This window comes from Chelonia mydas, chromosome 12, assembly GCF_015237465.2.
Source record: "Chelonia mydas isolate rCheMyd1 chromosome 12, rCheMyd1.pri.v2, whole genome shotgun sequence".
Taxonomy (NCBI): Eukaryota; Metazoa; Chordata; order Testudines; family Cheloniidae; genus Chelonia; species Chelonia mydas.
This window is the reverse complement of record NC_051252.2, coordinates 16,745,292-16,889,470: the sequence shown is the minus strand read 5'-3', so window position 1 is coordinate 16,889,470 and position 144,179 is coordinate 16,745,292. Positions and strand designations below refer to the sequence as shown.

The following is a 144,179-nucleotide window of genomic DNA, read 5'->3' as shown; positions in this document are numbered from 1 at the left end:
ATGACTGGTTTTCTCAGTGTGGATGCTCAGCATTTTCTAAAAATAAGGTCCCTTGAAAGTCTCTCAAGCTAGGCATATGCACATTCACGAACCACTTTTGAAAATCTTGTCCAGCCTTGCCTGCATCTGTAATTTTCACTCCATGCATCTGAAGAAGTGTTTTTTTTTACCCACGAAAGCTTATGCCCAAATAAATCTGTTAGTCTTTAAGGTGCCACTGGACTCCTTGTTGTTTTTGTTCCAAATGTATTACTTCTGGCCATGAAAATATTTAGGAAACCCTTTGTATATTCTTTGGCCAAGTCTAATAACCATTATTTCTGCATCTTTAAAAGAGGGATTAATAGGGTATTAAAATACCTACTGCCCACAGGTAATTCTCAGAAAGACTGGTGATACTACTTACTTCCATGTTTAAAGATACCTGAATTACCCTGATCACTGAGTTCAATGTTGCTGAAGTCTTGTAGATGACTAACAGCGGGCTGTCAGGTACCTCAGAATGTACTCATAATATATGTCCTATATCCCTAATATTTTGGCTATTTTCTGGCTATTTTGAAGCTGTGTACCTTCTTCCCAGACCTTAAAAAATGTTACAGGACCTTTCTAGTTAATGAAAAGTATTGAGCCATTTCCAGTTAATGAAAAGTATTGAACCAATAATAGATCATCAGGGCAATAGGACTATTTAAATGCTACAGTATGTAAAACTCCAAAATTACTTAAGCTTTTACTGTAGTTCAGAAGGCCTTGCTATTGATTAGTCAGCATAGCTTCCAAGGCAACTATTAAATAGGTGAGCAATCTAATAAATATTTCATTAATTATAGGCCCTTTTCCTGTTGTCACAAAGAGGTGAATGCCATTTAACTTTACAACCCAAGTGTCACTTTTAATATAGAACTCTTCTAATGCATTCATTTTCATGGGACAATGGCTATTTGCTATCAAATGTCACCAGTTGAACCTTTATGGAAATAAGAGCGAACAACTTTACACATTCTGGTTTCAGACCCACACCACATTTAAAACAGTTCTTTTCCCTTATACTGGCAGCATTAGAAAGAACTGTATGCCAGATCCATTTTGTACTTGGATTGCTCCCTAGTGTATGACTGATCCTTTCCATTTTTTGTTTCATTTTAGGTTTTTTCCCCTTTGCCTTCGCTTTCTGTCATGGTTTTTAAGGTACCCCTCATTGAAGCATGAACTTCCCCATGAACCACCCTGTCAATATCCCACCCACAATGGGGTGATTGCCCTTCATTCTGTCCCACAATTCATCCACTAATTTCAAACATCTTTCATGGCACATTAGTTCAAGTGATGAGAGTGGATGCAGTAATTACTTTTGATGATACCATCAAACTCATTAAAGACACATGTCCAGTGGAGCCATGAAAATAGCACTGTGCCATCTTCATAGAGATCAGCCATCATAATGTCCCTAGTTTCTATAAGGTCATGAATTCAGAGTTCCAAAAATGGCTCTCAACCTGACTTTCCAGTGTGCTGACATGGGGCTAGATTCCACCACTCTTACACATGTTGAGCAGTACCTTGTTATATGAGGAGTCTTACTGATGCTATTGGGGCTTTTCATGCAGTCAGGTACTACTCCCCATGACTAAAGATAGCAGAATCTGGCCTCCTGTGATAAGAAGCTGCCATTGTACATTATCACAGAGAAAAAGACAACCCAGTTTTTGTAATGCTACTTTGTGCTAAATCAATTGTTTTCACGGTTGTACTACATTTAATAGGTGTTGCCACCCGAATGGTGTCAGACTTCTTTTGCATATTTTGAAACAAGTTCTATTTTTGATGTGTAGGCAACAAATTACATACCTTAATATTAAAGATTTTCAAAGCAGATCATGCCTAAACTGTACAATAGCAGCTACAGTGGCAGTGGCCATCTGACCAATGCTTTCATGCAGTTCCTTGAATGTACAGAATACAATGGCTGAGATTTTTCATAAGAGTCTGAGTTACGCATCCAGCACCCATTCAGTTTCAATGGGAATTTCTGTATCTAAATTTTTGTCCTCTTTAAAAATCCCATCCAATGTATTTTCATTCAATCTCAGTCAGACATCTTTCCGTCTCTACTTCTTTTTGAAAGAAAAGGGAGTCTTCCCAAATTGACTCTCCCAGGCTTGGGGGTAGAGGGTGGGAGAGAAATTCTTTTCTTGGTTACTCCAGTGCAACACCTTTCATTCCAGTGGGGTTGCCACATATAATAAGGGCACTTGATCCTGCATCCTCTTTATCCACTCTCCTGTAGACTGCCTTTGCCCCTTAAAAGTCCCAGTCCCTTCCTTGTAGATATACATGCTCTGCAAATGATTGTACTTACCCCGGTGCTGTAAGTAATGTCCTGTAAGTTGCAGGGCATTACATAATGACACACTAGGGGAAAAAAGATTTGGGGCCAAAATCTAGTAGCCTTACTTGCGAGGTAGTCCTGTGGCCTGTGTTATGCAGGAGGTCAGACTAGATAATCACAGTGGTCTCTTTTGGCTTTTAATTATGTTCCAAGAGACTATTCATGTAAGTAACATGAGCAGTATTTCGCCCTTTATTTCTCCTGCTTGAGCTTTTGTTTAAATGACAGAATATGTTGCTTTAACTGAAATATTTATCAGCCAGCATATATTTATACTGAACTGGTAAAGATTAAAGGCAGTGAAAATTCCTCAAGATTTGGGGAAACTGGAAAGAGAAACATACTGAAGATTAGAGAGACATGATTATGGCTATTAATCTCGTGTTATAAGGAAACTGTGGTGTAAATAAAATTATTCAATATTTGACCCATGTACAGTGTCACTAATTTAATTAAAGTACTCTGAGAAATTACATTGCCTTTGTACACATGGGAAGTATAGGGAATTTTGTTTGAGGGGAGTTCAAAGTGGTATTTGAGATTTTTCTACAAAAATGAATAATTGTGAATTTAATATTTTAAGACATGGTTTCTTTGATGAAAGTTTCCTGTATGTCTCAGATGGATACTTTCTCTAGTAAAGTAGAGAAAGAAAGAATGAATGTAACCAATGAAAGGACTTGTGATCAAGGAAATAAATGGCTGTGGTATATAAACTAAGGGGAAGAAATTCAGAATAGCTGTGTGGTGAGAAAATATTATGGGTAAAAATCACTGACCCTATTCTTAGGGGAAAGCAATAGTTAGCATGAGTCAGTGTTAGCAGAAACAAGCCCTTAGAGTGAAATTCACCTCTGTGTAGAGGACCAATCCAATGCCGGTTAAGTCCCAATTTCAGATCAATCTAGTTTGTCATAGAGTTGCTCTTAAATTTGAATCATTACTGGGGTTTGTCAATCAAATGTGCAATTAAAGGCGATCAATGAAGGATGAAGAAAAGTAGGTTTTTGAATTACCTTTTTAATTGACCAGGGAAAATCCAGAGAACAGGCTCGAGTATTTTAACAACATTAGGTTAAAAAGGCAGCCTGTGATTGCACAAGTCCTTAGCTTGTTTATAACTAAGAGGAATATTGAATCCTTTTTTTCTAGGGTGAAGTGCCTCATGGAATAGCTTTCAGTGTAACAGGAAGGAACAATGATCTGAACAAGAGTGTTAATTGCTCAGTTGATCAATGATTAGCCAGACTGCCTTTCCAGAATATCATTTTATTTCATTAAACCTAGATGTTTATGCATGTACCATATTGGTGACCTCACATTTAGATGGCAGAGAAATGGGCACTGATTAGTGAAGCAAGGAATTTAAAAATGTTATCCATTGTTATTTAATCAATACTAGTTTCAGTGCTCCCTGCCGCAGGCATTACAACAGAGAACTATGGCACAATGGAAGACTTATTTTTTAGGAATTAACTTATTTGCTGATCAACGACAACAAAACAAAAAAAAGGGCCTTAAACAGAAAATGAATTTCCAGAAGCTTTTCAGGCTTACTGCGTGTGCATCTGGAGCCATTTGATTTTAAGTAGAAAGACTAAGTGTTCTTTGTTTCATTGGTGCAACATAAAGAAGTTCTTTCCTATTTATTCCCATTTGTGATACCACAAATCACTATTTGTTTGATATATTTCATGTCGTTATTCTGCGCAATCACAGCAACCCCTTTCTGGAATACTATTTCCAATTTCTGGTCAGTCAGCCTTAAGGAAATAGAAGGGGGATTTGTAAAAGCTCAGAAAAAGCCAACTAAGGTTGTGAGATGTACAGTGAGATTTACATATGAGGAGAGTCTGCAAAGACTATGGGCCAGAACCTCAGCTGCTGCAAACTGGTGTCGTTTCTTTGCCTTATTGAAGCTACACCATTTCATACCAGCTGAAGATCTGGCAGTAGCGTTGTTTACTTTGGAAAGGCTAATAAGCAAAGACAGCAGGGCTGGCCTTAGGGATGGACCACGAGGTCACTACCCAGTGCGCCGTGATCAGGGGGGCACCATGCGGCAGCGCAGAGGTGCATGCTGCTCTCTGGCAGGGGAGCGCTGCAAACTCGCAGAGGTATTGTATGTGTATGGTGGGGGGGGGTGTCACAGATTTCTCCCTGTTTCCTCCCGGCAGAGGAACATGGGAGGAGTGTGAGTGGTGGTGCACAGACTCTACACATCCCCCCTCAATGTTCCTCCATGCCCCCCTTGGGGGTTGTGAGAGGGAGAGCAAGGAGCAACATCAGGCTCTCCCTGCATCCAGGTCACTTTCCCCACCTGGACTGTGCTGTGAGGCATTAGGAGCTGCTGCTCTCCTGCCCTCCCATTACGCACAACAGGACTCCAGACCAGGGAGACACACTGGTTCGAAGACGCTGTAAAGGGGACCACATTTTTCTGTTTCGTCTGGCCAACATTCAGAGCACAACAGCATTCACTTCCAGACTCATTCTCAGTGTATCATCTGCCTAGGAAAGTGCCAGGGAGCAGCTGGGGGTGGGGATAAGTTGTGAACATTGGGAGATTTATTGATTTTTAGTATTTATTAGTTAACCCTAACCCTTCCCTTCCCTTCCCCAGATCCCATTTCCACTAAAGTTCCAACTAATTGAATTGTTATTTCGGTTGTGTCATTCCTTTGCTGGGGTTTGTGTTGATGTACTTTATTGTTTCCTGTATACTTGGTTTTATACACCTTGCCAGCAATGGTAGCATTATTCATTTTCCCAAGGGACAGTACCCCCAGTGGGCCAGGCATAATGAGGAGTCACCTTGAGGGGAGGCACCAGGTGTCACAGAAATAACCCAGGATTCAACCCAATGTGAGCTGGGAGGAGAAGTCATTCCAAGTAGAAGGCAGCATGCTTGAGCCACTCCCTGGGGGGCACCGCCGGGACTTTAGCTTACAAGGAGTGCCAGTACACAAGTTATTGGTCAGCTTGTAAGAAGTGAGTTCAGTACCACCTAATGGAGCAGGCTGTAAATTACAAGATGGGGAGCACTTTCCTTTCTGACTGGAGCAAACCAGAAGGCTTGGAGCTAGGAAAATCCTTAATGGCAACAGGAATCCCCTGTGAAACTATGAATGAACAGACTGGGTGTTCTCAACTGAGTGTTCTGACTGGAGAGAGTGAACCATGTATGAATGGCCCAAGTATTGAAGGACACCCTCAATAACGAGCAGCCTTGGCAAAGCACTTGTAATGCTGCCACCCCTGCATGGGCCATCAGCAGTGCAGATTGAAGCAGGGACCTCTGGCTGTCAATACATGAGCCTCTATTGTTTGAGCAAAAAACCCAGCTCTCTCAGCCAAGACTATAATCGGCTCAATCTCTACTTGTCCTAGCCACTATTAGTGGGGGACAGAGTTCCACACTAAGCAGGCATAATTTACCAGCAAATTAATAATATGAAGTAGTGGATCATAAGGGACTAGAAGAAGAATAGACGAGTAGACAGACCAGTGATCTGTATGGATAATCCAATATTATAGTGTCTGTGATGACCCATCCTAAAATACACATTGTTACCACACGGCAACAAAAATCTCCATTTTAAAAGTTGGTCTGGACAATTAGATAAGTAAAGATAACAACAGACTAATTAAAATATTGAACATTGTAACATTAAGGCCTGTTTCTTCTCTTACATACCACCAAACTTACACTGCTTTGATTTGACTGACTTCAGTAGTTACTTCTGATTTAGACCATTGTGTAAGTAAATGGGGAAATCAGGCCTCAGGGTCCACAGTTAGATCAACTGTTCTACTAACAGGGTGATTTGGGTTTCCATCTTTTAGGGCCATTGCCATGATATAAAGTTTCAAACGTTAATGCCTCTTGTCATTTTTGTGTTGAGGCTTATTCCCCATAAAAGGCTCTGGGACAAGCTCTGACACATTAATAGTTTTGTCATTGAGGGCATCATTCACTAGAGCTATATTCAGTGTCAAACTCTTTAAAAGAATTGCTCTCTGAGTCACAGCCTAATGCTGTTACAAACCCTTTGACAATTCCAACAGTTAATCATTAAAATATTTAGACATGTTTAGGATAATGCTCTATTTTGATACATCCACATACAGTGGTGGCATTGGAACAATTTTTATAGTGGGGGTACTGAAAGGCATTGAACAAAACTGTAAATCATGTATATGATGGAAACCACTTCAAATTGCGGGTGCTACTGCAGCCCCAGCACCCCTAGTTTCAGCACCGCTGTCCACATACCTCTGTGGCCTGATTCTCCCCTCACTTACTTCAGTGCAACTTCATTGATCCCAAAGGAATTGCTCCTGATTTGGAGTGTGATCCACTTGATATCAATGTGCTTTGTATCAGGCCCATCCACAAGTTTAAATGAGAGAAGACTCATGCTCATTGTGTCTACAGATCAGTGATAGGATCACCTGTTTCCAATTTATTATTAATCAATAAATCACTTTGCCTAAAAGAATCCTTAGCAAACAGTAAAATGAGATCATATAATCCAGCAAGCTGTACTCCAGAATTCTTTTATGAACCATCAAAAGACGCCTAAAAAAGTGCCAAGCAATGTCAAATTTGGCAGAACAAGATTGCTGATTGCAGCACATCCCTCATATAACCCCGGAGAAATAGATGAGTAGTCATTTTGCAGTCTATGTGTTTCAAAACATGATGAAAAAAAAATCAAGTATTTTTCAAACTTTTTTGCCCAAGCTACACACTTCTAGCATCATCATCTAGGGCTTGATCCTGCAAGGTGTTAAGTATTCTGGCCCTGATCGCACAAAATCCTTAAGCCCATGTGGGAGCCTACGGAACTCCTCACATTCCTAAAATTAAACAAATCCTTAAGCACTTTCTTGGCTGAGGCCAGAGTGCTCAGCACCAGGCAAAATCAAGGCCCTAGAAACTTTCTCAGAAGTGCCATGAATAATACCATACAGGGCCTGATTCTGCTCCCAAGGAGGTTTTTGTCAGAGAAGGACTGGATCCATAGTACATGTGTTGTATTAATCCTTCCATGAGTTATGGTAAATATTTGTTTCTGAACTGAAACTAACACAGATATGAGAATATATTAATAGAACAGAATTAAGCTAGTACATTCTACACACTTTCCAAAAAAAAGAAAAAGGATTTTCAATGAGAATCAGCCTCAAACTTGTCAGAATTTATTATGTTTCCTGGGAGGAAAAGAAGGAAACTAACAAACAAACAAAAAAAGTCCAAACAAATTAAAAACAAACCGCCACATACCAGCACAAATATCACATCTCTGCTCAAGAAAATGCATCACCTTCGGGTAGGAAATTACATATTTGTCCCATTATCATTAACTTTTTAGTAATTAAGAACAGACAATTCACACTGTTAACGTGAGACACTCCAATTACCTGGGGATTGAAGGAATTAAACTATAACTTGTGCCTCTTAATTCTCAATGGGTGTGTTTACCACATGATAATCACACCACCTGGTGTGATTTATTACTCAATTAACTGCACTGATTTTTCTTGTCTCACTAAGGATGTATTCAGGTGGGTATGGTGTGTACACAATTCCAAAGGAAATCTTTGTATCTGCATTAAAATCTATTGTGTTTATAACTATAAATATTACAATATATACTGGAACAGTTATCAGTTGTTTAGGCTATTACTTAATATTTTACATTAACTCTCAATTTTAAATGCAAGTATTTCAAAAAGCAGATGTAACACTGATCAGATAATTAAATGTCACACAGGAGCTCTGATACCATTGTAAGCTGTTTGAGGTAGTAACTGTCTTTTACTAGATGTCTGTACAGCAACACCTGGAACAATTGGCCCCTGACATGGTTGGAGCAACCATGCATTACGGTCATAATAGAGTATCAATATAAACAAGTGTGTAAAATGAAAAGTGTTGTATTTATTTAAACCATTCAATCATTTCTGATTGATTAATCTTTAATTATCTGACATCCTTTACCAATTCCTCTACGTACAGTAAATATTTAATACACTGAAGAAAAAGATAAAAGCACTGGAAAACAAACCATCTAAAATGGTTGCATTATGCAGATGCAATTAGTCCTCTTTCTGTAGAGGCATCAGAAAACTCAGTGTCTCCCCAAGGTATCTTTAAATATCCTTTGATGAATTTTCTCATGTCATGCTTGATTGTGTATGTGCCATACACTTCCAAAGAACATGTACAATGGGAACAATTATTTCTCCTGCGTAACTGTAATAACCACGGCCACGTGTATAGACCATACACAGTATTTTGCATGCTGCACTGTCATCTGTGCAAGAGCAAATATTTCTAATTTAGTACTTCCACAATAAAACATTGTATCTTGTCACTCTTCTTGCTGAGGGCAGATTGTTGAACACAAAGGAAGAAATGAATTTGTATATGAGGCATATAAACAGGCCTATGTTTGTAGGTGTAGCATGTTTAGTTTATGTAAATCAGGAGAATGAACACCCATTTTCAGTTTCAAGTACCTGAAGTTTAAATTTGTGAAATCAAAACTTTGAATCTAATTCCCTGTAAACTTTGGAGAAGTCCAAATTTGGACTTTGATTGAGATCCAAATTTTGTTGGCTCTTTTCTGAATGAAATTAGACCTATTTTCAAGCAAAACGTAACCTGTTTACATCAAAATGGGGGTGTTCACATGTTTGTATTGGGGTCAGGAACTAGCCCTGAGAATAACCGTAAATAGATACAACACAGTAGCATTGAGGCAACATCGCTAATGATGACAGTTAGTACAATTCTGTATTTATTTTGGCTCTGAGTTACACATATCAGTTTATGCTGTATGATGGATGTTTTCATCATTCACAGAGCCGTACTGTCAGTGTTTTCAGTAGGCATCACAGAAAAAGGAGGAATAAGGTAGCTTTGTGGATTTTCAGGTCTGCAGGTACTTCTGTGTCTCCTCTAGTTTCTAGTTTTGTTTGGCTTACTTTAGAATGAACTGAAACTGTTCTGTAAGCATCTTATCAGAATTAAAGTTAGGTCTGAGCGAACACTTCAGGTTCACTTGACAGTTAGAATTTAATATGGAGGAAGTCAGACTAGATGATCATGATGGTCACATCTGGGATTAAAATCTATTAATATATTAGGACTTGCAACTGCTGGCCCTTCTGTGCCCCAAAGATGTCCCAACATTCCCTTTCTTACCTTAAAGTCCATCTGGAAATTACTAGGACTTGTTTAGGGAGGAAAGGGGTAATGTAGGAGGCCCAATACAAGAAGGGAATTTGCCAGTTTTCTCAACTGTTTGAATAACCAGAGCACGTTTGCTGGAATTTATGTGCCAGGGCTGAAGCTGACAAACACTCTGGTTAAGATCCTCATACACACACTACCCCCCTTTACACCGCTCCAGCCCTTTTGTGTGGTGTAAAAGGGCTTAATAGCCCAACTTCTGGCTTGGGGAGATTTTAGTTTGGTAAAGCTATAGGCAACTGAAAACAGGGTCTTATAATGGGAAGTGTTGGGTACCCTTAATAGCAGATAGTGCTAGCAGCCCTGTCTAATTGTTGTGCCAAAAAGTATTTTTTAAACTTATTGAGTCTTAGACACACCAATAATGAAAGTTCACACTATATTATTTAACTCAACGGGCCTGTTCCTGTTTTCATTAAAATCAGTGCCAAAATCACTGATTATTACAGCCACCATTTGGGTGGAGTGACCATTCACCACCTCTTGCTTTGCCTCAGAAACATGAACAAAAACAACTAGTATCAGGACCTATTGAGTATCAACTTCAGGAATTACTGTTTAAATAATTCTTCCTGGTTGTGCCAGGACTGGACCCTGGAACGGAGAGCAGGGAGGCTGTGTCTCTTGTGCTGTCAGTGACACCTGCTGGGTCCAGTACAGTCTTGGAGACAGTGCTGATGTATAAAGTAAGTACTGACTGGAGGGATTACTTTCTTTACTATTACACATACATATTCTCATCCCAAACAGAAAATTCTTTCGTGTTAGTTCTATTTTTAATCAGTTTTTAGGGTCATGAATTAACATTTACTAAAGAATGTGAAGTCAAAAGCTTCATTTTGACACTGTATATTAAGATTTAATGATCCACACTTATTTACACCTAAATGAGTTTTTTAATGGCCTAATTAATAAAATGTATCCGTTTGCCTCTTCAAACTAAACCACTCTGAGGTAGTATCTTTTAGTCATTTTAAATGTTTAATAAAAGATGAAAAACTTCATTTATCTGGGATAAGTGAGCAGTTTCCTCTTCTGACAAACACATTTTTAGCACTGCCTCAAAAAATAATGGAAATTAAATTCACAATGTTCAATGGAATTTAAGTGTTTTGTTTCACAAAAAAATGTGAAGAAATGTTCAACTCTCCAAAGCTAAACTTGTGCATAGGAAAGTCTAGATGACAAAATGTACTACTTTCCAAAAACCCTCCTTGTCCTGCTGAAACACAGTTAGGCTTGTTTCTACAAGACACTGAGCAGTCTTACCTCCTGCTTAACCCCTCTCAGGAAGTGCTCAGCACAGATCAGACCCTTGGTTCCCTTGACTTAACGGATCATGAATACCTGGAAAGGCCTTGGAGAAATGGAGGATTCTGTGTGGTTTGGTTTGCAAGGACATCATTTTGAAGATATGATTCCTGATTAATTTTTAAGTCTTCTTTCAAACAATGTTTACATAGAACTTAATTTATTTTAAAGAAGAGCTATTACAATAATTTTTTGCACTTTCTCACTTTTGATCTAAGTGCTTCAAAGCACTTTCCAAAGGTAAATAATATTCCCGTTTTAAAGAGGGGGAAGCACTGATGTACAGAATGCTTAAGTGACTTGGCCAAGGTCACACAAATTGAGTGGCCTAGTCAGGAGTAGCACCCAAACCACACTCTTAGCTAATTCTTAATCTCAGCACTTGGGCCATGACCCTGAAAACATTTACACCTGTATTTGGTCTAAGTACAGGAGTAGTCCCATTAACTTCAGTGAGGCTCCTCACAGGAGTAAAGGTAACTATGTGCATGAGTGTATGCAGGATCGGGGCCTAGATACTGTAGTGACAAGTGCCTTAGACTCCCAGTGCTCTGCGCTTAGTATTAGGCTGTGCTGCCCCTCACTCAGGGTGAGATAAGACATATCAGACAGGGCTGGAAGAACAGAATAGGCAGCTCTAGTACAGGGGAGGACAGTCTCCTATCAGTTTAAAAAAAAAAATCAAAAGATTGACCTCCACCCAAAAAATCATGAGAGTCAGTTTCAACAACTCTCATGGCTTTGATATCAATCTTGTGATTCTATTTTTGGTTCGTCGTCTGATTTTCAAACTCCTGGAGTTGGCTAAGCTCACAGAGACAGAAAGACCAGCATTGCCAAAGTGAAGGAGTCCAAATAGCGGCTGCTGATCTGCTCAGTCAACACGATCTATTTTATCACGCGGCTTGAGATCGAAGGTGTCTCAACTATATTTTTAGCATATTAAAGTGAAAAGCTTATTTGTCTTTTCACTGTGGCAATTGTACTCTCAGTGAGGTGCTTCTGCTTGTTCTGCAAAATACTAAAGACAGTTAATCTGATGATGAACTGAGAGGTGCAAAAATGAGTATCGTTTAAACCTCTATTATATCACTTTCAAATAGCCAGCCAGAGAGCACACCTGACAACTTAGGTAATGACTGTTTCTGTTTTAATTTGCACTGTGTAAATTCTGAAAGATAAGGGTAAAGTTATCTGAGCCTTCTGTAGGGGTTGGGGGAGTATGTAATGTAATCAACTGATGACGTGTTCCACTTTAAGATCATTAATATCAGAATCGGAGAGAATTTGATTTGTAATTTCTACTTTAGCAATATTTTCAGATTGACACTCTGTCTCCCTCACCCACATATCTGCCTTCCTGAGAAAAAAGGTTTAGTAAGAGAGAATTATGCAGATCTAAGGGCAGACAGAATTTTCTGTCCACTCCATAATATCTAACCCAGAGGGAGCACAGGAATCACACTCACCATGGTTGCTTCTGCAGCGTACAGGCCATGCTTTTGCATTTTAGTCTGGATTTGTGGATCTGCACAGCTCTTGGGCCCACTGCACACAACCCTGTCCCAGGCAATTCTATTGAGATAGAAGACAAGCCACCAAAGAGCGCACATGGCCTTTATGCTATAGAGACTTGAAGTGAAATCCTGGCCCTATGGAAGTCAATGGGAGTTTTGATATTACTTCAGTGGGGCTGGGATTTCATCTATGACTTTTCTGCTGGGTTTGGGGTTTCACACAGGGATGTATCCTGCAATTAGTAGCATAATTCTCAGTATGATGGAATTTGATTTTTCTTACAGTTATTTTGTGCCAAGGAAAGAACACCCTTAAATCCCCGTTGTCTATCTTGTCTAGTTAGACTGAAAGCTCTTTTGGGCAGAGGCTGTCTATTACTTTGGGGTTTTTTTCTAGTAACACAATGGCACCTCAGTCTTGGGTTAGAGGCCCTAGGCAATATTGGAATACAAATCATCCTCATAATAATAGTGAATTGTCAGTGACAAAGTAGAAAGATATAACAAGAAAGAGACATGAACATTTTGTAAGAGTCCAGACTCTGAAATGAAGTAATAGAAGTTTACCTGCAGAACAGTCACATGATTTGTGGATTACACCTAGATATGCAATAAGTTCTCAGCTAGTAAGAGTAATCTTTTACATTTATGTAGCACCTTTCATCTGGAAAGAAACCAAATTTGCTTTGCAGACTACAGAAATTAATGACATATATATCGTGCACTCACACATCTTAACCCACAGAAATGATGCTATAAAGGGGGTGAAATTCAGCAACCAGTTAAACAGCTTTAAGACAGAAAGTAAAGTAAAATAAAAAACTGCACTCCACTGAACATGCCAGAGGGATGTAAGTGGGTAGATGGTTATCAACCATGCTAGACACAAAATTTTACACTCCCTCACCTCATCACAAAGGTGTCATGTCCATCAGTATAATGACCCCCATTCTATCCATTTCCCCCCTCCCCCCACGATGGGGAACCAGCTCAGAAAGTGCTCGTAGGAAAGAATACTGTGTGCAGAACCTCCGGCATCATTCCCTGCAACACCTTGGGGGGTCTCCCATCCAGGTATGACCAGGGTGTCTCTACTTGGCCTGTGAGATGTGATGAATGAACAGCAGGATGTGGCAAGGTGTTTCATTTTATTGATGGCAGTATCTATTTTACATTGGAGTTGTTAAATATTCTGCAACCTTCAAAAACGAGGCTCTGGAACCATGACTTTCTCTTGTATATAGTGTGAGTATGTGATAAAGCAGATGTATGTTATGTTAAATCATTGGGGGTACAGAGTTCAAAGCTTTGTGATTATGTTACACTAAATCTCACTGCATCTTCACAGCTATAATCCTTCCTTTTGACAGAAACACTGGAAATATTATATAGTTGTGGATGTTGAGAACGCTCCCTACTACCCATAAAAACAATGTTTCACTGCATCTGGGTTAATAGCTGCAGAAGGACTAAGCTCTTCCCTATTGTACTGTGAAATGTAGCTACTTTTGCTTTGAATGTTATACATTCTCCCCCGTGTAGATAGGGAAAAGGCCAACAGCGCTTTAGATTAACATTCTCCAGTATGTATTAATGAGGATTTAATACAGCTTTTGTTAAGAACAGAATTATAACACTCCAAATACATATCTAATAGAGGCTGTTAGCTCTCTAATAATTCGGCATTAATCAATTATGATTGAATGATGCAGTATTCATTAGAAATTAAGGGATAGTTTGTGCCTAATCCAGGTGGTTGCATAAGTGTAGAGGCAACAGATGGTGCAAATTGCCACCTTGCCCCCTTTATGCTCATTCCCCCGGGCCAGCTACAATCTTGGTCCTTGTGGCTTTTGGAACGCAAGGCCATTGGGGTCGCTAGCACTGATAGACATGTTGCAGGTAGATGAGACTGGGACCAGCATAGGGAGGGACGACATGAACACACATAGAATTGGTCAGAACATTTTTGGTGAAATTTTATTCTGTCAAAGCCAAAACAGTTAGCAGAAGACTTTGTTCAAACAACTTTTGGGTCAACAGCAAGCTGCTAATGCTCTATAGCCTCATGATCAGAGTACTAGTCTAATATAAGAGAGACCCAGGTTCAAGTCCTTGTGTTTTCTGAATCAGAGTGATCAAGGATATGAAAGCTTTGCTTTGAATCAGGCAGGGTAGGGCTCTGAACACATCCCCGGCCTTTTCCCTAACCACCAGGCCATACACACGCTCCCTCTCGCTGACTTTTCAATACCTCTGCCTAAAACCCCAGGTTTTGATTTGAAAATAGACATTTCAGCACAATTCCATTTTCGCAGGAGTGTTTGAAAGGTTCATTTTGTTCTGGATTGGTGGTTTTCCCTCATTCTAATGCACAATCAAAACTAATTTTGAAAACCTTGAAAGTTGCTGAGGAATGGAATTGTTGTCCTCCCATCAGCTCTGAACTCACACCCTACACACGAACATAAGAACGGCCATACTGGGTCAGCCCAAAAAGGTCCATGTAGCCCAGTATCCTGTCTTCCGACAGTGGCCAGTGCCAACTGCCCCAGAGGGGATGAACAGAACAGGTAATCATCAAGTGATCCATCCCCTGTCGCCCATTCCCAGCTTCTGGCAAACAGGCTGGAAATTAATTTGGTACGCTTTCATAGAAAAGAGCACTGCATATTGTATCACTAGTACTTCTGTTCTGGCTGCAGTGAGACTACTTAGGTGAACAAAGTGACACCCGGGATCTAGTATGCCTCAGTCAGAGCTACCATTGAAAGCCCTAAACTCAGCAGATGGCAGTGTAGTCCTTGTTGCAGGTTATATAGCGAAAGCACCTCTCCAATAACCGTGCTCAATAAGTGAATGTATGCTGGCAACTTTCCTCACCAGCTTGGGGAATTATCAGCCATGCCCAAATCAATCCTTAGCCCTTCCCTCCAAGTTCCATTTTTTGTCCAAACCACCACAAACTCACAAAAGGAAAACAAAACTTCCAGCTCTGGCTTTCTACCCATCCATGACTCACAGGGGCTTCCCACCTGGAATATCCCTGCCTCTGGGACTACTGCAGAAAACTATCCCTTCCTGCAACTTCTTGTTGCAGTTACAGTCCTACTTTCCCCTCATTTCTCACTTCCCCTCCCCTCCTTCCTGTGGCTCTTTGTAGGGATTCTCAGCTGGATCTGATTAGTAAAAGAGGCTGGCTGTTCCCAGGCCTTTGGCCCTTAAATGGCCAGGCCATGATTTTACAGTGAGGTTAACAAAAATAAATAAGTAATCTAGGAAGTCTTACATGGGCCAGAAGCTATACAGAGAGAGTAAAATGGAAGAGCTTCTGATTGGATCAGGTGTAATCCTTTGTATGATTAATCAGGTGCCAACACTTTGTGAGGATATGAATACTGGGCATATATATATGGGGAATGGAGTGCGCTGGAGAAAATGGATAGAAAAGAAAAGAGTATGGCTTTCCTTTGTTTAGCTTTTCGGAGAGAGAAATCCATCATTTGGCTCTTCTAAATGAGGCTAAAACTATTCTTCTGCAGCTGCATACAGATGGGAAAGAGCCTCAGATATTAAAATGGAACTGGGGCTTTCAAATATTTCACTCAAGATGCAGAAGATGACATTGGATGTTGACAGCTTTTCTCTGGAAAGGAGGCAGCTGTATTTTTAAGTAGAATGTTTTTCTTCTGGCGATAAAATGTAGTTGTCCAAAATAAATAGTTAAATATTCAATAAAACAATCAAATGCTGTTTTTATTTTTCTCTCCAGTAAGAAGTTTGTTACATTTCCTGCAGCTAATACAGAAAACAAATCCCTTTCAGGACGATGGGAGGTTTTCACACATGACAAATGATGATTGGGAAAGATGTGCTGAGCTAGTAATGTCTGTGTTCTCTAGAGCCCATGAATCATCTGACAATGCAAGTGTGATGTTATAATAGCACAATATTTCCCTTTTACATGTTGGAACTCCCTGCCATCTGCACTAGATATAGTGGGCACTCCTTGAAATCAGGGATAGACTCACAGAAAAGCCCTATATCCCAATTCTCCCAAACTTTAAGTACATCTACACTGTGGGGAGGAATGGGTGTGATTTGCAGTTCGTGTAGCAGTCTAGCTCTGCTCTAGCTGGTGCACTAACAATAGTAGTGAAGATGCCATGGCTTGGACTTCTGTGTGGTTTGCACAAGCAAGAACATACCTGGGGTGGTGATGCAGGATTACACAGGCTGCTTGGAAGCCCTGGGCTGCTGTGTCCTCCTTACTATTTTTAACAAGCTAGCTAGATTAAAGCTAGTGCAGGTATATTTACACAAGCAGCAAATCATATCGTTGGCTGCAGTGTCAATATAATATTTGAACTCTGAACCTGACAGCTGCATCAGCTGGGGCACTTCAATTTGTTGTCCCTAAATTTGAACTCAGAAGGCCTAGAGGCAGGATGTCCATCATAAACGGACCTTTGATTCTGGAGCTCACTTCCCCAGTTTGTCAGAGAAAGTCATAGTTTGTTGATGTTCAGAGCACAGTCTGTGGCCTAGCTCTTTGCTTGAGCCTTTTGGGGAAAGGCTAGTGAAGTCTGGGGAAAGGTGAGTTTTTGCTGATAGATCCTGGTCAAAATGTTGCATTTATCAATTATGATTGAGTGATGTTTTATTCATTACAAAATATAGGCTAGATTTTGCCTAGTCCTGGTGATTGTACAAGTGCAGTAGCAACTGAGAGTGCATTCACTAAGAAATGTTTGTGGATCTCAGTTCAGAGTCTGGGGCGCAGGGCAGTTTGTTTGCTATCAGACTGATTATTGGTGCACCCATGGACATCAACACACAGAGCACAAATATGGCAGCTAATATATGCAAATCTAAATCACCAAGAGACCACAAAGCAGCTTCCAATTCCCCTTTTCCATTGACACCTTCTCAGAGATAAAATGGAGTGTCAGCAATATGAGCTCTTCCCCCCCACTGGCTCAGAAAGCTGAGGAGCTTTCACAGCCCTGTGGAAGGCTCACCAGGCTGGCAGCCAGTCACTAGAGGGCAACTCCTCTAAATTTGCTCCGGGGGCAAACTCATCCTGTCTTTCTTGTCCTTTCTTAGCAGCTTTCTGGGGACAAAACAACCCAGGGTTCCTCCTCTGTTCATCTTTCCACACCTTCCTGCACGAGTGAGTTTAAGCACCAGTTGCAATTCAGAAAGGCCACAGAAATGATCCTACCCCTTTTTACTCCTTTCTTCAGATCATAATAGGGCAGGTTCCAGTCACAGGGATTACTAGGATTATTGCATGTGTTCCCAGAAGTATCCAGATGAGCACATTTTTATAGATTTAAAAATATTTACAATTTTAATGGTAAAACTGAACTAATTTTGTAAAACTCTAGCATAGCCCAGAAACGTACTTCATAATGGACTATGTATTCATGTCTATAAGTTGTACATAATTACCCTGGCTGGCATTTTCCAAGGAGCCTAAGGGAATTAGGCACATAATTTTGATTGAAATTCCCTAACTTCCTTTGAAAATCCCAGCCCATTCTTTTTCTTATGCAATCAAAATGTTTCCTTTATTCCTTAATTCTGTAGGAGGAGAGGGGAGAGAAAAGCTTCTGTTAACGCAGTCTTTTTGGCTTGTTGTTCATCCACTCTGAGCTCCTCCATGGGTTCACCCTGTACATCTGCATCAAACACAAGATTCTTGTCTTTAATTCATAACTTAACCCCCTCCTACTTAGCTGACTTGGTGACCCATTGTGGCATTGACCTTGGCCTTTGTTCCACCTTTTACCATTCACCAGTCAGCTTCCCCCTTAAACACCTGCATGCTTCTCCCACACTGCCCTTCATGCATAGGAATAACTCCCTGGTGTAATCTGAATAGCCACTACTTGATCGTCCTTCTAATCCATCTTTAAGACTCCTCTGCTGTGATGCCTTCAAAACCTAGCCTGCTGATCATGGCTAGCCAGAGGACAAAGTTGTGATTATTCATCCTCTGCTTCTTTCTTTTTCTGACCCCTTCTTCCTTACCTCTATCCCACTTAAAAATACAACCCATGAAACTAACAAAGCTGGGCAATTCTTAACCAGGTTCATTTCCTTGTCCACCATATCCCCATCCCCTACCATTCATCTCTTGATGTTTCTAGATTGTAAGCCCTTCAGAGCAGGGAATGACTTTTCTAAGTGTGTAAAGCACCCAGAACAACGGGATCTCAATCTCAGCTGGGGTCTTTGGGTGCTGTCATAATATAAATATTTCATAACAGCAAGAGGAGGTGGGGGAGTGGATATGTGCCAGGTTGCCTACATATATAAAATCCTGGAGCCACAGAGGTACCATGGGTTGACATAAACTGATCATGTATGTTAATATCGCTATTCCCTAATGATATAGTGTATTCAGTGGCTTTTGGCTTTGGAGGGTGTTGCTCAGTAAAGATGCATTAGAGTAATTATATTGTAATGACAGCAGATCATGAGTTAAAGATGTTGCCGATACTGTTAATGAACAAGTCAGAAATTGTTTGGAGCCGATGTGGGAGGTGTATCCACAAGGAATTTGATTGCACTGATATTGTAATTAAAACTGAGGAGATGGGGTTTGTTCTTATTTCCTACTGCTGCTTGCAAATATTAATTAGCTCAAGTAACTGCCTGACCCTAGCAGTAATCAGCTCTGTAGTACAGAGCAGGGAAAAAACGGTGAATTACCCACTACATATTTAATAAGGGAGTTGAGGTGAGAAGAACTCAGCTGGAGTGGAGAAGATGGATCCCTGGAGCCCCATGGAACATGAGGGGAAAACACATGTCAGGTGGCTGGGGAAGCAGAATCCCTCTATGCTCTCCAACTCTCCATGGGCCAGGAGAAAAGGAAGAGGGGCGAGAACACCTGGCACTGAAGGGAAGAATCAGAGGTGTGAAAAGAAGAACATTTCCCACTGCCTCACTGCCCTTGGGTTAGGGATGCAGGTAGAGAGAAGGACCCATCCAAACAGGAATTAATTCAGGGAAGTTAAATGACCTGTGTAACATAGGAAGACGGACTGGATGAACTCATTGGTCCCTTCTGGCTTTATAGTCTATGAAATCTGCCGCAGTCAGAACACATAGACCTTGGTCAGATAGCTACTCAAATGCTGAGTACCCCCAAATGTTTATGGATTCTGAATCTTCATTCAGCTGAAGGCTGCGATGACAGAGCATGTGATTACGCAGCCCTAAGTGAGGGAGAGTCTGATATTTCATACTCTTTATTTTCCTCTCATCTTTGCAAAAATGAAAGGAGGAAACACATCTTGTCCCAAGGGCAAACTTCCTGAAAGCAAAACTAAACAAACAAAAAAAGTCAAGCCCTTTCCAACCACTCAAATGAGTATAAATAAACAACCACAATACATTGAATAGTGTCAGCAGCCAAACCTGTTTCTAAGTGTGGTTTGAGGTGTCAGTTGCGCAGCTCCCACAAAAAAAGTGTGTGAGAGAATGTGAATTCAGTACTTGCAAGAGGTGCCAGGTGGAGAGCCCTTGAGACTAAAGACTTGTCGTTATTTGCAGAACAGGTGTTTCCCTCGCAACACCCTGCCAAAATGCCTCCTCCCTCTTGTGAAGGCACCATCTCAAAGGATAAGTGGGTAGCTCGATTTCCCTGCCCATTGAGTCCTTTTCTTGGCTGCTGATGTGCCAGTTATCACGGGGGTTCTGTGATAACTCTACAAATAAACCTTAGTTTTCTGAGGAAAAAAAATGCAGCACATCAGATCTCCCAATAAAAACTAGTCTTTGGAGTCTTTTGGGTGGGGCAAAAGGCAATGACCATGTTAAAAAATTGTATGTTCCTAACTGCATACGGGCAGGCTGGACCATAATATTGCATGGCAGAGGTAGAGCATGGTGCCGGTCTGAACTGGAGGCTAGAAGCTGCTCTGTTGGATATCTTGAGTGACAGTGGGCACTGAGAGTCCTCTTTATTCTTTCCTGACAACACCACAGTGTGTGTGTCTTAATCAGTCAGTCAGACAGTGTCACAGACACCGAGTGCTGCAGTAAGCAAAGCACAGAACCCTGCTGCTAGTAGCTTAGTCCAGTATTACTTTTACTGCCTGGACTTAGCCTCTCAATTTAATACTTCAGACCAGGTGTTATTTTCTGAGGGACTCAGCACCAACATTTACTCAGACCCAGACCCTCTCAACCCTGGGGCTAGGGATAGCACCCTAATGGTTTTCTTGTGTCTTTCCCTGCTGCTAGCAAAGGCACAGCCTTGAGACAAAACCTCCAATAGTGATATCAGAGGTAAGAAAGATGATGATTATGGTGGTTGACATTGTTTTGGTCATGTATGTGACAGTGACAGTGGCTGAAGACTTGGTCCCGTCTGACTTGTATTCTTCCAAGCTGTCACCTCAGCCCACAGAGGGGCACAAGAACTAACCAGCATAGTAATGGGCAGATGCTTTGGCAAGCACAACCTCCACTGAAGTGTAAGGAGACAAGCAGCTATATTACATCCACATTTTCCATGTCACTGATTTAAGGCCCCAAATCAGCAAAGAACTTAAGCACGTGCTGTCTGTGCCACTGGCTGATTAAGACACACAGTGGTGTTGGCAAGACAGAATTGTCATTCCCAGGCATCCAGCTGAGAAGTCCTACTGAGGTCTCAATATTTACAAAAAGAAAAGGAGTACTTGTGGCACCTTAGAGACTAACCAATTTATTTGAGCATAGGCTTTCATGAGCTACAGCTCACTTCATCGGATGCATAAAGTGGAAAATACAGTGAGGGTATGTATAAAAACATCCTCACTGTATTTTCCACTTTATGCATCCGATGAAGTGAGCTGTAGCTCACGAAAGCTTATGCTCAAATAAATTGGTTAGTCTCTAAGGTGCCACAAGTACTCCTTTTCTTTTTGCGAATACAGACTAACACAGCTGTTACTCTGAAACTTAATATTTAAAGTTAGGCTTGTGCTTTAGTGCTTTACAGAATTTGGACCATAATTAATAGCCCATGCCGCCTAATTTGCTGATTACTCCAGAGTTCTGAACACTTTTTCTGTGTCCTCCTGGTATTGCACACTGTCCTTTGTTTTAGTGCGGGGGAGCAGAAATAGATTTGTCTCCCCCCTCTTCCCCAGTTCTCCATCTTACTTTAGATTCACCTTGTGCAGGAATGCAGGGGACCAAAGCTGGCTTTATATCATCTTTGCACTTCCCTCAGCTTAAACAAGAGTAGTCCCAAGACTGCAATAGCCCCCCTCAGTGATATAATTCTACATCTTTAAGGTTCCGAGCCTGAAAACACCGATAACCTTACACAAAATGTGTATTGAACTCAATGACACTGCTCACATACATACAATTGCTCAATGCATAAGCACTGCAGGATCAGGGCCATTATTAGGATATCATTTTTAAAAGACTACCCTATCTTCAGTTTTCATCACTGAGGTCATATATATGAATACCAAAGCTGAGGTTTATATAAATAAAAATAAATTGGAAATGAGAAAAAACTCTTAAATGTTGCGTAAATCAGATGCCTCAGCTTTTGCAAAATATTATGGATTTATGAGGCCACTTTATAATTCATTTCAGCTGTCCCAGAAGTAAAGAGACAATAGTGTTCTGGGGTTGATTGCAAAGGTCATAACCCTCTGCACACAATATATTGAACAATTCCATCATCCCTGCCTTCAAAGTGAATTTAGACTCACATAGCAAAATAGAAAAAAAATGCTTAATAAAGTATGGGTTTTATTGCACACACACAGAGTCTCCTAGGTATGCACTCAGCAAAGAATGGGAATGACTCTAATAGGTGCACTAGAAGAAATAATCTGTTTATATTTAATATCCTTATTAACCATGTTGAGTAAGAGACCTTTTTTGTTACTGGGCCAGTTATTCTGATTAGTTTTACATTTGGCTACATTATATATACGCTATCATATTATTTTATTACCTTAGTAAAATAAACTTCATTATGCACAGTGATAAATATGAAATTTAAGAAAAGGAAGCTTTTCTGGACTAGTAGTAAAATCCAGTGTCCTGACAAGCAAGGAATTCAGAAGTCATCACTCTGTGCATGGGCAGGCAGGGGCTGGGAGTGCTCATCCTAAGGCGATGGACCAGCCCCCTCCCCAGCAGCAGAGATGGTGGATGCTTCAAAGAACCACCTCATTCCTGTGATTAGAGAAGCAAAATAGAGCACCCTGGAGGATGTTCTCCCCTAAGAGAACTGTAGCCATTCCCTCTTTATTGGGACTGGGAGCATCTTATGGAACTTAAGGTTTGCAGAACTTCCCCAGCTCTGTACTGGGTTAACAAATCTGGGTCAAGTTCATGAACCTTTTCTCCTGCAGTTTACAGCCATTGTTTGAAAGACTAACGCCAGTTAAAACACGACCATGGATGAAATCTCCCATGGGCCAATTGCCCATTGACTCCAATGGGACCAGGATTTCACCCCATGACTTTTTGTAAGCTAAGGGAAGCCATTATGAATAACACCTTTTCCCCTCCCCACCCCCGCAAAAATCCCATAAAAACAAAAACAAACAACGTAAGAGAATGAGATATTTATGTTTATACACATATATGCTGGAAGTGGCCCACCTTGATTGTCATGCACAGTGTGGGGAGAGTGGTCAGTTTGGATGAGCTATTGCCAGCAGGAGAGTGAGTTTGTGTGGGGGGGAGGGTGAGAAAACCTGGATTTGTGCTGGAAATGGCCCACCTTGATTATCATGCACATTGTAGGGGGAGTGGTCACTTCGGATGAGCTATTACCAGCAGGAGAGTGAGTTTGTGTGAGTATGGGGGTGGGGGAGTGAGAAAACCTGGATTTGTGCTGGAAATGGCCCACTTTGATTTTCATGCAGGTTGTAAGGAGAGTGGTCACTTTGGATAGGCTATTACCAGCAGGAGAGTGAGTTTGTGTGTGTGGTTTTTGGAGGGGGGTGAGGGGGTGAGAGAACCTGGATTTCTGCAAGAAATGGCCCACCTTGATTATCATACGCATTGTGAAGACAGTGGTCACTTTGGATGGGCTATTACCAGCAAGAGAGTGAGTTTGTTTGTGGGAGGGCGGAGGGTGAGAAAACCTGGATTTGTGCTGGAAATGGCCCAACTTGATGATCACTTTAGATAAGCTATTACCAGCAGGAGAGTGGGGTGGGAGGAGGTATTGTTTCATGGTGTCTGTGTATATAATGTCTTCTGCGATTTCCACAGTATGCATCCGATGAAGTGAGCTGTAGCTCACGAAAGCTCATGCTCAAATAAATTGGTTAGTCTCTAAGGTGCCACAAGTCCTCCTTTTCTTTTTGCGAATACAGACTAACACGGCTGTTACTCTGAAACCTGTCTTTATACACACGCACACACACACCCCATACAGTGCCAGAGTCTTTGCTGGTCTAATTCCATTGAAGTCAAGAGAACTAGCCCCGTTGAGGATTCTATCTTAGGCATTTTTATGGCCCCCCCATTGCTATAGTCTCTGAGCACCTCACAATCTTTAATGTATTTATCCCCCATCTTACAGATGGGAAACTAAGGCACAGAGCCACTATGGGCTAGATTCACTGCAGGCATGTCTACACTGCAGTTAAACGCTCATTCCTGACTGACTTGGGCTCATGGGACTCAGGCTACAGGGCTGTTTAATTGCAGTGTATTCGTCTGGGCTCAGGCTAGAGTCCAGGCCCTGGGACCCTGTGAGCAGGGAGGGCTCCAGACCAGCTGTCCATATTCCATTTAAAGAGTCCCGTAGCCTGAGCCCAAGACAGTGGACATGGGCCAGCCACGGGTATTTAACTGTAGTGTAAAAGCTTACGTGTGGTGATGCTGTGTCACTGGGATTCACAAAGTTCAACACCTGGGTCCCCTATACAATAAATAGGGAGAGAAGGGCACCTCTGAATGGGATTCACAAAAGCCAGTAAGTTAGACAGCTCCCTGCCCAAACTAGCCAATGGGAGCCAATGGGACTAGCAAAGGTCTATGCTAACTCCTGTCCCTCGATCAGAGATAGGCACCTAAATCCAGACTACAGGGAGGTGCCTTCCGCTGCTTGTGACTCTCAGCTGCAAACCCTTTCTTGGTATTATGCACCTCCTGTGTTTTGGCAAGAAGCTGGGTAGGGGGACTGCCCTTATAACTTTTAGCCCCATGGTTAGGTTACTCATCTGAGTCAGGGGAGAACCCACTTCAGTCATCTTCCTCCAGGGATTTGAACAGGGATCTGCCACCTTTCAGGTGGGTGCTATACCCACTTGGCTATGGACTGTTCCAGGGATTGGCAACCTTTGGCACACGGTCCACCAGTGAAAGCCGCTGCAGATAAATTAACCGTCCCAGCCCGTCAGCGGCTTTCCCTGGCAGACCACGTGCCAAAGGTTGCCGATCCCTGGGCTATTCTGGTATGGGTAGGGGGGTCCCTTTATGATGACCTTATTTTTCACACTTGCTATCTGGACACTTTTTTTGCTGGGGAGGGGGGTATAGTTGCCTATATAAGACAAAGCCCCTAATATCAGGATGGTCCTGATAATATCAGGACATCTGGTCACCCTAGCTCCCTCAGTCTCTCCTGGTGAAGCTGCTCCACTGCGGATAAATAGTTCAAGAGAGTCAGTGGAACAGGGAAACTGGACCCTGGATCTCCCACCTACCAGTGAGTGCTCTAACCACCAGGCTGCAAAGTCATTCTCATGCTTGTTCTTTCTCCATCTCTCACTCGCTCGCTCTCTGACCCAATGCTCCGTTCATTATTTAGCCACAGTAGAACAGTTTCAAAAGGAGAGACAGAGGGAGCCCCACGTCAGAATATCCCATAGCTCAGTGGTTATAACAGTCACCTCAGAGATGGCAGCGCCCCGTTCAAATTCCCCCTCCCACTCTGTAGGATTGCCAACCTCCAGGATTGTCCTGGAGTCTCCAGGATTTGAAGACGAATCTTCAGTGAATGATAATGTCATGTGATGAAACCTCAAGGAATACAGCCAATCAAAGTGGGCAGCCACATCACTCAGGTGGAAAGGGACTTGAACTGGGGGGTCTACTACATCCCAGGCAAGTACAAGTACCCTAATCACTGAGCTAAAAGTTGAGGGAGATCCTGCCTCTGCCTCAGAGTGTTTTATGCAAGCTCACCTATAGCGGCCAGATCTGGTAGGTGAGCTCCAAGACATGTATCAGATCAGGATCAGACTTAGGGAGAGGAATGCCTATCTTTTCCTTGGCTGTGGTTCACACTAGGCCTTAAGCATCCAGAATTGTGGCATAGGGCTGCTGTGGCCATGGGCACAGGAAAAAATACAGGTGCCTGGGGAAATTTTACTGTAGAAATTTAGGCACTGAGAAAGTTTAGACACCAGCTGAGCAGAGGGGTTTGTGAATCCTAATGGGACTGATTCGGGGACCTAATTCCCTTTGTGAACCTAGCCCTAAGTGGCACAGACTTTGGAAAGCCAGGACTTGAACCCAGGTTCCCCAAGCTGTATTCTTGTGCTCTAACCACTGGACCTTCTTTCCTCTTTGGAGGAGCTCTTCACTATTTACTGCATTGGAATTGTCTCTGTCTATCCCCTTTTCATAATCTATTTGTCACACTGCCTACTCACAGCTGCTTTCATTTTAGTCATATTTTATCATCGGTATGTTTTGCTCCGTACCTTTCTCTGCTCCATTTTTCTTGGTCTCTGAGTGGTTTGGGTCTGAACTTTTAGCCTTGCTACATTTGAGTAGGTTCAAATCTGAATGAATTTGCCCATCCCTGCTAGGGCTATTCATGATTATAACATTTATAATGTAGGGAGATTTATGCAGAAACCATTTGTGAATTATATTGAGGAGTCTAATATTAAACTATGACAATAAGTAATGCTACGACGTTTGCCTGGAAGACTTCTGTCTAATGAAGTTTGGAGCTTTAAATGGGCATTCTATTTTCAAGTCATATACTTCTGTTTTTCATGGATTTTTATTTGTTTTTCTTCTATTTGGTATGCCTTTTTGGGGGGGATTTTATTAATAACCAGATTGTGAACATGCCTTTGGGGGATAACAATTATATTTACAGTACCAATTGTCTGTAATATATTTGTGATTTAAAAATCTTAAAGACTTAAAAACATAACAAAATTGTTATAAAAGCAAAATGTATCTGAGTATATCTAAAGGGAGGTTATGAATTAGTAGCAATTAGCAAGGATTATATAGTCTACATTACTTCATATAAGACATTTTGTTCTGACGTCATGCCTTTTTATATCATTATGAACTGGTTCAAGCCTTGTTATGGGTTGAGTTAAAACTTTGTTGAAACTGAGGTCAGACTGCACCCTTCACATAAGATAGTTGTAAGAGAAAGTTAAGGGGCCATACCTAAAACAAGGCCAAACAGCATCTGCCCTGAAACTAGCATTATGTGGGCAGAGGGTTCCTCTGGGTACTGTTCTGACCAGGTGGGTGTGTTTGTGTGTGAAAAAGACAAGGGGATGGATAGGCAGACAAGAATCAGATAGATGAGGCAGAGCAAGAAAGACAAGCAGCAGCCTGTAAATACAGTGTGACCTTGGGAGAAGCCTAGAGAGAGGGTCCAGGTTGGTGATGCTGGCTGAATGAAGTGTGGGCCTATAGGCTAAGAAACTGCTCCTTTTGTTCATGGTTCTGTGTTTGGAGAAGCAGGACTTTGATTCAGTCTTGTTTATTTACAAGGAACGTGCGCAAAAAATACCTGACTCCATCATCAATTTCTATTCACAATTGGAACATCCTACAAGGCCCTGAACTTTGTCTAGCTGCTCAGGTCAAGAAGGGGCACCAGTACTGTTGGAATCCACCATGCAGCCTGTTATTGCAACAGCAAGGACTACATTTTTGAAGGAGGGCACAATCAGTGTCTCCAGAAATATGTGCATGCACCAGTTGCACCCTCCAAATCTCCACTTTTGTGCATGCATATCAAATTATGGTGTATCTGTGAGTCTGCATATTCAGTGACCCACATAGTCCATCCAAATGTGGGCTTTGGCAGCTACATGGATGAGCACTTACTTTTGCCAATAAACTTGTACCCTGCTCTGTAAATGTGTGCTTAGTACTCAAATAGTTCAAACTTCCATTATTATAAATATATTTTAATACTCCCAGATTATATTCTGGAGAATCTACATTTCAAAGAAGTGTATAATGAACCGCTATGGAAAAATTCCACTATATATTGCCTGCATTGGGAAACAGAACTTAAGGAAGGATGGTCTATTAGTTACAGTGCTAGCTTGGGACTAGGAATGCCTGGGCTCAATTCCCTGTTCTGCCACAGATTTCCTGTGTCAATTTGGGACACTTAGTCTCTCTGTGCCTCAGTTACCCAGCTATAAAAATGAGACTAATAATATTTTGCTGCAGTGTTTTAAAGATCAATGCAATAAGAATTGTGAGGTGTGTGGATACAACAGTAGTACCATACAAGTGCCTTAAATTTTCAACCAGTATGGCATGGAAATCTTATTTGGCTACGGAATGCTTTTTAAGGTACTGCAGAGAGAATTTACATCTAGGGAAGGAGAGAAGAAAGTTGTCATATATGGGGGATCCTCTTGTTAACAAATGTGCAGTACTGTTCAAATGTAGCTGCCACGTACAGTATGGCAGACCCACAATTATCACAGGGAAATATGGAGGGGAAAGAATATTGTAGGGACTTCTGAAGCTAAATTAACCTGATCGCTGATTTGAATGGCTTTGTTCAGGATGGATCTTCCTCTTCAGAGGTGAGATGTTTCATCCCTGCTGATTAGCAACTCATTCTCACTCTGCTAAATTTTGCTGGAACAGAACAACCCTCCTTAAACTAGAGCAAAGTGAAAGAAGAATGTTGCCAGGCTCCTAAATCAATAAAGCTCTGTCCTGCTCCAAAGTGGCCCAACCATTTACTTGTTGCAGCAAGCAGCAGGTTCCCAACTTACAAAGATTCACAACGGGAAAAACCTCTCTCTTTGCTTCAGCGCCACATCTGACAGCCCTTAGGCAGAAGATGGGTTTGAAAGGCATGTAACCATAGCTCCACAGAATGTATGGTTCTTCAGGTAGTGAAAAGAGCCGCAGCAGATTTAAAAAAAAATAGCTCCTTTCCTCTTTGCCTAAGGCAGCTTCTGCTCATGTGACAAAGTGAAAGCTCAGTAGTTCTACACTTCAAAAACTATTTTGATGTCTGACTTATATTCAGAGTGCACAGTAGCTCTCTGCTTCTTGCTCACCTAGCTGTGGTTTAATCTCTCAAGGTACAAGCAACTCAATAACATAATAATCAAACAGAGATTGATATAAGATGTAGCAAAATAACACATCCCAGTGACTCTGCTACCACAGAGTGATAGATTCTTCAAGAAGAAAAGAATTCCCCAAGTGGCCCCATTGTTTTTCAGGCATTTTCCAAAATGAACTTTTCCAATAGTAAAATCATTACGAAGGAGAAATATTATCTCTCTAAGGGCTAGCTTGAAAATAGTGTAATATAAGAAACTAACTTGAAATGGGTGCCATATACAGCATAGTCCTTTCCATAATCAGTGTAATATAGGGAAGACTTTGGGACAATATTTGATGCAGAGATGAATCCAGATTAGAACCTTATTTCTGGCCACCCTAAATTTGGGGATGCTAGAAAACCCAACCCAATAAATGAACTTTGAAAACCAAACCAAAACCCTGGACCAAAACATCCCTAATTTTAGGTCTCTGAGAAATTTGTGAACTAGGTATCTAGATCAAGATTCAAAGCGCTCTTTACACAAAAGCACCAGATCTGAACACTCCTGAATCTGAATGTTTCAAATTCGGACCTGAATTTAAAATTTTGCATGTTGGGCTCATCTCTAAATTTTTTTTTCCAGCTACACCTCAGTTAGAGATTGTTCAGCTACAGGGAACACATATCACAAATATGTACCTTCTTAGATCAGATAAATTCACTGGAAATACCACAGTCCCAAGCAAATGTTGGATCCCCCCCAAGAGCTCTGACTTGAAAATCATTGTTACATGGAAAAGATTGTTATTAAAGTGAGAGAATGGGACAAACTCCAGCCCCTTCTGGGCAAAAAACCAGAGCATTTCACTGGGGCAGAAAAACTAACTTCTGTTGAACGTAAAGACCCCCTCTCCAGAGGTAACTGGACTCACACAATCTACATAACCACTTGTAAGCATATAACTCACTGACTGTTGTGCCCTCTGGTGGCTGGGCTGGTGTAGCAGGCTCTCCTCCTCTAATATCCCTTGCTGACAGTTGTTCCAGTCCTGCAGGGGTCTACTTCTTCTTGTGACTCAGCTCTCTGGCCAAGTCATCTAGAGTCCCATCCCTTCCAGTCCAACAAAACAGGAAAGCCCAAAGTCTCATGGCCTCTGTGCCAGGCTCTTGACCCCCATCAGGGATTCATCATTCCTGGCATCTTTCAGTCTTTCATCGTACTTCCCCTCTTGGTTTCGGGAAGCGCCAGGGCCACCATCTCCTGGAGGTTCCAGCCCAGGGATCTTGTTTAGGCAGCTACAGACTCTTCTTTCAGTCCCTGAACACTTCTCTGGCATGTACTTACTTTTCCCTGCTTGTCAGCACCTTCCACTGATCTGGGAATGCCACCATGGAAATGTGGTGCCTCTAAGCTTCTTCCCAACTAACTACTGAGGAGCTTCCTCAAAGCCACTCCCAATCTGTGTGACAGCAGCTGGGCTCTATTTCAAACAGTGTGTCTCATTTCCCACCTTATGACAGGAGCCCCACACCCCCAGCCAGAGCTGGTTCTAGGGTTCCATTATTGAGGAGCAAGTGGGTATTTTGGACCCACCCCACTTTTGCTATTTAAAAAAAAACAACCAGCCTTCCAGACATCCAGGGGCTAGTTAAACACCTGAAAATCTTGGATCTTAAGAGTTTTTTTTTAAAGTAAAATTTGGCTACTGTGTCAGTATTTTGCTGTAATTTATATAAAGGACAAAAACTCCAATCTGCTGCTATTCTACTGCTTAACATTGGATAGGTTTGTACAGATTTTGGTCTTCTGACAATAATTTGGGACTCATTGAACATCATTGTGGGGGATGGCAAATGTCACCTTTGCCACCAGCTTCCTCCTTGGAGGTGGATTTGTAGCTTAGGCCAGTTGCAGGATCATAGCCAGCTCTCCTTCACCTGGGCCCTTTGCCCCCATTCATCCCAAGGCTCAGAGCATTCAGCAGGCCAGTCTTCCCCTGCTGAGTGAGAGCCAGCAATCTGCTTTCCTTCCTGGCCAGCCCCCATCCAAGCCACCTTCAGCCCTTTTAACGCCTCCCTCCAGGCTTGACACCTACTGCAGGTGTAGAAAGCTAAGGCTGATTAAGCCCACAGGCTCTCATTAACTCCTTCAGGTCCAGTGTGGAGTTGTTACACTGCACTCTAGTTTTACAGTGATAGATTAACAAACAGGTGAAACAAAACAAAATAAAATGTCCTAGGCCAAAACCACATCACTAGTCGCCACAAATCTCTTCCTAACCAGCCAGTTTAGTTTTCAGAAGGAAAGAAAAGTGAACCACCAGGCACAGTGTCTAGAAAAAAAAGTCCTGCGGGGGGTGAGGGTGAGGGGGGTGGGGGAGGTGGAGCCCTTTCTGCCCACTGCATAAGTAACTCGCACACTATTGCACATAGGAAAAGCTCAGAATTCTACCATTCACAAGAGAAAGCTCCAACCAATACTTTCCCCAGGTATAGCTAAGAGAACAGAGCACTTAGCTGTATATATTTTAATTATTAGAGGCAAACTCTGGAGAATTGTACAGAGCTCTCATCAAGAATAACTACATCCATAGGAAGAAATTCAGCACTCTTGCAAAAAGGATGCAACTTCACTGAGTTCAACCAGGGCTGGATATGAACCACAGTAGTCAGTGAATTGATTCATTTCACATCTGCTGATTTACCGATGTTTGAGTCTAATGCGTGCAACGTTGCTTTTCCATTTTAGGCCCCAATCCTGTAACTAAATCTATGCAGGCTGACCCTTGCCTGAGCCTATTCAGAGCTCAGTGGGGCTCATGAATTTGCCCTCATTGCTCTAGTAGCAGAATTGGTGCACGGGCCTCTGGGCATGGTATGGATTATTATATTAACAACTCTTCTTGTGTGAAAGCTACAGTTTGACATCTATGTCCCTTCTCTGGAACCAGTGGTAGCCATCAACGCTAAACAAAGAAAATGTAAAAAATGTGTAAAAAGAAAAGAATTTGTAAAGGAACCTGCAAATGCTTGAAAATTAGAAACATTTGGGCAAAATTATCTAGTGCCTTTACCTTTCTTATAAAAAGAAGAAAATATAATCAATTATGTTGTATTTTTAGTACCAGCTTGTAGCTGTTGTGAGGTGATTTTGCGTTATTAATATAGCTTACCATTTAAAATATATGATAAAATGCATCATTTGTCTAGGATGGAAAATAAAATCTAAGTGGGTTTTTCAAGCTGCTGTTATACAATGAACCTAATATTCATCTTTGTAACAAACTGCAGAAATATTTCAAGACAACGATACAGCTGGGGAATTATTTGTCTCTGATTCTAATCCAGTGTACACTGAAAAATCATTTCTTAATTTACATTTCATTGAACCTTTAAATGTACATAAACGTTGGCTCTCTTGAAATTATTGTATTTTAATCATATTCAGTTCAATAGCCTACAACTGAGATATTCTAATAATACCAGCTGACATCTTAAACCTTAAACTAACATAGAACTATCATACTCGACGATTATTCCTCATTACTTTACAGTTTGCAGAGAAACAAGAGTCACTGTAAAAAGTCAAAGGCTTAAGTACTAAAATTGCATTGGATGAATGCAGAGGGTCAGCACAAGGGCCACGGTACTGCATACCTCTCAGTTAAAAGGTGCATATGCCTTGTAAGAACCTTCTGCAAAAGTGTAAATTTCACCCATTTTGAACTACTCAAATAGTAGTATAAAATGAGGTCAAGGAAAAGGGATGGTGAAGCTATGGTAGTAAAGATGATGAAGAGATGAGGGAGTTATGAAGGAGGAGGGCAAACTCCACCTTGGCTAACCCATCATTTTTTCATGGGTTGAAATTCATAGAGCCAAGAATCAGAGAGTCTCTGAGTATAAAAGTAGACTTGGCACAGCAGATCAGTACAGATCGAGTCTGAACTGGTTCCTCTCATGCTGTGATTTCATTTTCTTTCCTGGTTGATATCAGATGTGAATTATGTACGTTTTAATGACAGAGTTTAATACTTCATACTGTGCACTACATATTGAGATTCCATTTGTAAGTAGTTTATAAAGGATTAATAAATGATATTTTAATTGTTAAATTGTTATAGACTGTTAGAGTCTAACAGGTTGCTTATACCTATGTCTTACAGTCCTCTATTTCACCTTCTACTGATACGCTTATAACTCATGCCTGTAAAATGCATAGAACATCTAATACTCATTCATTAACCCTTTTATAAAGCATCTGTAAGTGGAATCTTTATAAAGTGTGACCCAAACTATTGACCAAATCTAGACTTGAAGCCAATGTTATCCCATCCAAAATCCAAAAACGGATTTAAAAAAGAGGGGGAATGGTTTGGTGAAACCCCCAAAATATTTAATGAAAAGAACTTTTTTCCCCACATAAAAATGCCCATTTACTGAAAAAAGCCATTTTCCACCCTATTTTCCACACCAAAAAATGTTTGGATACTAAAAGTTTGACCAGCTTGAGTAAATATAAAAAATAAATATTAAGCAAAAATATTAAAGTTAGATAGCACATCAAAAAAATAACAGCATTTATTATTATTTCAAAGAGAGAAATTGTGTTACGAACCATTCAACAAACAGCATGCTGGGGAGAAAAGGTCTGATCCAACATGGACTGGAATCAATTGAAAAACTCTCATTTGAGTTCATTGGAAGTTAGTATAGGACTATGGCTAGATCCTCAGCTGCATTGATTTGCACCAGCTGAAGATCTTGCCTATCATCTGCCTAAAAAAGTTCCTCGGCCTCCTATTTTAATTTCTTTCTGTATCCAACACTTTTTATTTGGTCCTTAGGTTTAGCCTGTTGCTGTCTGAAACATAACTGGGAGTGATTCAGCAAGCTGGACTATCTCCCCAGGCATTTTTCACAACACGGGGTCAAAACTTACCATCCTTTTACAAAACATGTGAAACATACACTCACCGGAACACAGAGGAAATCTATACCTGGCTTTAGTAACAGGCAGAGCCAACTTTGGCATTATTGCTTAGGCCAGTGAGGCAGGTTTTCAGGTCCAATTGCAAGTGTACTCTCCTCTGTGATTATACCACTAGGCAAAGTGCTGGTGTTCAATTTTTGGAAGGGTGTGTGAGTTGATTCTGTTTTTGCAGAAAGTATCTATTGCAGTGGGAGGGGGAGGAAACTTTGCAAGTATGAATAGCAATATAATGGTGGATCCAGGCCCTTTTAGCCTAACTCTGCCTTTAAATACCAGTTATACAGTATATCTGGAAATTTCATTAAAATCATAACCCTGGAGCCATGCTTTACCAGTGGTTGTAAAAGCAGCATCTGTCCCTTGTTTCATTGCTTTCTGGATCCTTTTCAGATTATCACTGATGACACCACTCTGATAAGTCACTCTGTCATGTCCAAAGCTTTATCTCATCTTCTTTATGTTTTGCTTAGAAATTACATATCAAGATGTATAGCACTCCATGGTTTCTTAGAATTTACAGAGCAAGAAACAGCAAATAATGAGAGAAGGTTTTGATATTGCAAAATTTCCATCTGTTCACTTGGATATATAATTATATGCATGTAGCTATCCGTGCACCTTCAGCAATCCATAATTGGAAGGCATTTCCTTCATTAATCATGCAGGTGGTGTGTGATGCTACATGCAAAACTGCTGAAGTTATGGCCAAATTTACATATTCTTACTGTGATTTATACCACTTAAAGCACTTTAGTTTTTAGAACTTAATTTGTGTTGGAGACGTTTGTTTTTATTACCTTTTGAGTCAGTGTTTTTATATGGCTAACATACCACAAGATGGCACTATATCAGAGCAACACTAGGACACTGGGACATCCATCCTGATTAGATTGTTTGGGCATTCAGAGTTGAGATTGTACAAGCAAGCAGCTTGGTGAGCTTCTTCAAGCTCTTCTAAAACTAACTGAATTATTCCAAAATTGACCCTCCTCTTTTACCAACTGGGCAGTGAAAAGATGCCTCATCTTTCACTGGTCCAAGTTTACTGAGACGTAGACAATTGAGCCTCCGTGCAAAGAGTTGGCCAGGAATCAGTGGACCACTGAGCTTTTTCAGATGCTGTCTAAGGAGACAGCAATGGCAGGGAGTGAGGGGGAAGGGACTTTGTGAGGCATGGAGCACCCACATGTTAAGACGTTCAAATCAAACCTGTGAAGCTGTGGGTCAGAGTGGTGATAAAATCTGAAGGTCTGGGATAGAGAAGGGCCTGGTTGCACTTTTGCTATGCTGTAATATTTGTTTGTTTTCCTACTAAAGAGACCTAGAGTTGAATGGGGGTGAAGATCAGAGAAGGACTCGGCCCCAAGTGTGCTAAAGCTATCAGTTGCCATCAGTTTCCATTCATGACAAAATTGTGAAGTGTCTTGTAATAGTTGCTTCTAACAATTATTTAGTTACTGTGAGTTCAAAGGAGGGAAATTAATATTGAGTGAGTGATCATGAAAAATTGCTTGAGCAGTAGAAGAAAATCCTGGTGCCATGGAGTTTGATTCTTATTTACACTGAGGCCCAGTTACACTAAGAAAACCCAGACTCCAGCAGGGTAAAGGAGCCTTAAGGTAAGAATTAGGCCCCTGTACACTGCCAAAGTAAATGTAAATGAGAATTGGGGCCTTGGAATCAAACCTGAAGTCATTCCTATGAAGAATCAGTCCTGGAATCAGGCCCGGGCAGCCGTGGCAGGATGGGAGGCTCAGGCTTTCGGAATATTCATTTGCTAAAAACTGAACTGGGTGACAGTTTACATTCTTCAAAATGCCCAACAATCAACATCCATGTCTCAACCTGCCAACATATATATCCAGTTTCTTATTTGCATGGAGCTTCATGTAATTACTAAAGCCCCATCAACTGTATTTTTGAAACATGAGTATACCGATAGTTGTGCTGCCTATGAAAATAGTGCAGCATTATTTTGGAGTCATGATCCTATTAGCCAGAGAGCACAAGTCCAACTCCTGGTCCACTCTGCACTTCCAGCCCAATGCAAACACCAGCCTGAGTAGTTCCATTTGAGTTGAATGGGACTATAGGGAGTAAAGTGTGTAGATTTTGTTAGAACAATGATTGACATGAAACATCTACAGCTATAGTTTTCCTACTGACTGCAGGTATTCTTGCTGGAGAATGCAAGAATTTTACCTTCTTTTAAAATGTTTTCAGTATAGAACAGAACATTTCTTGGGTCCACTTGATAACCAAAGTTGGTCCCTTGGAGAAATCATCCAGCCTGCCTAGGAATTAAGCCATTTGAACAGAAGTTGTTTCTTTCTCTACTTCTCAGTATACTTTTGGTCTTGTAGAATGAATTGAGTGGGCATGAAGAGGTAAATACTGAGTCTGCTCTGCCCCAAAAATGTATTGAGGAAATGTTGCAATAACCATGTAAAACCAGTAAATATTGGTGCTGGTAAAAATGTCAATCTGTCAAATGAGTTAACTGCCATCTATTGTACATGAAAAAACTTGAATTTTTCCTTTGTGGCAATAAGATGTGTTTATTTGACAAACTGTCAAATATTCATCTTTCTAAATGCTGGCACTTCAGATTTGTATCTGGTTTATATTAATTATTCTTAACCATCTTCCACCAGAAGCTAGAAAGAATCATTTCACTTTTCTAACTTTTCCATTTGTTTGTTTGTTTGAAATTTACTTTTTAAATGATCATCTTTCTCAATAGCCCATGTTGCCATATTCTGACTTTTGCGTCATTATTTTGTTTGCTTCCTTTGCATCTTCGCTTAGATTGAGCCAGGGTTAGCCAGGTCACAGACTATTCAGAGCTGTATAGGTTAAAAAACAATACCTTGAATTCCATGTGAAACATATTGGTAGCCAGTGGAAATTATGGAGAATGCATATGATGTTGTTAAAAATTTCCTTTTGATTATCTGATGGGGGAGGGGGTTAGAAAATTTCAATGTAGAGAAAACTAAGTGACACATTGTTATTACAACCTTCCTTATATATAAAATAAACACATAGCCAGGAGCAACTATTCAAAATGAGCAAAATAATTCTTGCACTGAAAAAAACTTCACTACCAGCATAGAAAGACTAAAACACTAAACTTAATAAAAGGACACCTCAAGGTGATATAGTACATAGATGAAATATGGACATTTGACCAGATGTTGGCATGGCACATTTCAACTAATAATATGGATTTTGTAATCAGCAGATGGCTTGAAGGACAAAGTCCGGATTATATAAAAGCAGCAAAGCTCTCTTTCACATTTCAAACATAGAAGGCTAAAAGGGCACCAAGAAGGTCACCAATGGTTGTCATTCAAGTGACAAACTTGAGACTTGCAGATGGCAGAGTTTCAATGGGTGTCCTAAAAATATCAAGGAAGTCTACTAAGGGAATGAAAATTGTAAGGGGAGCAGATAAATTAAGGAGTTCCTTATGCCATCGGAGGTTCAAGAATCAACAGTGATCCTGCATCAGGTAGATCAAAAGTGTTTTCTCCAACTGAACAGTGATGTGAGCTTGCTTTAATCTTGACTATTTAATACAAAGAGTTTAAAGCATTTTAAAATGTTTTATTTATCTCTAAAGAAAATTGATAGCAATGAGCCAACTGGCAAATATCCATTTGTTGGTACTATCAATGTGCTACACACCTTACTTTAAGCAATACACTGTGACCCATAGCAGCTGGAACTAGGAGTGCTAGTGGTGCTGCTGCCCGCCCTGGCTTGAAGTTTTAATAACAAGCCAAATACCATGGTTTCCGCCTTCAGCACCCCCATGATAAAAACTCTTGCAACACCGCTGATGTGAACCACTTCTTTCCCAGCAGCACCATCTCAGCAATGATTGCAAATCAGCAGTTTTGTCGCTACAATGTCATGTTGGAAGTGCTTGTTGCAGTAGTTCTTATTTTTAGAGAGAGTTTAGGACCATGGAAATTTTACTGGAAAGTATAAATTTACCCAGGATCTGACGGGGGTGAGGTTTGTACAGTATACAAACAGATCAGCCAGGAAGATGGTGTCACCATGGAGAACAATGGCTGAAGGTAAGAATGGAAGATTTTATTTAAAAAGTAATTGCCAAGTTTGGGGAAATGTAATGGGATAAATTTAGCTAAAATGTGGCCACAGTGTCACACCCACCCCCCACTCTCTGAACCCCACAGAAGCCATTTCCACAGGGGCTAGAATCTGTACAGGGGGAAGCAGTGGCCAAGGGCAGTCCATGGTAAAGGGTTGTTCTTCTTAACCACTGAGGATAGGCCAAGAAGCAATGGGCTTAAATTGCAGCAAGCGAGGTTTAGGTTGGACATTAGGAAATACTTCCTAACAGTCAGGGTGGTTAAGGACTGGAATAAATTGCCTAGGGAGGTTGTGGATTCTCCATCTCTGGAGATTTTTAAGAGCAGGTTAGACAAACATCTGTGTGGAATGGTATAGCTAATACTTAGTCCTGCCATGAGTGTAGGGGCTGGACTAGATGACCTCTCAAGGTCCCTTCCAGTTCTATGATTCTATGGTAGATCAGATTAAATGGAGCTGCATTTCCAAGGAGCTGGGGGCGGGGCACCAGAGGCCAGAGCAAGACTAGCGATCTGATGCCTCTGCACCAGTGTCCCTGACCTCCAGCTGCTCATGGGAGTGTGCCCTGTAACCTTTTACTTAGGGGTGTGTGTGGAGGTGCAAACCTTATTTCACCCTCCGGGGATAATATTGAGGGACTTGGGCAAGACTCCACTGGCCATTTCCTCCAATGGATTCCCCTTCCATGGGCTTGTCATTGGGAGGGATAATCTGGGGCTTTAATGATTATGGAAAATGGTAGACCTACTCCAGGAAATTGAAGGTTCAGTCCCAGTTTCCCCACTCCTTTCTGAAGGCGTCCCACTAAGATCCTCCATGCTGCATGCTTGGTCCTTCATACATCTACGTTTCTGGCCAACATACCCTTTTCAAACAAAAGAGCATCTGATATCCCTTACTGAGCTAAGCTGCTTGCTATTGGCACATGCCAAAAAAGGGAACTGGGCTTAAAAGGGGTAAATTGTGATAAAATAATGTTTCTTATGCACAAAGTATGTTTTGTTTTTCTTCCATGGAAATTGCACAAAATAATGTAAATTTAGTCTTTTCTTTCCAAGCTCAGTGTTTGAGAACGTGAGGCATAACATTGATTTGTTCAAATGAAGTATAACTACTTCCAGCACCTAACTTTAACTGAAGGGAGGAAAGCTGGAGGGCAGGGGGGATGGGGAGACAATAATTTGCAAGGGTCTCACAAGATCTCATTATTTCATAACCATAACGCATGACAAAAATATGCAATCAGCTGAGGCTTTTCCCATACGGTTAAAGAAATTGTTTTTGAATAATTCCCCGTTATTACAAAACAGAGAAAAATATTTAATGAAATGTATAAAGCAAGCCATGTGCTTCAGCATGCCGGGTAATTACACTGATTTTATTACACTGAATTTTGGTTTGTTTTTGGGAGATAAATATTGTCTTGGTAATAGAATCAATTATCATCCTAAACTAAAGTAAGTAAAAATACTTGGGCAGGAAGGATGGGAGCCCATTATGAATGAAGCATTCTAATTCCCTCCCCCGCTGCCAACACAAAGAGAAACAAGCAAGTGTTTGTCCATTGTTTGAACCACCCCTTTTTAAGGCTGTTTTCATGCATCAGGCATGCCAGCATGATAGATGTGGATTCACCTTGCTGTAGTATGCAACCTACTGATTAATCCCTCTGTATGCACAGATGTTGCTGAGTATTGTGTGAAGTGTTAGGACTGTGTAGAGATCTCCACAGTTCCCTAGTAATCAATACAGTATCATTCTTGTACCTATATTTGCTATCCATCCTCAGTACACTATGGACCTCTTTGCCTGTGAGCTGCTGTTTGCACACAGTATGCAGCTAATGCACCCCTCTTGCTGCATAAAAGATTTGTCAGAAGCAAAAACTGGCAGGCATAAAAAAAAATCAGAATGGAATCCATAAGATGAGGAAACAGCTGATTCTGAAACCTTGTAAAGATCCAGTACACTTTGATGCTGATGTCCATTCAAAGTACCTGAACTGTTCAGTGCTCCTGTTAGATGACGGGCTGTATAAATCTCATTATTATTCTTCATAAGTTAAACAAGATGTATGGTCAGTAGTTAATAATGAGTATTTAATATAACATATTCATAATAGTTATTAATGGCACTCATTGTAGTATGATGCACTAGGTGTGAAATCCTCAACCTATTCAAGTCAATGGCAAAACTCCCATTAACTTTAGCTGGGCCAGGATTTCACCCATGACATTTAGCCTACAGTTAACTATGACTTGTGAAATATTTTAGCTATATATACCTAATGTGCAGAATGTAACACTTCTGGTGGCTTAGATATTTTACTATGCATATTTCATTTTCTATTCATACACTCTGCCTACATAAGCCTTTCTGAAGGTGAAACTAGCTCCTTTCCTGTTCTTTTTTAGAACAGGTTAATCTCCGTTATTATAATTATCAGTACTTGTACATATGAAAAAAACCCTTTCAAACCGCTTATGCTATAGTATTTTAATCCTCCTGTATGGTATTGAATTTGCATATTTGACTGGTGCATTATGCGTGATAAAGTGTTTAAAATCAGTTTGCAGTAACATTGTTGATTTCAGCTTTGACCGTGCAAAAATATACTGTTAAAGGTGATCTAAAAAAGTGTTGGTATCTTTGCCTTAGTTGCAATGTATAAAAGGGGTTGAAAGTTGAGGGATGGGAGAATTGTCTATTTAAGGGGTTTTTTTCTGTTTGTGTTTAATCTCAGGAATAGCAACTCCAGTGTTCACTGGAGCGCTCTGTGGAGGACAAGAGGCTTGTGTGGATGAGTGCAAAGCGGCTAGGTTGCAGTCAAAGTGACAGGAGCAGAGGCCTGAGCCAGTCAGAATTCCACCTGGACTAGTACATTGTCCTCCTTGCAAAGGGTGCAACAAACTACTCTTATCGAGCCCAGCCTGCTGTGCTATGACTCTGCTGTTACTGACTCCTCTGTACTCCCTTTTAGGTAATTAGGACCAAATTTTTTAAGTACTTGGCACGCAGAGACTCCCATTGTTCTCAGTCTCCAAGGTCTCAGTGCCTTGATCTAAGCACTGGACTGTCTGCCTTCCTTTCTTTAAAATAACCCTTTTGTATTCATCCTCCAGTGAGACAATCTAAATTATCATCTAGTGCTGCTTACAAAACACGGTAGAACACGAGGGAAATGAGAGTGCTAGGCTAAATGATTTCCACATCCCTAGAGCCTGTTGTCATCCATATTCTGCCTAATTCCCAGTCTGGTATGCCCATAGTAAAGAAACAATGGAGTGACTTGTGTATATTGCTAGGAAGTGTGGGTCTTCTCTGCTTCCCGCAACTGGTCCGTGTAGGACACTAGTGAGTGCAGCTGGTGGAAATAATTTCAACCAGCATTTTTCGTAGAAAAATACAGTTTCAGTTAAATCAAAATATTTCACCTTAACAGTTCACTTTTGATAAAATTTTGATTTTTCAAAGACAAACTTCAAATCAAATTAAACAATTTCATTTCAAATGGACATTTGTGTTTCATTTTTCAAAAAGAAAAAAATCTGTTTTCTATTCTTATTTTCTCCCCTTTCTCTCCCTTTATAAATCCCCCCTCCCATGAAAAAAGAGGGGCAGGTAAAACAAGGAGAGGGGAGGGAGGGAAAATATGAAAATTGAAATCTTTTTTGGAAACCAAACAAAATATAAATTCTTCTTTGGAATTAAATGTAAATTTAATTTAGTTTCATTTTGATTTTTTTTCCATGGCAAAGGGGGAATTTTCCATGAAAATTTTGAAAAAAATCATTTTAGATTGGGTTTTTTAAGCAACAGCTGGCAGCTAGAGGATCTAATCCTTTGGCTCAAGAGATGGAGATTTGTACTTTCTGCATTGAAGGTCTAGGGGGTCAAACCCCATTCATGGCCAAGCTGAAGTGGTGAAACGCTGAATATAGAAACTTCTCTTGTGTAATACAAAGTTATTGAAACTAACCCCGATGCACCTTGTGGGAAATACTGTCTCTAGCATGATTAGAAGAACTTTAAACTGTTGAAGTCTCTGGGTCTGACCAGTGTATATTTTAGATGACCAGTCAGAGTTATTGGGAATACATCTTTGTCACGCAGTGAACTCCATCTCGTTTTGGGAATGCCATTTTTTTCCAGAGGTCTCTACATTGTATTGGAATCTTCATGTTGGAGTGTGTCCCTCATGTTGTACTGTAGCCTCCACTGGGGGTTAGAGCTTCCATTTTGTAGTTGGGGGGTGGGAGGCGTGACAGAGATTCTTATGGCTGTGTCTCAGAAGCTGGCACCGAGCAATCTAGGGCCACCAGTTCTGATTCTGTGACATTTTACCAGCCCATCCTATGCTAATCCTGTGTTCTTGGCTTTCTTGACAGTGTGTCTGGAGGAATTAATCAAGAAACCAGAATTCCAATGACCAGGTGGATTCCAGAGGAACATATCTAAACAACTGAGATCAGGATGGATCAGGTACTGGTTTCAGGGAGTTGATGGCTAGATTGCAGGGTCCCACTGCCCAAGAAAGGTGTCAGACATGGGATCTGCACCTGGGAGTGCACTTGAGACCACCCCCATCCCAGAGCCAGGACCAGTGATCAGCCTCTATCCAGAGCCAGGGGGCTTAAAAGCACATGAGATCTAGTGGTTGGGCCCACTCACAACAGACTGGTGTCCATCCAGAGAGAGGGGGAGAGGGTCAGGTTGTGACACAGTAAATAAAGCCTTGCATGGTGACAGTTTTCAGAGTGGTAGCTATGTTAGTCTATATCAGCAGAAAGAACGAGGAGTACTTGTGGCACCTTAGAGACTAAAAAATTTATTTGAGCATAAGCTTTCGTGGGCTAAAGCCCACTTCATCAGATGCATGCAGTGGAAAATACAGTAGGTAGATAGATAGATAGATAGACACAGAGAACATTAAAAAATGGGGGTTGCCAATGGTATGGTATGGCAACCCCCATTTTTTCATGTTCTCTGTATCTCTCTATCTATCTATCGATCTTCCTATTGTATTTTCCACTGCATGCATCTGATGAAGTGGGCTTTAGCCCACGAAAGCTTATGCTCAAATAAATTTGTTAGTCTCTAAGGTGCCACAAGTACTCCTCGTTCTTTCAGTAAATAAAGCATTCATTTTCACTTTGAAAGATTGGAGGAATTTTCAAGAAAGAAAAATTCAGACACTTGAAATACAAGATTTTTTTTTTCACAAACGAACTGCAAAGTAATTGTACAAGGAAAAGGCTGACACAAAAGACTAGGTAGATGTGGCCAGCCATGTTAGGTCCTTTATCCTTTTTCTACTTTTTTTCTCCTCTTCTATGACGAGGCTACGTGGAGGGAGGTGTGATCTTTCAGAATTAGCGGAATCTGGAAGAGTACAAAAACCAAGCTAGAATCAGTCCATTTCCCATATTCTTTTCCCTCTTCCATTAGCCATCACAACATAAGGCACAGCACAGCAATAGTACGATATGTTCATTAACAAAGCTATATCACAGGGTGTTCATGTCAGGCACAACCTAAGACCTTGAGCTCAGGGACAGCAGAGTCACCACAGAATGAGTACTGCTGCTGTTTCTAGCCACTCCAATGGAGATGGTATGGGGCAGAGCTGTGGCTCATCTGTTCCTATATCAGCCAGGTTGTGGGTATGGGGCAGAGCTGTGGCTCATCTGTTCCTATATCATCCAGGTTGTGGGGTCCAAACTCTTACTGCACCCACCCACCCCCCTGGGCTCCATGACTTGCTGCTCTTGCTCTACCATAAATCTCTACACCACCCCTAATGTAGAGCTATGACGATAGGCCAGTGTCGAGCCCTGTAGGGCAGCTCATCTAAGTTTAATTGACAGGCATACAGAAACATTCTGTGGTTAAATAGTGTGTTCACCCCGTGCAGGGTCTCATTTTCAAAGGTGTTTCATCCAGTGTTATAACTTTGTGCCTATATTTTTTGCATGTCGAATATGTTGCTGGTGCAAACTGTAGAATGTGGCCATGCAAATGGGAGTTGCACACCCAATCAGCTTAACTGGGGGGTGTCTACTTGATTTATGCACCAGGGCTTGTGCATGCAAATTCTACTGGGGGGGGGGGGGTCATAAACAGAGATGCCCTGTCTGAAAAATTGGCTCTTTATTTATCACTCAGTTATCCACTTAAGTGAACTTCACTGCTTACTTCATGACTCCATTTCACCAAAAACAGTCAAGTAATCTATCATTTCACAGTGCACAAATTGCTAATATCCAGAGAAAGATTGAAAAGGGCAAATACCCATTGCTAAAGCACTTATTTCTTCCTACTATCAGAAAACTAACATTTTCTCATCCCCTTTTAAAAATCCTATTGCTTGTGCATTTGGACACCCTTAAATGAAGCAGGGTAGCAGTGTTTAAAAATGTTGAAAACCAAAAAATCAGTGGGAAAGTTTTACTTATCTAAGTGCTGTTCATTTGACCCTATGCTGTTCCCTCACTTGCTCGCTCAGAACTCCACATCTAAAGTCAAAGAAGGTTTTCTCTCCATTTTCAACATTCACTAAAGATTTTTACTCCTCGGGATATGCTAGTTCAGGCAATGAGGCTAAATCTTTGAGTGCCAAAATCATATTCCAACACAGCTTGTCTGAAATGAGTTTGAGCTTGGTTTAGATCTTATAGGCAGCAGCTCCCATTTCTATTGCCAAATAGATAGCTATGGCTCAAGAATTGGCACAATGGTGAAATCTGGATGCTAAAATTTTCCTCCAGATTTAAATGCAGTGGGCCTGATTCTCCCCTCTCACTGGTTTTACACCAGTGTAACCCTCTTGACTTCAGTGGAGCTACTCTAGATTAACTTTGGTGTAAATGAGTGCAGAATCTAACCCACTGAAGTGGAGTGTGATTATTGGCAAAAGAGCAGAGAAAGCTTACACTGTAATTCTCTGGATAGTACTTGGCCCTGAACAATTTAGGAAATTTCATTTTCCGTGATTGGAGCCCTTATAGCAATCCCATACCAATAGTGATCACTTAACAATTCTGGTCCAAATTTTGCTCTATTGTGCCAGCATAACTAAGAGCAGAATTTGGCCTGTTGACTTCAGTGAAATTGTTCCAGGATTAAACAGGTGTAAGGGCCAAACTACCCCTCAATTACAATTTTCTCAGGGACTCAGTGATAACACAGTTGTCACCATGATTTTATTTTGTAAGCCCTTACCTATGTGCCAGAAGTATCCTAAAATCTTGGCTATACCCAAGAGGTTACCGTAGTTAAAACATGACCAGGCCCATCTACAAACCGAAATTGGAAGTACTTTCTAACTGGGTTACAGATAACAGTGCTGTAACTGGGGCCTTAGACACAGATGTAATATACAGGTGCTAACTGAGAGCAAAATTTGGCCTCAAACCTCCAAATCTTTAAAAGACAGATGTGCACATTATAAACACACCTGACTTATTAAATGGCTGACTTTCCTGGAAATGAATTTCAGAATTAATTCACAAGCCACTGTAAACAATTTATCTTCTTAGCACAGTCCTAGTGTCCTCCTTCCAAAAAATCTAAATGACTTCATTAGTCCGAAGACCAACCTAATGTTTCCACACTAGAAGAACGTGCACAACATTATGCATGTTATTGTGCTAATCACTGGGCAAAATCCTGGCCTTAGCTTAAGAAAATCACATGGGTGAGAGCAGAGCAGAACCAGCTGTGTGTTATACACTATAGCAGTGATACTCAGACTGAGGCTCAGGAGCCACAAGTGGCTCTGTAATGTGTCTCCTGCAGCTTTTTCATATTAGAACACTGTATGATCTAATTATTAACCAATCTAAGTTATTAACCAATCAGGATGATTTTACAGTGTTATTAACCAATTGCAGACTACTTAGTCATTTTGCTGTGAGTATGTGTATATATGTGTATATATATATATATATATATATATATAAAAATGAAACAATGAATTCACACTATGTAGCTCTTTTAGGTAATGCTGATTGATAATTTGGCTCCTGAACCACTGAGGTCTGAGTATTACTGCAGTATAACTAGAGCCCTACCAACTTCACAGTCCATTTGTCAATTTCACAGTCATAAGATTTAAAAAATCATAAATTTCATGATTTCAGATATTTAAATCTCAAATTTCACAGTGTTGCAACTGTAGGGGTCCTGACCCAAAATGGGGTTGTGGGGGTGTCACAGGGTTATTGTAGGGAGGTCGCAGTATTGCCACCCTTACTTCTGTGCTGCTGCTGACAACAGTGCTGCCTTCAGAGCTGGGTGGCGGGAGAGCAGTGGCTGCTGGCTGGGAGCCCAGCTCTGAAGGCAGAGTAGCCGCCAGCAGCAGCGCAGAAGTAAGGATGGCCTGGTATGGCATTGCCACCCTTACTTCTGTGCTGCTGCCTTCAGAGCTGGGCCCTTGGCCAGCAGCCACCAGGCCCGCTCAGCTCTCTGGACTGCTCAGCTCTGAAAGCAGTACTGAATTAAGGGTGGCATTACCATGACACCCCCCACACACACACACACACAATAACCGTGCGAACCTCCTGCAGCTCTCTTTTGGGTCAGGACCCTCAGTTTGAGAAAAGCTGGTCTCCCCTGTAAAATCTGTTCTGTATAGAGTAAAAGCACACAAAAGACCAGATTTCACAGTCCATAACACGTTTTTCACAGCCACAAATTTGGTAGGGCCCTAACTATAACCATCCTGCAATAGCATCCTGCTTGGTGGGCACCAGGGTAATGAATGACTGGGTGCACTTTTCTTCTCCTTTGTGCATGATCAACGTGTGCCCAGAACTACTAAATGTTACTGATTGTAGCAAATGCACTAGTCATTTGTGAGACTGGGAATGCTCCCAGCTCTCAGACCATGTCCCCAGGGATACGGTGCACAGACCAGCCTGATGTCCTTCCCTAGCGCTCTTGTGAGCACTAAGAGGAGATGCACCTCTGCTGCTTATGTAAGGGGAAGAGGTTCCTTGCACCCTCTTTCTGCTTGCTGGAGGAGCAGAGGGCAGAACATAACTCTCAATGAATGTCTTCTGCTTCTTCTTTAGTCTTAGCTAAATGAGCAAATCAGCTAGCTCTTTTAAAACTCTTGGATGCAACCCATCTGGACATGTTTTAAAAATGTCTTACTTTAGCAGTTGCTGTTTAACATCCTCCAGATACTAGTGGAATAGATTTGCTATGACTGTATCATCTGGTTTTTTCCCAAATACAGAACAGATATTTATTGAATATTTCTGAGTTTTCTGCATTATTATTGATAATTCTACCATTTCCATCTAGTAATGGACCAATACCATTGTTAGGATGCCTTTTGTTTCAAATATATTTTAAAAATTTCTTCTTACTGTCCTTAACTCTGCTGGCTGTGGATTTCTCCTTATGTTCCTTTCGTTCCCTTCCCTTATTAATTTCCTACAATTCCTAGCTTCTGATTTATATTCATTATTATCAACTTCCCTTTTCTTCCATTTGAAATATATATATTTTAATAGCTACTTTCACCTCCCCTCTAAATCAGGTTGGTATTTTAAGTGGGATGGCCTTCTTCCTTTACTATGGCTTTTTGGGGTATCTAGTAAATTGTTCTTAAACAATTCCCAATTATAATTCACATTGTTCTAACTAAATTCTTCCTCCCAGCTGGTTTGATTCATAATTGTTTTCAGCTTGGTGAAACTGGCTCTTTTAAAGCACCATGTATACATTTCTGATTTGGACTTCATGCTTGAACACACTTATAATGTGGAACCAGAATAATCACTTTTACCTAAGCTACCATTCATTTTCAGTTCTGTGATCAGCCCCTCTTTACCTGTCAAGATGAGGGCTAATACAGAATTCCTCTTGTTGGATGCAACAATTTTTGAGTTAGGAAATTGTCATCTATAATATTTAGAGATTCCAAGGTATTTTAGTACTGGCAGCATGAGACCTCCAACATATGTCACTATAATTGAAATATCCAATGATCACACAGCCTTTTTTCCCTACACATGATAGAGAGATGCTTAAGGAACCTACTGTTCCCTACTGTGATTTGGTGGTCTGTAGCAGACACCAACTAGTGCCCCATCTTGAAATATATCTGTTAGGACATTGATCCATAAGCATTCAAGATCATTTTCTTCCTTCTTGTCAGTGACTCAGAAAGAGGTAATGCCATTTTTGACAGAGTGCCACTCCCCTTCCTCTTTTGCCCACTCCATCTTTCCTAAATAGGTTATAACCATCAATTTTAATATTTCAGTCATGCAAATCATCCCACGGGGTTTCAGTAATACCAACTAGATTGCATCTATGCTCATAAATGAGCAATTTCAATTCCTCTTGTCTGTTACACACAGCACTGGTGTATAGGCAATAAAAGAATTACTTTTCGTACCTTGATTAACTTTGTTTTCAACATCTCGATTTTGTTGCTAAATGATTGCTCATGTCTTCCCTCTTTTTAATCTCCCCCTTTGTTATTAGTTTATTGCCCTCCTGACTACTCGAGCCAGCCTGGCCCTGAGGAGATTGGTTCCCCTTCTACCGAGAGGGTGGCCATCCCCTCTACTCATGGAAGATGAACCAGTGTTCCACAAAACCAAAACCCTCCACCACTTTCCTAGCCAGTAGTGCACTTCCAGAATCTTCTGCCTTCTGTCTTCCTTCACTCCCAGGACATAAAGGATGTCCAAGAAGATCGCTTGGATAGTCTTCTTCTTCAGCATACTTCTGAGTTCCCTACAGTCACCTACTACCTGTGAGATATCCCCCAATGTAGTGTCATTAGTGCTGATATGAACAATCACCTATAGGTCCTTGCCCCTTGGCTTCAGAAGCCTATCCAGTCTCAGAGTGATGTCCTGTGTTTTAGCTCTGGGAAGACAGTGCACCAGTTTATTGCCTGTCACATGCACAATGTTCTTTTGATTCTCCTGAGTACTGAATTTCCAACAAGAGTGGTCTATCTTCCTTGGATAGTTTGAGATCTCTTCGTGGGCAAGGTTGATTTTCTTACAAGTTGGGCTGAGCTGCCATCCACAGGTGTGTTCCATACATGTCTCCATTCCTTCCGACAAGCTGAATCTTGAGAGGTATCTTCCGCAGCTTACTCATTGAAGACCTGGTATTGATTGGAAACTTCTAGTTGTGTGGAATACATCTTGGTCCTCTTCTCTCTGATGGCCACAGCCTGCCCATCCTCCTCTGTCGTCAGCCATGTAGAATGATACCGTGACCTCTTGTGTCTGGTGGTTACAAACTGCCAGGCCTCTTCTCTGACTCCTCTCTCAACTCCTTGGTGGCAAGTTCCTTTCTTGCTTGAACCTGGGGTACTGGTTTCACAAACCTGGCTATCTAGGAACTACTCAGCTTCTCTGATTCTCTGTAGCATCTATCTTGCCCTTCCAATCCAAGAATCTTTTCTTCCAACACAGTCATCAACTTGCACTTCATACACAGAAAGTCCCATCAGGCAGGAAATAAAATGTGGCACATCTGTTGCAGTTCATCACCACTGTTTCATCACTGGCCACCATGAAATCCCATGTAGAGCTGAACCTTGGAGGAAAGCCTTTCAGAGGTTTCTCAGGGGTACCCAAGATTGTGAGGCATTTTGCTAGTACCTGCCATTAGCATGAGGAACCTTTGTCTGTGCCTGCCATGTATCAGCTCCCCAACTCCACTGGCCACAGGCAACACAAGCACTCCCATCTAGGCCTTGCAGGCCCCACTGCCACTCTACAGGTAAGCAATAGGCATACTCCAGACCTCAAGCCCTCTGAGTGTCTCTCTGGAGTGTCCAACCCCTGGAGTGTCCACTGGACACTCAAAGTATTCACCAATCTGCTGCTTTCAAAGAAGCAATGCACCCCTGCATACCAGTTTCACCTTAGATCACCACTCAATTAACAGTACATTTGATTATAGTGAAATCTAGCAAAAGTTTATTTAACAAATACAGATTCAAATAGTTGCAAGTAGACATATTGGAAACAAATGATTACATATAAAATAAAATCATAACACACATTCTAGTGTCTAGACCTAATTAACAAGATGCTCTCATGTCTAATGAAGTATTGCTCATCCAAAATCTCTGCAGCACCTTACAGGCAAGCTGCCGGTGACCCTTCTTTCATGACACATGCTTGTGGTCAGTTTGCCTCCTAGGTGAAGGATTCAGTGTGTCTCTTTGCCCTCCAGACCAAACCTTTGTTTTTATTCATAAACAGGACACACCCCAGCTGTTTGATTCTTCTGTAGATTCCCTCATCTCTCAATTTGCACCTGGCTCAGTATGCAGATAGGCATACAGTGTGAGGTTACAATACACAGTACATAAATGGCCAGACAGGGAGATAAATGTCAGTTACCTCCTGCCTGAAAGGAACATCTTTGAGGTACATCACCTCCTGGTGAGCCGCCATAACTCCAAGACCTTCAGACTATTATTTTCAGTATAGATACATAACTCCTTAAATATTATCTTTACTACATTTTGCAATGATTATGACAACCAGCAGGCTACTAGCTCTCAGTAGAAACCTCACATGCCACCCTTTAGTGAATTATTATGCAAATATCTGACCCAGGGGATCCCTGTAAAACCTTATGCACCCCCTGGGCCCTTTGGGCCCAAGTGGTCCCTGGATCACAGCCTCTCACACTCCCTCTCTCAACTCCCTCCAAAACTCTCCTATTAGCTGCCTCTGTTCACAGCTCTGGAGTTTGCCTAGCAAGTGACTTTTTAATACCAAGTTTCCCCGCTTAGCTCTGCCCCTCACCACCAGGGACTGATTAACCAATCAGAGTATGTCTACACAGCATTTTGAAGTGAGTAGGAGCAAACCTCCCAGCCCAGGTCAACAGACTCATGCCAGTGGAGCTTGCACTAGTGCTCTAAAGACAGCTCTACAGACAACACTTTGAAGCTGCAGCTCAGGCTCTGAAGCCCGCCCACTCCTGCCCTCCCTAGGCATCAGGGCCTGTGCTCCAGCCCAAACCACAGCTTCAAAGCACTGTCTATACAGCTATTTTTAGAGTGCTAGCGTGAGCCCCACTCGTCCAAGTCTGTTGACCCAGGCTCAAAGACTCACTCCTGCTTGTTCCAAAATGCTGCATAGCGCCTCCGAGACTTCAAACAGCAGGGCTCATCAAAGCTCCAAGGGTGGTAGCCAGGCACCTACAAACCTACCTGTCTCAGATTCAGACTCTAAGTAGAATTGTTACTTCCTGGATCTCCAGTCAAATATCAGAGGGAAATCCACAGTTTCAATAGTGAGAAGTTTTGCCCTAGTACTCTCTGCACTTGCAGTGCTGAGCTTTCTGTCTTTATCTAAAATTGTTGTTGGTGTTTATAGAATTTCCACACTTTATTTTATCAAACTCTCAGCACTCTCTCTAGAACACAAAAGAAAAGGAAAATAAACAGCCTATGCTTTTTCTTCTAACCACTAGTTGGTCTTCCTTTAAGGACCTTAGAAGACATTTTTCTGTATTGTTTCCTTGGGTAGCTTTACTGCTCCATCCCCCTCAGGACCACTTAACAACATCAGCAAAGCAATTAAGTACAGTTTTCAGGAAAATGCCAGAGGCATTACACTGTCTGGATGGGAGTCTCAGCCCAATTATTTTCATCTAGTTGCGAACTATGGAAAGTGGACTTTACTTCATTATAACTTCAGTTCCCACTGATTAAAAGTCTAGCGTGTTACAGACAGTAAGGAAAAATGAAACAATTAAACTTTCCAGCAATAAAATTGCTGCATATTCTTCAGCATACGGGTTTACTTCTCTCCAGAGAAGTGATTAAAATGAATTGATTGAACTATAATTTGATTGACTGAAGAGCTTCCATCCATTGCACTAAAGCTTAAATTCCATCTTATTGCTCTATTTAACTCGGAATATAAAAAATTTCCGGCAGCCTGGCAAACCCCTTATGTAGTCAACTAACTGAAATTTCTTACAACTCTCAGACTATGGAGGGGTCCATTCTCCCTTTGCTATGTTCATGTGACTCACAATGGAATTAAATACATACTCAGGGAGAAGATGTCTAAGAAATTACATGAATCTGACTAATGTCCTTAAAGAAATATTATGGAAGGACTTCTAAATTATTGAGTGTTTTGTGCCCCATTACCCAATCATTTGGGGACTTTATACGCATGATTGTAGAGATGGCTAGTCAAAGAGAGTTGAGAGGTTTTAAATTGTAAGATCATTTAACTGTTGCAAGCCTATCTAAGCAGCAACACCATTTACTATTAAGAGCATTCTCATACTGGCAAAAGTGCAAGGATCATGCCCTCATCATGCAAGGGTCTAACTACACATGGCTTTAACTTGTGCAGCGATGTGTTGGAGGTTGCCAAATGTATATACTGTACTTGATACTTTAAAAGTCTCCCCTTTTTCTAAGCTCTGTCTACCCTATATTGGGTGTGCAAGTGTTGTCTTCTCAAGTGGATTGAGCACCGGGCTGGGACTCAGGAGACCTGGGTTTTATTCCTAGCTCTGCCACTGCTAGGCTGGGTGACCTCGCACCAGTCACTTCACCTTTCTGTGTGTCATTCCCCCCCCCCTCTTTAAAATGGGGATAATGACATTAAAGTGCTTTGATTTCTCTGGATGTAAAGTGCTATATAAGAACTAGGTAATCTTATTAAAGAATGAAAGTCAGTTGTGAGCCCGAATGTTGCAGACTGAGATGCCAGTGTGGAAGCACTAGCAAACAGACACAATGTGGCCTTTGTTTCTGTCCTATGGCTAACATGATATTTTGGTGCATAAAATGCCTAGGTTAGATTTTCCCCTCTGAACATTTAAATTGAATCACCACGCATACAATTCCTGTTGTATATTACAGATGGCGCACTCTGACTTCCCCATCCCCACTTCCCATCTGGAACTAAAATACAGAATTTGACAAGGAAAATTGTGCTGCCATAAAGTTGCATCACCATCAAATTCTAGAGCAAAGTCTCAGCAAAAACAAGTGAAGTTGATAATTTATTCTATCCGTTTACTCAGTCTCATGTGAAGACAAGGGATGTGTAGCATCTTGTTTAAATATTTAATCCTCCTCCTTTAATAGCCAGATCCAAATCCTAATGAAGTCCATAGGAGTCTGAACATCGATGAGAACAGGATTGGAGCTAGCCATTTAGAACATATAAAGGAGACAGTATGGCTCATTGGATGGAAGTGGGGCTGGGTATCAGGACTCTTGAGCTCTTATGTGAGTTTTGTCATTGAGTTGCTTTGTGATCTGGGCCACCACTGTAAAACCAGTAGAGAATCAGGCCACACCTCTAACTTAAAGGACCATAGTATTTGGCCCAGGTGTGGTCCCAATGCCAGGATTTTACAGGGATTTTGTTCACTGTTGATAGTTAAGGTTGCGAATTTGTCACAGAGGTCACAGAAGTCACAGATTCTGTGACTTTCCGTGACCTCTGTGACTTCTGCTGAGGCCAGTGCGCCTGGCTCAGGGGCAGCTCAGGCAGCCCCTGCTCTAGGCTCACCAGCCACTGCTGGGGCAGTCTTGGGCCACTGCCCCTCCCCCGCAGCAGCAGAGTTTGGGTGTGGGAGGGGGCAGGGTGTTGGGGTATAGGACAGGGTGAGGCGGGCTCTGGGCGGCACTTACGTGGGGGGGCTCCCCGGAAGCAACAACATCCCCCTCTCTCGGCTGCTAGGCAGAGGCGTGGCCAGGCAGCTCTGCATGCTGTCTCCGCCCAGAGTGCTGGCTTCGCAGCTCCCATTGGCTGGGAACCTCGGCCCATGGAAGCTGCGGGGGCGGTGCCTGAAGATGCCTAGATGTGACTGGTAGTTTCTTTTGTTTTCTGTTTCACTTTCATGACCCTCAACAAAAAAAGAAAGCACAGAATGAAGATGTGTAACAATAGAAATGTTTTAAAAGGTAGACAAGGGCAAATGATCAGCAGCGATCAGTTTGGTAGAATGCCTCTGTGGGATGCTTGACCCAGAATTCTAGTCTTGCTCATTGCAGACATACCAAATAAAAGTCTAAGAATGTAAGTGCTTTATCACTTGAAGCAGAAAGCCTGAATTTCCTTACAATGAACAACAAAGATTTATAGAACTGAAATTTTCTATAATAAAGATGCTCAGCTTTTCAGAAGGTGGGAGATAACTCAGGTCTTACCGTACAAGTATAAATATTAAGGCCTGAAATTGTACCTAACTTCTCAAGGACAAAGTATTAGAGAGGCAGAATTTCAGTCTAAATGTGTGGATGGGATGATGGTGTAGGAGGAGGGGCTTAGTATATAGTATCACTGATATAGTGATCCAGGAGTTCACATTTGTTACTGGCTTGGTGAAATCTAATTATAGAACACATCATCCGTTTCGAGTATCTGCCCTGTTTTCTGACAGACTGCCCTGAGGTAGGCACTCACAGTCGTAAGCCACACCAGACAGCGTGAACTGGCATTAAATGAGGATAGTGGTATAATAGGCATTGTGGAAACTTGGTGGAATGAGGATAATCAATGGGACACAGTAATACCAGGGTACAAAATATATGGGAATGACAGAGTAGGTTGCACTGGTGGGGATTTCACACTAAATGTTAAAAAAAAAAAACCCAGAGTCAAATAAGCTGAAAATCTTAAATGAATCACATTGCAGCATAGAATCTCTATGGATAGAAATTCCATGCTTGAACAATAAGAGTATAGCAGTATAGGAATATATTACCGACCACCTGACCAGGATGGTGACGGTGATTGTGAAATGCTTAGGGAGGTTAGAGGCTTCAAAATCAGAAAACACAATAATAATGGGTGATTTCAACTACCTTCATATTGACTGGGTAAATGTCACCTCATGGTGTGAGGCAGAGATAACATTTCTAGACACCATAAAATGACTGCTTCTTGGAGCAGCTAGTTGTGGAACTCACAAGGGGAGAGACAGTTCTTGGTTTAGTCCTAGGTGGAGCACAGGATCTTGTCCAAAAGGTAACTTTATCTGAACCACTCAGTAATAATGACCACAATGTAATTAAATTTAACATCCTTGTAGAGGGAAAAATACCAAAAATAAATAAATAAATAAAACCCCCACAGTAACATTTAACTTTAAAAAGCTAAATATACCAGAATAAGAATGCTAGTTAGATGGAAATTAAAAAGAGCAGTCACAAGGATAAAATGCCTGCAAGCAACATGAAGACTACTTAAAAACACTAAAATAGAGACTCATACTAAATGTATACACCAAATAAAAAAGACAGCAGGAGGACCAAAGAATGCCACCATGACTAAACAGCAGGGTAGTGGAGGCCAATAGAGGTAAAATATCGTCCCTTAAAATTTGGAAGTCAATGAGGAAAATAGGAAGCAGCACAAACTCTGGCAAATAAAATGAACAAGTATAATATGAGAGGCCAAAAATAATAATAATTTGAGAAGCTATTCGCAAAGAAGTGAAAATTAACAGTAAAAATGTTTAAGTACATCAGAAGCAGAAAGCCCCCTGACAGTGAGACCACTAGATAACCAAGGTGTTAAAGCAGCACTCAAGAACAACCAAGGCCATTGCAGGGAAACTAAATGGATTTTTTGCATTGGTCTTCACTGCAGAGGATGTGGGGGAGATACCCAAAAAGAATAGCTCTCACATGGGTGACAACTCTGAAGTACTGTCTCAAATTGAAGAGGTTTTAGAACAGATTGATACATTAAACAGTAATAAGTCATCAGGATCAGATAGTATTCACCCAAGAGTTCGGAAGTAATGCAAATACAAAATTGCAGAACTACTGACTGTGATATGTAACCTAGCACTGAAATCAGCCTCTGTACTAAACTATTGGAAGGTAGCTAATATAACGCCAATTTTTAAAAAAGGCTCCAGAGGCTATCCTGGCAATTATAGGCTGGTGAGCCTAATTTCAGTAATGGAAAAATTGATAGAAACTATATTAAAGAACAGAATTATCAGACACATAAACACAATTTATTGGGGACAAGCCAACATGGCTTTTTTAAAGGGAAATATTGCCTTCTCCAATCTATTAGAATTCTTTGATGGAGTCAACAAGCATGAGGACAAGGGTGATCCAGTTGATATAGTGTACTTGGACTTTCAGGAAGCCTTTGACAAGGTCCCATACGAAAGCCTCTTGAGAAAACTAAATAGCCATGAGGTAAGAGAGACCTTCCTGTCATGGATCTGGAACTGATTGAAAGATAGGAAACAAAGGGTAGGGAAAATGGTGAGTTTTCATAATAAAGAGAAGTGAACAACAAATGGAATCCCCCAAACACATGTACTGGGACCTGTGCTGTTCAACATATTCATTAACGACCTGCAAAAGGGAGTGAAGAGTGAAGTGGTAAAGTTTGCAGACAATACAACATTATTCCAGCTAGTTAAGTTCAAAACACACTGTAAGGAGTTACTGATGGATCTCATAAAATTGGGTGACTGGACAACAAAATGGCAGATGAAATTTAATGTTGACAAGTGCAAAATGATCCACATTGGAAAAAAAACCCAACTACACATATACAATGATGAGGGCTAAATTAGCTGTTACCACCCGAGAGAGCATGGAGTCCCAGTGGATAGTTCTGTGAAAACTTTCACTCAGTGTTCCACAGAAGTCAAAAAGGCTAACAGTATGTTAGGAACTATTAGAAAAGGCATAAAAAATAAGACCGAAAATTTCATAATGCCCTTATATAAATCCATGGTGCACCCACACCTAGAATACTATATCCAGTTCTGGTCACCCCTTCTCAAGAAGAATTTAGTGGAACTGGAAAAGGTTCACAGATGATCATGAGTATAGAACAGCTTCCATACAAGGAGAGACTAACAAGATTAGTGCTGCTCAGTGTAGAAACCTGATTACTAAGGGGAATATGATAAAGGTCTATAAAATCATGAATGGTGTGGAAAAAAGATTTACCCTTTCATACAATACAAAAACCAGGGGTCACTTGGTTCATGATTTCACAATGAAATAAATAAGCAGCAAAATACAAACAAAAGGAAATACTTTTTCCACACAGCTAACCTTTAGAACGCATCACCATGGAAGTTGAATGGCCAAAAGTATAACTTGGTTTGGAAAAGAAGGAGTGGACAAGTTCATGGAAGATGGGTCCATCAATGGTTATTAACTAAGATGATCAGGGACACAACCACATACTTGAGGTGACCCTAAACATCTGACTATCAGAAGCTCGGCATGGAAGACGAGTTGGATCACTCCATAATTACCCTGTTCTGTACACTTCTCTGGAGGCTTTGATACAGACCACTGTTGGAAACAGGATACCAGGCAAGATGAACCATAATCTTTCTGAACATGGCAGCTCTTACGGTCTTACATACACTTATTGCCTATTTGGAGAGCTATGCATTTTTTGTGTGTCTTCTGCCACACTGCATAACACAAATGTGGCATGGAACTGTATGATGTGATATATTCCCATGGGTCTTGCTTTTTATAGACATGCGCCATGTGTACATAGGGCAACAAATAGCTTAAATAAAAATTTAAGGTCTAATCCTATAGTTTTTACACTGACAAACTCCTACTAAGTTAACAGGAGTTGTATCTGCATAAGGACTGCAGGATAGAGTGCTTCATTGAAAATTGACATTTGAATCATTTTTTACCAACAAAAGGAGAAAGATTCTTGCTTAGGGACAGAATGGCATACTTTGGCATGTGAAACCCAGGGTCAAAACCAGCCTCAGGTTTCCTCATCTTCCAAACCTTGTGGAGCAAAGCTGTATCACAGGGTGGGTGAGTTAGGCCCACATGCTGAAAGGTATTTAGCATCCAACTCCCACAGAAGTTAGAAGCCTTAATACCTTTGGGGATCTGGGCCTCAGGGTATAATTTTCAAAAGCACCTAAGGGTGGGATTCACAAGGGGGAATTAGGTTCCTGACTGTCACCTTAGGCACTTAAATTCAAAATTTAGGCACCACTTTCACTCACTAACACTGTTGCCACCTAAGGTTCCACTGTTGAAGTCCCTGAGACATGAAGATGACTAGGCATGTGCACAGCCCTAAGTCCTGACTGAGCCCAGCAACTAAGCACCTAACTCATACCTATGCCCCAAGAGCAATCACAACCTAGGCATTCCCCACCTGTCTTGCCTTTGGGGGCCAATCACGGAGGCATGCTCTGAGCACACAAAAAATGTCAACTGGAGGAGGTGGTGGCAGTGGCCCATTATAATCTTTAGCCAGGTGGTTAGAGCACTCACCTGGGATATGGGAGACTCATGTTCCAGCCTCCCTAGCTCCAGTGAATATTTAAATTATATGCAATGGAACAGCTTCAACAAGAAAGACAGACCTTCATCAAAAATACCTCACAGCCCAGTGTTTAGGCACTCTCCTGCGATGGGGGAAACCGATGTTCAAATCCTTTCTCCACTTCAGGCAGAGAGTGGAACGGACATTGAGTCTCTCTCTTGGTGAGAATGCCACATACTTGGTCCTGGACACTCAGGTTTATTAATTTCAAACCTTTATTTGAACCAAAAGCGTACCTTGTGATGAGACATACAGAGAAAGATAGTGATCAATTACCTTCTCCAGAGGCTAGGTGGGTCACAATGGATTTTTCCTATGGTACTCTGACTACCCCTTATAATCTACCGCTTTTTATACACATCCAAATTACATATTAATTAGTTCTCTTCCAGTCACTAAGAATTACGACTATTATGTGTCTTATGCAACTCAGACAATAGGCATGTTTAAGCTTCTATTGGCATAACTTTTGCTGTCTACACTATTCTACTCTACCCTTTACTCCGCATAGGGACTTTTGGGGACTTCCCTGTTTATATGGGGAATTGTCATTGTCTTCTGGCAGCACATTTTGTATATCTGTTGTCCTTCAATTTAAGCACATCCTGTGGTCAAAACCTCACCCCACACAGCAATTTATGAACACATCACTTAAGAAGGTTTATATATAAACAATATCCAAGCCAAAGAAAGGCTAGGCCAAAAGACAGCCATGTCCGCATAAGAATCATCTCAGCCTGTCTAAACTTATGCATCAGACATGATCTTTATAGCAATTCCCAATATCTTCCACTTTGGGCCAGATTTAGAAAGGTATTTGAAATCCCACTGGACACCCAAAAGCACCTAGGCAGGTTAGGCTCCTAACATTGAAGTCAATGAGACTTAGGTGCCCAACCTGCTTAGGTGCTTTTAAAAATCCCAAGAATCCTCTATCTTTAGGTGTCTAAATACCTTCAAAAATCTTTCCCTTAGGTCTCTAAATCCCATAGCTTTCAAAGAGAATTAAGCTCTTAAGGGTTGGATCCAAAAAGGGGACTTAGACTCAGCATTGCACTGCCTAACTTTTAGATGCTCTACCAGGTGGTATGGGCCATGGAGGAGCCCATGCTCACCTCCCACCTTACTCCTGCAACTGTCTATGTTTTGCAAGTCAGCTGGCATGCTTTTAGCATTGTCAGGTATCCCAGGTGATTTTCAAAAGTAACAGCACCTGTGTGTGCATTCTTATGGACTATGACTGGCAATCAAATGTCTTTTGCATCTTTCCCTGTCTACGTAAAGAAAAAAATAATCTGAATTGTTGCCTTTTCTTCAGCTCTTTCATCTGCAAAACTATAATTACACAAATATTCAGAAATGTATAGCAAGCAGTTTTATGGTTGCATAATAAAGCATTTTTCATTGCAAACTTTGTAATTCACATTAATTTTGGAAGAATTATGGGATTATTGTTTTTTCATTAGATTAAATATATAATAGTTTCACTATGTAGTGAAACAACATCTAAAAGGCAGACAAGACTGCATTTACTCCACACTGACAATAAACCCCATATAAACAGACACTTGACAGCTCTCTTCCTAGCAACCAAGGTCTTTTGTCAACAAAACATCTAATTTGTTTTCTGTATCCAGTTTTCTTGCATATGACCCTTCAGCAGTTCAATAATTATCAGGAATTTGCAGCAGGAAAATCAGTGAAAGTTCCACCCAGTGAATAACCAGTCTCATTCATTGTGTGTAATATTTTTATTATTTTCAGAAATATATCGTATGAAGAACAAATTGGAGTGACTTTTGGGTTTACTATAATCAAAAATACATTTATATATCAGCCATCAGGAAGGATTTTAGGCCAAAATACTCACCATGTGTGCCTAAAATTCAGTACCTAAATCTATATTGGGTACCCATATTATTATTTGTGTTGCACTTTGTGTTGTGTTGTGTAGCACTTCAGAGCCCCAAGGCCTGATTTTCAGAGGTGCTCCCACAAAAGACAATATTTAGATGCCTAGTTTTAGACACTGGGCTTGAAAACTTTGTCGTTACTTCACATGTTTATTACCCAGCTAATTTTTAAATATTAGCAACATGCTAAGAAGTGCTGAGCAATTGCAACTCCCCGTTGAAGTCAGGTACTGAGCACCCCTCAAGCTTTAGCTGTGTCTTTTCTGGGCCAAGGTGGTTGCAATGATTTTGCTCATGAAGCAGCTATTTTTTATCCCTTATGATCTCTGTAGGAGACTGGCGATCCAGAAAAAGCCATAAGAAAAGAGAAATGTAACAATAAGGAATAATGAGTGAGCAATGGTAGTAAAGCAAAAAAAGAAAGGGAAGGTTGAAAGTGTTTGCTAATGGACACTTTCTTGACATAGCTCCCTCTTCCCTCTCTCAAGGAGATATTAGACCCAACCCCACTTTCCATCCCCCCAATCATGTACGTGTTGTGTCCTCTCCAGAGGGAGGGCCCCAGGAGTCTTCCCGCCTCCCTGCAGGAATGTAACCATGATTGCCTGGAAACCACCTCAGCCTTGTATGGAGAATGGGAGTAGCTAGTAGGGGTAAACGGGTGTGGTGACATCTCCTGGATATTCACTACTAGAAAGCTAGCTTCCCTCCTGCCCCTGAAAAAGCCCTAAGCTGCTTCTTTGGAGGAGCAGATGGTCTGCCTTACCCTATTCTTCAATAGCAGGATCCAGAACCATTCTGCTGCAGTCCATAGTGGCCCACTCCTTTCAGCTCATTAAAATGCCCCAAAGGTCAGTATGGTATTCTGACAATAATCCCACTTCCCAGATGAGGTATCTGAGACTAGCACAGAGCACACAGCAGTGAGAGCACAGAGGGAAGGGTATATGAGCTGCAGCATGATTTAAATGTTAAAGGCTGAAAACAGTAGACTTCAAGTGAAGCATTTCTGACTCTTATGGTTAAGTGCTAGTGTGCATTAACATATGGGAATCCCAGCAGGTTATGCATCTGTATTTACCAGTATTCAAAGATCACACATCTTATTTTAGTATTTTTTCCATTTATTTCAACCTTAATGTTTTATTTATGAATTAAGGATTATTAACGGTTTGAAACTTCATTATAAATTATCCTGGGGGATGTCACTAACCGTGGCCCATTAAGTTATTATTCCCAAATATCTAATTTAGATTTCATAAAACATCTATTGAACATTGATAAAATAATGAATTTATTAAAAAATTATTCACAGCAGTAGCATTAAGCTTAATATGGAACTGAGTCTACAATCTGTAGTTCTGTTGTCAAACATCCATGCAAATGTTTGATGTAATCACTGAGTATCTAACATACTGGAACAGACCATCAAACAAACTTCAGTAAAAGATCTATTTAAGATTTTGTTTTCGACAAACTCTTGTATCAAATGAGATGCAGCCTATGTGTGGGGACCTTGGATCTACCTATTTGTCTGTCTGTCATAGGATTTCATACTGCTACCCATCACTGTAATAATCTAAGACCTTCCACATAAAAATCAATAGGAATAGTGAAGTCCTTGGTGAACTCCTTAAGAGTGTCTCTGGAATTTCTCCCTTTCCAGGTCAAACTATTTTATGGGGTGTTCATTTGTTTTGCTTTGGATCAGGCCTTCAGTGACCAGACCATTACCTAATCATAATGTATCATGTTTCTAGAGAATGGCATTATATTTTCAGTGTTAACTTCCTATCCATGTTTCATTGTTCTCCAACAATCTATTTGCGCAGACATCTCCACTGAGCTGTCACAGAGGATTCTAAGCGCCCAATCTTTTAAAGTGCCCATACAGATTTGTGCAAACATAACAAAAGTATTGCAAACCCTGAAGCCAGCTCAAGTCAAGGTTTGTGTAAGCCCTCAGAGATGTGCCTGTGCAAACCTCAAACCTCATTTCAGCATAATAAATTTAATAGATATTAAAGTGAAAAGAGACTATTAGGTCATAGGCTGACCTCCTCTATAACATAGGCCAGAGAATTGGTCACTGGTCATAATAATGACCTTGGGGCAGTCATTAAGCTCTCTCAGCTCTTCACTCCCTTTATTTCCCAACACTTAAACCAGATTTTAGTCTAGAACAAAATTCTGACTCTTACCTCTAGTATTCTGTATACTTGGTCAAGTTCTGCTCTCTTTATTCAATCCTTACTCAATCAATACTCGTATCGATTTTTATGGGAGTTTTGATTGACTAAGAAAGTATTAAGAACTTCAAGATCCAGGCCCCTTTTATGAAAGACCTTTTGAACATCCACATGAATTACTGGCATCAAGTCACCTTTAGCTACTGCAAAAGCAACTCAGGTCATACAACTGGGAACAAAGATCAGTCTCTTACCCGCTCTTCCATGTGTCACATTCTCATTACAGCTACTACATTAACTTTCCCAGAGAAGTCTACATGGCTACAAAAGCACAGTTTTCTCAGTGGAAGTCTCATACAGTCCTAAGGCCCCAATTCAGCAAAGCACCTAAAAGATGCTTAACTTTAGGATTGTGGTTAAGTCCCATTGACTTCTTCCTAGCTTTGGCATGCAGGATTCAAAAGAGAAAGCAACTGGCTTCAGAGTACTCCCACCTGATTCTAGGCGGTGGAATGGCTGCTGAGCCTCCCTCAAAGATTGCTTCTGCCAAAGGTGAAGAAGGATTCACACTTAAAAATAAAAGAGGGGGTGGTTAGGTGTGTGGAAAGGAAGGCTTCATTAAGCTTTTGATAACCATGCAGGTTTCTGTTAATTTAGCAAAACAAACCTCTGCATCTTGTGAAGTTCACCCATCCCTATTAAATTCCTGACCAGTGATACCTGTGACACAAATGGTAACACAACAAGGAGGGTCACAAACAAGGATTGTGTAATAAAGGAAACTGAATTGGAAGCCATCCACTTAAGCACTGTACCACCAATATCTGTTACTGCATTACAGTAACAAGCAGAGCCATAATATTTTATTTTATATGTATAGCATTTATAGCCACCCTTCAGGGAAAAATGTAACTATAAAGACTCCTACAGCCATCCAGGAAGGATAATGAGAGAGGATAAGTATACAGCTAGCCCAAAGAGAAAACAGCAAGGCAGAATCAGGACTTAGGCTGAGCTGAGCTAAGGATGGTTTAAAACACTTTATTTAAAGTTAACATAGGTAAATCATTTAATAATGATTGATAGAATTGCTTTCCAAGTGAATTATTATAAGATATTATAATATTCAGTAGACATGTACAAGTGAGTTAGATCTATCTAACAGTTGATTTGTTGTAATAACCTATTCAAAGCATGTCTAAACTGAAGGCATACAATTATTTATTCATATCTCTCGAATGTGTTATAACAATATATTGGAGGGGAATGACTGTTAATTATTTATCGTTATTAAGAAAGCACCGTGTTTATGAGTATTACTGTCACAGCCATGCTCTTGAGTTTGTTGTTCATTCCCTGCTTTTGTCTGTGCTCAGCACTGTGGCTCATCGCTGTTTCCCCAGACACCTCAGAATTTGCTCTTGTAAATACAGATTTCTACTTTATGAGATTGTTAAAGTGAGTGCTGTACACACAAGCCTATCCCCCAGCTTTTGGACACAATTAATGTTGATACAGAATACAGAGAATATATCTATCACACACACACACACCCCATATATGTCTGTTTGTATGCATATAAATAAAATATTTGGAGGTGCTACCATGTGATAAATTGAATAGCCATATGATAAATATGATAGTGTTCTGTGACAGAAAGGTTCTAGTGGATTCCACAATCTGTGCCACATTACCCAGGGAGTGAGTTATGCCAGTCATCCCAAACACACATTGTTAAACCTTTGTACCACACCCCATGTACTTTGTATATGCCATGCAGGTTACAGAGTGTGTATTTTATGAATGTTTTAGATTTTTTAAAAGAAATTCTGGGACTATTTCTTGTAAAGCCAGGTACATTAGTCATCATTAGTCCAATTCTGCAGAATTCTGCTGGAGAATGTAAAACAGCTCTAAAACCGCTTTTCTATACCAAAACAGATCTGCTCTTTGTCTGTGCAATTTATCAAGAAGCCACCATTTTTAGAGGTTTCTCAAGTATGTGATTATTTTACACATCTCTACTGCCAAGATCTGTCAGTTTCAATATCCTAAATAAGGATTACCAGGAATATCCCTAAGCAAGCAGGCAACAATTATTTTTAAACATTATGGAAACTTCCTCTTTCAACGTCGCACTTGCTTAGGTCATGCCAAAGATTTAATGGGCCAGATCCTCAGCAGTTATACAGCAGCATAGCTTTGCTGATTTCAGTGGAACTGTTCTGATTGCTGAAGATCCAGCCCCATGTGTCTTCTGAGTTCAGAAAAGCCTTCTGGAAAACAACACTTAGATTGTTTATCACCATTCTTGTTGTAGTCCAAATAGGGTGTGTAAACTGTCTAAAAGCACAGTTGATGAAGCTTTGTGAATCCCAGGAAGCCACATCTTAATTGAGGGACTATGGAAAAAATTCTTATTTACCAAAAAAATCTTCACCGCCCAATTCAGTTTCTAATGAATTGGGTGAATCACAAACCTAAGGGAACATGCTTTATTGATTCATTAACAAGTCGCTGAAGCTTGCCTGAATCCACTCCAATGAGACTAAACACAGTAATCCTACTGCATTGAACTGCAGGAAACGGCAGTGTCTCCACATCTGTTCTGATGGATACCCAATGAGACTAAACATGCCCAATAAGAGTAAACACAGTATGCTGCCAGTTTAATGGTAAGTGTGCATAAGAGACAAAGACTCACATTTTCTCTTTATTAGCCCTTACATTGTGCCATCAGCTTCTTTGTAATTTATTTACCCAAGACGGCTTGACTCAGATGCAGCATCTGTTTGTCATTGAGGTCTGGCTCTTCCCAGTTTTACAGATGGATTAAGTAAGCCACAAGGGGTCAGCCTGCTTGCCCACGGTCACACAGTTAACTATTGCTCAGACAAGATTAGATCCTTGCACCTTGGTATCTGTAGCCAGGTATCCAGTGTTTGTTTTGACTACCAGACCTTACATAGCATGAGACTTAATACGTATGTGTGTGTATTGTACAGTATGATTTATAAACATGCTTTTTAGTTATCTCCAGTATTTCTCATACAACTGTTAGCACAGAAGAGACATCTTCATTGAGGACAGGCAAACTCGGTTTACTTAATATTGGATATTTTCAAGCATTGTGGTTTCAAAATTCAGACTCAAACATTATCTGGTACACATCCTACATGATAGAGTACATTGTACTTATATATAGTGATAAATGTATTTACCATAAAACTTGATACAACAATAGCAATGTAAATATATTGCCGTTTTATAGCCAGATTTACTCCTGGATTCTGTCAAATTCCACCAGCAGACACCCAGATGAAGCCCTTCATCACTTCCTCGTTGGCAGAAATCCCATCCAAAAGGGAACCCTGGAGTCCCCAAAAAGGCATCCACTGGAATAGTTTTAAAAGAACCCAGTTTAAAATAGTACAGCTGTCAATATGTCTGCCTCTCCCATAGATTCACTATGCTAATAGGTGCACCTGATCTAGTCACCAAATATAGCAATATTCTTTATTTTGTACTTCACCTGTTTCCCAGGTATCCTGATCTCAGTGCCTCAAATGGGAGGTCCATGCACAGAACACTGCAGAATCTGGCACAGGATTTTGAGATATCTGTTAATTAGACAAATAAAGCAATGAGCAGTTTAGTGGCATCCAAAGAGCTTAGGAGAAGAATGTTATGCTCTTTAATTATTTCCTTATTTCTAAAATCAACCAACCTCTGGTGCTAACAATTTTCCTTTAGAATTTTTTCTCAGCAGGGTAGCTCTCTGTGCTAAATTATCACTTTGTGCCATACTGTATGTTCAAAGCAGGCGATATTCAATATAATAAAGTGATACTGAATCCTGCAATCAGAAAGAAAGACAAAAGTTTCAAAAAGATTTTAGAATTTAGATTTATACAAATAGCCGCACTGAATGCTTTGAAGTTTGCAATGGAAATCTCTAAACATTTTCTGTCTGTGTAGAGTGTATAAACAGACACAAAAACAGGCTTTGTAAGGGAACAATCAGTTTTCCAGCTTAACACTTTCCACTGTCGATATCTGAGAAATACTTTAGCCATAGGAAGTGTTATCAGTGAGGGTAAAATTCACCCTTTTCCTGAAGGCCTATGTCTCACTTCTGTGCTATTACTAGAGCTGCTGAAAACAGTCTCAATTGTAACCCTTGCAAATTGCTTTTGGCTGGTTGTTTTAACAGGAGCTCATGCCTGGTACACCACTGCACCATTTTAACTATCCTTGGGGCAATCAGCTCTTCCACACAGCTAACAATCAGTACCCAAGAAACCCTGAACTTTATTCGTTGTTTAATTAGAGTTGGAGTTGGACATCAAGAGCTGTTCTATTGAAAGATGAAGCCAAGGTTACCAAAATTTTCATAAAGATTTAGATTTTTAAAAGGTTGAGAAAAAGGATGGGAAAGAGGAAATTAATTGAAGAAATGCAGTCCCTATCTGCTGTTTCTTGTCACTTCACTCACAATGAGTGAAATGTTTTCATAGGTTCCTCTGTTCTCTTTAGTATCTGTGTAATTTGTTTCATTTCCACCTCTTCTGATGCACACTCTGACACAAGCTCCAGGGAGCTTCCAGTCTTTAAAAGGTCAGAGAGGGGGGGAGAAGGGGACCCACGAGACAAGTTTCAAATTCTCTTGCTCCAGAGGCGCAGAGCAGACAAATCAATTGCTGCTGGAGGAAAGCAGAGGAGAACTGGGAGCAATGGGCACAACAGGGCGCTCCCTGGAAGATCCTGGAAGGGAGATTACCTATGCTGAATGCCTCTTGGGGACCCCTAAATAATTGTAGTCCGGATTGCAATGTTGTGTTCCTGAAGTCAAAGCAATGGGATGGTTTGGTGGTGGCTGTGCTGGAGAGGATCTTACAGGTACTTGAATTTTTTGCAAATATTTCTTGGGCTGAGTAACCCAAGCCCACAGCCATGACCATATCAAAAAGCATCCAAAGACCCAACCATTCTGGTTGCCCCTTCCTGATATATTTTTCTATCTTTCCATAGAGACAGCTGGTTGAGGAAAGCTCCTCCTCCTAAGCCCACCTCTCTTCGATGCTACCGTGCCAGTGCCCACTCCCTGACATGATGTCCTAGCCCTCGTACAAACTCCCATAGGATGGCTGGCATAGTGACGACTGCTAAACAAACCCCAGCTAACCTCAACCTCAGGGTTTCACTAACCTCCCAGCTCCCTGCGCTGTTACTGCTCCCTCACCTATTCTACGTCCGCATCTCCAAAAAACCACCCCTGTGCTTTGATCTTGGGCCTGGTTGTTAATGATAGCAGTGACTTGCTGGAGGTAGTTGAAATATCAGTAAGTAGAACAACCGTCACATCTCTACTAAAAGAGCCTAGAAATAGATAAATACATCCAACACTATCAAAGGTAATACCTTCAGACAGCTTACAAAGTCCTTTCTGGGGGCATAAAAACCCTTTGCTACTCATACTTAATGTGCTTCTTTTTTTACCTTATTTACAATTGTCTATTTAATCAAGTCCATCTGTAATATAAATGTGATCATCATTATGCTAATCTCCGCACTAGACATGCAAATAGATAAACATCTGCATGCCTAATGTAAGTTTTTGTCTATAATGTTGTGTTCCTATTTACTATTTGTATTTTATGACTTATAGATTTCTAAACCTTTAAATTTATATCAGTCCTGTGACATATCTGCAAGCAGAGACAGTTTTATGAGCACTAAAAAAGCTGCAACGCACAACCACTAAATACTAATGACATAAATGGTATCTACTAATGGTCTCTATTTTTATTACAATACAAAACTTCAATATATTGCAATTACCACTGCACTCAGACTGAACCAATACATACTGTACAATGCCAATTTGTATCCCTATTGTATTATTTGCTGTATATAGTTCAGCTCTTGATTGCAAATGTTGACTGAATGCTCAGGTCAGCAGTTATGGCTAAAATTCTATTTACAGACAGTCTCACTGTTAACTAATACCCTAAGTTGTCACATATGCCAATGCATAGACATTTCCCAAGTCCCACAGTATTAATAGCATGTAAGTGTAGCATGTCTTAATGCACCTGTCAAAAACCCAGTCATTCTTCAAAAGTAAAACATGTCAAAAACAAAAATAAAAAGGAAATTATCTTCTTTTAGTTAAAAACTATTGAATGGGCATTTTTATTATAAAATATTGCAATGAGCCAGTGTTTGACAGCATGAGTCTGCAACAAGGTTGACAACATGAGGCTGCTTTTTCTCTTGAAAATAAATTGTTTTTAATGTCAAATGCCAGAGTCCTCATTCAAATGCATAACAAGGGCAGTACCATTTATTTTACTTTAATTATCAAAAAATTGAAATTGTTCTCTTAGGACTTTGAGACACGATGGGATTTCCAGTGCTGCCAGCATGATCAGAAGCAGGAGGTACCTGGGAACTCTCTCTCACATATGAATCACATATGGCTACAATAGGCTTTAAATCAGTCCCCTAGAGATAAACGGCAGTCCAGTCTGTGAATTTGACCCTTCAGAAAATTGCAGTGAAAGATGACTTTTCAGCTCATTTGTGACTCTCCCAGGTCTGTAGAATCCTACATGGAACAAACCAAGGAATACTATTTTAGTGATATTAGCCTGGGGAGAACTTCTAAGAAAGACTGGAGGAAAAGTTCTCTGCTACCCTGCAGCTTGTGTAGTCATTTCCCCACAGTGCACACTGATGGTCATAAATGGCAGGTAGATGGTTACCATTCTGATTTGATCATATTTAACATTCCCTTTGCATCAGTGCAAATGACTACAAGACAACAGACACTGTGACCCACAAAAATCTTTCCCACTCTAAGGTTCTCTCTAGTGATTACAAGGCCAAACTGGCAGATGACATCAGCGTAATTATTCCAGATTTATACTGGTGTAAAAATTGCAGTGTTTGGCTCCAGATCTGGGCATAATGCCTATTGCCAACCTAAGACCGTTCAAGAAACATGTTTCATTTCTCACAAAAAACTTTGGTGAAAACAAAAAAGTTTTCATTTTCATCAGAAGATCTGTAGAGTTTTTTGGATTTCTATTCAAACCCTCCCCCAAATTGAGAAAAACCTAAAATTTTCTTTGTCAAAAACGCAGTTTTCTCAAAAAAATTTCAACCAGCTCCATGCCAACTATGTACTTACCTCAGTTCTATGATACAGGAGTCTGGGTAGATGGGCCTGCTGGGGAGAGAAGGTTCGTATGGACCCTCGGAACTTGCCTCTGAAAAGATTCGAATGAAATGACTTGAGGGGGCCCATATTTGTCTGAAGTCACCTTGGTGTTGAATTGGGATTAGGACTCGGGGCTGCTGCACTGAAACTGCTAGATCATTCATCTTTTCATTAACTTTGTAGTCCTAGGTAGCAAGACTGTACGGAACTGCCAAGTGTCACTTCACAAGCACCATAGCCTAAGAATTTACTATTTGTAAGAATGTGCCCACAATGAAATTTTACCATTTCTGCCAGTAAATACAGCTTTTTCTTTCTTTTTTGCAAACATGCCAATATTTCACAACAAACAAAGCTGAATTTTCCTGACTTTAAACCACTACAAAAGGTTTCCATTTTTATGGCAAAATTTGCATGTGTGTTAAAAAAGATTTTCCACTGAATGCATCCGATGAAGTGAGCTGTAGCTCACGAAAGCTTATGTTCAAATAAATTGGTTAGTCTCTAAGGTGCCACAAGTACTCCTTTTCTTTTTGCAAATACAGACTAACACGGCTGCTGCTCTGAAACCTGTCAAAAAGGTATGTTTACCTTTGGGAAATGCCATTTCACTTTCATGAAAACCAGCTAAGGATTTGAGGCAAGCGCACAAAATGTATCACATTATTGCAAAATTATAGGAGGAAAAATTGTTCAACCTTCAGTTTGAGAGTTATCTTTCTTTCTTTCCATATCCTGGACATGGCCCTGTATGGATGCCTTTGGGAATGTCCCTTTCGGTATATCTAGATGTTTGCTAATTGGATATTTCTTGCTCTGTGTTTCTTTTTCTTTAATGTCCCATATACTCTTTGCCTTTAAAATCACTTTTCTGTCAGCTGTGTCAGCATACTCTAATTCTATTCCCTTTTTAGCATGGAACTCTACTTTGTCTGAAAATGCAGCTTTCAGTTGAACATGTTTTTATTTGGGCTTATGTACCTTTAATTTCATGTCTGTATGGAACAGAACACATTTAAACTGATCATTTAAAACATGCAGAATCCTAAATAATAATAAAAAAGAGTGATTTTCTGAGTTGAAAACATCATTTATAATAAAATATTTTGTTATTTTTCCATGTTTTTATAATAATGTTTAGAATATTGCTTTTAATTATAATAATGGCCTTCCAACCCATTCCATTTGGGATAAAACCTATCTGGCCTATTTCTATTACACTCCCCTTTAATGGCACTAACCTCTTTGCAGTTCCTTCCAATAAAATATTCAAATCAGTGTTCACTCAGTACAGTTTTAGGAAAACCAGACCTTCCAAGAGAACACAGCCAAGGGATTAAAATTGTGGAATCATCCAAGAAAAGTGGCTTGACACTATTTTTCCCCAGTTACATCCACCTAGCTAAATGATCAGTTTGCAGCAACAAAGTTGCTTAGTGCCACCTATGTACATTAAAGCTTCCCAACAGGGGCTGTGGTGTTCCACACCTCTGAAAACCAGCCTCTGGGTTTCCCACATGCGGTGCCCAAAAATTGAGGCATCTGAAGCTAGTGGAAAATTTTGGCCTTCTTCGAGTTCCCACAGTGAGTCATTGGCAGAATGAGGAATAGTAGCAAGGTCTTGTGTCCTAGCCACTGCCCCATAGAAAAGATACTATCTGAGTACTCTAGCCAGATGTTTTTGTCTTAAAAATATGAAACAAGTTTATTTGGAATGGACTGGCTTTTACAAATATGTAAAGTAATTCCTCTTTACGCTGCCAGAGGTAAATCCTCTCCACTGCTACAGCCTGAGTGAATGGCTTTTATGCAAGAGGCTTCTACAGCAGTCTGAGGAGAGGATCTTCCCTACGGGTTACCGAGCGGCAACAAAGCTCCTTCACAGCTGCCACTGCAGCTTCCAGGCTACAGTGACCCCTGTGGCTGCTGTGCTCCTATGTGCAGGGAGGTATGACCAGTGGAACCAGATACTCAGGGTATAGGAAAGGAAAATGCCTTTTTAAATGTTTGTTCTGCTCATAACAATATGGGAAAAGATCTCTAATGTGTTGCAATATGTTACAAACCTCTTGTTTTGTGATCCTGCAGATGTATAGCCCCAATCTTAAAAAGAAACTGCAATCTGAATGTGTATTTTATTCCAGAGTTGTGTCTGTTCGTGAAATACTGATAAATGCTACAGTGGCTATTCTTTTACTTCCCTTTCTGCTTTTATGTCATTGTCAATACCTATCCTTCACCTGGTGCTGTCGGCTGATGCCTGTCTCATAATTCTTTAAGTAACGGCATTAGACAAAAAATAAATTAAGTTCAAATAAAAGTGACAGGGTAGACTGTAGCATGATGAGATTATGATCTGAGTTGTGTTGTGGGGCAGGCACATATTTGCAGACTGGTGTCACTAATTGACCAATAGTTAATTTACATATTTTTTAATTATTCTAATATGTTATATACGAACAGAGAAAGGATATTGGAGTGATTTTTTCCCCTTATAGTAACGCTAATGAAAATTGGTAGTAAGGAATGTAAGTATAAAGCTATTTGGGGTCAGATTTGTAGAACTGTGCACACCATAAAGTGCTAAAGAATACGTAGCAATCATGAAGAATACTAGCATGTAGGTGCTATCCATAGAAATAAGAATGGGTAATTTTAAAAAAATACATGATATCGATGCTGGTGGTTGTAAAGATATTACTATAGCACCATTCAGAGGCCTATCTGAAATAAGTGGGTGATCCCATTTAGCTCCTTTTGACAAATTATTTGTATTATTTATATTACAGCAGCAATTAGACACCATTGTTCCTATCACAAAAACTATCACCATTACTAGCACCAATTGCCCCCCTTGTTTGTAGGTCATCTCTGCAAAGAGGCCAAGGAGGGAATTGGCATGGAGCATGCATTAAATTCTGTCCCTCTCTTAGGTCCTCCCTCCAATCAGCATTGAAGGAAGGCAGGTCAGCAACAGAGAAGCTCACACTGCTGTTTCCTATGTTGAACTTGGTTCTGGAGAGACTTCAGTCTCCAGGTCACTCAATCCAGCAGCAGAAATCATTGAAGCAATTAAGCTGGGAATATAGCATGGATAAGAGAGATGATGATAATTGCTGTGGTCATAAATAACAGAACGGATTTAAATAAACTTAATAAAGCTTTAGATAAGCATCCAGATACTTGGAGGCGTGTCTAGTCTGAACAGTCCAATCCAGTTTTGCTACATGGTTCTATGCTACAGTCCCCAACTTGCAATGCTGAAGCTTATGAGTTCCAGTCCCACTAGGGTAATAAACATTTTATCTATTTCTCTGTACCCATGTACCATTGTGATAGGTGCTGTACAAGAATATATTAGATGGATCGATATAACAGATGACTCCTTATGAAATCACTAGAAAGCTGAACTCTCGGGACAAAGGTGGTGAAGACAGAATCTAGGAGAATAAGACGCTAAAGTCAATTAATCTTATAAGAGAAAATAGAACATTATAACAATAGAATGGCTGGAGGGTAGTTGTATTCAGAGGAGAAGGAGGAAGGGTGTGGTGGAGTCAGTTGTCAAAGACGGCATGATAGCTGTGGCTCAGACAGTCAGAATAGAAGACAGCAGTCAGAAGTAATGCAAATACTGGGGCTGATCCTTGCTCATCAAAATCTCCTGCTGACTTCATTGAGAGTTTTGAGCATGTGAGGAATGTAGGCCTGGGCCCGATACTATAATGTTGTGGGAATGGTTTTATGGAAGCATTAATAAAAGACCCTAAAAAATTACGACCAGTGATGGTGGCTAATCATTTGTGTATAAGAACTGAGAAGGATGCAATACTCATGGTGAACTAAATAGCAAGTGGTGAGATATAAAAGAAGATGTAGAAATGATGACTAAGGCCTGGTCTACACTATGAGTTTATGTCAGATTTAGCAGCGTTAAATCGAATTAACCCTGCACCTGTCCACACAACGAAGCCATTTTTTTTGACATAAAGGGCTTTTAAAACTGATTTCTGTACTCCTTCCCAACCAGTGGCTTAGCGCTGAAATTGACATCATCGTTTCAAATTAGGGTGAGTGTGGATGCAATGCGAAGGTATTGGCCTCAAGGAGCTATCCCACAGTGCACCATTGTGACCGCTCTGGACAGCACTCTGAACTCGGATGCACTGGCCAGGTGTACAGGAAAAGCCCCGGGAACTTTTGAATCTCATTTCCTGTTTGGCCAGGGGAGCTCATCAGCACAGGTGACCATGCAGTCCCAGAATCAAAAAAGAGCTCCAGCATGGACCGAATGGGAGGTACTGGATCTGATTGTTATATGGGGAGAGGAATCCATGCTATCAGAACTATGTTCCAAAAGATGAAATGCCAAAACATTTCAAAATATCTCAGAGGCCATGAGGGACAGAGGCTACATCAGGGACGCAACACACGTGCCACGTGAAACTTAAGGAGCTCAGACAAGCGTACCAGAAAACCAAAGTATCAAACGGACACTCCAGGACAGAGCCCAGACATACCACTTCTACGTTGAGCTGCATGCAATTCTAAGGGGGGCCACCACCACTACCCCACCCCTGTCCGTGGATTCCGATGATGGGGTACCCTCCGCCATGGCTGAGGATTTTGTGGATGGGGAAGATGAGGAGGAGGAGGAAGAGCTTGAGGAGAGCACACAGCATACCGTTCTCCCCGACAGCCAGGATCTTTTTATCACCCTGGCTGAAATACCCTCCCAACCGAACGAAGCCGAAGAACGGACCTCTGGTGAGTGTACCTTTTTAAATATAATACATGTTATAAAGCAAGCATTTTTTAATGATTAAGTAGCCCTGAGGACTTGGGATGCATTCGTGGCCAGTACAGCTACTGGAAAAGTCTGTTAACATGCCTGGGGATGGAGCGGAAATCCTCCAGGGACATCTCCATGAAGCTCTACTGGAGGTACTCTAAAAACCTTTCCAGAAGGTTTCTGGGTAGAGCAGCCTTATTCTCCATGGTAGGACACTATCACGCCATGCTAGTAGCAAGTAATCTGGTATCATTGCGTGACAAAGCCTGGCAGCGTATGGTCCTGGTGTTCGCTGGCATTCAAGCAACATCCGTTCTTTATCTCTCTGTGTTATCCTCAGGAGAGTGATATCGTTCAAGGTAACCTGGTTGAAATAGGGGAATTTAATTAAGGGGACATTCAGAGGTGGCTGTTCCTACTGGGCTGTTTGCCTGTGGCTGAAAAGAAATCCTCCCCGCAGTTAGCCACGTGGAGGGGGGCATTGGCGCTGAGCTGTTCGCATTTGACTAGCAGGGATCTTCCCTGATACCAGCCACGCGGTGCGGGGAGGGGAAAAGCGATCATCCCAGAGAATTGGATGCGGGCGGGGGTTAGTTTGGTTTCTGCTGCTGCACTTTAACAGGAAAACCGCAGCACTAAATGGCCAACTCAATGTGCTTTGCTTGGTATGGGAGAGGAGGGCACTGCTGTTATGAAGGTTGCAGAAGCCAAAAGACTATGGCTTACCATGGCCACCTGCAAGCCGAATTCTGTTGCCTGGCACTGCATGTGTGATCTCTAACACCAAAGCCGCAGGCACTCAATATAAGATGCAAAATGAGACCTTGTACCAAAATCACATGTGCTACGTAATGTGAATAGTGCTGTTTACCGTGAAAGAGTACAGCCATTGTTCTGTAAAATGTATCTTTTAAAATACTTCACTCCCTTTTTTCCCTCCAGCAGCTGCAAATGTGTCAAGCCTCCCTCCTCCATCCCAAAGGCTATCTCAGATAAGGCGGCGAAAAAAACGCACGTGCGATGAAATGTTCTCTGAGCTCATGCAGTCGTCCGGCACTGACAGAGCTCAGCAGAATGTGTGGAGGGACACAATAGCAGAGTATAGGAAAGTGGCCGATGAATATGAGGAGAGGTGGTGGCAGGGAGATCAGAGGAGGCATGAGGCAATGCTGGGGCTACTGTGGGATCAAACGGACATGCTCCAACATCTGGTGGAGGTTCATGAACGGCAGCAGGATCACAGACTGCCACCGCAGCCCCTGTTTAACCACCCTCCCTCCTCCCCAAGTTCCATAGCCTCCTCACCCAGACACCCAAGAATGCAGGGGGGAGGCTCTGGGCAACCAACCACTCCACCACAGTAGACAGCCCAAGCAACAGAAGGCTGTCATTCAAGAAGTTTTAAAGTGGCCTTTTCCTTCCCTCTACCCTCTTCCCACACCCCACCCGGGCTACCTTGTGAGTTATCTCCCTATTTTTATAATCAATTAATAAAGAATACATGTTTTTTAAATGATAGTGACTTTATTTCCTTTGGAAGCAAGCTGTGATCAAAGTGGGGAGGGTGGGTGGCTTACAGGGAATTTAGAGGCAACCAAGGGGGTGGGTTTTCATCAGGGAGAAACAAACAGAAGTGTCACACAGTACACTGGCCAGTCATAAAACTGGTTTTCAAAGATTCTCTGATGTGCAGCGCTTCCTGCTGTGCTCTTCTAACCACCCGGTGTCTGGCTGCGTGTATTCAGCAGCCAGGTGATTTGCATCAACCTCCCACCCTGCTATAAACGTCTCCCCCTTACTCTCGCAGAGATTGTGGAGCACACAGCAAGCAGCAATAACAATGGGAATATTGGTTTCGCTGAGGTCTGAGTGAGTCAGTAAACTGCGCCAGTGACCCTTTAAACATCCAAATGCACACTCTACCACCATTCTGCACTTGCTCAGCCTATAGTTGAACAGCTCCTTACTACTGTCCAGGGTGCCTGTATACAGCTTCATGAGCCAGGGCATTAAGGAGTAGGCTGGGTCCCCAAAGATAACTATAGGCATTTCAACATCCCCGACAGTTATTTTCTGGTCTGGGAAGTAAATCCCTTCCTGCAGCCATTTAAACAGACCAGAGTTCCTGACGACGGGAGCATCATGAACCTTTCCCGGCCATCCCACGTTGATGTTGGTGAAACGTCCCTTGTGATCCACCAGTGCTTGCAGCACCATTGAAAAGTACCCCTTGCGGTTTATGTACTGGCTGCCCTGGTGGTCCAGTCCCAAGATAGGGATATGCGTTCCGTCTATAGCCCCACCACAGTTAGGGAATCCCATTGCAGCAAAGCCATCTAGTATGACCTGCAAATTTCCCAGACTCACTACCTTTGATAGCAGCAGCTCAATGATTGTGTTGGCTACTTGCATCACAGCAACCCCCACAGTAGATTTGCCCACTCCAAATTGATTACAGACTGACCAGTAGCTGTCTGGCGTTGCAAGCTTCCACAGGACTATTGCCACTCACTTGTGAACTGTGAGGCTGCTCTCATCTTGGTATTCTTGCACTTCAGGGCAAGGGAAAGCAAGTCACAAAGTTCCATGAAAGTGCCCTTACGCATGCGAAAGTTTTGGAGCCACTGGGAATCGTCCAAAACCTGCAACACTATGCGGTCCCACCACTCTGTGCTTGTTTCCCAGGCCGAGAATTGGTGTTCCACAGCATGAGCCTGCCCCAGTAACACCATGATCTCCAAATTACTGGGGACCGCGGTTTTAGAGAAATCTGTGTTCATGTCCTCATCACCGCGCTTCCATCGCCTCCTCGCCTGGGTTTTCAGGTGCTGGTTCTGCATAAACTGCACGATAATGCGCGAGGTGTTTACAATGGTCATAACTGCTGCGGTGAGCTGAACAGGCTCCATGCTTGCAGTGCCATAGCATCTGCTCGGGCAATCCAGGGAAAAAGGTGTGAAATGAGTGTCTGCTGTTGCTTTCATGGAGGGAGGAAGGGTTGACTGACGACATTTACCCATAACCACCCGCAACAAATTTTTGGCCCCATCAGGCACTGGGAGCTCAGCCCAGAATTCCAGTGGGCAGCGGGGACTGCGGGATAGCTACCCACAGTGCACTGCTTGGAATGGCGACACTTGCTACGGTATTGTGGACTCACACCACCGAATTAATATGCTTAGTGTGGACGCATGGACTCGACTTTATACAATCTGTTCCCAAAAATCGACTTCTGTAAAATCGGAGTACTTTCGTAGTGTAGACATGGCCTAAGATGGCAGCTGTAGTGATGGAAGGAGGGGAGCAGTGTAGATAGCGGAGGAGAATTGGAATGTATCAGGAGATCTTCACAAAGATGATTTGTAAATATGTCTTGACATTTCTAGTCATTCAGGGTCCCTATTCAACTACCATTCTATGTATGTTTACCCAAAGTCTTAGAGGTTGTCAGTTTTTGTAAATAGAAGTGTGAATTTGTTTTCCACCATTGTGGAACATTTTCTTTCACCTTTATTGAAAAATACTTCCCCCAAGTGCTCTGCTTATGAATAATAAAGGATGTGTTTATCTATGAAATATAGCCCTACTCTGATCCACTATAATTGATAATCTAGTCCATTTTTACATCATTCACCTTAAAGGTGGTGTATGCTTTAAAGAGCACAACTATTCCAAAAAAGGGTCAGACTAATAGTAAATTGAGGTGTTTGGGTCTTTTTTGCCAAGCCCTCAGATAGCTGTTAAAATGCTAACATTTTGGCTGAAGCATCCTTAAAAGGGTCTCAGCATTTTAAATGCTGTAATTGGCCAAAGGACTGTTTCTCTTGCAATCTCACAAAGCTCAGAGGACATTACTTGTGCACACAGAAGCATATCCAAATCTTTTGACTTGTTCCCAGAGTTTTGGCTCCAACGCTGCTATGAAATAGGAGTTGATTTAGAAGAGCATTCTGGGTATTGGCATGCAAATGAACATATTGAGCCTCCAACTTTGCTTGAGAATTTTTAGACCCATTAGTTCTAAAACATTAGCTTTTAAACTGTACCAAGCTTTCCTCAGGCCATGTGTGGTTTTGAAGCATGTACTCATCCTTAGGGTTGTTAGACATCTGGGGCTATGCTAATTTACACCAATTAAGGATCTGGCCCATTTACATGGAATTACTTTGTGTTGAAACATAGCTAATATCCATACAGCTGATCTACTAAATCAGACTGGCCCTTATACACTCTGCATCCTTGTAAACTGATACTAAGTCCAGTTTAAATGTTTGATAGGTTTTAGGACATAGCTCAACTGCTTCCCCTAATTCTTCAGCTTTGTAGGCTTGATTTATAATAAGAAGCTGATTATCTCACAGTATACTCTTGTTAAAACCACAACGCATGTATTGGAAGCAAAAAACTGCTTTAATAATAGAGCCTACCCTAATCGGGAGCTCAACTGTAAAAGGGTGAGTGAAAGGTTATAAAAGGTCACATTAACATGCAACCAAAAATGTTCATGGAAAATGGTGTAAAACGGAAACAAAGACAAATTAGTCCAAACAAAAAAAAACATGACAAATTATTTAAATCATGCTTGGTAAACAAAAAAGCATGGAACCAAAAATCCATAAATTGAAATTAGGCCTACTGGGAGACAAAATAATGAGAAGATAGGCTGTTCCACCCATCATTCCCCTTAGAGGTTCTAAAAATAAAAATAAAATAACACCCCACTACACCTTGGGGGAAAAATATGAATATGGACAAAGGCTACTGCTAGACTTGATGACAGAGATGGGGAAGGAGTGAGCTTCACCATCTTGGCTGCCATCCTCACCAGCTCCTGAAACCCCAGCCCTTCTTTATCCTAATCTTGTAGGATATATGGACCAGACCAGGCCAGAGAGAGGGACTAAAATGACACCATCACCTCTACTAGCTCCAGCTGAATCCCAACCACCACCCAGGATGTTCAGCTTTCTCTCCTTCCCCTGCCCCATGTGTTCTTTTGCTTCTCTACCTTATTTCTTCTCTTTCCTATTACTCTTTCCTTTGGTCTAATAAAGTCTGGCTCAGCGAACCAGGACTGTATATTTTGCAACACTGCTGTAAGCCTGTGACAAAAAAGAGGGACCTAAAAGCAATGCCCTAATCAGTCTGCTGCTGGCACAAGTTTGCCAGGTCTCACAGTGGCTGATGAGACTGTGTGCTGGGTCTGTGTTTTTCCAGCTGCGCAAGTCAACACCAGAGACAGAAGCTGCATTTTCTACCTTGGCGGTTCTTTTCTCTTGTGTGTTTGTCTTGTTTTGTCTTCTAGGAAACAGGACCAGATTAACAGCAGTGACAGCTCCATCCCATCTCAACTAACTTTTTCTCTTTCCCCCCAAAAAGGACAATTATAGTCTTTAATACCATTTAAAAGACTCAACAAAGAAGAGGCTTTTTCCTCTAAAAATGCTCAATTTTTAAAAAAGGAACAAGGGATATTCCTAAACTGAAAGTGTTATTTGATACTTTATTTCAAATGCTTTAATTGATTTTCCTTCTTTTCTGAATCTTTAATAAAAGGATTTTTATGAGCTCTGTATAAGCTCAAAAACTTGTCTTTTTCACCAACAGAAGTTGGTCCAGTAAAAGATATTACCTAAAGCTTAGAGTCACAAAGTGGGTGGGTAAGAATTGTGTGGTGGGTGTAGGCCTGTTGTTTTAACCCTTATCTTTGATTGCTATATTCCTAATGACAAGTAAATGATCATCTGTTTTTGAAGAAGCTGTCCTGGGTCAAGCAAGTTTGTACGGTCACAAACTTAGCGAGAGGATTCTATAGCCAGACCCCCAACCAAGATAGGCTGGTTGAGACAAATACAGCTGGTAAAAGGCGATATTGTAGTCTGGTGATCCAGTCTAAAGTGGGGTGAACTACAGGGTTCTGTTTGGGGAGAATTGCAGGGAAAGGCCTGGAAGGGGTGCCCACAGAAATTCTGGAAGAGCAATCTCAGGCGTGGCTCACCCTTGAACAGTAACAAGCCTATGCAGGCCCCCGGGGTGGGAGAGGGATGGAGCTTTGGTGCTAGAGTCTCTGGGCTTGTCTAAGTGTACAATACACAGTGTCTCCCCTAGTGAAGATGCGATATATACAAGCAAAAGAAATTGTTTTGTTGTTACAGTTAAACCACCTCCCCAAACTATACCAACAAAAGGACTGTATGCAAAGCTAGCCCAACAATATCCTATGTTACTTTGGGGTGTGATCCCCCCCCCCGCCCCACACACACACACACTCCTAACCAACATAGATAGACTTGCAAAACTTTGTAGTGTAGGCCTGGCAGTAGGCAGGTAGAAGTTGCAGTGCCTCACTAATTCTGCTCCTGGGCCTTTTGTTTGGGTATAGATTTCCATATGTACATTTTGGAACAGGACAGAGTCCAAAGGTGAAATCCCAGCTCCATTGAAGTCAAGGGGAGTTCTGCCATTGAGTTCAATGGGGCCAGGATTTTTACCTCAAGATTTCTTGGGGGTGGACCATGATGAGGATTTCCTTTTGTCTTGTGACAGATTTCTGATTTCTGCTTGGATGAGGAAGTGTTCTGACCAGGATTTTGGGGTGGGAGTACTTCTTATGCTATTTATATCTACTTTCAGGCCACTTGTAGAGTGCACAGTATGGCTCTTTAGGTGTGTGGGCATACAGTGGTGACCTGTGAGAAACTGAAGATGGAATGTTTGGACAGAAGATTTGGGGTTATTGCATCAGAGAGGTCAGTGGCATAGATAGTGATGTCTCTTGAAATGTTAGATATTGTGAACCTCCTCAGCACATCCCTATTAGCTTCTCTCCAAAGCCTTTGTAGACTGGAGGTTTACAGATTAGCAGGATGGTTACGTTAGTCCTGTCTGTCAAAGTGGCATAGCAGGACTCCTCTTACTGATTTTTGTGCCAAATATATTCCATACACCTATAAGGGATATTTGTTATGGAGGAGAGAGATTTTGATTGCAAGTATGCAAATGCAATCTGGGCTCTGTCAAGATGGGTTCTTTCCTTCCCATGCACCATCAGGAGTTGCATCATCTCACACAAAAGACTGGTCTAGACATGAGTAACCAAAGTACATTACATCACAAACCACACCACAGTGAGTAGCAGCTAATTTTAACTAGGCAAGAATCATTCATATTACGTGCTGGTAGTTGCTGACAGGGTGAGGAAAGTGAGAGAGTTATTAATGAAGTTGCATGCACACAGAATAGGCTCAGATTCCACAATAAAAAGTGTGGTACAAATGTCTAATTAGATTACATTGAGTTAAATTAAAATAGATTAGAAGGCATCTGCAAAATAAAGGAATGATAAACAGTAATTTCTTCAAAGAACTATGAGAATATACACTAAATCAGCAAGAGGGCAGCTCGATTAGAGATGGCACTGAACCATAGTGAAACTTTGTGATACTTTCTTTCTGATGAAGAGGTCTCTACTTGAGCCACAAGTCAAGCCTCCCTAACTATCAACACCAGAGGGCCTAGTTAACTTGTGTAACCATCTTTAGCTAAGCAGCTATGCCAGAGGTGGGCAAACTGCGGCCTGCGGGCCACATCCAGTCCATGGGATCGTTCTCCCCGGCCCCACCCCCACTTTGCTCACCCCTGAGTTATGCCATAAACAAAGTATGAACGAACACACACACACATACTCTCTCTCTCGCTGTCTCTCTCTCTCTCCTCATGGCACTGGGTACCGGTGCCCCAATAAGAGGGTTTGAGTTAAATTTAGAATTTTATTATTCTTGGAATGCTCAGATAAAGCTTTCGTCCTACTGGTGCAACTCTAGCATGAGAATATATTAAACATTGCTGTTCGGGAAGGAACACAATCTTTTCATTTTGCATCATGCAAGCCAGCTATTAAAGCTGAGCTTAATTTTATACATTTGTATTGTACATTTATTAAGGCTTTGTGGGATATTGCAAGTACAATTCCTATTAGTAAGTGCTAACATGCAAATACTGGGAATTGCTGAAAACACTAAATAGGCTATATACAAGTTTTAACGAGAGGCCTATATGTCCGTCCATTTATAATCTTTGTCACCTTTTCTTTACTAGCCTATTATTCAAATAATGAAGTTTCTCCTGATGCATATTTCCTCACTCTTTCTGTTAAATATTCTTCTGTAGAAACTGGAACACAAAGGAGAAAGCGTCACTGAGAAGGCTTTCTTAAAATTAAAGAGCTCAATTTTTGGAAACTTAAAGGATATTATTGATACTGACCAGTGGCCCTCAATGGAAAAAATAAATATGACAAGACATTCTTGTGTCACATGTGGAAAATAGAGATGGTGATAACTTTTTCCAGAAAAAGAAGAAAGACTAAAGATCCTAAAGAAAGCATATTGTGGTGGCTGAGTTTTCCTGGTCAGTTACTGAAAGAACTTGGTGCTCTAGACAAAAGGAGTTCATTGGGAACAGATAAAGGTTGGTGGTTCCCCTCTGCATTAGCTTATTCTTGGATAATAGGAAAGAATCACAGACCCATTGTGTCACCTGTTTATTTTTTAATTGGAAAGAAAGGCTCCTTATTTCAAATATATTGGTAAAGCTGAAGAGATGCTAGTCTCAACCTTTGAGGAAATTGATTCGTTACACAACATACCAGTGTCTGCACACACACAGAACATGACCTAAACAATCAGACCAGACAATGTCAGATCAAAAAGGAATTTATTCAACATTAACTGCAGTGGCCATTTTCAAAGTTAAAACAGTGATGAGAGTGCAGGCCATTGGTGGCGGCAGGCTATACACCCCCATTGTTCACCTTCATACATACCAGTGGTGTAATATCTGGGACAAGAGGAAAAAAGGAACATCCACATCATGTTACTATATCATTGATGCCCCCCCATCAGGTCTTCTGCAGTCTTACTACTAATCCCACACAAAGGGCTTCACCTGTGGAAGGCACTGTCTTGAGAATGTGATCAGTGCTCCATCCACTGGTGGTAGAAACATTTCCATTATGGTGGTGGAACCAGTCCAGCACTCCACACTGGTGACAATCACTGATGCTTGACCTGGGTAGCAGCAGTGATTGACTGCTGGCAGAGAGTGCTCACATTATTTACAGTAGTTATGCTTTGTGTTAGTCATAGACTCACAGAAACATAGAGCTAGACAAGACCTTGAGAAGTCATCAAGTCCAACCCCCTGCACTGAGGAAGGGCCAAGTAAACCTAGACAACCCTGGTAGGTATTTATCCAACATGTTTTAAAAGAATGCTCCTGGGGGCATTCCGCATCACTGCGCATGCACAGAATTCATGTTCCCGGCAGATTTCTTTGCTTCGCCGCAGAAAAATGACTTCTGACGGGGAAGCCAAGGGAAGCCTAAAAGATTGGTCATGTACCCCTCCCTAGCAGCACAAGCAGGTGGGTTCGGGTGCCCAGAGCAGCCGGTAGAGATGTAAATCTCCACTGGGACGGGGCGGGGCTGAGCAGTCATGCATTTGGGAGGGAGAGAGACACTCTGTCCCTCTTGCTCGCTAATGCAGCACACTTGGTGTGGTAAGGCAAGGCTTTGGAGTGTTTCTGAGGTAGGCATAGAGCAGAGCAGAGCAGAATGTAGCAGCCTGCCCCGTTACTTCTGGTCCTACCTTCAGGAAGCATGGAGAACAATAGATCACCGTCTTCTTTATAATAAACCTTAACATAGTTGAAGACTTATCAGGTCTTCCCTCACTCTTCTTTTCCCAAGACAAAACATACTCAGGTTTTTTAAAACCTTTGCTCATTAGGTCATGTTTTCTAAACCTATTATCATTTTTGTTGCCCCTTTGAACTCTCTCCAGTTTGTCCACATTTTTCCTCAAAGGTGGTGTCCAGAATTGCACACAGTACTCCAGCTGAGGCATCACCAGTACCAAGCGGAGTGAGACAATTACCTTCCATATCTTATATATGACACTTCTGTTAATACATTCCAGAATGGTATTAGCCTTTTTTTGCAGCTGCATCTCATTATTTATTCCTATTCAGTTTGTGATCCACTGTAACCTCCAGATCCTATTCAGCATGACCACCATCTAGTCAGTTATTCCCTATTTGTAGCTGTGCACTTGATTTTTCCTTCCTAACTGAAGTACTTTGACTTTGCACTTGTATTTATTGAATTTCCATCTTGCTGAATTCAGACCAATTTGTCAAGGTCATTTTGAATTCTAAGCCTGTCCTCCAGAGTGCTCGCAACCTTTCCCAGCTTGATGTCATCTGCAGATTTTATAAGCATATTGTCCACTCTTGTAATCCAACTCAATGATATTGAATAGTAGTGGACCCAGGACTCACCCCTGAGGGGCCCCACTAGATACACCCTCCCAGTTTGACAGGGAATCATTCATAACTACTCTAATTATTGTATTTCAACCAATTGTGCACCTACATTACAGTAATTTCACTTAGACCACATTTCCCTAGTTTGCTTTGAGAATGTCATGAAGGACTGTGTCAAAAGCCTTACTAGGAGAAGTAGTTCCTGATGTTGATAGTAGAGGGACTCCATGCTGACAGCTGCATTTGGCATTTCCCAGTTAGAGTTCTGTATTGGGTGGCAGGTGGATCTTCCTTTATTTTTCTGTCATGCCCAAATCCTCACTCAGGCAAAATCCTACAGAATAGTGAGTTTTGTCTGAATAAAGACTGAGTACTTTATGATCTGGGCTTTAGTGCACTTAAAAGCTATGAAAGACAGTCTTTTTCGCCAATACATTATTTGGCATAAGTATTGATTGGACTATATTTTTATGATTTGTTGTTTTCTTTAAACATGGATTCTTATTATCCAACAGGAAGACACCTGTGATTATTTTCTCTTTCTGTTTACAAATTATTATTTTTTGGCTTAACCCTTTTTTTAAAACCAGTTTTCATTGTGCACCTTTTTCATTCACTTTGAGCTGCTTTTAATAGATTCTGTCATTTGTGAATGCTTTTGGCTTTTCTTTTGCATCTTTATGAAGTTGCTTTTTCCAGAGCAGACTGTGCTTTTGGGTTTTGGTCCTGGTTCTTTTCTTTTGTTCTGCAGTATTTTGAAGTATAAATTTACATCTGTTATACAGTCACCCAGCTTTTGATTTTATTGTGTTTTCCATGACTCCTGATGTTGCCTTTTTATTGTGCCTTGAAAGATAATTCATAAAGGTATCAAAAGTATGTTATACTGTACAAAAATGAAGTTCTCTGTGATTGGAATTCACTCACTCCCCCCCGGATTTTGCTATGGATTGATACTCCCTAGGAATTTTTTTCAAAATTTCTTTTTATTATCTTGCTGGACTGATGTTTCTTTTCAACAAAGAGGACACCATGATACCAGCCAGAACAAGTGACATAACATGAAGAGGAAGAGAAAAAAATACCAAGTCATGCTAAAAAGGGAGAAGAAATGGAGCTGAAATAGAATAGGGAGAGAGGCTTAACCTGCACTAAGTTGCAAGAGAGAAGGGGATGAAATGCAGCTGTAACTGAAAGGACATCGCAGACTGGGCTGTATGAGATAATTAAATAGACCAAGAAAGACTGAATGAGAGAAATAAACAGAATTGAACTAGAAGAATTTAGAATAGGTGCCTGGTCACTTTTTAGCTTGGCCCATTATCCATACTACTCTATTTTCACCTCCTTATCTCCACCTAGTTCTAGCCTCCATATAAACTAAGCTGAATTGGAAATGGAAAGTGGTTATCCCTTTTCTTTTCCAGTTCTTCAGTTTAGTATAGCTGTTCTCCTTTTCTTCCCTGGCCATATTTATCTCTTCCCTATTTCAAGACATGAGAAGGCTCAAGGGAAGCAAATGTCCTATCCTGCACACTCCCAAGTTGGCACACGATTCTAGAACATGAGGCACATTTTAGGGAAACGCATGCATGAAGTACATAAAGACAGGCCAACATTTGAAATTTCAGGCACCTATGTTTGAAAGTGCTGGACATACTGTGCAATACTCGGATACACAGGGCCGGCTCAAGGATATTTGCCAACCCAAGCAAAAAAATTTTTGGCCGCCCCCACTTTTTTTCGTGTCCCCCCGCCCCCAGCTCCGCGCCAACTCCGCCCCTTCCCAACCCCTTCCCCAAATCCCCAGCCCTGCCTCCTTCCCTGGGCATGCCGCATTACCCCCCCCCCCCCGCATTGCTTCCTGCAGCTCCCCCCCGGCAACCCTCCACCCTAGCTCACTTCTGCTCCGCCTGCTCCCCTGAACACGCCGCCACTCGGCTTCTCCTCCCTCCCTCTCAGGCTTGCCGCGCGAAATAGCTGTTTGGCGAGCGGCAAGCCCAGGAAGGAGGGCGGAGAAGCGGAGCAGTGGCAGCGCGCTCAGGGGAGCAGGCGGAGGCAAGCTGGGGCGGCGGGGGTACATTTCTAGGGGCGGCATGGCCGGCGGCAGAAGGCCGCCCCTAGAAATGTGCCACCCCAAGTTCCTGCTTGTTTTGCTGGTGCCTAAAGCCAGCCCTGTGGATACAAGGAAAAACTGCTTGAGCCATGTTGACAGGACTTCACCTAGCAGAAGCTGATTTTCAGGCCCCCCTCAAACAGTTGAGGGGCTCTGCTCAGAAGCTAATACCACCTCAGGGGACAGTATTATCTCCCACATATACAGTATTGCCTGTGGAGTTGTGGGAAGGATAATGAACCTGCACCTCCTGCTGGTCCTTCCCCGTTTGTGCATCTCCAGGCCCATGGAGAGCTGTCTCCAAGGAACAGAGGTTACAGCATCACAGAGGCAGCTGATTAATGCCCTCTCCCACTGCTTTCCACACAGACAAGGTGTGATCTATGCACAGAAGGCACAATCTGGCCTGTTTTAATGAGTGTTTTTACACACACACACACTTTTGTGTGAATTTGATTCATATTAATGTAAAAAATTAACACAACTTAAAGCTAGGTGTACTGCCATATTCTAAATACAGCCATCAATGACTGATGACTGTTTCAGATAATAACCCATATCCTGCCTGTCTCACTCACATGTGCAGTCTCGTTGGCTTCAATGGGACCATTTATGTGAGTAAGACAAGCAAGAGGTTTTCCTCAGTAGCTGACTCTTCAATCTTCTTAATACTGCTGGGAAAACCCAACATCTGCAGAGAGAACCGGCTGAGTCAGGGGAAGTGCACTCTGCATTCACAAGGAGGGGAGAGTAGAATATCAAACAGAGCCTACAAAAATGCAGTACACTGTGCAATCCCAGTTACTGGGATAAGCATTCTAGTGGCTCTTCAGTCTGAGACAACAGCATTTGGGGGGGTGGGGGGAGAGCAGGAAATCAGTGAAACAAAGCAGTTTGAACTGAAACAAACTGAAGGACAGCTGTTTTCTATAAGAATTCCCTTGCAAAAATCACTAAGAAGCTGTTAATTAGAGATTCATCTGTAAAAGATGTGGCATCCAAGCGATAAAAAGAATCCATTTCTGAAGGACCACTCCATAATTATTTAAAAAAAGCATTTCTGGTAGGTAACTGATAAATATGCTATCAATTGAAAGAAGGTTGACATCCCAAACTATGACAAATTCATGACATGGTTGATATGTCAGTAATTGCCATCCTAACACTCAGGAGACCATAAAAAGGAGATGTGGTGAAATAGAAGAGGAATAAATAATTTCAGTGCAAGTACTCCTCCTCCTCTTCCATTTCTTCAGTGAACCATTGCCACAAGATTTGCCAACAAAACAATTTAATCTTTCAGTGTCGAAAGCAAGTTCTCCTGTTCTTCTGTCAAAAAATAAAAACTTCCATTGGCCAAAGACAGCTACTGGCTACAAACTATATATTTTATCTTCAGGAATAGAAACAGAAGTATTTGGGAAGAAATAGCATAGATTTAGTAGAAAGTAAAAAGACTCCCCATTTGAGGTGCACTGCTTTCTAGGCAAAAATAGGATTGTCTAAATTCCCTGAAAGAAATATCTTCTAGCACACGTTTAATATTGCTCAGTGGGAGCCATTTTATTTCCTTGTTTATTTAAAACTATGGGAGCTCCGGGAAGCTTTTTGGGCTGAATCATGAGCCAGGCTGCATATCCATGTAGGGGAGTAAATGACATAGCAGCTTCCTTCCTTCCTGCATGGGTTACCCACATGGGCACATGCTGATGGGCTCTCATCATGCCTCCCTGCTGTGGAGATGAGAGGGAAGTGGGCTGGCAGCAGTAGGGAGTAGGTGGACCCAAAGCTCCACCCTTTAGCAGCCAGTATGGAGGATGAAATAAGTTGTGCCATCAAAAGGGCTGACCCAGTTTTCTTCCCAATGGAGGAAGGGGGAAGTGAGTACCAGATTACAACTCTCAGAGGATGTTTATAATTCAGACCAGGTCTTGGATTTTTGTTCCTCTGTCTGAATGAGTAACAGATATCATTCTGGTGAGCACCACTAAAACGGTATTTAAGTTAGCCCCAAATCCAGCAAAGCACTTTCTTTAAGCATGCATGTGACTTCATTGATGTCAGTGGAATAGTCACATTTTTCACATCAAGCACATCCTTAAATGCCTTGCTGAACTGGGGCCATGTAGCCTGACCCCAGTGGGAGGGCTGCACACCCATATCCTCCTTTGACGCCAATGGAATGAGCATGTGCTCAGTACCTCAGTCAAGGGTAACATTCCATTTCCACCAGAGAGCCCAATGCTGGATACAAACTGGGCTCACCTGGAATAGGAACAAAACAAAAAATAGGCTGAATTGGGAAAAGTACTGAATGGATTGAACTCTAAAGTAGTGTGAGCTAATTGGAAAAGGGCATGGGAGGAAACTGGGGAAGAGTAGGAAGGGAATGTTTAAATTAAAGTGACAGATACTGGGGAGGAGAAAGTGAACCCCAAAGGGGACTTACTTGTGGACAGAAAAGATGGTCTAACCTAGACAGGGGAAAATAAGAACATGGGCTATCTTAGAAAGTGAAGAATAGTGAGCTAAGATAAACCAGAAAGTTATACTGTGTAGCTGTCTGAGAAATTTATAGGGCTCATCATGGCACCAAGAGCCAAAGCTGCAGAGAGGACGTATGTGGAGAGACACTTCAGCATCTGAGGGATTCTACCTGCAACGCACTTAAGCAACTACACTGGTGGAAAGTACTGAGGAACTGGGCTTCTTTAGAGCTGCAGTATGCATTCCCCACCCCCACCCCCACACACACCCCCGTCTTACTGTATGCTAGCTGCTGTGGAATCAAGACCATAGCCTGCTCCCTTTCAGGTGTTTAGTACCACTGGTAGCAGGAGACTCCCTTTGTCTCTGTGCTCAGGGAGTGCAAAGCAGAGATCATGGCTCTCCCTGCACAGATGATGAAGAGAGCTCCTGACATCTTCCCCTGACATACCACATTCACATGGGACTAGCCACAGCCTTGCCCATAATGCAACAGAAAGGAAAATAAAACTGCAAAGATAAAGGGTTGAATTAAAATAATCTATGAGTCAGTTGGGAGCTCGGTCAGGTGCAAGATGTACAAAAGCCTTTGTGCACTGGTATTCGTTAGACAGTGCTGTAGGTACAATGTGACAGAAACACAGTGTGGTGTGATATGCTGTCGTCATTAAGGTAGAATGTGAAGGATGCATTCAGAAAAATATAGTCACACAACTTCAAATTAAGGGAATACATGTGAAGCCAGCCTGAGCAGAGAATCTTCTTCCTCTTTTTGGAATATGCTGACATTAATTGCACTAATCAGACCAGCTCCTACCTGTTTTAATTTAGAAACACCACCCTTTGCAAGACAGAATTTCATTATGGAATAATAAACTAGTCCACTTCACCATCCACATCCCACCTTATCCCCAAGGTTATATTTGCAGCATCTTCGGCTTACTTGGAATCCATTAAATAAAGCAAGCATTAAACGTTCTTAAATGGTAAAAAAAAAATAAGTCATCATCATCAAATTATAATTCTGTGCTTGACCTCCAGGTCTATAGTACTCATTTATCCTTCCAGCTGCTAGGCTATAACCAATGGACTTTAGCCTGCTGCATCACAACTGCTATCAGCATACAGAAGTCGTGTGTCAAAAGCCCATGTATTAGCTAGCTGTCCTTGAGCAGTGATTTCCAACCTGTGGTCCACAGACCCCTGCGGGTCCACAGACTATGTGTAAGATTTCCAAAGGGGAAACACAATTTCCAAGGCCATTCAAAATTTTTATTGGTCTGCAAAAGAAAAAAAGGTTGAAAACCACTGGCCCACGGAATCTGAGCATGTGCATCTTACTCACATTTTAAAAATACTTGGAGCCTGATTTTCTACTCTGTTCCACCAGTTTTATACTGGTGCCACTCTACTGAAATTAATATAGGTTTATTATAAGTGCACTTCTGCAAACTTCCTCATGCACTAACGCACAAAGGAAACATTTTGAAACTCTTAACTTTAGTGGCAGTCAGTGTGCAGAGATCTGCCAACATTCTTTTCCTAAGCCTTTATTCTTCAGACTGCCAGCACTAACCTTTTAAAGAGGTACCTTTGTTATACTATGTACAGTTTTTATTCTATCTTTGAGGTGAGCCATTTACATATTATATATTGCATACACACAAAAGTTACTGCACTTTTTTTATCCCAAAACAAGGCTATATATATTTGTCATTACTTTAGGAATTTTTTTCCTTCTCTTGCTTTATGGAATACACAGTACCAGATATCTCTTGCACATGTTGAAATATGGATAGATTTACCAAACCATTGAAAAAATGGGCAATGTTAGGGCTGTGGAACAGCTATCATATCACATCCTCCACATACTTGTGTGCATCTCTGTGCATGTACACCATAAATGCAAAAATAAAAGCATACACGGTGCTAGCTATGGGACACTTGTGGGTTTCTACTGGTCAGTAGACACCAGATGCTACATACAACTCTATATGCCCCAGTATTGGGTGTGGCTTGTTTTTCATTTCCAGCAACAACATTGCTGCCTCTTCTGGAGCAACAGGAAAATTCTTAGCCCTGGTCTACACTAGGACTTTAGGTCAAATTTAGCAGCATTAAATCAATGTAAACCTGCACCCGTCCACACGATGAAGCCCTTTTTTTCGACTTTCAATTTCCTTACTCCACCCCTGAGAAGTGGATTAGAGCTTAAATCGGCCTTGCCGGGTCGAATTTGGGGTACTGTGGACACAATTTGACGGTATTGGCCTCCGGGAGCTATCCCAGAGTGCTCTATTGTGACCGCTCTGGCCAGCACTCTCAACTCAGATGCACTGGCCAGGTAGACAGGAAAAGAACCGCGAACTTTTGAATCTCATTTCCGGAGACTGCGGGAACTGTGGGATAGCTACCCACAGTGCAACACTCCGGAAGTCGACGCTTGCCTCGGTAGTGTGGAAGCACTCCGCCGAGTTAATGCATTTAAAGCATTTTCTGTGGGGACACACACACTCGAATATATAAAACCAATTTCTAAAAAACCGACTTCTATAAATTCAACCTAATTTCGTAGTGTAGACATACCGTTAGAGTACTGATAAGAGCTTGAAATTCAGAAGAAGCAAGATGTCTTCCCATCTTTCTCTCAGAGACAGAAGTGTCACAGCATACAGTCACACTCCTCCTGCACAGGAAATCCCATCTACTAGTTCTCTAACCATTCCCAGTCCCAACATATATATAGCTCAGATAAATTCCCTGCCTGACCCCCTTTCTGTCTGTATTCACACACAGATACTCTATCTAGAGTAGCACAGTAGTTTGGACCAGACAGAGTAAATTGAACCTTGGGTAAATTGCAGCGGTGGGTTCCCCAACTGAAAGGCTCTTCTGGGGTACCCAGATACAGTCACACTGCCTGATGGGAGTAATGAAGGAGCAGAGTCATAGTACAAAGATGCATTGGTCATGATGGAGAACTCCCAGTGACACGTTTCCTCCTCCATTCAGACTCACATCTCTGACTGATCTCTCTGCCTGGAAGGTCCACCATCACATCAAGCTAAACATGAGGCAAAGTGAACTCCTTATCTTTTCTCCCTAGCCTTCCTCCCCACACACACACATTTTGATCACCACTGGCAATTCAACCATCCTCAGGTTTGCAAACACAGTGTTATTTTCAACTCCACGCTCTTCACTCCTGAACAATGCTTTTTCTACATCCTACTATTTCTTCATCTCCAAAATCTGCCAATTCCTTTCCACCTGTACTGCAGCACTTTCTATGCCAACCCAAAAAATATACACTGAGTTATTCATTGCATTTGGTGCCACAGAAATATCAATAGATAATTATATATTAGCTCCTGATAGATCCTGAAATTCTACATTACCTGAAAGGCAATTTTCAGCAGAGATAAACTGAAGAAATACAAATGAATATGCAGACATTGCCCAAGGAAGTAATTCTGGCAGGGAGGAAGAACACAAGAAAGACCAAATATCTTCTGAGTTGTTACCACCTACAGAACTTTTCTCAGCTCTCAGCATCTAGTATTTATACCGCTGGTTACAAAAGATAGTTGCTCCTCCAGTGTGCGCTTGTGAAGTAATATTATGAACGTCATATTTTTTTAAACATAAAGACCCACCATAATCTGCTGTTGCAGAAAAAGAGCAACTTGACTCCAGATTATCCGATTGCCCAAGACAAAATAAGTATGTTGTTGACCTAGTTTGTGGACTCAACAGTTTTCAAACTATATTGGAAACGCTTTTTCATATTACATATCCATATACTGCCTCACAGGTATTCTTTGTCAATATATTACATGGCTCTATGAAGTGGTTACGGGGTTTTGTATGATCTGGAAAGCTCTGGTCATTCACATAACAGATATGTAGGCCAATGGTCAAACTAGGAAAAAAATAGACCAGAAGGTTAATATGAATTTGATCCTGCAAATCCTTATGCATCCGAGTAATTTCTGACCCATGCAAGAAGACCTACTGCAGTCAATGAAACTGTCTGTGTGTTTAAGGGCAGCAGGACGGGGCTATACATTTGCAACGCCATTCTAGGAAATACTTTAAGAAATCTACATCATGACCTTCTGTTCTGTTTCTCCCTACGAAAAGCAACTGGCAAAATCTCATGTAATGGAGAATCAGGCCTAATACCCTACAAGAGATAAATGGTCACTTTCAGACCATATCTTATCCTGAATCCTGAGTCCTGCCTTTAGTGGCAAAGAGCCACCATTCTATATATACACTTCAAGACAGAAGCTATGTTTCAATTCATGGGCCTCATCTAAAGTCCACTGAAGTCAACAGAAAGACTCCTATTGACGTCAGTGGGCTTTGGAGCAGGGTACATATGTACTTTTGGACAGCAAATGGGCCTTTACAGGTAACATGGATGTCCTGTGTTCTTCAGAACCTTTCATCACTGGCAACTTGGCTGTCACCATAGCTAGAACCCAGTTAATATTTTACCAAACTTATTGTTTGTTATATATTCAATGGTAAATGAAATTCACCATTGGTAAGTGCAGCACTATGCACTTTGGAGGAAAAAATTTAAACTTCTCATTCACCTTACTTGGAAATAAATTAACTGTATTAGCCCAAGAGGGACCTGGGCATCACTGCAGACAGCTCAGTTAGTACCTCTGCTCTCTATGTGCAGCTGTGGTCAAAAAAATCTAAGATGTTAGGATGCATAACAAATGGGATGGCAAAGATGGAATATATTATAATGCCTTTATATAATCAGTGCAGCCTCATCTGGAATACTGGATGAGAACAGGTCACTCCATCTCAAAAATGATATTCCAGAAGTGGGGGAGGTTCTGAGCATGATCAAGGCCCTGGAAAAACTCCCACGTAGAAAGGCTGAAAAGACTGGGATTGTTCACTTTTGAAAGGAGATGAATGAGAATGGGGACATGATAAATGTTTATAAAATAATGAATAGGATAGAGAAGGTAGCTCAGGAGACTTCAAAGATTCCCAAGCCAGAAGGGACTATTGTAATCAACTAGTCTGACCTTCTGTATAACGCAGGCCATAAAATTTCCCCAAAATAATTCCTTTTGAATTAGAGCATACCTTTTTAAAAGATGATGGAGGGGAAGCCAGGCCAAATTTGAACAATGCTATGACCCCATGTGCCATGTTGCAATGCGCAGAAGAGGAAGCCAGATGCAGCCCCATGTGACTGAATCCACAGGTGCTATTGCTAGCAGCAAGGAGAGGTTTTTGTTCTGAATGATCTATTTCATTTTCTTTTGTGTTATTTCATATTTGCAAAAGCTACAGGGCTCTATTAAGAATAAAATATCACTCCCCTAGGCAGGCTTCCCTTGAGATTTGATCTCAGAACTTCTGGCACTGTGAGCAAAAGCCATGTCCCTATACCACATGGCCACTTTACCCTTCTGTTCTCCATGTCTCATAATACAAGAGCAAAGAAAAAAAATCAATCATATAAGAGGTAGAAAAGTCAAAATCAATAAGAGGAAATACTTTTTCCACACAACATGTAATTAGACTGTGGAACTCATAGCCTCAGTGGTTTTCGGTGGCAAAACAAATTAACAAAAAGAGAAAGGACATTTATAAACAGGAATATCCAGAGTTATCAGAATTAACAATATTCTGGAAGGGATATTAAACCTCATATGTCAGGCATTAAGTCAATTTCTAATTATCAGAGATCAGGATGAGAGCTTATATCCATGGTTAGCCATGTCTGCCTATTGCTGGGTTCTTACACCTTCCTCTAAAGGTACTACTGTCAGGCAGAATACTGGACTACAGTGGATGGACCTCAGGTCTGTTCCAATATGGTAATTTGTTTGTTCCTTTTTGTATTATAGTAGCATCTGAAGACCCCCCAACCAAGATCAAGACCCCATTGTACAATTATAGAATAAGAGACACTCCTTGCCCTGAAGAGTTTCCAAGGTAACTATAAAGTGCTGTTTCTAAATTTCCTTCCCAGCTTTAAATGTCTGTGTGATGTTAAAATATCTTATAATATTCTTATCCAAATACATCAACTTCTAATGAGGGTTTGAAACAAAACAGCCCACTCCCAGAGGAAAATGATATAAACACTGACTTGCAGCATCTGTGACAGACCTCCCTCAGCCTTTCTGGAGAAGGGAAACATTTGATGATGGAGGGTTTATATATTTGAGGTTTTGAACTCAGCTAAATTTAACTAATTAAAAAGTATCCACCCCCTCTCTGGGATGTTCTAAAGCAGTGGAAGGATGTGATCAAGATGCTAGGGGTTCTGCTGTACCCCCAGGCTTGAAGGGGTTTCCATTGTATCCAGGGTTTACAGTTTGGTTCAATTGCTCTCAGCACCCCCACTATACAAATTGTTCCAGCACCCCTGGATGTGATGACAGCAAAGCAGCCCAACAACTCATCTACAGAGACTCCAGCAGAAGGTACAATAAACCCATCTCAGGCAGGACAAGAGACATGCAACAGATCTGCCCAGCTCTCTACTACCACGGCTACCAACCCCAGCCGCAACGAGTCGTGGGGGAACAATGGAGGAGGAGTTTAAGCTTCAGTCAAGAGCTCATCAAAGAGAAAACTAGAGAGCTGGCATCTGTTTGTGTTTATTTTGGGGGTTGCCCACTCCATTCACTGGAAGGCCTGATAGTCTCATTGCAGGTGAGATGCACCTGAGGCAGGTATCACTATTTGGGCATTTAAAGGATCGTAGCCTTTATTGGTTATGGTACAGGTTGGAGTCCTCTCTAAACGCATTCAGTGGGGGGGGGGGCTGTACATTTTCCTTCTGTGCCGAGTATCAGATGTTGCTTAGAGATAAAAACTATTTCCCTATAATTGGCCATCCCACATACCCATTTCAGGGCAAAGGAACGTTGTTTCATTCCCCTGGCGACAATGGCGCAGGTGAGCGACAATACATTACACCAGCTCTGCAGAGAGGCCTCATGGCAAAGACAACGTCCCCTTGGCACAAGCCAGCTTTCGCATGCTGCCCCCACGCTGCTTGGAGCCAGCAAAGGCCGGAGAACCCACAGGGCCCGGGGCTGGCAACTGTCCCGTGACCGTCCGCAGCGTTGAGCTTGGAGGCGTCCGGAGGGATTCCAGCAGCCGGGGGCCAGAACAGAGGAGGGAGCATGGACGGGCCGGGGACCTGACACCAGCCCAAGTCTGCAGGCGGGGTGGGCGGGGGAGCGCGCTCACCCGCAGGCTGAAACCTGAGTCTCTTTCCTACCCCCGTCCCGGTTTAGCGGAACTTCGGGAAACTCGCGGGGCCCCCTGGAAACTTGGAGCTGGCGTCGTAACAGGCGCAGGACGCTGCGCCCCTCGCTGAGTGACTCCGGCGCCGGCGTGGCTTTGAAGTCCACTATTGTAGCAAGGGCCCGAGTGTTTTACACACGCCGAACAGGTGTACACACGGCCCACACCCCGCCAGCCCTCGCCGCGCAGCTGGGCTCCTGCCAAACGCCGGACAGGCGGTGGCCTTTGGGAGTGCGTCCACTGTCCCCCCCAAAGCACGTGCCTTAGCCGAGCAAAGCCCCCCCCCTCTCCCCCCGCTGAAAGCTACCACCAGGTGCATCCCCAGCCCCAGTTCTCCCAGGAGAGGCCCCCAAAGCCTGCTGTCGCCTCGCGCCTTGCACCCCGCGCGGACGCGGGCCCCGGGGAAGTCTGCGGGACGTGGAGGGGTCGCTCGAACCCAGATTTTAGCCACGTTCCCCCCGAAGCTGCACCCGGCCCATTGACACGCTAACAACCGCGCCCGTTAGCGGCAGCTCCCCCGCTTGCAAGCACGAGAAACGGCCTACGGGTCTGCACGCAGGCGGCCCGGTGGCTGTGCCCTACAGCGGTCCAGCTCCAGCCTCCTCACAGATCTCTCCCTCCCTCCCCAGCTTCCGGCCCAAGGAGCCTGCAGGCCCGCCCCAGCTGTTTACCTGTTGCAAATCCGGCGTCCTCATCCGTCTCCGCCCGCCGAGCCCTCCACCCGCGAATGCGGAGGCTGGTGCTGTGTCCGTCTCCAAACCAGGGTTCGCTGCGGGTTCTCTTGGTGCCTCCCGCGGAGAGAGCCAGCGGGCGAGGCGCCGCCTTGCTGGCTGTGTAACGGCAGACGCTCCCCCCAGTCGCTCAGTGACCCAAACCACTGATGCTGGCTGAGACTCCCCTCCCAGGCCTCTGCACGCCTCGGTGCCCTTCCACACCCAGAGAGAGCTGGATGCTTCGGAGCGAGCGTTCACACGGCCCCGCCACCCCGTTGATCCCGGAGCAGGCAGCCCCGGTTGCCGGCGGCCGTCAGACTTCTACTGAGAGTGGAGTTGGGAGCGGGCTGGCAAAGTACATAGACAGTGCACCCGGGCTAGGAAGGAGTTGCCTGGGAAATCGGTCCCCAGCCTGTGAAATACTTTGTGTGGATGTTCTTCGAGAAACAAGTGTGTGAGGCTTCTGAGCAAACTTATTGGGATCTAGGAAGTGCCTAGGGGGTTAGCAGAGAGGAAGTGATATGGTGCAATGCAGGATATATAGCTTAAGCATTCAGTGAGCTAAGTGCATTGGACTTTTCCCTTTAAACAAAATCTGCTCTCTGCTCAGAGCTATTCGTTTATATAGGCACATTTATTGTTCATACAACCGGGGTGGGTTGGTAACTCCCCTTCTTCTCCACTACCCTTCCCGCCCCCCCCCCCCAAAATCCCAATTAACGGTGTGTGGATTTTTTTTTTAATTCCCTTACATTTGTGTAATTACAATCACATTAGAAATCAATCAGCTCTGGTCATTACCATTAGCGATATGGCTCATAAACCGAACACGTCATGCTCATTTAGCTGAATGAAACAAATTCTTGTTGTGTAAACTGATGCTCAACTCTAATCAGCGCTAAATTCAATCAAAACATGACTTACAGCAATTGAAAATATATTAAAGGCTCTTAGAAAGTGCGAGCGGTTTCATTTGAGAGTGCCAACCCCGGGCAAACAGGATCTGTAATGAAGCAGGTGTGGGGGCTCGTATAAACAGAGAGGTGGAAGCTCTCTGGGGGACCGGGGGAGGGGAAATCAGCAGTTTCGCTTCGTAGGCTCGTCCCTACTCATTCATGGGAGAGTGGGGATTAGAAAAAATAGAATCACAGAGACCCGTGTGAACGGAGGGGATGACCGCTGTCAAACGTGATCAACATCGCCTAGTTCAGGAGGGACAGCCTCTCTTCCCGCTAGGATAATGCTGTAAAATCTAGCACAGGGATAAAAATAAAAAATCACATCAGCCTCCTCCCCCGCCCCCCGGATGGGACTATCCAGGCACCTATCTTAAAATGCCAGGCGTGTCTGGGGCACCCTCCCTTGGTATCTCAGATCTAGAGATGGTCTCGTGAAAGAGGAGACGGAACAGGTCACATGATTTCATCAGCTAGGATGCTTTGATCTTCTACGGTGGAGTCTTGACCTTAAAATCTCCTCGGGCAGCCCTTAGTCGTGACAAAACTGGGGGTTTCCCTGGCTCGGGGCTGCGGGACCAGGCCTGGCGTCAGCAGCCCAAAACTCCAGCTGCTGGGGGCCAGATAGCACCTTGCATCGCTGCCCTGTTGGGAACGGCTCCCTGGGGGGTTCACAGGTTCGGTTCCCGCCTGACCCAGCAAGGTCATCTCAAGAGGCGCCGGCAGACACCGGACACCGTCCCCAGCACGTGCTGAGGTGGGGCGGGCTTTGGGGAACGCCGAAGCAAGTCATTTTACACCAACGCGCTCCCTGTTTTGTCGGGGTTTGCTCCTTGCGCCTGAACTTCAGGGCCCCCCTTATCAATCTCGAACCAGGTGCAGGCATGGGAGTGTAACGATCTGAAATCGGTTCGATTTTACACGCTGTAATTATGGATATTGCCCCTTCATACACATTTCTGACCCGCCTTCAGGTGGGCAGACCACTGAGCAGGAGGGCAGTGGATGTAGTTACTAGCAGTAGCGTTGGTATAAACGGCAGAGAGGCGACATCCAACCCCACCTACAACCAGAAGAGCCCAAGGGGGATCCCTGGAACCTCCGGCTCCGAGGGCTGGTCTCCCCCTCTATGAGAGACGGAGGCCCAAGGCTACACCCTTTGCATTCCTTCTCCGGGCCAGCCAAATGCTGTTTGCAGACCGATGCAAAACGGACACAAAGGCCCTTCATGCTAACCAGCTGTTCAGTTCCAAAGACCTGCTAGGGGGCAAAGCTCTGTCCTGCGGCAGCTGGAGACCCTCCCTACACACGAGCTGTTACAATAGGAGCCAGGAGAAAGCTGTCGGCTGAACTCGGGGTGTACCTTATACACTGTGCCCAATTACTACCAGTGTAGCTCATGTGTAGCTAGTTACACAATTTCAACGCAAAAAAACCAGAGCCTGGTGCACTGATGTTAAAGGGAAAGGCAGACAAGTCTGATAAAATCCTAGGATGTTAAGCACACTCCAAGCTCTGCGGTCAATCCCATAGTCTCGGGCCTGTGTAAGAAGCGCAGGTTTAAATCCCGAGGTGGGATTTTAGAGCTCTTGTTGTTGTTCTTAATGACCCTAAATTGTCAAAGCCCTGCAACTACAGAGCGCGGCGGGAGCAGTGACCTGCTTTACTCTCCCAGACATCAGCTGAACCAAACCCATTCTTGCACTTTTTAGCAGGATAATTTTAGGGTTGGCAGCGGTGGGAATCAGCCACCCCCCCCCCTTCTGCACAGTGAACTAGCCAGTGCCCTCCTTTCTGCACGTCGGACGGGAGCGCAGGATTTGAGCCCATCGTTGACCGTGGCTTGGTTTCTAATGTTGGGGGTTTCAATCTAGTTGCGTGCGTCTTCAGTAAATTAAATCCAGTCGCTAGCTGTCCAATAAAGAGCAGGTTTCAGAATAGCAGCCGTCTTAGTCTGTATCCGCAAAAAGAAAAGGAGGACTTGTGGCACCTCAGAGACGAACAAATTTATTTGACCATCAGCTTTCGTGAGCTACAGCTCACTTCATCGGATGCATTCAGCTGTAGCTCAGGAAAGCTTATGTTAGTCTGTAAGGTGCCACAAGTCCTCCTTTTCTTTTTTCACCTTACCTGATCACTCTGGTTACAGTGTGTCTGGTAACACCCATTGTTTCCTGTTCTCTGTGTCTATAAAATCTCCCACTGCATTTCCCACTGCATGCATCCGATGCAGTGCGCTGTAGCTCACGAAAGCTTGTGCTCAAATAAGTTTGTTCGTCTCTAAGGTGCCACAAGTACTCCTTTTCTTTTTGCCAGTAAAGAGTAGTAATTAGCCCTAACGGCAAGGCTGCCGCGAGATGGAACTGAGTAATTCAGAGGGAGAAAGGTTCACGAAAGTTGAGCTCCTTGTTCAGACGCTGACTCGGGCTTCTGTGGCAGCTCCTCCCGGGGTACTCTTGCGTTCCACGCTGTCTCCCTTAAAGGGACCCTTCGGTTTGGGTCAGGGAAGCTACCTACACGTTCTAGAAAATGGGTGGGTGAAGTGCACAGAACGTTCACACATCAGACCAGCTGAAGATGACGATTTAGCCTGAGGTGAATGTAAACAGGGATCAGAGTTTGTAATGTAACGCTCTTAGCAAAATCCAGTGCGGAAGGATTCTCCTTTGCCTGCTTTATTAACTGGGATCACGTGAAATCAAAAGATCTGAAGGGATGTTTAAATAAATTCATTTCAGTGCAACTCGCCGAGCCCTCTGCAGGAAAATGATTGATGTCTGCCAAAGAGCGAAAGGGGGTGGTCGGCGGTTTGTGGGACCCAAAGCACAAGGGAGAAATATTTTAGGACTCCATAATTGATAGGAAAAAAGATGCACCAAGACTAATAAATAAAAAAAAAAAACCAAAGGCTTCCCTTAACTCTGTGTGATCTGCAGACGAATGCAACACTTAAAGGCTTGTGCTTGGTATTTATGCCATAATGTTTGCGCATAGAGTCCACGTGAATATTTCCTGGGTGGGAGTAAAGATTGGTTGAATTCTTACAAGGGGATTTCCCGCCGACTTTAACAGAATGTTTCATTCGTGGGAGTTTAAGTAGCAAGGTAAAGGAGGTGTCTGGGGCGGGGGCTGTCTGTGCCGGGGGTACTTTGTGTACTGCAAAGTGAAGGCACCTTTCCTTCCGTATGTCCAGCCCAGATGCAGATTGCATTGAAGACATTCCATTGCTTACGTTACCTGCAACAAACACACAGGGAGTCACGTTTCTAAGTAAGCTAAATTCCCAGGAAACTGCTCTATTGATTTAACACGGGATTTGGTGTTAAATCACAGTTCAGTTCAGAGTGGGTTCGTAACCCCTTCACAAAGAGAGCAAGTGAGCTCAGACGAGCTGTTCCTTAGGGCTGGAGCAGGATCGGGCCCTCGCTCTGCGGTGCGGGGGTGGCCCTGGAGTTGTGATTCTCGTGCTGATCGCAGAACGACAGGCTCGCAAACCAGGTGCATTGTGAGCTCCTCACGTTCACGCCACACACCCCCGATCATTGTACGGGGCGCGGAATTCAGTATAGAGAACAATCCAATGAGCTCTCATAAAAACGTTTCTTCTGGCTCTGGATATAGCGGACCACTTGCTTCTATTAAAATAATTCTCGTGTATAACTTATAAATAAAAGCTTAGCTGTAGGGATTTATTATTGTTATTATTCCTTTGCTGCTGACCCGGACTGAGGCTGGTTCTCAGAGCATCTTCATACTTCTGCTGCAAACCCCCTCCCCCCCCCCCAATCCGTTAGCTCAAATCCAAAATATTATTCCAGTGTTAAATAATTCGACAGTTATACCCAACATTGGGAGAGCCCCTGTACTGACTCTGGAAATTTTTCTCTTCCCATTGGGTTGTGTTTAAAACTTATAATACTTCAATATCGTTCAATAAAGGACCGAAGAACTCCGTCCCCACCCCCCAAAAAAGGGAAATTCTGATGCAAACATTAAGTGTTTCCTCATTGAAACAGCAATGGGAAACCCACAATACTAGTATGTGATGCTCACGAAAAAGTAAAGTATTCATGCCTGATTCTCCCAACTTTTTAATGCCTGGGCCATAAATCTGAGAGATACAAACTCCTTATAATTTAATTTAATTTAATTTAATTGTTGTGGAGAAACAGTTCCTCAACCCGCACAACGGCTTTTCTGACATGACTGTGATCACAGACCCACACACCACAGGCTGACTAATGCCACTTTAATGCTATAACAACAAGCTAATAGAAAGGAAAATCGTGGTGAAGGCTGGCACACATCCTTACCTAGTTGTGCCCAAAATGTGCAGGGGTCATGGCATGTGCACGGCTTGACACAAGAAGTGAGGGCGAGCTTTCCTTTCCAAAGACATTGGTGCCTGTCAGTGCCCTGGCCTTAATAGTGCTTACACAGCGTTTCCTCCTGCTCGTTAAATATAATTGTGTTTAAACAAAAGCTTCTGTCCAACATACGCAGACAGTTCCCCTGGGAAGAGAGCTTTGCCTATGGCTTAGATTCGAGCACAGCGCAGGAAATTTATTTAGCTCTGCCCTGGCTCGCCGATGTGAGACTTTAGCCACGTCACCTAACCGCTCTGTGTCTCCTTCCCTGAGCTGTGACATGAACTTTGAATGTTCTGAATAAATACTCCTGCCTGGGCAGGGCGAGCAAATGAGCCAGTGATCACAGGAACCCAGCACACCCTAGGACCGCAGCAAGGAGAACAGCCTTGGGCGCCCTGCTCAGCGGCTGCCCCTGGGCGTGGTTCCTTCACTCAGCTTTAGAGCCAGCCCTGGCCAGCGCAGAACGGGGGCTCTCTCCCTTTGGGTGGTTGTGTATTATTTAGAGGCGAAGTACTGAACTAAGACATAATGTTACAGAAAATAGATTGATCTAATCGAGCCAATCAAGATTCGTACTCATTTTATATTTTCCCTGTCGCCCCTCCCCCTATACTCGCTGAGCGCTGAACAGTGGGAACCGAAATACTTCTTTCCAGCCCCCCCAGTCCCCCCCCCCCCAGGTCTTGCCAGACTCTCCGCGTCTTAATGAACTGGTCCTTACTGACTAACCTCAAATCTCATCTTCAGAAATAAATTTTTAAAAAAGATGTTTCTCAAACCAGACAAATTAATTTGCCACTTACTTGATTCTTTGGTGGCATATAGCTAAAGCGATACCGTATAATGAATGACGGGCATGATGGTAATGCATATGATTAGTGGGGTTTTGCATGCTAGTATCATTTATCATCTAATGGCTCTCTGAGGACTCGCAGCACTTTAAGATATATAGCGGCCAGACAGTACACGCTTCATCACAAGCTGGCTGATGGACACGACAGCATTATGGCTTAATGGGACAACTGGTGTCAGTAAAATGAGCAGGATTGAGCAGGAGAGACCATGGCCCAGATCCGCAGAGGCATTCAGGCTCCTAACTTCTATTGATGTCAATGGAAGTTAGGAGCCTAAATACCGTTATGGATCTGGACCGATCTGCCTTTTCTTTATCATTCAAAATGCCATTGCTATAGCATGAGCAGATGGAGAATTATAAGTAAGTGTGATGGTGTATGGATGGAGATAGTAGTTTGGAGAGTAGCTGGTATGTCCTGAGGACTCTGACCTAGAATCTGGTTTCTAGCCCTACTAACCAGTAGGTGGGATTCACAAAGATATTTACGGGCCTAGCTCCCATTGACTTTGTGATGAAACGCAAGACACATAATAAGTCAATCCTCCAGCCAAGGCAGGAGTGTTCCCATAGTATATGGTCTAGTGTTTTAAAGGGCCATTTTCCACTGGACATCTAGTCAATTAAAAAAGAGAGAGAATTTCAAGTAGTTTCAGGTACTACAGTTGATTTTACAGTCACGTTTATTTAAAATGCTTTGCTCTCCCTTGCTACAGTGTGAGAGGCCCCCCACACACAGCAGGGAAAAGTTGCCAGACTGTGTAGGGCAAAGTCTGAGCTGTCTATACAAAAAGTGTAGTCAAATGCACAAGGTAAACAATCAACATTAGGGACAAACAAATCTCTGTTCTCTTTCAGCTCTACTCTTCTTCGGGGGTTACTTTTACCCATAGGAACTAAAAATACGTCCAGGCAGAACTGTGATCTGTAGGTCTTAGGCTACGGTGCCGCCCACCCCTAGTCTTGGAGGAATATTCCACAGCCTAATGTCTGTGAAGAAGAACAGGTGGGTTTAGGCCGGGAGCCTGTCTCCATTGAAATGGATGTCAGAATCCCCAGTGACTTCAGCGGCCCAGGCTAGAGTTTTTTTAGGGCTGGATCCAACTCCTGTTGAACTCAATGTGATCATTGAAAGGATTTTTCTTTTACAGTCTAGGTTGTAAGGCAAAGCTTTTGGAAAGTATTATCATTGTATTACTCTGAAATGCAAGCCCTTAGATTCAGAATATCGGATTTAAGAAACCTGAGCATGAGAAATTGGTAAAAAGATCCAACGTTTTACAAAATCAAAATAGTAAAGATATGGATCCCATGCTGGCCTTCACATAGCACCTCAGCCTCGATCTTACTCCGTGCTTTGGGCAGATGCACATTTCTGAGGTTGCAGTGTCGCCGTTTTTCTTCTCAGTTCCATGTCCCTTGAGCTGATCCATTGAGTAAGTTTCAAAGAGTGCTTCTAAGCTCCTTGCTCTCGTCTCCACTACATCCATTAAAAGCTAATCAGAGAAAATAATATGCCTATACCCACCCCGCTCTTTAATAAGTTACATCCATATCACACCAGTACACGTGGTCGCAATCAAATACCATAAATTCCAGCCCCAGAAATGTAATGAGACTAAAATATGATGCAAAATGGAGCGAGCCAATATGCTGGAATGAGCTCAGATTTTTATATTTTAGTCTTTTCCAGAAACTCTGATATTCCAGCCAACTCACAAGCCCTACAAAAGGGCGTTCTGGGAGAATCCCACATCAACCTTTTGAAAGTAGGGTCTGCTACTCGCCTTCCATTATTGCCAAGCTAAAATACCTACAACGATCCATTCGAAAGGAAGGAAAGAAAAAAGCCCAGACTATGTTACAGATGCCTGATCCAGCAGCCAGGAACGTTTTCCCATGATCATGCCAGGGAATTAGAGAGTCAATATTAGGAGTTTGTGGTCCGAGTGCCCATAAACATCAGCATGCCACCTTACAACGTGGGGCTGCCAATCAGCTCCGAGAGCTGCTGCTCTGTGGCCGCAGCTCGGGGCCCGGGTGGGTTGCGGAGTCCCACTACGGTGCGTGTGTGTTTGCTCGGCTCGTTGCACAACTGCCACTCGTTGGCTTAGAAAGGTTTCCAGAATCCAGACTAGCCCAGAGTCCTGCCTCCTCCCCTCCTCTCTTTGTGCTACCTTCCCTTCCACTGTGTCCATTCTCATCAGCCGCTGCAGGGGACTCCTTCCGCGGCACGGGCCCAGTAAGCATTCCTTGTAGCATAGCACCCCTGGATACATAAGACTTGCTGAGCGCGTGTGTTGCTTAACGGGGACTAATAAAAGTATCATCATTCCCAGCCCGCCTAATGAATGTCCGTGCAATCGCCAGGAGGGGGCTCACTGTGCAGGGGAGCTGAGGGGCTCATGGCACGGAAACGGACTGAGCAGGACTTTTCCGGGCAGCAACCGGGGAGTTTTTAATGGCAGAAGCTCGGTGATTTGCTGCATTCGGGGGAAATACCATTTCCCGCTGTGCAATATGAACGCGACTCTCACGACCAGGGGAAAACTGTCATGGGAAGACGGCGATTTATGTTCTTCGAGTAAAACAGCAGCTTCAGCCTTTGCCTGTGTGGAGTTTTATGGGAGAGGCAAATATGAGCTACAGGACCGGCTCCTTTAGTCTTTACTCAACCAAAACCCATCCGGCATCTGAGTGTCGGCTGCAGGATCAGGCCTGTAATTTAATCCGGAATGTCTGCGACTTTTGCCTTGTCTTCCCTGTTGATCATCTAGCCTACAGTGGAGAGGTCGCTGCTGGAAGACTCCAACGAGGAACCCCCTCTCCTCTCACAAGGGGTGAAGAAGCCGCTGCTGTTGGCCATGGAGTCACGCGTTGACGTAAAACCTGGAGACTCGAATCCATGATTTATCTGTAGCCCAAGTCAAGTAAAAGAAAGGCTGAGGGGGTGATCGGAGGCATAGGAAAATCACGAGCAAGACGCATGGATGTAAAGGGGGAGGGGACACTTCTAGGGTCCTCCTGTATCAAAAAAAAAAGGGTACCAACCACCAGCCTAAGGCGTGGAATGGAAAGGGGAGAGAAAGTGGGCAGGGAAACAGTTAAAAGCTTCTGGGGAAAGCAATAAAGTGTGTTTCATAAAGACAGGCGTGTGGAGCCCCCCACCACAGAGAGACAGAACGGTTTGGTGCAAATTATAACTCAAAGTGAAAACAACCCCACTGCCTTCCATCATGAACCCTTCCTCATAAATTTCAATTGTTCCCTTCTGTGGCTCCTTGCCAGGGGCTGCTGATGCCAGGAATCTGGATGGGTTTATAATGAAGTGCTTGTGGCAGCTTTCCCCTATACCACAGGATGAAAACCAGCCAGTTTCTTTGTCTCTCTCAGGCTAGGGATGTTCATCGTTTCTATAACACGTGGTGAGGAGGGGGAGGGAGCGGAGAGGAAGGGCCGGGGTGTCCTCGATGGTCACTCGCTGGCTCAGAAGAAGTCTGTAAAGTGGATAATCTCAGCAGAACGTTGCAACATCCCCGACAACTGAACCGATTTCTGCACCTACTCCAGCCAAGTCTTTTCCGTGCAATTTCTAACGTCCAGTCGATGGTTCTAAACCCTTGTGTCTTGGGCCTTCCTTTCTGTTATATAACACCTGGACAGAAGCGATAGCCTGTGTACAATTAATAAACACCGGCACTAGAACCCAGGCTTCGGGGGGGAGAAAGACACTTTTAGCTCTTTGCACCCCCAGAGAAAATAAACCCTGGTGCTGTCAGGTAGCTGATGAGTTGTTTTATTTGAAAATAAAAGCCTTACAGATATCTCACTCAAATTCCGAAAACAAATTGACTGTCTGTCTAATCTATCTATCCGCCCCTTCAGTTTTACTTGGCAGGATCTCGAGTATAAACGAACGTGCTCTCCTTACTAGGAGAAGGTACATTTGTCAGTTGTATTAAAGACCTCCATAAAAACAATCAAACTCAAAATAAGCGAGTGGCCTGGACTTTAGGAAGGTTTTACAGAGTCCCCACCCGCTCTATGAAACTATTACCAAGACAAAAACTATGAATAAATTGTTGCTTATTATGCTAGTATTAATTTTCCCCCCAGGAGCTAATTAAATTCCTTCCTGGAACCCAGGGCTGAACAACAACAACAAAAGCCTAAGATTTTAACTGTGTAGCAGCCAACCCCATATTAGCTTGTCCTAGAGAAAGATCTTTTTATATTCAGTGCGTAGCCTGAGTTAATATTATTATATCCAAGATCTGCACCCTCTCATCACAGAATCAAACTGACGTGGATAGTCCTCCAGTCAAAAAAAGGTCCATTTGTTTATTACACTGGTTTATTTCACATTAGGTTTAGATACAATCAAAATCCTTTACGTACCTTTTTAATAAAAGTAGTATTCTCTTTGAGGACTGCAAAATTATAACATTTACATCTTTCAAAGACTGTAAACAAAATAATACTAGCAAATAAATAATACTAGCATTGAAGTATACATTGTTAGATTTTTAGACGGCTGTATAAAATGAGATTTGATTTATAGAATATAATACAGACAATGGTATAAACAATACAGATCTAAGATTCTGTGGGCGACTTCTCAGCGATAGCTGAGTTTGGTTTTCATTTTTCATCTTTAGGGTACTTAATCACTCGGGCGATCTGAACCACAGAGTTTAAATTGCGTTTGCTTGATGATGATCTGCTGAAATTAACTCTTTTAATGCAATTTAAAATAGCGCGTAACACATCGAGGATACAGCGCTAGAGGCGGGAAAAAAGGGGAAAATTTAACAAGCTTTAAAATTACATTTTGCTTCACTTATTGTCCAGATCATCACCATTACCAGTGTTTGAGCCTGCAGCTTCTTAAACTTTTTCTAAGCCTGAGAAGGGGCTAATAATTCCATTGAAAGAACTTATTTTCTGTTTAAGAATAATAAAAGCCCATTTAAATTTTATTGAATTAAAGCAAAAATTAATTTTCGATATTCACACATATATTACAGAATAAAAGTAAAAGTTCAATATAATTCCTGGAGTTTAGTTGGGCCACATTTTACAAGAGCTAGACAAGCATCAAAACATTTAGCAGCCTTAAATTCCACAATCACTCAGAATTACATAGAAATATTGAAATACTCTGGTCAGCCTTGGCTGTGAATAGTTCTTCATGTATAAATTTCTTTCTCTTTTTTTTTAAACTTTTGTCAGCCAGTATACAGCGAGATTTGCAATTTATCTTTCATCATGGCATCTATGTACTCAAAAATACTTTGCTTTTTTAAATGTTAAACTCAGATAAAGAGTCAAGAATAACACGTTTTAAAAACAAAACTACCAAATATGAAGAACAGTGTAAATACTGAAGGTATAATAGTGTGATATGGGAACCACTGGGGAAATTATGGCAAATTACACCAGTGATACACAGATTTTAACTAATTTGGGGTGGAAGGTGGGGAATATAAATGGAGATATGATCAATTACAGTGTCTCCTATCTGTTGGCTGCAACAACAAAAATAATTCTTCAAAGCAGATGTACACAAACCTAAGCAGTATTTAGCTTCTTTAATATTTGAATGTAAAAAGTTTGCTGTCCAAGGCTTTTCATACCCAGCTACAATTTGGGAATTTGTAAGAAACTCTCTGACTTGCTGCTTTCTCTCTGTTCAGATGATAAGTTATTTAAAGAGGGAACACTAGAAATCCAGAGAATGTCGAATACTTCCAGCCTCCCATCAAGTTTCCTCTCTCCAGTTTTAGATAAACTCTGTCTCCTTTCTCCATTTGAATCAGGACTCCATTGCTGGCAGCTTCTCGGGTCACATCTTGGTCCCCTGCAAAGGCGGAAATCACTGGCCACCCATTTAGCATCAAACTCACCTAAAGAGCAAGATAAAACAAAGCCCTCTGTAAATTAACATCAGACAGGGATAACAGCCAGGGCTTTATAACTGCTTCCAGGCTCACCTAGCAGGCAAAATAGTCGCTCTATTATTTTTGTCACATGAAACTCTAGATATTTTTTGAAAAGAAATATAAATCTAATATCAGCTAGGGTACACATTCTAAAGAAAGGGGATCTTTTACTGCTGCTTTGGATTGACAGCCTACATCAAAACACACCATACATATGAAATAGGACATTGATTCTGTTTTGAACAATTTCAATAGGGTGCTTTTGCTTTAAGGGTATGAAGAGGTCTGTCCCTACTTAGTGAAAGATGGCTTTATGTGAAACCTCAAAAGGGGATGAAGAGAAGTGGCACTGCAGCTACAGGCAATGTCTCTGGAGTATATTCAGAAGGTAGTTTTCCTTTGTTAGGCAGCAAAAACAATGTCCCACTACAGAGTCAATAAGCAGGGTATACCTCACATGAATAATACCTCACTTTAATAATGTACTACATGCCTAATCTGCTCCTGCATAAAAAAATTACCTGGTGTGAATATATATACATACACACACACACACAATAATTTGCTCTGTACCTATATAAACTGTAATTTGCTATTTAGATTATATTGAGCAGGTCATGTATAACAGTATAAATGTATAAATATATACACCATATACAATACACACACATTCAGCAACAGAGCTGCTGTATCAAGATTCGATGCTTTAGTCCCCAGCCTTCTACATCATCGGTTAAACCTGGTACAATTACCAAATGTTAAAAAAATCCCTGTTCCATACACCTTGCCAGACCAGAGAGAGAGACACACACACTGATTTTAACCTAATAATTATATTATTTTTCCACCTCTTTTTTTTTTTAAGAGTTTAATAATTTGGGTCAAAGATCAATTGCATTTAGCCGCCCAATGTTTAGGTTTTCTTGGAGATTAGTCGTTCGCGGGTAGGCCTTGCGTTACACGGCCAGCAGGAATAGCAAACGCAGGAATTGCTTGTACTAGTAAACGCTCATTTTGGGTGTTTCATTTGTCTCCGGAATATGCTCAGCCATCCTAGGACAAACAATGCGCCAGAGGGGGTCACGGCAAGGCCCGAGACGGGTTAGAGCAGATTTCACAATACTCTCCTATTTGAAAATCTTGCTAGGGAAAGTTCAGCACTTTCTGTTTAAAACGCCTCCTCCCAACCTCATGATATAAAGCATCAATATATTATCACACAACAGGAGAGCTCCTAAATAGCCACCCCTGATTAAAGAAACACTGTCTAGCCCCTTGATTTCCCCCTTCCCTCTGAATTTTCTTGGGTTACTGACATGAAACGCTCCACACCTGACGCTGCCAAGTCCCACAAGATAAATTCACCAGCTCTACTCAACCACGCCGAAGGAAGTTTGGGGCCCTTTCTGGAGCCGGGGACCAGTGCTCCTAACCCAAACCGAACCGCCCAGCGAGCAAAGGCAGAAAGGAGCGGAGTCTGACCTGGATGGTTTGCCTGTTGTACACCTTCACCACGTGAAAATTAAAACTGTAAATCCCTTTCCTGGGCGATATAAAAGTGCTTCTTTCCGAGTCGAAGTTGCTTCCGATATTCACTAGCACCTGCAATGGAAACGGGGACATCAGCATCACAGGGGGGGAGCGGAGGGACCCGCAGGGGCGTGTGCGAGGGCACCGGGCTGGGCTTCCCCGGCTCAGCATCCGGAGCTGTCCTGCCCACCCCCCGCAGCTGTGCACCGGCTCCCCCGGGACAGGGCTCGCAAGCTCCCTGCCCGCGCCTCGCTGGGTCGCAGCCCCCGTCGCTGCTGCCTGCCCCCCCTTTGCGCTGCGCTGGAAAGTTTCCGCGCCGGGGTATTAACGGGCATTTCCGCGGAGCGGCTCCCCCCGTGGGGAACAGCTGGATGCGGCCATTCGCCCGCCCGCCGGTTAACTCGGCCGCCGGTCTCTGGCGCAGGGCTGCGGGACGCGGCCAGGGCAGGATCGTGCCTTTCTCCTCAAGCCACCACTCCGCCACCTATCCCCTCCCGCAACCCAGCCAACAACTGCCCCACAGACCCCCCCAAACCGCTCCGGCCACCGCCTCTCCGACCCCCGGGCAGCCCCCACCCGGGCGCTCCCCGCGCTACCTGGTCGAAGTAAATGAGCATGGTCCGGTTGCTCATCTCCGAGGGCTCGTGGTTGGTGCTGCGGATGGCGGAGAACGCCACCTTGGCGCTGCCCGAGCGCACCGAGATGCCCAGCGCCGTGCCCGTGGGGTCCGAGGTGGGGTTGGAGTCGCACACCACCAGGCACTTGCCCTCCAGCACGATGGGCTCCGTCTCGTTCTGCCCGCACGCCAGCCGGGCCAGCCACGCCACGCCGAGCAAGAGCTCCAGCCGCAGCATCGCGCCGCGCGCTACCCCGCAAAAAGCCACGGAGGCTCCGCTGCAAGCCCAGGCGCCGCTCGCGGCTGCCGCGCCCCCCTTCTACCGGGCCAGCGGCAAATCCAGCGTCCTGGGTGGTTTGCGAACCCGGCTCCCTCCCGCTCGCCGCTCGGCGCCCCCCTGCGCTCGGGCCAGCCCTGCCCCGGGCGGCTCCCCTCGCCCTCTATGCCAGAGCCGGGGGGGAAGCCCCGCGGCGCGTGGGAAGCGGCCCCTGAGCAGGCACCCGAGCAGCCCGAGACATAGCGCGGCGCTTCCCGCCAGCCCCGCCGCTCGCAAGGACGGATGTGGCCACTCGCCCCACCGCGGCCGGGGAACACAAAGGCGCCGCGCGCCGCTCCCCGCGCCGCCCCGCCGGCCCCGGCGTCAGCGCGCCCCGGCCCCGCCCCCTGGCCAACCCGCGGCGGGCGCTCGCCCGGCCCGCCAATGGGCGGCCAGTCCGTCTCTTGCCACCTGACGCCCGGGCTTTTGTTATTAGGCGCGAGAGGCAGGTGCGGAGCCGCAGCCGGGACTCGCCCAAGTCTGGAAGGGGAGCGCGGACCTGCCGCCGCCGGCCCGCGGGACAGGTAGGGGCGGGAGGAGCCCGAGCGGCCGGCGCAGGGGCAGGACTTTGGGCCGCTGTGAGCTGAAGGCAGCGGGCGGCGAGGCCCGGGCCAGCGCCCGGGGAGCGGCAGGTGGGGGCGGGCTCCGGGCCAGGGAGCGGCTCCGCAGCCAGGCTCCCTCCCTGCGGTGCCCCGCTGGCCGCGTCCAGATGCGCCCCCCCCCCCGGCCCCTTGTGCCTCGTGCGCCCCCGCCTGGGGGGGAGCCTGCAGCGGCGGCTCGGCTGGAGGCTGCTTGCAAAGGGGAGAGGGTGGCTCGGCTGCGGCCCGTGAGCCCAGAGCGCTGGGGGGTAGAGCACGGGGTTGGGTGGGCAGGGGGAGGCTGTGTGCGCAGGTCGGCGGAAGTCAGGTGTAGCCTGATGGTGCGCTCACTTGCAGCGGTGTAAATCCGGACGAAGCCACTGAAATCGGTGACGCTATTCCGGATTGTGCAGGGGCAGTGTGCACGGAGGAGGAGGCGCAGCTCAGCTGCAGGCTGTGTGGCCCATGTTCATCCTTAGGGGCATTCCCGGGTTCTGAGCGGGTTGCCCCGGGGAGGAACGGGGCTGTGCGCGCCAAGGGGGAGGGCGCGGGGCGTGTGCCTGGGGCGAAGGCAAGGTGCAGTCCAGGTCGAGCCTGGCGGTGCAGGCATGTACAGGCGTCCCTCTCTTTCATTTCCTGGAAAGCTGGCGGGGAGTGTTTCTGGGGTCCCTTGTGGGGTTGGCTGGTTGGGCTCTTTGCTCTCTTAAGCTCCTCCTTTGCTGCCGCACGTTCTGCCCCAGAGGGCAGCAGCCAGAAGCTCGGAGGCGCTGGAAAAGTTGCAGCTACTTCCCCAGTAGCAGCGTCCTCCTAGCGGAGATCCCATCTGTGTCCCCGGGCAGGTGGCCCCTCGGCTGAGTGGCTTCTGTACTGGTGGTGTGGGGGGGTTCAAGACTAGGTGCTTCAGTGACGCACAAGTAGGTCCACTGACTTCTGTGTTGCTACTGGTAAGTAAGGAAAGCAGGATTTGGCCCAGGACATTGCGCTGGGGGCGGCAGGTGTAGTAGGGGAGGCTCAAACACCTCCCATAGGCTATAAGAGGTGGGAGCCTAGTTGTGTTTAAAATAAAATCTTTCCAAACCTAGCTCTAAGGAGCTGGCCTTTTAATGCTATTTTAAAGGTTAGCTGTTCAGGTGTCAAAAGTTTTAGTAGGGCCCAGGTTCCTTCACACTCTCTGAAAGGCAGCGCAAGGATCAGCACTGCCCCATGAAACCAGCTAAATGGATTTAAAAAAACAGAACAGAAATAGCATCAACTTCAGTTTGCTGAACTGCGGTTGAAATTTGGCCTTTTTAAAAGATCCTCTCTGTAGCAATCAGAGCAAAGGGCTGGGATCCCAGGAGACCCAGTTCCTAGCTTCTTTGATTTCTTAGTGTCAACCCTGTAAAAAGTGTGCAGGAGGTACAGGATTTGACTAACAACAGATGCAGTATCTCCGTTGAGCCTTACTGAACAAGAAACTTTAAAAGCATATTAAGGCTTTCAGGGTTTTCAATCTATTGTACTGATCAGGAAATAGATCTTAAGGAGGCTTGCAGTGGCATCTATGTTGTTGCCTTTGGATGCTTCAATTCCCTACCTCTTTGGGGTAGCACTAATGTGGAGCATACATTTAGTACTATTCAATAAGATCAAATGTTCGTCTCTCTAGCTGGGCATGTACCACTATCCATTTTGGATCGGATAGCATAACATTGCAATCTGAAACTGCAAAAGAAAAGCATTTACTGATGAAGTGCTGGAAGTGAACAATCAGACCAAGAGATTTCGTTACCTGTCTGACCGTGCTATCAGATCGGTTTTCAAAACTGATTCGATATTCCCAGGTAAAACCTTGAGTGGAATTTCATAGCAAGACTCAGCTGTGCTCTTGTAATATTTGATGCCATTGTCCAAAAAAAAAAAGTCCCCATGCAGGTCATTATGAGTTTCTGTAACTACTGATTTTAAATCACTTCATTTTTGAAGCCATAATTGTGAAGTCTTATGTTGTATATAAAGATCAGATCCTGTAAAAACACACACACAGTTTTACTCAGATGACTAGCTCTGTTGATGCTAATGTCAGTACTTACATATGAATAACTACTTACAGTATTGAGGCCTAAGGTTGGAATAGGGCTTGGTTTAAGGGTAAAAGGACATAGATGGCAACCTATGGCATCATACTGCAGGGGGCACCAAAGTACCCCAAACTCTTTTACAGAAAGTGGGAAGAGGAACAGTATGGCAGCCTTCAAAGTGTTGGCTCAGGGGTATAAAATGGAAAGAGAAAACACACGGGGGGGGGGGGGGATAATAAAATGGAGTGGAAACAAAAAACAAAACAACCTTGCCCCCCCAAACATACTACCTTGAAGACAGAAAATAGAATAAAAGAGCCAGAACAATGTTAACTTTTACATGCCAGCCTATGCTTTTGGGGAAACCCTCAAGGAAGAGATTTATAGGTTTATTTTTTTATTTTAAATATATTGCCAGTGTTGTTGACCCTCTTGACTGGGATTGGAAGTTGGGAAGCCAACTTTTTTCTTTAAGGTGCCAGCATGCTTGAAGCTGTGACTCACCTATTGGCATCAACAGAAACCGAGGCAAGCGCCATGCATTTCATAGGACATTCATGCCTTGTCCCACCTTCCTAGATTGCTGGTGAAATGTCGTGGTGAAATTAAGACTTGATGGATAACCTTAACTTCCTAACTTTGTAATGTTAATGTTTCTCAACTTTTCTTTTGTTATGTAACACCTATCTATAGGTCTCCCTCTTAATTTAGCACTTAGTGTGGGACTGGATGCCTCATTTGTAGCTCACCAATTTGAGTGCAGCCCGGATCAGAAGGGATTACAAGTTGTTTCCATCTAAAGGATGTCTGGTGGCCCTTATGAGATGAGCTGGTGGATCTCCATTCCTGGTCCCACATCACAAAGTCACCATCAAGCTTTGCACTAATTAGCAGACTCAGCAGAGGGCCAAGAACTGCACAGGGCATGGAAAGTAAATGACCCCTGTTACTCTTAGCTGAAATCCTTCCCTCCAAATCGAGGATGAGGCAAGTGTGTGTGGGAAATTTGCCTTGGTGCTGCATCATTCACAGGTCTTTTGGTCTGATACCTTTCACAAGCACTATAGCCACACAGTTTCTTAAGAAAAAGCTTTGGTTATATGCAAATCAAATATGCAAATTAGTTCATGGCATAATTTGCAAAACATGTTACATGGAGTTGCCCAAAACTTGGTAGCTATATTGAAAATCTGTGTGTAGACATAGGACTCTGGCTCTTACTGAGTATGAAAGAGGGCAGCTCAGCAGGAAGAAAGTAAGCAATGAGATGTAAATACATATATTAATTAGTGTGGAGTAAGATTCCCAAACTGGGAACACTTGCAAATGCAGAAGTTTACAGAGGTTCAGGAAATAGATTAATTCATCTGTCTGCAAAACACCAATGGCCATTGCCCTCTTAGATCATTTGCAGATCTAACAGCACCAAAAGCTGTATCTGCGGGGGATGGTGTCAAGGTAGTGGCAAACCATTACTGACTGAAGCTGAGGTATCCTCCAGAGAAATCACGTCTTTTAAAAATCATGCTTTTGAGAACAAGGTAAAAGCATGGTGTGTTGTATGGTATCTGCCCAGGAGCAGGTTTTGGAGGAAGAGCTGCTGGTTGCAAGTTTATAGAACATCTACAATTCCTCCCCTGAAATTTTAAAACACTTGAAAAATCATTTGGAAAAATATATTTTGAAACTGACTGATCCTCTTTGAGTTTCTGAAGAACCACTTCAGGAGCGATTACTGTACCACTCACGCCCTGAGTGACTTGTTTACTTTATTCAATAACAATACAAAAGGCCCCAAAATACTATGTTTGACTCTTTAGTAGTGAGTTTAATGCTCATTGAAGGTACTAGACTGATATCTCTAGAAACAAAAATTTGGTCTAGCTGCAAAGCAGGATAATCATGAATAGCAGCAATGCAAGCTTCCCTTCATCAGAGTCTAAATCCTGACCTAGAAAGATCAACTTCAGTGGCTGAGAAGGTAGTTCACTCTCCATAGATATTCAACTTAAGCTTCACTACAGAGATGGCCTACAAGAGGCCAAATTTGGGGGGGTTTGTTTTTTGTTCCCCCTCCCCAACAAGTACAAATGTCCACCATGAATCCTTATTTTTGCCTTCAAACTTGAGTAATTTATCAACAGTTTAGCTATGAATGAAGCTGTCTTTTCAAAGAACATACACTTCCCAATTTGGTCTGTCTTGAGTAAGGACTGCAAAATTTTGTCCATAACTGGATAACCTGTATGAAATTCAGTTTGTTTGCTGTGTTACAAAGGATATATAACAAAAAACAATTCTTCTGTAACATTTGATAAATCTCAGTCTGATTTGGGATCAGTAACTGTCCATATAAATAGTTTTTCACCCAGAGCATCTGTTGGGGTTTTTGTACAAAATTTTAGAAATATAAGAATTAAATTTAGAGCAAAATGCTCTTGCTGATCCACATTGCGAGCTGTCTATAAGCTTCCCTCATTTTTTGTTATCAGAGACATTTGCATGAAGCTATGATAATTTTGACGTCATGTTCACTTCCACAGTGAGCAATTATGATATCTCAACGAACAGATTGACTTCGGCAGGAGTGTACACAGCAGGAGCAGATGAACTGTTCGGGTCCTATCAAGCAGAAATTATCTTCAGCATTCCACGCCCTGTAGAATATGTAAGGCCACAGATGCTCACTGTACAGCAAGTCAGCCTATCCAGGCTGGTGCATAGAGACTGGCACAGATGCCAAAAGGGATTTGCCTTAGGCCAGGCTGATAATTTGGCACAAAGGTGCAATAACTGGGCTTAGCATATGGCCAGTAATATGCATAGCTCATGCATAGTGCATCCTTTCTTAGGTATGCACCTAAGGATCTTGGACAAAGTTATCATCTATGTATGTTCAAAACCTGACTTTCAACATGTGATTTGGTCAAATCAAAACCAAATTTCCTCCAGAACACAGTCTTGCGCTGCTTCATGTTGAGGGATATTTCCACACTTGTTTTCAGACCTCAGCCGGTTTGGTTGAAAAACACTTCAAATTAAGTTAACGCTTAAAAAAAAATCATTCTTTTCATGTTCACAAATGTCTGAACAACTTTTTGGTAAGACTTTGGAAGACGAGTTCACCTTTATGCAAAATTCCAGCATGGAAAATTTCATTTTTAGAGGTGAAAGTTGCAGAAAGTTATGAGCAATTGGAAACAGGAGATTAGAAGGAAAAGTTTTGATGCAGTCATGACTAAAGTGGTGGCCACTATTATAACACTACAGCGATATTTCAGTATAAAACTATCCAAATGTAAGTGACATTGGGCTCAACTTTGGCTGTTTTTTTGTTTGTAAAAGTAATGCAATTCAAAAAGAATTGGAAGTAATGGCTGCTGCTACTTTTTATTGGCTGTGTAAAATATACCATGTTTCACTTCTAATCCCTTTCTTATCACATTTCAGGGTGGTTTTTAAACACTTTCATTTACTTCAATGGGAACAAAGTAGGTCATCTCTGAATGTTTTGAAAACTCTTCCCTTAACAAATAAGCCACCAAGCATAGCTAGTTATGTGGACTGATTTTGCCACCTGTGACAATTAGGTGTCTAGCTCTTAAGATATTTTCCAATATTGGGATGAAAGCTCACTTATCAGCTGGTCTGTCTCATGACTGGGTCTGTGCTGCTGGGTTTACTGGTGACTTGAGACTTAATGCATGACTTAGCTGCAATGTTAGCATGTCACCCTTTAAATACAAACAAACAAGCAACTTCATAAGTCAATGATGACATTGAACCCGGTTGTTTAAACACGTTTCCATTGTCATAGTGCCTCTGTCAAAACAGAAGTGCATTGTTACAAAAACTAACTCAAACAGAAAATTAGTAATAAATCAAACTTGTAATGAAATGTTAATGATATAAAGAAACCAAGTTGCCAACAAATTGTGAGCTCAGAGCAGTGTGTTTTGCAATTCTTATGGCTACAGCTATCCAGGACAGGGTGTCACTCAAAAAATAAACATTTTAAAAAAATACTGCACAAATTACATTGAAATGTCTAGTGATAGAGAGGAGAGAAGGTGTTAGCTGTTATTGGTTTGGGTTTTTCTCCACTCACAATATTTAAGTGTTGTGTTTACATGCTAAATTAATGGCTTTATTTGAACAGATTTACTATCACATAAGTTTTTGTTTGTTTGTTTTCCCCATGTAGCTTAGACAGACTGGGTTCTCTCCCCCTATTTTTGGCTGTGTTTCAAGGTACATCTCACACAAAGTGGATGCAATAATAATATAGTAACTTAGTGTGTTTTGTCTTGAAGGATCCCAAATTGGTTTACAAATGATGGGCTAAACCTTATAGTCACCCTCCGTGCTGAGGAAGCCTGTCACACTGTGCCAAAGGTGGTGAGTGACATTTCCCTGTGCATCCTCCCTCCCCCAAGGACTGCTGTTCTTGCTGAGGAGTGTTGCCACTTTACTATTCTTCTGCCTCACTCAGTGCAGAGAGGTGGGAGCAGGACTGAGTAAGGCGAGGTGGGAAGGAGACATGTCAGGTATTATGCATTTTGCACTGAGCCACTCAAATACTACTTTGGTGTGGGGGCCATGTAAGTACCTAGATGGATGCACTCACAAGAGCATGGTACAGAAACAACCAAACCAACAAAAAAGTAAGTGTGATAGTAACTGTGAATATTCAGATGCAGAGCTGGCTCCTCTGACCTGAGTTATACTTCAATCTCCAGTCTCAGATACCATCTGGTCTCTTTTCCAGTCCCATATTGCCACTGCCCAGCTGGACCCAGCAACCTCACATACATTTGCAGTAGCTGGTCCACAACCCACCTCAACCTTGCAAACCTCCTCCTAACCCTTCCTTTCCCTTTCTGCGGCTCACCCCTCCCCCAATCTCCCCTCAGCAGTGACAGTCCAAGATCCCAGTTTCCATGTGTTTATTATTCCCTCATTGAGCCTGGTGACTGTTAACACAATACTACTCCCAGGCTGCTACCAAGGTGATCTGCCAGTTCGCCACCACCGTTAGCAACACTGAGGATGATTAAGGTACATACACAGCACCACAGAAATGCAGCCACCTGAGGGTGTAAAGCAGTAGGTAGACATACAACCTGAACACAGAACACTCCATCTGTGAAAGGAGGGAGATTCTAGTCTTATGGGAGCTTTTCTCTTTTCCATGTGGAGCCGTGAGTGCCTGCACGTGGGAAACTGTATGGAACTCAATTTATCTACCTGAGTCAGCCTTTCTGGGATTTGAAACTATAGCTCCAAGGAATCTGAACGTTTCACACCCAGGGAGTGAATTTTGTGGTGGGAGGGAAGCAGTGGGGGAAAATGATGGAACTGTATGCATGTACCACTCTCAATACCTGCTCACCTGGTGGCTTCCCCCACAATGGGGAAATCATGAGGGGTTGGGTTGGATCTTCTCATTTTATGGGTGCTTTATGCAAGCACAGCTATACACAGAACAGACCTGACAATCTGATCTTAATGGAATTATTCCTGCATTACATGGATGTGAGAGGAGAATCAGGTGCTAATCAAGGATAAAATAAAAAAAAAGCCACTGTAATTCAGTCTTCAGCTGATATTGATCCCTACAGTTTCTGTAAATTCAACTTTTTTTTTAACTGTAGAGCAACTCAGCAGCAATTAAAATATTACCAGTAAATGTTCACTACAGAGCCATTCCAATAAACATCCCATTGGTTATTCAACAGCTTAAAAGCATCCCCAAACTTTTAAGAAGAATTGAAATGAAACTGTAATTAAAGTGCAATTCTTCTAGGCACCTCTCTTTTTTCATAGTCCTTTGGGTTCCTGTTTAGGACGGGTCTTGCTATATTTATTCCTCTCTTTATTGGAGTGGGAAAATTATTGGTAATCTTGTATATTTTCAGAAAAAAAACAGTGTTCCATCAAACACTGACTGCAGCAGCTTTTTATTAAAGGAAACGTTCTACGAATTCCCCACCAGCGAGCTCATTAACATAAATGATGGAAATCTCACCTCAGATTCCAAGTCAGCATATTTTTCTAACATGCCAAGCAGACTTACTCTCTCTCTCTCTAACAATGATGGAGGAATTCATTCCATAGAGTAGTCAAAATGCTCCCCTCTGCTCCTACCAGTATAGTAGAACCTCAAAGTTATGAACTGACCAGTCAACCACACACCTCATTCAGAACCAGAAGTACACAATCAGGCAGCATCAGAGACAAAAAAAGGCAAATCCAGTATAGTACTGTGTTAAACATCTATTACTTAAAAAAAGGGAAAGTTTTTTTTTTAAAAATATTTGACAAGGTAAGGAAACTTTCTGCACTGGTTTCATTTAAGTTAAGATGGTTAAAAGCAACATTTGTCTTCTTCCTAGTAAAATTTCAAAGCTGTATTAAGTTAATGTTCAATTGTAAACTTTTGAAAGAACCACCATAAGGTTTTGTTCAGAGTTACGAACAACTTCCATTCCTGAGGTGTTCGTAACTCTGAGGCTCTACTGTAGAGAGGAGCATAGGGCAGCAGACCTCAGGCTGGGAAGAGAAGGCTCTGACTCTGTGGCATGCTTCTCTTGCCTGCTAACTTTGTGGAAGTCTTCCATGAGCATCAGCATCTGTGAAGGGAGTGGACATGTGGAGTGTGATGCAGAGCGTGTTTGAAGGGGCAGCTGTAATTGATCTGGACATTGTTGGGGTGGGGGGGGAGGTAGCTTTAAATAAAAGGATAGGCAACTACCGACCACTTCCTCCCCCCCGCCCCATGATATGGCAGCATTATCTATCATATATATTTGAACTGGGTTATTTAATCCATTCAGATAAAGTGTTAATATTGCTCAGTATGCGACTATGCCTCACCATGCTGGGGCCATGCAAACTGTCAAGTCACATTACAGTCCCAGTGCTGACTAGTGAACAGAAGCCTCAGGAAATGTCATCCTCCCCAGTAGCAGCAGCAGAGATAACATTAAGGGCCTGATCCTGTTCCCACTGAAGACAATGGCAAAACTCCCATTGCGTTTATTGGTAGAGGAACAAGCCCTAAGGGTACGTGTACACTTTGAACTGGGTATGAGTCCCAGCTCAAGGAGGCATGTTCGGGCTAGCTCTGATTGAGTTAGTGCACTAAAAAGAGAGTGTAGCTACTGCTGCAGGCTGTCCCAAGTACATGCCTGGCATCACTGATACCCACATGCTGCTGTACCTACCCTCTGTGTTTAGCATGCTCGCTTGATGAAACCTAGCATGTCTCCCCTCGAGCTGGGAATTGCACCCTCAAGTCAAAATGTAGACATACCCTGAGATAGTGGGAGCCTAGTGTACTAGTTCTAAAAGCCTGATGAGTTAAACTGCTAGGGAACGACTAGGCTAAGCCATTATATTTGTAAGCCATTTTGAGATAAATTGTGCACTAAGATATTGCATAAAATAAACTTCTATTTGAATCTGTTCTACTCTATTTACTTGTGCTCCATTCTTATATATTGTGATATCCTGCTCTTGTCACAGGATATTAAAACAACACTAATAAGGACAAAAACTTAGGTTGGAAGAACCGAGACCATGTGGCATTCACTTTGTGTTTAGCTTTATCAGCATTGCACTAGCTGTTACCAGCATGACACAACTTGGATTATTTTTCTTTTAGCATCATAGGGGATGGTATTTCTCACATTTGAAACAAAGACGACTCCTACAAATTACGTTTGGACTTGATTTGTACATGACAAACTTCTAAAGGTTAAGCACATTTAGTATTTTACAAAATGATCTAGAGCCCTAAAATAGAGCCTGGTCCGTCAGTCCTTATTCAGGCAAAACACTTCGATTCCAGAGGGGAAAGAAGGGGCCGCTCACATTGACACTCCTCCAGCACTCCTGTTGGCATTATGCAGAGTGCTTCCTCACTAAGCCTGTAAGAGATGCCACCAGGGTGAGGTGACTCTGCACTGACCCCTAATGCTGGCAATGGCTTAAAGCTGCAAACCAGCTCATTGCAGTGATAGTGTAACAGTAAAGATTCTTGCTACAAACTAAAGATCCTTTCTAATGGAATTGTATGAGTACTCCCCGTTATTAGAAACTGCTAATGAATGTGAACATTTAGACTCTGTACATCTGAGAAACAAACTATCTTTGTGCCCTACTTGAACATTAAAACACAAAGATAGTTTTTTGAAGGAAATCTTCCATTTGTTGTTTATCCTCACTTTCAAGTGCAACATGCCTCAGTAGAAACATTAAATGCAAGTAAAATATCCTAATCTTGTTTATGCCAGAAAGAGACCATAATATTTTAACCTCATGAGAGAAATATTGTTTAAATATCATCATTTTATATTAAAACATGAAACTTAATTGCATTAATATGTGATTATTGCATCCAACTCAGGGTCAAGCAACACATTTCTTTTTCTTCCACACACAATTCAAATCTTACAATGAGCTAGATGGGCATAGGCAAAACTCCCACTCAGATATTTTGAGTTTTGGTGGCAAATAGTATCAGAGCCAAAGTTCATCAATAAACTAAGCTCCTCGACTATCTCCACCTCTCTTCTTGGCATTCACTCCTGACTCGCTGAGGCAGTTTCTCCACTCAGGTAGCCAGCTTCTGAAAATCCCTTTCTTAGGTGCTTAGCTATCCCCGTGCACGCTACAGCATGGAGCCGCCTAACTTAGGGCTGAAAATTCTATTAGGTGGTGGGCTAACCAGCTTTTCTCAACAAAGCAACACCTAAATCCCTTTAAAAATCTGGCCCTATCATGCAGGTTCAGCCCCTAAATGAGAGGGCATTTTGCCTGAGTAAGGAGAACAAAATCTGGCTCATTCTGATTTGCACCTAACCAAAGAAATGCAAATTGCTCTTAAATAGCTATGTAATTTGCACTCTGAAGTGTCTTACTATGTTTGTTCTGAATTTGTTGTTTCCAGCATGCTTTGGTGTGCAGTAGAAAAATGTAGAGATAATAATAATTCTGCTGCTTTTACATGATGTCCCTCAGAGCAACTTGCGTGTTTCACTTAATTAGCGATAATCGCATGTAAAGCAAAGTGTAAATTAGGTCTCTTACTGGATCATAATCTACAGCTCTAACACCTTGTAAATGATACACTTATTTATGCTGTGCTTCAATATCTACTTCTGGATCCTTCTAATTACTCTTTGGAGCTGTTAATTTGGCACAACATGCAAAAAAGGATCAAATCTATACTCCACAATGTGATGGAAATACCATGTGTCAAGTTCTTATAAATTGAGAAGATGAGCTAAAGCTACAGTTTTGTTGTTGTTAGAGCAGATGCTTTTGAAATGTTTGACTGTTTTTCCAAGGAGACACTAAATCTTTTAAACAATTTTGTTTTTTGTTTAAAGTTTTTTTTAATAGCTTTAAAAATGTAGGTTATGTAAGTGTATAAACTAATGATAATGTCATGTGACACTTAGTAGCAAGGGAAATGTTATTGACACCACCATAATGGACCTCATTTTCATCTATATTATTTTGGGAAGTTGTATGAGCTGTGTTATGCAGGTGGTCAGACTAGATGATTACCGTATTCCCTTTTGTCCTTAATCTATTAATCAAGTAGAGCTGCATAAACTAGTGCTGATGTCAGGTTTGTTTTAAGGTTCATCTGAGCGAGTGCATTGAAAGTTGAAATTATCTGTATAGGTTATATCAACTGGATACAATTATTTATGATCTTGAGTTGTAACTATTCAGGCCCCAATCTTGCAATAAAATCCATATAGACAGATTCTTGCGCCTGTGAGGAGCCCCATGGACTTCAGTGGGACTCCACAGGGATGCAAGTGTCTGCCCATGTGGATTGGATTGCAGGATCAGGACCTGGAGTATGGGAATTTCATTATTGACATTAGTGGCAGCTGAATTAGGCCCTAAGAAATTAGACCCAGGTAATCGTTAATCTCTAGTTTATATCCATAAAACTGTTTTTTGCGTGGCATTTCTGATTTTGGAGCTATTTTGTTGCAAACATTTGGCCTACTCCTCGCCCTCCAGTCTACTAGCAGAGGGCTGTAAAAGCAGGAAAACTAGAACAGAGTGCATGGCAGGGCAGAACAGCCACTCATGCAGTTTCCTCTGCTCCCTATCCCCCTCTCTGCACACTTAGAATCTATAGAGCACTTCTCCAGCAACTCCAGGTAAACGGGGATCTGCAGATTTGGATGCTGTTGTAGGAACCACTCTCTGACTTTTCCCACCGCCCCCCGACCTGATGGATTTTTCACTAGAAAACGTTTTTAAACTTCTCCCCATAAGCACCCATGTCTTCCATTCTTTCTCTTGACAGGTATCATACAGCCATGGAGGATTCTACCATCAGTCGGGTTCCTAAAGGAGTCAGGCTTCTGTGGGAAAAGAGAGGACCTTGCAACAAGCATGGGGGATTCTTGAGTTCATGCATTTGGCCCCTGTTTTCTATGGATCTATGGAGTTTGCAGGCTTAGCTTCTACTGCACATGGTAGACTACTCCCACTGGAGCAGAGAGATGATGTGGAATAAACTCCATGAGCAGAACCTCAGAGTTTCCAGCTGTATTATTCACCTCATGTGGACTGTCCCACCCATCTGTACCTATTCCCATAAAACCTCCCTTAAAAAATAAGCTAAGTTTTTCTACTGCAATTGAAAAACACTTACAGTCTCTCTGCCATTTCTTTGTGAGCTGTGCTGTAGCAACTCTCCTTATCCCCAGTGCTGATTTTAGGACATATTGATACCCAACATATTCAATTTTGTCTTTGGGAGGTTGCCCATCTTTCCAGGGAAGTCCTGAATTTGTGACAGGTTTCAGAGTAACAGCCGTGTTAGTCTGTATTCGCAAAAAGAAAAGGAGTACTTGTGGCACCTTAGAGACTAACCAATTTATTTGAGCATGAGCTTTCGTGAGTGAGTGGGAGATAAAGATGGTGATTGCAGCGGCTTCAAGTGATGTTCTGTGTTAACACAACTTCACTTTGCACACTGCTGGTGGCAGACATCTATGATGCTGCAATTCATTTTGAATGCAAGGATTTAGTATGGATTTCATATTACATTTTAATTATATAAAGGAAAGTTATTCCTCTCTGACACTTTGATATAAAATATAACCATATGAAACTAAAGTATTCAGTTTAATGTGTTCTCAAGGCATGAAACAAAATTCATCATTGATTCCTTTCATGAATTACTGAAAGGCTTTATTTTGAAATCATACTTGTATTCTTTGTGTGGGTATCATCCTACCCTGTCATCTCATATCTGCTGCTACATATGCCCCCGATTTGATTCTCTTATGAATGCACACAATCCCGTGTAGTTCAAATAACTGGCCCTTCTTGGACTCAGGTTTATTAAAAACACACAAGTATAAGCACTTGCCCTCGTTGGGCAGGAGTGGGGGTTCACATCTGCCCTTTTGAGCGGAGTCCTTTCTCTCTCCCCTTGAAGGGTCTCGCAGCCCCCTCTGGGCTCTACAATCAGCTTTCTGCTTGGCTCAAATTGTCTCTTATCCCTTGATGCAGGGTTCTCTGAAGGCCTTCTCCTAGGGTTTTCAGTGGAGTCACCTACAGGCTCCATAGCCAGGCAGAGGGCTGATGGATTACAATGGAAAGACCCACGCTAAGACTTCACCAATTACCAGACTAGCCACCTGACCTACATAGAGAGCTCTTCCTCCTCCCAGTTCATTCCCTGACTCTGGCTCTCTTCTGTGCCTCAGAGGCAGGAAGCCTAAGTTATAACTGGTTTCCCTATAGGTCACATGATTCTCCCAGACACATGGCCTGAGACTACAACTCCCAGTTTTAGAGGGCCCACAACACACAGTGGGCTGAGCCCACATGCCCAAAGACAATTTCTCTGTTACAGTGGGCTTTATATTGCAAAGGACAACACATATCAGGCAGTTATCATCCCTGGTTCACATAATATGTTTTTTTGGCCTATATTAACTTGTTTTGATTTCTGGCTATACACATTATCTCTTGACATCAGTTATGTTTGTTTCTGATGAGTCACTCCACCAGCTCACAGTTGCAAAGCCAGACAAAGCAGAACAAACATACTATGCAGCTATATCAGGGAGTTTCTCCACTGTTATATGTACATTTTATTACCAAATCCTGCAACAACATTTACAATTTAATGTTGCCTACCCTTGGTCTTTTGTTGTGATATCTGGTGTTTTTCTTAAAGCTCCACCCTCTTGGAGTCATGTGACTATGAAGTCTCACCTTTCATTTTAAAAACTAGTAAGTTTCTAGCCCTCATAGTTAGAGGAAAATCTTGAAGAGTCACTCTAATGTGGTTCAAAAATCCAAAGATAAATAAAAATAACCCATCCCCAAAATTTTAAATAAACCTCATGATTTTAATCCTATTCATGATTTTTTAGGGGCCTGACTCATGAGGTTTGAATGTTTGGGTTTGCAATATTGGCATTTCAGGAGCGAGAAAGTCTAAACATTTACCAAAAAAACAGCCATTTCCAACACTCACCAACTAAACTGTAAGGCAGGGGGTGGACAGTTTGCTATTAGACAGCTAACTTCAAAAAGATAAATGATCAGCGATTTCTCAGAAAACAACAAACATTCTGCCGTCTGTTAGAGACGAGCATTCCCTCGCCAGTGTCTATATATTGTGCTGCCTGTATTCCATCACCCCCTGGTAATATTTCCATGGCAGGTGGGCAGAAAGGCCAATGCCTGAAGCGTTACAATGTGATAGCAAATGAAGAGAATAGCCTCGGGATAGGTACAACCTATGGTTTGGCTTCCCCTGCTGAAGCAAAACCTTTTTATACAAATAGCAAATGACGACAGTAAAAAAGAATAATCAATCTTTCCATTGCTCTAGCTTGCTCAATGTTCGTGAGTTCAATCAATAAATCTGCAAAGTCTCTCATTGTAATGTCCATTTTGCTAAGCCTGTCCAATAGGGAAGTCTACTTAGATTTTCAACAGCCCAGAATGTAGAATCAATAAGCTGAAAATATTCAGCCTTGTTTTTGCACATGAAATTTTTGTATTTCTCCCTGTGAGTTTTAACAGGGTAAATGACTTTTTCAATATGTCAGGTTTTTAGTGCCTGGGATGGTAATGCGTATGCTGCGTAATCACTGGCACCTGTGGTAGAACCTTTCGAGGTCACCAGTGAATTGACTGAAGAGCTTTGTAAAGCTTTTAGTGAAGTCATGCAGATATAGAACCACTTAAATGTCTACAGATTGTCCACAAGTTTGTAGGTGGGGATGGCCCAGCAGAATGTATTGTATTTCTATAAGCATCGCTTTCACAAGCTGGCTCTACAAACATTATACAAAAGTGAAAAGCCATCCTGTTTGCCCTTCCTGTTGCCAGCATAATATACCTGGGTAAAGGGATTGTGGCTGGAAGAAGAGGGCATGGCCAGAATGCCCGTGCTAATCTGTTTTTTGGTGGCTTTTTTCCCAATCTCTCTCGCGCTTTTGCAGCCTGGAAGAATAGAACAAACAAAGCTGGGCTGCTTTAATTTAACAGCTCAGAGCAAAGTGCAGCACCAGGATCAGGAAGTGCAGTGATGAGCTGGAAGCCGTGTGTGCACGTGTGTGCACACACACCCTGGTTTAGCTGTGTCCCAGGATCTGGTGTATGAGATACAGAAAAGAATGCCAAACCTGACTCACAATAAGCTGGGTTTTTTTCCGCCCCCCCCAACTCTCTTCACATAGTCTTACAAGGTTAGGAGGAGTAGCTTCCCCAGATGCGTTTTCTGGACTGGATTATGGTTGTTTTTTCTTAACCTTTCAAAGGAGAGAACCTTTTTACTGAAAGACAGACAATCAGCCTCTGTCACAATGACATGTGGGTAGGGCCAGGAGTGCCCTGGGTCTAAAATAGGCTGGGCCACTGAACAGGCTTCTTCCTTGGAAATATTTGTATCTACAGAGTTAAATACCAAAAGTAGCTAAAAACAGAATATGCTCTAAGGGCCAAACACGGCTGCCCTTTCAAAGATTAAAAAAAAAAAAAAAAAAGCATAAATTGAACACTGCTCCAGATCTCTGCATGTTACCAGATTGTGCTCTTTGATTTTCTCAGATGTGTGGAAGGGGTTAGCGCATCCCCTGATTCAGAAAGGCATTTAAGCACATCCTTAAGGCTTCAATGGAATTTAGGCACATGCCTAAAACAAAGTGTTTTGCTGAATTGGGGCCCCTAGTCCTTTAAGAATTTATTGTTCCTAGAGAGTGCCTTGTCCTGAGGCTTCAGAACACAAAGCTGAGATATAGTACTTGTCATTAGCATGTTTAATTGTCAGAGTCAGGAATATAATCTAGACCTCTTGACATCAGTCCTATGGTTTAACCACAATACCTGATAGTTGTCTGTTAGAATCTAGTCTCCCAAATCAAAAGGTGTGAGCAAAGGCAGGTCAGACAAGGCAGAAGAAATATATTTCAGGAACAGTCCTCTCCCTCAAGGAGATGAATTAAATCACCAGGGATACCATTTAAAAATGGAATAGTTGCCAAGTCTATGTCTAAGAAATAAGGACACTGCAAAGCCTGTTAAATTAATGGAATGACTCCTGTGGATCAGGTCCTACTGCAGAATTACAGATGTTACTATGTGGTAGTTCTGGGTAAATGTTAACATTTTATTGGTGATCAATTTAATACTGCAAATAGGTTTCCTTATTTAGCTTCTGTAATCTTGTTCCTTTGTCCTGTCTTCCAAAGATCTGAATGCAGTCTAGTTTTCTAACCACCTTGTCATGTAATCTTCTCATGTGGAAGTTATGAATCTCTTATGAAATATTGCTATGATGAAGCTAGTGGAATGGATTCCACCTCCTCCTTTGAGAGCCTATCATCAGCTGGACTTCCACAAATAGATTCAGATTGTATTTTTTATTTTTTTTTTAAACCAGTGCATGCCCAAAAGCTCAAGACACTATATATATATAAAAAAAAAAGCACACCAGTCCCTGCCCTAAAGAGATTACAGTCTGGATGACACAAATTATACTAATTTTTGAACCTGTTTATTTCAAATTTTGCTTTATAGATTAGAATATAGCTTTCATGCATTAGAAACATCCTCGCTATCCCCTAGTAGGGCCTGATGCTATGGCCATTGAAATCTATGGCAAGCCACATAGCGACTGTAATGGTGCAGAATTAGACCCAGGAGGTGCTGTTTGAAGTCACTTTGTTCTACCTGGACAGGATCATTTAAACATTTTTCCTTGTTTACTGTTATTAAGAGGCAGACACTTATTCAGCACATAACAGTAGTCAAAGGCATTAGGAGAAACCCCCACAAAATAAAAATCTGATGGTTGCAGAGCTAAGAACCTCACCCCCCCAATGAAATCAATAGATTATTAAAGCTACTTCAAGGCTTCCACTGCTATCATTTCAAAGTTTTATTATCAAATATGAAAAAATCATTACCGCAATATCAAAACATTCATAACAACAATATTAAAAACCACACACACTCTTCCTGAGGCATATGATCTAAGAATCCACAAGGAAAAAAAATAATTGCTGCAAGATTGGCAGTTAGCCAGTTCAATCACTCATGATCCCTGGTTTCGATAAATGTACAACAGTCAACATATTTCAGTGCCACAGTTTCAGATAGGAGAGCTTCAAAAGAACTGTAAAAAGAAGTGCTTGAGCAAACTAAAGTCAAATCAAACCCAAAAATATATAAAAAGAGATTGAGAAATTCTCAAAAGAGCTATTACCAGCTGATCTGCATGTGGCTTCAGGCCTTCTGAAACCTAGTATAATCAGCTATGTTCAGGGCCTGCCTTCAAAGAGAACTTGTAAGCCAAAACATGGTACCAAATCAAATAATGTGAAGCCTATTCCTGCCTTCTGCTGGAAGGGTTTGATTCCCATTGACTTCAACTTTCACTATATTTAACTTCCCACGAAAGCAAGAGCCCCCCAGTTAACAGTGCTCATCCACTCTGCCATCCATGGGAGTAATGCATAAGGAAATCAAAATACAGTGAATTGTGTTTGCATTTGAGACCAAACTATACATCTTCCATACATCTGTGTGTGTTATACCTTGGAATGTAGCCATTTTTAAAACCTTGTGATAGGTAGTGGTTACGGTTGACAGTGGCCCAGTACTTTGGGGATCATTCCTCTTCTACTCCAGTAACCTGAAAACAATGTTCAAAAGAATCATTTCCAGTCCTGTCTCTGAGACTGACTTGCTCTATTTCATGTTAATTAAATAAAGCAAATGCTTTTAGACTTGAACCAGACTGCTAAGGTTTGGCCATAGGCTTGTTACCTGACTCATTTTGTTGGGTTTCAGTAGTACATTTAAGGATTTTCATAAGAGCCACTGAAATGATCTTGGTTAGTATGCATGGTGAATCATAGAAATAAATCAGGTTTCAGAGTAGCAGCTGTGTTAGTCTGTATCCGCAAAAAGAAAAGGAGTAGTTGTGGCACCTTAGAGACTAACAAATTTGAGCATAAGCTTTTGTGAGCTACAGCTCACTTCATCGGATGCATCCGATGAAGTGAACTGTAGCTCACGAAAGCTTCTGCTCAAATAAATTTGTTAGTCTCTAAGGTGCCACAAGTCCTCCTGTTCTTTTTGAGAAATAAGTCAGTAATAGACTAGTCTCACTCTTCACTGTGTCAGGATTACTAAATACCATCCTACCTTATTTGAATATGCTTATTAATTTATCCCCCCCTCTTGAAAGGCTGGAGAAGCAGATAGCCCTTACGGAATTCCAAGATGACCCAGATTCTGGTGCTCTCAGAATCTGGTGCTCCCGGCAATTAAGGCAAGAGTTTCAAATTCAAGGGTCTGACGTTGAAAACACTTGTCTCAAGCCCCATGTGATTAAACCAGAGTGTTGTCAAGTTGAGCCCCTCAGGTGAACACACTCTCCATGGTACCACAGGAGGAGAGCAGTGATCTCTCATGTGGCCAGCTCCCAAATCATTGAGGGCCTTGTAGAGATGAAAACCAACAACTTAAATTTGCAATCAGAAATAAACTGGCAGCCAGTGTAGATCTCAGAGCACAGGTGTAAAATCCTCTCTGTATGTCCTTCTTCTGCTATATACGGACAGTCTGAAGTCACCCTCTGGCCCTTCAGGTGATGATATACTTCCAGACAATAACTAGCAAAAAAGTTATTACAAGTGACTCTGTGGCAATCTCATAGCAGCCTGTGGGCATGGTGCAGGGTCAGCCTACTGCTAGGTGTTTATTTTGGTTGACATTTTCCTTTGTCAAGATTCTGTTCCCTGTTATTCGGTATGTACTGCCCTGCACATCTCCTACCTATTTAACAGTCTTTCGATAAAAGCGGGTATTTTTCCATATCAATAAATGTTCTGGTGCGAAGCGGTGTGCTGGCCTCAGAGAGAACCATCCCCTGCCATCAAGCTTTCTACTTTACTGAGTGCGAAAGGCAGCAGCTTTTTGTCCAGCAACAAAACAATAATTAATTTTTCATGTGAGCACCGAAGTCTTGAAGTGCACAGAATCTTTTTGAATACACCTGTAAGTGGCCCTGAAGCGAAACGAACAACAGAACCAAGGAATTAGGTTTTATTTTCTCCCTGGTTAGTTATTTCAAGAAAAAGAGGTGTAGTTTTACATAAAAAGGTATAGATTTTCCCTGACACGTTCATTCTGAAGACTACAATTGACCTTCAAATATGTCCTTTATTAGGAGGATTATACCTAAACACTCCTTCATTTTATTGCTAATAAAGGCAGATGCAATGTGTTTTCTATCTGATCCCTAGCATTAGGATTATCCCAAGAGTGGCATTTATGTTCTTGTAGCTCTTTGGTATAAATAAATATCAAAGTAGGAAGACCAATCTGTACTCTACTAGGAATAATAAACTAAAATGTGGCATCCATTTTGCTTGGGGTGTTTAAATGTGTTTTTATGATTGTAGAGGTGTACGGCTTTTCCATACAGCTGTCATGAATTCCAGGCCATTTAAAAAAAAATTAATTCCAAGCATTTAAAAAGGGATTCTGTCTTTCAAAATGATGTGTATTAAAAATAGTTTTCATTTTGGTATGACACGATTCTCCAAAGATAAATCTCACTTTCTCAAAAACTGAACAAATCTCTCTCCCTTGCAGCAAAAAACCAACCACCAAACACAACAGAACAAAACAAAACACCTGCCCTCAAAACCTCTATAACTAATTAAACTATTTCTCTTACAGGCTGGGCAGGAATAAAAGGGCATTAGAGATTATTTTGTTTAATATGTGGGAGATGCTCAGATAATATGGTGAAGGGGGGCCAGAGAAGTACCTGGATGAATGTCTGGACAGACAGCTAATATGCCTTAACATACCATAATAGAATTGAATTATTCTGATCGTAAGTATATAGTAAAGTTGAGAGGCAAAGGGGGGGAAATAGTGTTTATCTTTTTTGCTTCGTTGTGGTGTACGAAGGAGACCTGAACATGTTTGTGTGAGTGCATTCATTTCTGCTTATTTCTTACATTAAGAGTCAGGCCTTGTTTACCCTATTTTACCCTGAAAAACTCGACCAAAACAGAACTAATAGGATTATGACCTCACAAGTACTGCACCAAGAAAAGTGAAAATATGAGCAGTTGAGAAATGAAAATAGTTTGTCAGACAGTTTTTAAATGCTTGGTTTTTTGTTTGTTTTTTTTTTTGGTTAACCCTTATTAAATTTAAATGTCTAAAACTGGTAGGAGAAAAAAAATTGTTAAATCACTTCACTCTTTCAATTATAAACAGAGAAAAAGCCAATTCCAGCTCTCTTTACCTTCAGGAAAACATGCAGCAAAATCAGGAAAACCCAGATTTATATTCCTAAGGTTTAAAAAAAAACAAAAAAAAACACCCCACCACAGAAATATGAGGAATTAAATAATGGGGCTTCATTGTCAGTTAACTTTCTAAATTGAGGCTAGTAATACTGATGCTTATTGTCTATAACATTTGAATGGAAAGAAAATAAACTCTTGTATTTATCAGGCAGTTGTGTTGCAGTGGGTGAACTGGAGTGAGCCGACTGAGTTGATGAAAATTGGCACTGAAGTGAATACAGCTATGAAGATTTACCCCATCTGAGGATTGCTGGAAGGAATGGCTGGGGGCTATCCATGCTCTACCACTGATTCACTGCATGATCTGAAGTAAGTTACTTCTGTCTCAATGTACCCAAATAAAAATCCCTACATATTTACAGGGCCAGCTCCTCAGTATTCCTAGTATTTACAAAGGCTCCTTCCTGCAGAGAGCTGTGGATTCCAAATGAGCAGAGACACCTTTGCACCCACACCGTCTCACTGAAAAGGTCTGTCAACTCATTTGGATTTCCTGGATCAAGCAGGACCTAAGGCCTGTCTGTATATGGGAAATTACAGGCAAATTTTCAGAGCTGCTGAGGGGTGAGTTCATTAGTGGGTGCTCAGCATGTTCTGAAAATCAGACTGATGGTGTCTCCAATTAGCACACAAAAACCAAGAAACCGCAGATCTGTGGCCACTTTTGACAATGTTGGCCTTCCTATTTTCTGTTGCAAAGCACATGTGAAAAGGAAGGTGGTCAGCTGTACTGCTATAGCTGTTAGATCTAGATTGCTCTATGACATGAGTGTTTTCATGAGAATTTGCCAGATCTCTCTATAATTAACAAGTGAAAATCTAGCTAGCGTTACAATGTATGTTACATTTAATCAATTTGCTATTTGTATTCATTATGTATAGTCTCCATTTTTAAGTCATGAAAAATTGAAAGGCAATTACAAGAAGGAAGAGCATCATGGATAACAAATGATATAAGAAGAGCATAAGCTCTATTAATTGGTCAACTGTGCTTGTCAGTATGTTTAAAGTGATTAAGGCAGACAATTAGATAAAACAATTCTGTATCTTTGAAGTAAAGCAGAATAATATCTGGGCAATCACTGGCATGGTATCCTGGCTAGGACTAACAAACGCATCTACACATGAACTGTGTTAATATAGGATTTAAAAAGCTTTTTAGCTACAGCTATTACTTAAAGTCAATGTAACTTTGAGTGAAATGTGTTATTTGCAGTGCCTGGTAGCCTCACCAAACTATAAATAAGTATGTCAGCATCTCTTTGGGGGGAGGGATAGCTCAATGGTTTGAGCATTGGCCTGCTAAACCCAGGGTTGTGAATTCAATCCTTGAGGGGGCCATTTAGGGATCTGGGGCAAAAATTGGGGATTGGTCCTGCTTTGAGCAGGGGGTTGGACTAGATGACCTCCTGAGGTCCCTTCCAACCCTGAGATTCTATGATTCTATTATAGCCCCCAATTGCCAGGGGCCACTAACTCAGCTCTTCTACATTTGAATAGCCTCAAAGACGGCAAACAAATCTGTAGAAAGAACGAGGAGTACTTGTGGCACCTTAGAGACTAACACATTTATTTGAGCATAAGCTTTCGTGGGCCAAAGCCCACTTCATCAGATGCATGCAGTGGAACTCCCTCCCTCCCTCTCTCTCTCTCACACACACACACACAATGAAAAAATGGGGGTTGCCATACCAACTCTTAATGAGACCAATCGCTTAAGGTGGGCTATTACCAGCAGGAGAAAAAAAACAAACTTTTGTAGTGATAATCAGAGTTGGTATGGCAACCCCCATTTTTTCATGTTCTGTGTGGATAGAAGATAGATGGATAGATCTTCCTACTGTATTTTCCACTGCATGTATCCGATGAAGTTGGCTTTAGCCCATGAAAGCTTATGCTCAAATAAATTTGTTAGTCTAAGGTGCCACAAGTACTCCTCGTTCTTTCTGCTGATACAGACTAACACGGTTACCACTCTGAAACAAATTAGTGGCTCAGATGTCTATTTCTGTATAGAAAAAAGGGAGAACAAATTATTTAAACTGTTTTTAATCAAGGGAATATCAGAATGACAAAGTTTTAGCAATTTCATCGGCACGTTCTTCTGAAACATAGCTAAATGTAAGTATTAATTAAAAGTAATAAAATTTGTAAGAGACTGCAAAAGAAAAAGGAAGGAAGAAAGGAGGAAAATCTGGTGCCTTTTAGTATCTTGGAAAAAAAAAACAACAACACAGTTTTGGAGCAGCCACACTATCTTCATAACAAAAATATGTACTGAACATGTCTACCAGCTATTTTTACAAGTGTTTTAATTAATATCAGAACCTAATATTTTGCATATTTGTATATATTTGCCTGGATTTCCGAGTTGCAATGTGTCAACCATTTCAAGCTGCACAAAATTAAGCCTGTGCAGATATGCATTCTCTCCACACCAATAGCTATCGATTAGTTAATCAAAGTCAGTATAACTTCATTTAGTTTCTTGGGGGCCAGGTGGCGAGGGGTTGGCCAAATTCTAAGTTAAATGGTATAATTTTAAAATGTAATGGGCATATTTTAAGAGGCAATGAACACCCACAGCTCTCATGGACTTTTCATGGTGTTTTGGCTGGTCAGCATTTTGAAAACTCAAGTCCTAAAATGTTACTAGGAAGGGACTGTTGCTTAGACTAGCAGTGCATGACTTTTGGTCAGTCACTTAGGGTGTGAATGGCCTAAATTTTCAAGAGTCACTAGTGATTTAGGTGCCTCCATTTTTGATGCCCAACTTGAGTTACCCAAAGAACCTGATTTTCATGAGCTGGGTTCTCTGCACTTTCAAGAAATCATCTGTAAGGTGTCTCAGGTTGGACACCCTAAATCTGAGGCACCCAAAATTGTTACTTTTGAAAATGTAGGCCACTGAATTCAATGGGCTTTACATCAGACCCTTAGCCTCTTTGTGCTTTAGTTTACCCAAATAGTGGAATGATTATAATAATATGTAGACACTTCAGAGGTCTACTGTGAAATTTAGTGTTTGAAAAGGTGCTTTGGGATCCTCAGATTAAACATGATATATAAATGCAATTATTTTCCCTTTCTTTTTATAAGCAAGATCACAAAATTAAACTGTAATGTACAGACAATTGTACAACAGGCAGGAAACCATATCATACAAAAATCCATTGCCATCTAGGATTTCATGGTCGTGCCCCTTCTGCAAAGTAGCACTCCACAGCAGCAGTGGGGTTAGAACCCAGGTAAGTCATTGGAAGACTGAAAATATTCTCATAAAGGGTAAGTATCTATGCCTACTGCAGAAATTCTCAAAGCAGGAGCCATTCATATCACCAGACCATGGCCACATAGAATGCTGCTGACTAAGGGGTTGCTAGAATGGGTCACGGAGCAGCCTGCAAAACCACAGGGAAGCTTGGTTGAAGCATAGGACATGTTGAATAGGTGTCTGCTCAGCAGATTGCTGTGAGCCTGCAATGGGCTGTCCTTCAGCTGATTTGGTGCTATGAGCTTCCACACTGAGGAGCAGAGGCAGGAAGCAAAACTAGAACAATGGGAAACATTCTGAGGACTCCTCTCCTCCGTGGAGCAACAGGTTTACCATGATAGTCATGAGGGAGGGGCACCAGAGCTGGAAGACTTACACATGCACAGAGGCCTGAGAGCAAATGACAACCCACTTCCTGTCCACATATTGGGTGGCATAATGGCCTCTTCCTCTAAAAATGGGGATTAAAAAACAGATCCATTGGCTGTGGGCTCTGGTACTGGCCAGACCTCTGGAAAATGGGACAAGAGGAAGGATAGAGAAGCTCCCCGAGACACAAAAATGGAGAAAACAGCACAGAAAGACAGCCAGTCCCCCTTCTTTTGCTGATCAAGCTCAATATAACTTTGGAGACGACATTGTTCACAGCAGCCCCTGTTTAAGGGTACAGGGTAAGTCCATTGACCATATCCCCTCTTAGGAAATATCAGGAAAACAGCCCTCCCTGTGGTGCACAAATCAGTGTTGATATTTTGGAAGAGGTCAGTATTTCTAAAAACTGTTTGAATTTTTTTAATGTATAAAATTCTTAATTAGTAAATATTACTTTAGCTACATTATAACCTCTCTAGTTATCCTTTAGGAAAAGCAGTGGTTGAGTGTTCTTACTATCCAGTGTCACATATGGAATCTTAGCCTCTGTCTCTGCTGGAGATGGCGGTTGTAGGGTTGAAACTGAGCAAAGATATTGTTCCTAGAGAAGGGCAACAAAGGTGTGATAAGATTATGATGCTCAACAGATGGCTCAGGCACTGGTGCTATAAGGAGAGCTTTGGGATGTATGGCCACTGGGAAGCATTCATGGACAGAGGACTGTTCTCTTGGGATGGACTTCACCTGAGTAAGGAGGGAAATAGACTTCTAGGATGGAGGATGGCACAACGGATCAAGAAAAGGAGTACTTGTGGCACCTTAGAGACTAACCAATTTATTTGAGCATAAGCTTTCGTGAGCTACAGCTCAGGATGAAGTGAGCTGTAGCTCACAAAAGCTTATGCTCAAATAAATTGGTTAGTCTCTAAGGTGCCACAAGTACTCCTTTTCTTTTTGCGGATACAGACTAACATGGCTGTTACTCTGAAACAACAGATCAAGAGAGCTTTAAACTAGGAATCTGAGGGAGATGGTTGGGAGTTGTTCAGGTAATCTCCAAGCTGGATTTTAACATTGAGAGGGAAGAAAACAAAAGTAAGAAGAGATACAGCCATGGGTAGGAGAATGGACATAAGGAGGAAGGGTAGTGTACATACCAGTCTAATAGGTGATACTGGTGGTAGGATGTCTGTGCCTAATTGGGTAAAGAATGTGAGTGAGGCCAAACAGCAAAAATTAAGATGTTTGCACACCAATGCGAGGAGCCTAGGTAACAAAATGGAGGAACTAGAGTTACTGGTGCAGGAAGTGAAACCAGATATTATAGGGATAACTGAAACATGGTAGAATAGTAGTCATGACTGGACTACAGATATTGAAGGGTATGTGCTGCTTAGGAAAGACAGAAATAAAGGCAAAGGTGGTAGAGTAGCATTGTATATCAATGATGAGGTAGAGAGTATAAAGAAATAAGTGATGGAATAGATAAGAGTCTGTCAGCAAAAATCACATGGGGGAAGAAAGCTACTAGAGCCTCTCCTGGAATAGTGCTTAGGGTGTTCTATGGACCGCTGGGACCCAATCTGGATATGGATAGAGACCTCTTTAATGTTTTTAATGAGGTAAATACAAATGGGAATTGTGTGATCATAGGAGACTTTAACTTCCCAGATATAGACTGGAGGACAAGTGCTAGTAATAATAATAGGGCTCAGATTTTCCTGGATGCGATAGCTGATGGATTCCTTCACCAAGTAGTTGCTGAACCGACAAGAGGTGATGCCATTTTAGATTTGGTTTTGGTGAGTGGTGAGGACCTCATAGAAGAAATGATTGTAGGGGACAACCTTGGTTCGAGTGATCATGAGCTAATTCAGTTCAAATTAAACGGAAGGATAAACAAAAATAGATCTGTGACTAGGGTTTTTGATATCAAAAGGACTAACATTAAAAAATGAAGGAAATTAGTTAGGGAAGTGGATTGGACTGAAGAACTTGTGGATCTAAAGGCAGAGGAGGCCTGAAATTACTTCCAGTCAAAGTTGCAGAAACTATCAGAAGCCTGCATCCCAAGAAAGGGGAAAAAAAATCAGAGGCAGGAGTTGTAGACCAAGCTGGATGAGCAAGCATCTCAGAGAGGTGATTAAGAAAAAGCAGAAAGCCTACAAGGAGTGGAAGATGGGAGGGATTAGCAAGGAAAGCTACCTTATTGAGATCAGAACATGTAGGGATAAAGTGAGAAATGCCAAAAGCCGTGTAGAGTTGGACCTTGCAAAGGGAATTAAAACCAATAGTAAAAGGTTCTAGAGACTTATAAATAAGAAGAAAACAAAGAAAAAAGAAGAGGGACCGCTAAACACTGAGGATGGAGTGGAGGTTAAGGATAATCTAGAAATGGCCCAATATCTAAACAAATACTTTGCCTCAGTCGTTAATGAGGGGAGGTAGATATTACCACATCCAAGGTAGAAGCCAAACTTGAACAGCTTAATGGGACTAAATCGGGGGGCCCAGATAATCTTCATCCAAGAATATTAAAGGAACTGGCATATGAAATTGCAAGCCCATTAGCAAAAAGTTTTAATGAATCTGTAAACTCAGGGGTTGTACCATATGACTGGAGAATTGCTAACATAGTTCCTATTTTTAAGAAAGGAAAAAAATGTGACCCAGGTAACTACAGGCCTGTTAGTTTGACATCCGTAGTATGCAAGGTCTTGGAAAAAAATTTGAAGGAGAAAGTAGTTAAGGACATTGAGGTCAATGGTAACTGGGACAAAATACAACATGGCTTTACAAAAGGTAGGTAGTCTCAAACCAATCCGATCTCCTTCTTTGAGAGGGTAATAGATATTTTTAGACAAAAGGAAATGCAGTGGCTCTAATTTACCGCTATTTCAGTAAGGCATTTGATACGGTTCCACATGGGGAATCATTAGCTAAATTGGAAAAGACGGGGATCAATATGAAAATTGAAAGGTGGATAAGGAACTGGTTAAAGGGGAGACTTCAACGAGTCACACTGAAAAAGTGAACTGTCAGGCTGGAAGGAGGTTACTAGTGGAGTTCCTCAAGGATCTGTTTTGGGACCAATCTTTTTATTACTTACCTTGGCACAAAAAGCGGGAAATGTGCTAATAAAGTTTGCAGATGACACAAAGCTGGGAGGTATTGCCAATACAGAGAAGGACCGGGATATCATATAGAAAGGTCTGGATGACCTTGAGGAGAAAGAGGATGAAATTTAATAGTGAAAAGTGCAAGGTCATGCATTTAGGGATTAATAACAAGAATTCTTCTTATAAACTGGGGACGCATCACTTGCGAGTAACAGAGGAGAAGGACGCCAGAGTATTGGTTGATCACAGGATGACTATGAGCCGCCAATGTGATATGGCTGTGAAAAAAGCTAATGCAGTCTTGGGATGTATCAGGCGAGGTATTTCCAGTAGAGATAAGGAGGTGTTAGTACCATTATACAAGGCACTGGTGAGACCTCATCTGGAATATTGTGTGCCGTTCTGGTCTCCCATGTTTAAGAAAGATGAATTCAAACTGGAACAGGTACAGAGAAGGGCTACTAGAATGATCCAAGGAATGGAAAACCTGTCTTATGAAAGGAGACTTAAAGAGCTTGGCCTGTTTAGCCTAACCAAAAGAAGGCTGAGAGGAGATATGATTGCTCTCTATAAATATATCAGAGGGATAAATACCACGGAGGGAGAAGAATTATTTAAGCTCAGTACCAGTGTGGACACAAGAACAAATGGATATAAACTGGCCATCAGGAAGTTTAGACTTGAAATTAGACGAAGGTTTCTAACCATCACAGGAGTGAAGTTCCGGAACAGCTTTCCAAGGGAAGCAGTGGGGGCAAAAGACGTATCTGGCTTCAGGATACGTCCATAAGCTTGATAAGTTTATGGAAGGGACAATATGATCGGATAGCCTAATTCTAGCAATTAATTGATCTTCAACTATTAGCGGTAGATATGCCCAATGGCCTTTGATGGGATGTTAGATGGGGTGGGATCTGAATTACTACAGAGAATTCTTTCCTGGGTGTCTGGCTGGTGAGTCTCACCCACATGCTCAGGGTTTAGCTGATCACCATGTTTGGGGTCGGGAACGAATTTTCCTCCACGGCAGATTGGCAGAGGCCCTGGGGGTTTTTCACCTTCCTCTGCAGCATGGGGCACTGGTCACTTGCTGGAGGATTCTCTGCACCTTGAAGTCTTTAAACCATGATTTGAGGACTTCAATAGCTCAGACATAGGTTAGGGGTTTGTTACAGGAGTGGGTGGGTGAGATTGTGGCCTGCAGTGTGCAGGAGGTCAGACTAGACTATCTTAATGGTCCCTTCTGACCTTAAAGTCTATGATTCTGTGACTATAGAAAAATCCATGGCTGAGAATCACTAACTTGAAAGAGAGAACCATGGTGATAAGGAAAAACAGACAAAGGTCTGGAAGGAGGGGCTGACCTGTCTGATATGACATCTGGGAAATATGGTTTGGTCATAAAGACAGCTGAGCATTAGTAATTATAGTGAGTTTCCTCTGCCTCGGCCCCTTAAAATTAGGAAGAGATTTGCTGATGTCCAGGCCTCAAAGGAAGCTGTTCCTTTTGTGAAGGTCTCTTATAAAGAGTCAGAATGAGGCAGAAATGTGTTTGGGAGATACTCAAAAAGAAGAATGAAAAAGCTACAAAAGGCGTAATGGATTTACAATCCCTACATTGCCTGGATATTAAATGTAACTATCAAAATCAAGTGCAAATTACACCAGCTGTTTAAAGTCTCTCTCCTCCTGAAGGAAAGAAAAATTGCTAAAATAGTATATTAAAAAATGCAATGAATAAAAGCACTAGTAGCAGCAGAGTGATTGTCTGGCAAACACAATCCAGTAAAGCCAATGCACTTTTTCAAGTAGGGTTTGATATATGAATTTGACAGCAAAAGCTATTCAACAAGGCATCATGAAGTTTTCATTACCTACACTTTGGACATCTATCACATAAGTACCCTGCCATCTATATATAGAGATCTTATTTTCTGTCAACAATGGGGAAAGGATGTGAAGATTCTTGACTTGTTGAACTCGTTCTGCAAAATACTTGTTTATGTTTCAGTTTGCTGGAGAGTATTTTTTAAAAGAGAAGTAGCAGAAACATTCTTTGGGACAAGAATTTGACTTATTTTTCAGCCTCCTCTAATACAAAGGCTTGGGATTTTGTGTGAGGCCAGAGACCATGAGCTCTTTGAAGAGGAGATTGCCCATGCATTTTGGTACTAGGGTATCTTCTCTCAGGGCCCCTAAGATGGAGAGAACAAATATGAGCATGCCCATGGAAATGACATTGTTTTATTTGTGCAAACAAGACAAACATATTATTCATGATCATAAACTTAATAAAGGAGGGGGATGATGGCACAGAGCAACATTTTTCTCTCCTGCAAGAACAGGAGAGAAGAATTTTGGCAATAGTTGGGTATTAAAGCACATGTAATCAATCACTTCTCCTAGGCAGTCACAGCGTTATGAAACATTAGTCTTCCTGGGTCAAACAAATGTATATGACAAAACAAGGACCCCAGTCCTGCAACTTGTACGTACTGCTGCCCTTATGTGGAACCCCACTGAAGTCAAGGCACAGCATTAACAAGTTGTGTGTAAGAAGTTGCAGGATTGGTGACTAAGAGTATAACCGAGCATGTTTTATATGAGGATCTGTAATAAAAAAAATTATGTATGATTAAATACTGTGTGATGAGTTATCTTTAAATTTAGGACTGTGCATGTGTACTACTAAATAGGCGGCCACATTGTAGGACTTGTGCTCTTTTGGAAGAATATTAATATACAGGATATGCCAAGGACTTGCACATACTCAGCTTCTACTGGCTCATGGTTGATTGGGAGTAATTATGTGGTCTCTCAGGAAGTATCAGTGGTCAGCCGTAAAGTTCAATTATTTTGACATGGAGATCAATAACAGGAGTCTGAAGCAATTAAGACCCAAGATTCAAAAAGTTGCTTGGCTAAAAATGACCATTTGATTAATCAGTCCTAGACTTCAACTATAATACAACCTCAAAGATCAATAACTGGTGCAATTCTTCACATCAAAGCACTATTTAATCAATTGGTTGTGCCACTAACCTAAGCTATGTTACTCTCTTCGTGTCTAGAGCACACATAACGCAATATGCCACAGTATGAAAGTGCTCAAATTGGTAGATTAAGATCCACTACCTACTGTATGGCATACTTTACTTTCTAGCAGTGTCAGAAGAATATTGTTAAATCTGTCATTATTAATTTCTGTAGTTGAGTGCAGATACCACCACACATTGACTTCTGTTTTAGTTCAACAGAAGACAGAGTCCCTCAAAGTAAATATTAATCAAGATCAATAAATCTTGTCACTGATCTCAACAGAAGCCAATATCTGAGATCTGACACTCCACCCCAGCCCTGGCCTTCCCTATTACCTTTGCCCCCACCCCATGGGGATTTTTCTTTTCTCCTTTCCCATATTAGATGTAGTCATCTACCTCTGACACCAGACAGGCTGATTTTTCTTCCTACCCATCCCATCTGGACATAGTGACTCTTTACTCTGTCCCTGGGACCCTGCCAGGATGGTCTTCCTCACTCACCTCTGACTAGCCAGCATCATACCACTTTTTATAACTCACTCTTCGGTGTAGGTGTGGTGATGCACCCCCTGCTTCCGCCCGACAGGCTCACACAGACCACACGCCCCTCTCTCCCCGTGAAGGCAACATGTTCTGTATGATTGTCATGTGACTGAATCACTGACATGATTATTATCCAGTTATGCCAACCTGTTATCCACTCCTCGCTATCATGAAACAAACATTGATGTTACCAGGGGGGTCTTAGTAATGGGAAGGTATCCAACATGCATGGGACCTTTCCTCTTTCTGGCTCCTCTTGATTTTCTTTGCTGTAGCAAGCAGCTAATGGGCAGCAAGTAGCCATGAGGTTCTCCTGATATTTTTCTCTTTGGGTACAATATGATCTGATGTAGGTGATATTTGACATAGTTGTGGATGGGGGTGGCTTCTGGCACACCTCTCATTCTTCATTTCACCGTGGTGGTGTAAAAGC

General features: G+C 42.2%; 1 protein-coding gene and 2 long non-coding RNA genes across 4 annotated transcripts; 1 reads left to right on the top strand and 2 right to left on the bottom strand.

Moving 5' to 3' along the window:
• Positions 1 to 43,153: 43,153 nt before the first annotated feature.
• On the bottom strand, positions 43,154 to 97,768 carry LOC122462585. Of its 2 annotated transcripts, none has more exons than XR_006285250.1 (5): positions 97,233 to 97,768; positions 69,512 to 69,590; positions 66,044 to 66,172; positions 65,849 to 65,936; positions 43,154 to 43,263 (listed from the first exon to the last, which is right to left on the bottom strand). It is a non-coding gene; the product is annotated as an uncharacterized LOC122462585 (long non-coding RNA). The 2 variants fall into 2 exon arrangements; XR_006285251.1 differs by lacking the exon at positions 43,154 to 43,263 and adding an exon at positions 64,849 to 65,711.
• An 11,094-nt stretch (positions 97,769 to 108,862) lies between these two features.
• On the bottom strand, positions 108,863 to 112,130 carry CBLN1 (cerebellin 1 precursor). Its single transcript, XM_037877809.2, has 3 exons — positions 111,522 to 112,130; positions 110,878 to 110,997; positions 108,863 to 109,359 (listed from the first exon to the last, which is right to left on the bottom strand). The coding sequence occupies exons 1-3, from the start codon at positions 111,777 to 111,779 to the stop codon at positions 109,162 to 109,164; spliced, it is 576 nt and encodes a 191-aa protein (XP_037733737.1). The 5' UTR covers positions 111,780 to 112,130; the 3' UTR covers positions 108,863 to 109,161.
• A 98-nt stretch (positions 112,131 to 112,228) lies between these two features.
• LOC119563725 lies at positions 112,229 to 125,059 on the top strand. Its single transcript, XR_006285239.1, has 2 exons — positions 112,229 to 112,381; positions 124,835 to 125,059. It is a non-coding gene; the product is annotated as an uncharacterized LOC119563725 (long non-coding RNA).
• Positions 125,060 to 144,179: the final 19,120 nt, after the last annotated feature.

Coding starts and splice junctions, on each gene's coding strand:
- CBLN1 (XM_037877809.2), bottom strand. CDS start 111,779: ATGCTGCGGCTGGAGCTCTTGCTCGGCGTGGCGTGGCTGGCCCGGCTG. Junction 110,998..111,521: donor TGCTCATTTACTTCGACCAG/GTAGCGCGGGGA, acceptor TTTCCATTGCAG/GTGCTAGTGAATATCGGAAG. Junction 109,360..110,877: donor ACAACAGGCAAACCATCCAG/GTCAGACTCCGC, acceptor CTTGCTCTTTAG/GTGAGTTTGATGCTAAATGG.